A 144,179-nucleotide genomic window follows, 5' to 3' on the forward strand; every position below is an offset into this window, starting at 1 on the left:
AGGGGAAGGGATGAACTTGATCACCTTCCCAAATCTTGAGAAATGTAAGAAAACTCTTCTCAGTCCAAGTGAGACTTCAAAGAGTTGGTTCTAGTCCAAAGATAAAAATTTGATAAACACTTATCGTACACCTTCGTAGCAATGGAGTAGTTTTCCTCAAAAATTCTTTCATTCCTTTCCTTCTAAATTTCTCAACAAATGGTTGTCGGAATAGCTACTTTCATCTTTCTAAAAAACCCTTTGAGCTTTGAACAATTCAATGTTAAGAACATTGATTTCAATGTATTCGGCATGACCATGCAATTATATGTTCCTTGGCACATAATAGCACAAATCTGCTTATTGAAATGATAGTGCAGGAAATTGTGATCCACGTATTCACTTTGCTTCTTACACAGAACACGGCTAGGGGCCAACATCCAACCTTTTTTTGCAGATTATCCAAAGTATAATAATTTTATTATTTGTTGCCAGCCAGTAGAAAAGGCTCACCTTTGATGGAATAAAAGAATTCCTTGATGCTTCTAAAGTCTAAAAATAGGATTTGGGATTTCTTTGTTAGAGCCAATGTTTCATTAGCTTAGATGAGTTATGTTGTTTTTTTAAAGGAAAAATGCACTAATCTTTGTTAATTAAGATTTGCTAAAAATTCAAACTTTGTCTATGCTCAAAAAATGACATTAGTATCTTCTAACATTTAAATATAATGACATATCTTTCATCTTAATGGGATCTTTGACCCCCTTAAATGTGAAGTGAATTAAGCCACAATGTTGATATCACTATAATTAATTGTGTCGGGAAGAAGGTTGTAGATATCACTTACGTGAGTCACGTTTAAATATCAAAGAGTTTGATATTGTTATTTAACTTTAGTATTGTGTTTGGAAGCATGAATTTTTGTTTTTGAATTTGAGTGTAATTAGACAAAAATCAAGCACAATTTCATGTATTTTATTTAAAAATCCACATAAATTCAAATTCAATGTTGAATTCTAAACTCCCAACATGAGTTAAAATACACTTGGGTAGTGTTTGGGAGCACGAATTTCAGACTTTAGATTTAGATTTATATGAATTTGAAAATTTTTCAATAAAATTATATATGTCATCTTATCTAAATTTAATACAACTCCAAACTCGAGACCTCTTCAAACATGGGTTGAGTCATTTGGAAAATCCTTAAAAGAAATTAATGTAGTTTACCCTTTTGGACAAGGCCATATGCTAATGATGAGTAGCTGGCATTTGTTGTTCCATATGGCTCTGGCCTTATATATGTTGCCTTCCTTAACTATATCTAATTAGTCAATGGGCACTTTATGTATGATTGGTATTTCTTTTAAATGACATGAATTGAATTTCCTCCTAAAACCTACAATTTCCAAGCCTAGAACAATAGCTACATCAACTCATCTAATTGATTTCTTGAAATAGAAAAAAAAAAAATCTAATAATATGCTACTCTACTCATTGTCCTTGTGCAGCACCTACTAACTCCATGAAGTACATGTTTTCAACTTGTCTATTGTTTTGAGGATGCCTCGTTGAGGAATATTTTAAAATTGATCACAATTTTTGAACAAAAACTTTAGAATCGATTGTTGTTGTGTTGTCTCTCATCTATGACCACGTGCTAAGAGATTCCTTAATTACCCTCAAGGCTTGAAAGGACAATTGCTCTATATAAGATTTAGAACTTCTAATTACAAGATATAGTGGCGGATCTAGAATTTCTTTTCAATAAGGGCAAAAAAATGTATAAATAATAAAAAGTAAATTTTTTTTAATATTTACCAAGCAAGTAATCAAAATATAAATGCATTCACATTTAACACTACCAATACTTATTTTTAAAAAAACATCTATTTACCAAAAAAATATCAAAAGAAACTCTTCCTATCATATTCATTTTACTTCAAAATTCCAAATATTTCATGTCTGATATTATTAAGAGTAGATAAATTAGTATTTTAAATTTTAGTGATGACAACCCCTTAACTTTTTAGAAACTCTTTTTCATTTTCAAAATTAGAGGAGACACCAACCCCCACTAAGCTCTATGTAGATTGGACTCATATAAATGAGAGGGATGAATTAGTGGGTCGAACAATTAACATTACACGCGGATAAAATTCTCGTGGAGCAATCATCCTATAACGATATGAAGAATAATGGTATTTAAATAATAAAGAGGGAAGAAAATAGAAATAGAAACAGAAACGGAAACAGAAGGAGGCAGCAGACTTCGTTGACAAACACTTTACATTCATCGACGACGTTGCATTTTGAATGAAATAATTGGAAGATTTCTACTCAAGGCCTTGTCGACGAAGCCACGCCTCATCGACGAGAAGATACTGAGAGCGGTTTTTGGGTAGTTTGAATTTCGTCGACGAGGAGGTAGCTAGGGTTCATCGACGAAATTACTTTAGGACTCGTCGACGAGATGACGTGTCTCGTCGACGAATCCGGCCCTATAAATAGTTGAAACCCGAATTTTTATATGAAAATTCAGCGCAAACCCTCTCTCTCTTTAACGCACCTCTCACCTTCTCTCTTCAATCCTGACCCCATTTCTCGACGGATTGAAGATCTGAGGCCACCACAATGCTCCTGGCGGAGTTTTCTGTCAAACTACTAGAGCTTATCGTTGGTGGAAGCGGTTTGGAATTCATCCTAAATTCAGGGTAAGGTATTTTATTCAAAATATGTTTCCTTGCAGTTAAAGGAAATGTTGTGTGTAGAAAAACACTGATGTTTTGTTCAGGAGAATGTCGTTTTCAGGGTGCTAAGTGGAGAACCCTGCGGGTGTAGGGCCAGAGTTCAGTGAGGGCTTTTCAAGAACTAAGTAAGGGAAATATACTATGTTAGGAAATTTGAATATGTTAATAGAAATTTTACCAACATGTATGTATACCAGTTATTATGTAGTTTTTCAGAATATGTGTTTTTAAAATATATGTGGCCTAAGTAGATAATATTTGATGTAGAACTTTATACAGTTTTTCCAGTATATGAAGTTATACAGAACATACAGATATAGCCAGATATTCATAAAGATTATACAGATAGATATACATATATATATATATATATACAACTTTTATTCAAATAGTTTCACAAAACAAATATATATACATATATATGTATACAGATGTATACTCAGATCAGTATGTTATAGTTTTATACAGATTAGTATATTACAGATGTTTATCCAGAATAGTATATTACAGTTTTACTCAGATCAACATATATAGCATTTACAGTATGTCATGTTTCCTATTACCATAATATTCAGAGTATACAGACAGAGTATATAGATATAGATTTTATAGACATATATACAGAGATAACATCAAGATGCTATAGATACAGATTATAGAGATTACAGAATTTACAGTACAGAAAGATAGGGTTATGGTAATTTTGGAAACATGATGAAAACAGTAAATAAGTGTATATGTGTGTGTGTGTGTGTGTGTGTATATATATATATATATATATATATATATATAGTATCAGATCCCCGAGGAATGATTATAGACAGCTACAGATAAAGAATATAGAGCACAGTACCATTGCTATATACAGATAGAGTGCAACCACATATCTCAAATAGTGTGTGGGTACCATCAAACTGTGCTCAGAGAGTATGCAACTTCCCAGTTCGTTGGGTTGAGGGAGCCAGTTTGACGAGGTAGCAGCCAGTCCCGCACCTAGGAGAGTATGCAGTTTGGCCGGGTTGAGGTAGTGTAAAGTATATTGACTTATTTGGAGGGCCGACCAGATTAAGTCCCGCCTACGGGCCCACAACCCTGTCATGAAGGGTCAAATCATGACATACAGAGTTCCAAGGATAAAACACAGTTATGTATATGTATACAATAATACAGTATTTGATGAGTATAGTATGATATTAGTAATATGAAAAGTAGAAAATACAGATGATATAGTTATATTTTAAATTGTGAAAATGAAGGACATGCTTTATAGATTTACTATTTTATTATTGTTTAGTTGTTATTTTAATAGTATACAACTTAGTCGCCACACACTAGTAATAACATATTTCCACTTACTGAACGTCGACTCACCTCATGACTTTAACATTTTTCAGGTGAGCCAGTTGGCCGAGCAGATCAGGCTCGTGGATAGAAAGTTTATTTGTTTACTCTAGATTAGAGGGTAAGTTTGTGTAGGGTTTTGTGTTTTGGGACAGATAATTCTGAAGAGAGATGTATTATATAGTAATGGTTTAGAAATACAGATTCTTGGTATTGTATGATGTGTATGGATGTATGGATTATGTTTCCGCTGCATAGGTATGATTTTATATTCAGATTTACCCTGGTGCCTTCCAAAGCTCGAGTTTCATAGTAGGGGGTATCAAAGTAGTTTATATATATATATATTCCGCTACATAGGTATGATTTTATATTCAGATTTACCCTGGTGCCTTCCAAAGCTCGAGTTTCATAGTAGGGGGTATCAGAGTAGTTTATATATATAAGGGGGGGTCGTTTGACATCCAATATGCATACTTTTCTTAATTTGCTCTATCAAGGAGAATATAACTATTTTATGCCATTTTTTTATTTTATCTTTTTTGCCTTTTTTTAATATTAGTAGAATACGAATTAATGCTATGAAGATATGATCCATAATAATACATTTTTTCTTAATTGAAATTTAAAATTTGTATATAATGATATTAAGAAGTTGACACTAGAAAATAGAGTTAGAGATAGTTATTAGTTTATTTTTTGGGTCTCTCGTAGGTAGGACTGTACACGGTTTGGTGTGGTTCAGTTTTGGCTAGAACCGAAAATTGAACCGAAATTTTTGATTTTGGGATTTTTGAACGGAAACCGAAACCGAACCGAAATTATGCTTTAATTGAAAACCAAAAATGTGGCGGTTCGGTTGCGGTTTTTTGGTTTTTTTTTACAAAAAAATAACCTTCATTTTTTATAAAATTGTTGAAAATTTATTGAGCATTTTAATTTTTTATAGGAACTCATAATTTTAACAAAATAAAATCTATTAGGCACTTTTAACAAATATAACCTTTATTTTTCATAAAGTTCTTAAAAATTTATTGAGGATTTTTATTTTCTATAGTGGCTATATGACTATATTGCATGCTATATTTTTACTAGCCATATCATATATATATATATATATATATATATATATCTTATATAAATCAATTTTTTGGTTTTTTTCGCTTCGGTTTCAACATAAAATCAAAACTAAAATTGAAATTGAACATTTTTATTTTTGAAAACCGCAATCGAAACCGAAAACCGAAAAACTGAACCGTTTATGGTTTCGGTTCAGTTTTCTATTTTTCGATAATTTTTGTACACCCCTACTCGTAGGCTCATAGGCTCGACTACAAATGAACATTAGGTGGCCCATCTCTTATTGCTTATTTATTTCTTAATCAATAAATTTTTTTATTTTAATTTTACTATTCAATTAGGGTCTGTTTAGATAAAGAATTTTACTTGTAAAAGAAAAAGAAAGGAAAATGAGAAAAAAAATTAATTTTTTACTATATTTTTTTCCCTATCTTAAGTATATGTAAAATTAAAATTTTGTTAATTAATTTGCTTTTTTTTTAAAAAAAATATTTCTTACTTTTGTTGATAACTAAAGACAAAAAAGTGAAATCTTTCTTATTTTTCTTTCCTTTTCTTAATATTTTTAAAGTTTCAAATATTCTGTTAATGTTTACAGAAGGATATTTTAGGATCTAAAAAATAGACACCAAAATAGAAAACCCATTTTTTGTTTCTTGATTTTCTTTTGGCTTACTGGAGTTAATAAGTCCAAAAAAAGAAATAGACCAAAAAAGAAACTGCAAAAAAAATTTAAATATAAAAGACCAATAGAAAAATTGTCAATATTTCGAAAACCAATAGTCGTAGAAAGTGCACTATCACTTTCTCAAAAAACATTTAAAAGGAATTATTCCTTCACATAGGATTTAAAATCCGCAAATTATAAAATATTATGCTAATTAATATTTGGGCCACTAAAGTGACTTGCACTTGCACCAAATCATTCCTCTCACTTGTAAGAGTATTCGAGGTGCTAATATGAAATCTTGTACCTACACGGAGGAACTACCTCTTCTAATCTGCTTGATTAATATTCTAGCTAGTAATTTTTTAAAATTACTTTTGAATTAAAATGTATTACTTAGGAGAAAAAGTTAGGTCATTCAAGAGGACGAACATGACCCTCCTATATGACCTTTTGATCTAGTGAAAATATTTCAAATAGGGCATCAAGAATTGATGAGATGAGCTTGTTGACCCAAAGAACCTAATTGCCTTTTTGTGTTACTTATTATTTAGTCAATCAGTTAACAAGCAAGCATCCTTAGTTGAATATTACCTGTGGAGGAAAGCAATGGCGCCAATACGACAAGTATTGACATTGAAGGGTTGGCAAAACCCCTAGAAGGCCAAGCAATGCAAAGCCCAAAAATCGATTCTAAAGACAAGTACTGTTCTATCTTCAAAGTTCCAGATATTCTCCTTAAGCAAAACGAAAGGGCTTACGTCCCCAACGCATTCTCCATCGAACCTTTCCATCACGATACCAAAACTGACCTAGAAGCCGGAGAGAGAATCAAGCTGCAGTATTTGCACGATCTCGTTGAGCGAAAACCCACTCCAGAAACAAGTTTTGTGTTGGGAATGCTGGTGTGGAACCGTCGGCAACCGCATTAGCCTAGCCACCAACTTTGACGTTGAAAACCGGCAGCAACCTACTCTACAGATTTTGTTGAAATCTGCAGCCACCTTCTTTGATTTTTACTCCCCCCTTTTGTATATATATATGTGCAGTATGTGGTGTTGATTGTAAGCTGTGAGCTGCGTGTGTATGTTGTGGTGGAGTTGTGCGCAGAGTGTGCTGCATGTGAGAGTAAGCTGTGTGTGTGCAGCAGTGAGTTGTGAGAGGTGTGAAGCGTGTTGCAGAGAGTGCTGTGCAGAGTGTTGTGCAGTGCAGAGAGTTGAGAAGTGTGAGACAGAGAGAGTAGAGTCGAGCAGTGTGGCTCCTCCTCCTTGTATTTTTCTCCCAGTTTATAGTGCAGTGGTGTGTGCTCCCGTGGACGTAGGTCAATTCAACCGAACCACGTAAATCCGGTGTTCCAGTGTGGATATGCTTGAATTTTTCTTCGTGTGTGATTGTTGTTCCAGGTTTATTTCCCAACAATTAGTATCAGAGCTTGGTTGGAATAAAATCGCCACATCGAGAAAAATTCTAGATTTTGACCCTCTGTCCAGTAGCTCCAAATTTGATTTTGAGGCTACCATCAAACTCCTCTCGACAAAACGAAGCCTATAGCTGTAACCGGAGCTCGAACAGAGTTTAGACGCCCCCGCACGCGCCCACACGCGCCATGCCGGAGAAAGACTCCTCCGCACGCGCCATTAACACGCCAGCGTTTGCTCGTCACGCGCCACGCGCGTGCCCACGCTTCTTTCTCGCCCGAACAGAGTCAACTGACCCGAACTCCACCCGACCCGACCTGGATCAACTCTCATACCGGGTCAACCCGAATCGTTCTAGACCCGGGAGCCACGTCAGCGTTGCTACATCAGCGGCACGTCACTAGGCCACATCAGCAGCGAGAGACAGCCACCACGTCAGCGCCACGTCACCAAGTGGGTCCCACAGTGGGCCACACAGTTACTCATCAGTAGGTGGACCCCACAATGCCACGTCACGGTGGGCCCCGTGCCACATCAGTATACGGTTTCGTTAACGGCGTCACTAACGCCGTCAAAGAATATTCCGTACGTGAGAGGAATATTCCGTTAAAGTTGACTTGAGTTTGACCTAAAGTTTGACCAGGCTTTTTGAAGCCATTTCGGGTCCGTTTTTCGAGCAACTTAAGCCATTTCTAAGGTTTTCGGCTGTTTCGAATCCAACCATGCTATCTAATTAAGCCAATTCCATCTCTAGATTAACGAATCAAGATGTCAAAAGAAAAGAGCTCTCACATCGAGATGTTTGACGGCACAAACTTCGGTTTCTGGAAAATGCAGATCGAGGACTTCTTGTTTGTTAAGGAGTTGCACTTACCACTGATGGAGAAGCCAAAATCCATGAAGGAGAGCGAGTGGGAGTTGCTTGACCAAAAAGCTCTCGGAGCCGTGAGGATGACGTTGGCAAAGTCTGTTGCCTTCAACATCAAGCACTTGACAACCACCAAGTCCCTTATGGATGCGCTATCTAACATGTACAAGCAGCCATCAGCCGCAAATAAGGTACATCTAATGAAGAGATTATTTACCATGAGCATGTCTACAGGTGAAAGCTTCAGCAGACACTTAAATAATTTCAACGAGCTGTCAGATCAACTCGCCTCGATTAGGATTACCTTTGACAGTGAGATCCGTGCCCTACTAATTCTCAGTCAGCTGCCTGAGAGTTGGAAAGGTATTGTCACTGCGATCAGTAGCTCTACAGGAAAATCAAAGCTGAAATACGACGAGGTTATCAGCATGATTTTGACAAAGGAGATCAGAATGCAGTTGAACAATGACTCCACTTCAAGTTCAGCTTTGAATGTGGAAAGTCGAGGAAAGGGAAGCAGGCATGGACGATCTAACAATCGTGGCAGATCCAGGACCAGGTGGTCCAAATCCAGAGATTGCAGAGGTACTCAGGACATAGGTTCTCAGAGCATAAAATTTATTGAGTGCTGGAACTGTGGAAAGACTGGTCATTACAAGAACCAGTGTAGAAGTTAGAAGAAAGAGATGAGGGCAAAGACAGAAGCAAATATTGCTTCCGAAATTGATGATTTGTTGATCTGCTCTTTGGAGAGCAAAAAAGAGTCTTGGGTGTTAGACTCTGGAGCTTCATTCCATGCCACATGCTTTAGAGATTGCCTAGGGGAGTACACACCAGGTGATTTCGGTAAGGTGTACCTTGGCAACGATCAACCTTGCGATGTAACCGGCAAGGGAGTTATGAAGATCAAAATGAACAGGTTAGTATGGAAGCTGAAGGATGTTATATATATTCCAAACCTGAGAAAGAATTTGATCTCAGTTGGTCAGCTAGAAGATGAGGGATACACGACGAAATTCATTGGCGATGAATGGAAAGTCTCAAAGGGTGTATTAACGATTATGCGAGATAAAAAAAGCGGGACACTTTTTCTAACCTCCAACGCCTCCATGTCTATTTCAGTTGCTGCAGGAAATGACGACAACAACCAGCACCAACAACTTGGTCACATGAATGAGAAGGAACTCAGGGTGATGCACTCAAAGGGAAAATTGAGTGGTTTACAGTCAGTGCAGATCATCGCACCACCGTCTCCTACTCCAGCTCCGAAGCTTAGGAGATCTACTCGACCTCATATACCAGACGGAAGGTATATAGATGATTTACTTCTTACAGATGGAGGAGAGCCCAAATGTTGTGATGAAGCATGCCAGGTGGCAGATACGAGCAAGTGGGAGCTTGCAATGAAGGATGAGATGAAGTTTCTCACCTCCAACAAAACGTGGGAACCAGCTGAGTTGCCCAAAGGTAAGAAGGTCTTTCACAACAAATGGGTGTACAGAATTGAAGAGGAGCATGATGGCTCCAGAAGGTACAAGCCTCAGTTGGTAGTCAAAGGCTTCGAAAAGAAGGAAGGGATTGACTACACTGGCATTTTTACACCACTTGTGAAGATGACAACCATCAGATTAGTCCGCAGAAATTTAGCAGACAGGAAGGTGGTGACTAGAGAGAAACTGAAGTTGTGCTCAACTTCATTTGGTCTTCATGCTTGAAGATAGACACGAGCACATCATTCGTCTATACACTGGTTGAGATGCTGCCTCCGTCTCCAAGTGGGAGATTGTTGAGATTGCTGGTGTGGAACCGTCGGCAGCCGCACTAGCCCAGCCGCCAACTTTGACGTTGAAGACCGGCGGCAACCTACTCTGCAGATTTTGTTGAAATCTGTGTTGGGATTGCTGGCGTGGAACCGTTGACAGTCGCACTAGCCCAGCCGCCAACTTTGACGTTGAAGACCGACAGCAACTTACTCTGCAGATTTTGTTGAAATCTGCAGCCACCTTCTTTGATTTTTACTCCCCCATTCTGTATATATATATATATATGCAGTATGTGGTGTTGATTGTAAGCTGTGAGCTGCGTGTGTATGTTGTGGCAGAGTTGTGCGCAGAGTGTGCTGCATGTGAGAGTAAGTTGTGTGTGTGCAGCAGTGAGTTGTCAGAGGTGTGAAGCGTGTTGCAGAGAGTGTTGTGCAGAGTGTTGTGTAGTGCAGAGAGTTGAGAAGTGTGAGACAAAGAGAGTAGAGTTAAGCAGTGTGGCTCCTCCTCCTTGTATTTTTCTCCCAGTTTATAGTGCAGTGGTGTGTGCTCCCGTGGACGTAGGTCGATTTGACCGAACCACGTAAATCTGGTATTCCAGTGTGGATGTGCTTGAATTTTTCTTCGTGTGTGATTGTTGCTCTAGGTTTATTTCCCAACATTTTTCAAATCTGATCAAAGTCATGGCTTACTTGAGCAAAGAAGCGGGCGACTGTTATGTCGCACCAATCGACAAATATGTGAAGACCCAAGACGAATTTGTGAAGATATTAGTAGTTGACGGTTGCTTCATCGTTGAGCTGCTGCGCAAGGGTGCACGCAAGGTGGGCGTCGATGAGCACGACCCCATATTCAACGACCCTCTCCTGCTGCAGTTTCCGGCGCATGACTTGCTATTGCTAGAAAACCATGTACCTTGGTCGATGCTCGAGCGCATCTTAACATTCATCGAGCCCAACTTCTCCGGCGTCGGAGGCGGTGTTCACAGAGGGTCCCCTCGTATTCCTGAACTTGCTTTTCAGTTTTCCCAATACACTCTCCCATTTGTGTTTCCCCACGGAGGACACATCCCTCCTGAAAGTGCAGTCGTAAGCTGCTTGCATTTACTCGACCTTTGCAGACTCGCATTCTAGATAGATGGGAGCAAAAGTACTAGTGCTGCTGCAACTACTGCAAAAGCGCCTTGCCGGGAAGGAGATCCACCCACTACTGAGATCTTTAAAGGGAAGAAAATTCCTTCAGTCACGGATCTGGTAGAGGCTGGAATAGAATTTGAGAACATGGGTCGGTATTCCTATAGGAATCTTTTGGATAAAAAATTAAAAAAAGGGGTCTTGGAAATCCCACAGTTGACGATTCTCAAAATGTCAGAAACTATACTACGAAATCTCGTCTGCTTCAAGCAGTGTTATCCACACTTCGCCCCTCGCTTTACTTTCTTACATCCTGCTCTTGGATTACCTCGTAGGGAGCACCAAGGACGTGCGTGCATTGTGCAATAGCAAAGTTTTTCTTAACTGGTACAAGGATGAGGAAGTAGTACATATGTTCCACAAGATTTCCAACGACGCATGGATCAAAGACTTTCATTATGAGTCCCTCTACGACGAAGTGAACCGGTATTGTAAGCGCAAGTGGCCGAGATGGCTAGCGACGTACTTCAGATTTTTCGGCACTCCATGTGGAATTCTATAACGCAAGTTATCGCTGCTGCTTGTTTGCTTCTGGCCTTCTTACAGACTCTATATACCATAAAGGGGACTAGTGCCAAGAAACATCGTTGATATTCCGGGCAAGCATGCAGTTGAAGTTGATGATGACAAATATTTGGAATTTTATTTTCATTTACTTAACCACTCATCTATGTATAAAAGTCAATTAAGGACCAAGGTAGTGCTAAAGTTGATTTTTTGGGCTTGGATTTGAGAGATATTTAATATGATTTTATACTATGTTTTGTCTAAATTCACAAAAATTTAAATTTACGGTCTAAACTCTATGTTTCCGGAAACTAGTTAATGTTGGGGTATAGAGGTGCGAAGCTAATGACCAAATCACGTAAACTCAAGATATATAGTCTTTCTTCCAGTTTAGATGAACAAGAAGTAGAATAATCATATACCAAAAAATTAGTGATAGTCAACAATTAACGACATAAATTGGCCAAAGATAAAAATGGTGTCGAGATTTACATGGAAAAGATTCAGTGTACAAGGAAATACCATGCATAAGACAAAGTCTACTTCCAGTCTTTCCTGTATCTCAATAATAGGTCACGAGAGGTCTTCTATAATTGAAACTAGAGGCATAAATCAACCAAATGATCAAAGTTGTGCATATTAAAGCTATTATAACTACTCTTTGGTCCAAATCATGTATCCATAGTGCTTTAAGATTAAAGCGCTGAATGTACTATAATAAAGACTCCTCATGCCCCTAACCTCGATTTTGATGATAACCACAATTTAATGATATTCGAAATAGGAAATGGTTTGTCCTCCTAAGACATAAACTATACATGGAGATTCTCCATCTTCATCTTATTAGTTGATTCTTGATTTTGAAGGCTTTATGCTCAAGCTTTTTCCTAAAGATGCAGTGTCTTCCTCTTGTAGGGCCTTTGTATATTATATGGTTCAAAAATTGTCTATGTAACACGAAGTTTGACCACATGTGTGGGTTAAGTAAATCAATGGATAGTGTTGGTCCTATTGAAAATATACCAGTATGTTAGGATGCCTCAACCGCATACATCACTTTACTTCCACTTGATACCTATATATATGTCGTAATGATGAACGACTCACTCATTTTGTCAATGGTCTAATGCCTTTATGAATCTTGTTAGTATCATTATTTGATAAATATTTATATTGGACTTTTCAAATGTTAGTTATTTTATGCATTGTAAATGTTGTCTTTGTGAAACTAATATACGTGGCCGAGTGCAATCATCTGAGCCACAATGTAGTGACTCAAGCTCCCACAACCTCAAACACTTTTAGATCTATGTCAATATTTCTCCTTTAGGGGTCTTTAAATGGGGTAAAGAACTTAATCAAATCTCAAGGATATTGCCTTTCTTTTCCTTCTTTTCCTCGCTTTTTTAATTTTTTTGGTGCTTCCACATAGTGTAACGACCTCAATTTCCTTAACATAAAATGAAAGATAATAAATGGAAAAGTCAACCCGAACCCATGGGTAACGGGGACACCTGTCAATCATAGCGGAAACCTAAACAGCAGTAAGTATAAAATCTCAAATGGACAACCATAAAACATAATACCAGAGTTTACGACATCATCAAAATACTGTTCCTATATACAACCTCCAAAAAAATCAAAATAACACTAGGATCATACAACAAAAATCCACTGATCCTAGTTCAACGCTTACCCTTCTAGTAAGGAAGCTCCAATGACTCAACGGCGGCCCTAACCTGCCGGTCTCTCTGGATTTCCTAAAAATCATTTAATGTTCGGGGATGAAACACTTCTCAGTAAGGGAAAATAAACTAAATACAGCTGTGTGGCAATATGAATATTTAATATAATTATACATATACAGTACATTTCATATATCTGAAAACATTCATCATGTCATACTGAATAATCATACATTTTCATATTTGCTAATAACTCGTATCGTACATAAAACATCTTTTATAATTGTAATACTGAAAACATACCCAGGATGAATAGTTAGCTAATGTCATGTATTACCCCCCATGATGGGTTGTGCAGCCCGAAGGCGGGACTCGACAATGGCTGGCCGACCACTATCGAGTCAATTATGTCTGTAAGTACAATGAGTCCGCCACTATAACGACCCAGTACTGACTATTCCATCAGGGGAGGATGGTTATGTGATATACAGTGATGCCTCTTTGAAGGGTCTTGGGTGCGTGTTGATGCAACATGGCAGGGTTATTGCATATGCGTCTAGGTAGCTTAAAGAATATGAGAAGAATTATCATGTCCTTGACTTAGAGCTTGCTGCGGTGGTTTATGCTCTTAAAATTTGGAGGCATTATTTATACGGTGGGAAATGCGAGATTTTCACAGATCACAAGAGCTTGAGATATTTCTTCACTCAGAAAGGATTAAATATGAGACAAAGAAGGTGGCTAGAGCTTATTAAAGACTATGACTGCACGATTACCTACCACCCAAGAAAAGCGAATGTAGTGGCAGATGCTTTGAGCAGGAAGTCAGGGGGATCCGTGCTTACAGCTATGGAGATTCAGCACTCGATTCTGGTGGACTTGGAGAGGCTTAGTATCGAATTGGTGGAGAAGAGTCCTCAGGCAGTTATTGCCAGCCTAGTGATTCAGCCTACACTATACGAGAGGATTAAAGCAGCCTAGGGTGATGACGCAGAGTTGGCAGCAGTACTGACTAGAGTACGTGATGGTCAGGCTGAGGAGTTCAGCATATCAGATGATGGAGCTCTGCATTTCGTACTAGGCTATGTGTTCCTGCAGATACTGAGATCAAGAGGACTATACTGGAGGAGGCTCACAAATCCCTATACACGATCCATCCCGGCAGTACTAAAATGTATAGGGATCTGCGAGAGTATTTCTGGTGGAGTGGAATGAAGAGGGAGATAGCTGAATTTGTTAAGCAGTGCTTGGCGTGCCAGCATGTTAAAGCTAAGCACTAGAGACCAGCAGGACAGTTGCAGCCATTGTTTATTCCAGAATGGAAGTGGGACCATGTTTCGATGGATTTTTTTACGGGGTTACCACAAGTACGGCAGTGGTTGAATGTAATTTGGGTAGTTGTGGATCGTTTGACGAAGATTGCTCATTTCATCCCTATTAAAATTGGTTATTCCATGGACAGACTGGCAGAGATATATGTTCAGGAGATTGTTCGTGTTCATGGAGTATCGGTGTCCATAGTCTCAGATCGAGATCCTCGGTTTACTTCATGATTCTGAAAAAATTTTCAGGAGGCTATGGGTACGCAACTAGCTTTTAGCACTGCTTTCCATCCCCAGACTGATGGTCAGACGGAGAGGACCATTCAGATATTAGAAGATATGCTTCGTGCTTGTGTACTTGATTTTGGGGGCAACTGGATTCAGTTTATACTGTTGGTTGAATTCGCTTACAATAATAGCTATCAGGCTAGTATCGGCATGGCTTCATACAAAGCATTGTATGGCAGGAGATGTTGTTCTCCTCTTTTCTGGGATGAGGTAGGTGAAAGGCGAGTTTTGGGTGCAGATATAGTACAACAGGCGTCCAACAAAGTCCGGTTAATTAGAGAAAGAATTAAAATAGCACAGAGTCGGCAGAAAAGTTATACAGACACTCACCGCAGAGAATTGGAATTTGATGTGGGAGATCGAGTATTTTTGAAGATAGCTCCTTTGAAAGGAGTTATGAGGTTTGGAAAGAAGGACAAGTTGAGCCCTAGGTTTATTGGCCCTTTTGAGATACTTGAGAGAATAGGGTCAGTAGCCTACAGGCTAGCTTTGCCGCCAGCTTTGGCTCGTATTCATGACGTGTTTCATGTTGCCATGTTACGGAAATACGTCCCAGACCCATCCCACATCATTAGCTATGCAGAGATAGAGCTCAAGGATTTTTTGGCATATGAAGAGGTACCGATACAAATTTTGGACAGAAAGGCTCAGACTTTACGCACTAAAGAAATACAGTTAGTTAAAGTTTTGTGGAAGAATCATGCTATAAAGGAAGCTTCTTGGGAGCTTGAGGAGCAGATTAAACATAGATACCTGCAGTTATTTCCAGAGGTATAGAGGTACTCAGGTAAAGTGTAATAGTTAGATAGATTCCCTTTTTGCAGGTACACGTATAAGATTTTAGCTAGTAGATAGTTTTTAATTTTATATGTGTAATCTCTCAGAACATAATATGTAACCACGGTATTCCTCCGCCACAAGTGAGGGAAGGTAATAAAATAAGTAGACCATTTTCCTCTACGGAATAATAGAGCGTATTGGCGGGGATATAGATAGTAAATTTCGAGAACGAAATTTTATAAGGAGGGGAGAATGTAACGACCTAGAAAATATTGATATTCAAATATTAAGAGAGAGAGAAATGAAAGCAAAAATAGAAGGGAAGCTGCCAAGTTTCATCGACGAACACAGGGTTTCGTCGACGAAGGCTTTAAGCATTTCGTCGACGAACGCAGGACTTCGTCGACGAGAAAATACCGAGAGGGGTTCTGAGGCAGCCTGAATTTCATCGACGAATACAGGGTCTCGTCGACGAAATTTGTGAAGGACTCATCGACAAACACAGGGTCTCGTCGACGAAATCCCATGTTATATATATATACGTAATCCAGGATTCATTTCATTTTTAAGAAACCTCTCTCTCTCTTCTCTCTCTCTCTCTACGACTCTCTCTCCCTTCTCTCTTAATTTCTGGCCCCACCAGTCGCCAGATCAACGATCCGAAGCTACCACGACGCTCCTGGAGGAATTCCCTACAAGTTTGCTAGAGCGGATCATCGAGAAAATGAAATTGGATTTCATCCCAAATTCTGGGTAAGGTATTTTATTGAGTTTTTGGCTTTATGGTAGTTATAAGAAATGACGTAGGCGGAAAAATAATAATATTTGTTTTGGGATATTGTGTTTTCAGGAGGTTGATCTAGGAATCCTGCGGGTATAGAGCCATATTTTTATAGGGGCTTTTCAAAGTTGAGGTAAGGGAAATATGCTATGCTAGGAGTTTTGATAGAGTTAATAGAGATTTCATAAGCATATTTTTATGTCAGTTTATTATACTGTTTTTATAGAAAATGAGCATAAATGTTTGTGTGACCTAAGTAGACTTTTCATGTGAAAAATGAATTTATACAGTTGTTATGAAACATCATACTATACTAAATACAAAGATATAGATAGTATATACATTTGATATGGTTTTCCAGTATATAAGATTATACAGAGATAGATTTATATTCACAGAGAAATGTACATGCATATACAGTTTTATATGAATAGGTCATGAAACGGTTATATACATATATCCAAATACATGTATACAGATGCTCAGATCAGTATTTTATATTACAATTTATTTCAGAACGGTATATACATATATACTGTGTTATAACATGCCATGTTTTTCCTATTACCATAACATACTAAACACAGACAGAGTATATATATAAAATACACAGATAGATATACAGAGGTAGCATCAAGATGCTACAGATACAGTGTTTATAGTATAGAAAGACAGAGTTATGGTAATTTTGGAAACACGATGAAAACAGTAAAAGAGTATACATATATATATATGTATATATGTATATAGTATCAGATCCCTGAGGAAAGTTACACAGACAGATACAGATTACAGAGCACGGTACCGTTGCTAGATACAAATAGAGTGCAACCACATATCTCAGATAGTATGTGGGTACCGTCATGCCGTGCTCGGAGAATATGTAGCTCCCCAGTACACTGGGTTGAGGGGGCCGATTTGACGAGGTAGTAGCCAGTCCCGAGCTTAGGAGAGGATGCAGTTTGGCCGGGCTGAGGTAGTGTAGAGTATGATGACCTATCTGGAGGGCCGACCAGATAGAGTCCCGCCTACGGGCCGTACAACCCTGTCATGAGGGGTCAAATCATGACGTATAGAGTCCTGGGGATAAAAGCACAGTTATATATATATATATGATTACAGTTTTACAGTATAGTATGATATTACCAGTATGAAAAGTAGAAAAACAGATGATACAATATGTTTTAAATTGTGAAAGAAAGATATGTTTTACAGATGATTTATTACATTGCAGTTCAGTTATTATTTTAAAAGTATCCTTAACTTAGTTGCCACACACTAGTGATAGCATATTTTCACTTACTAAGTGTCGACTCACCCCTTTATTCTCACATTTTTCAGGTGAGCCAGATAGGCAAACAGATCAGGCTCGCGGATAGAGAGAGTGTTTGGTCACCTTGGTTATAGGGTGAGTTTTTGGCAAAGATGTGTATGTTTTTGGGATAGATAATACTGGAGTGACAGATGTGTATGTTTTTGGGATAGATAATACTGGAGTGACACTTTTGTGTATGGTCTGTATATTCTAGAATCTGGTATTGTACAGTTTATGTATAAATGGTTTCATGATATATGTTTCCGCTGCATAGGATTATTTATGGTGTATATATATATATAAAGTATGAATTTTAAGGTCGTTACAGCCACACCCTGGTCCGGACTATCAGGTGGACGTCCACACTCTATTGAAAGCCACATCGACTATTCCTCTCCCACCCCCTCGTGGGGTGATTATCACTAATTTGATCATAAACATCTGATCTATAAGTTACGGTGCCATGCTCCTGAACTAAACTAAACTAACATCTGGGTTCTGATAACATATAGTACATGAATATATAGGATCTTTCATAATTACGGCTTCGTGCCGAACATTTCATAATTACAGTCTCGTGCCGAACATATCATAATTGTGGTCTCGTACCGAACATATCATACATATCATTCTGAAAATAAATCATTTATCATGTAATTCAATATTGTAATATACTGTACTCTTTCATAATTTCTCAAAACATATTTCATTCATATCATTGTCGTATCATGATATTCTTTCATGGAAAATAACATTCATGCCATACATTTGTTGTATAAAACCATGCATTATATTCTAAAAATCTTAATTTCTGGCATCTCATACATGTATATACATTTCATCACATTAGCAGTATTCTTCTCAAACGTACATTTATTCCATAATATTCAAATACCGTAATTACTTTAAGGAAATCAAATTACTCATAAATAATAATGGTTTACGTGAAAAGTAACTGTTTTAGTTTATTCCCTTATCTGACTACTGAGAAAGCCCTTAAAATATCCTGGTCTAACTCCCATAGGATTTCCTTATCAATACCCTGAAACTGAAAACTCCCAGTATTAAACTTCAGTATTTTCATGTGTACATTATTTTTTATAACTACCATAAAACCAAATTTGGCTTAAAAAGTCTTACCTCAGCTCAGGGATGATTTCCAACTTACTTTCACTAACGATTCGTTCCGGCAGATTTGGAGAGAACTTCCCCAGGAGCGTCGTGGTGACTTCGGATTGTCGATCCGGCGTAAATCTGGCCCAAAATCGATGAGAGAGAGAGAGAGAGTTAGCTTAATTGAGAAGTTAAAAATTCAGATTTTGATATTTATAGAATAGAGGATTCGTCGACGAGTCATGTCATTCGTCGACGAATCCTTTAATAATTTTGACGACGAAATTCAATCGGCTCAAAACCTCTCTCGGTAATTCCTCGTCGACGAAATTCAGTATTCGTCGACGAATTCTCTTCTATCCTCGTCGACGAATCCTGACTTCGTCGATGAGTCCTCAGATAATTTCCTTTCTTCTTTATTATTTAAATCTCATTATTATTCAGGTTGTCACACAGTGTTGTCTTTGTCCTTAAATTCCCTTCCTCTTTTTATCCTTTTTAAGATTGCTTTCAACACTTGTAATATTTTCTTAATGCTACAACATGTCTTAACTTTCTGTATGATCGAGCTCAATACGATTTTGAACCTCTACAACGAAAAATTGAAAATCAAACCAGAGACACACATAATATTGATGATATTGTAACTATCGTTTGGTCCAATGGTCAAAGTCCGTTACAAGCAAAGATGTTTGTCTCTTGCGTGTGTGTCAATGTTTGTGTATTTTTTTTTTTACAAGATTTGGCTAACTCATTTCATATTAGGTCAGATTAATTATAGATTGTCCTAAATTTGATTTGTGGGAGATTAGCTTCATGACTGATTTTGACAAAATTGTATTGAATCAAAATTTTAAATTATGATTTCTTCTTTTTTAATAATATCAACTTACTTTACTTTATATTTGTCTTTCAAATTTTTATAAATTTGAATTTGAGTAAATTTTAATATAATTTTATATTGTATTATATTTTAACCTAATACATATCCGAATCTAATGTCCCTCCAATACAGAAATATTATATTTTTTAAAAAATTTTAAAAGCAAATGAAATGAAATAGTAAATATACAGCAAACAAATTCGCAGATACAACCCCGAGCATACTTGATGTCCAAGTGATTATCAAATACATTCCGAATCTGGGAGAAGAGGGGTACTCAATGCCCCACAATCCGCATCACCATTGGTCTGTCCTCGACCCACTTCCAAGACGACCTGTTACCCAAACATAAACACCCGCACGCATCCACACTACCGTGCTGTTGCTCCACCTGTACTCTCCTGCACTCCCCGCGTCAAGTGATTGCACGACAAAACCATTACCTTCGACAGCCATTATAAGCGAATACCTGGAGACGTCACAGAGTGAGCGTCGCACAGGATTGCAGCCCCGGCTCAAGAGCCTCGACACAGCCCCGAAAAACGCCAAAATATTACAGCGTAAAGTTGCATGGACGCCCAACATCGATCTCTCTCTCTCCTCTTTGTCTTTCTCTCCTCACAGGCGACGCCATTGGAAGAAGCAGAGGTTTGGATTCAAGCGATCTCCGTCGAACTTCTGTGAGCCCTAATTCAATGCGCTCGTTGTTCTGGTGATGACAGCGAAGGCGTAACGTTCTGGTCGGTATTATGTTAATAGTTATGAATGTTATAATGTTTTGAAAATTCGAAACCGTTCGGATTCGCCATTTCGGTCTGTGCCAGCGGAGAAAGGGAGAGGGGGATATTTCTGGTCGCTGGAGAAATGCCAAGTGTAGCTGTGAAGTTGTACAGCGTTTTCTTCAAATTTCTCCTAAAGCACCGTCTGCAGACCCGGATTCAAACCCCGTCGGACGATGCCAGCCCATTCGGGGTCACTTCCCGGCCCGAAGAGTCCGTAGCCGCAGCGAATCCGTCCTTCACTGACGGCGTCGCCACCAAGGACATCCACATCGACCCCTTCACGTCCCTGTCTATTCGGATCTTCCTCCCCGAGGCCGTCCTGGTCTCGCCTGATCCTGATTCCAGAAAAGCTAGGGCTAGGGCTAGCGCGAAACGGCCCGATCTCGATTCCGGATCCGATCGGAGCCACGAAAGTAATCAGATTCTGCGTCGTAACAGCTATGGCGCGGCGGGGACCGCCAATGCCGCGACGCCGAGGGAGCAGTCGCGGAGGAACAGCTACGGGTGTATTAACGATGCCGAGAGTTTGAATTTGAAACAGGATGGAGGAGGAGGATACAAGGGGTACTCGCCGGCGGTAGAGAATTGCCGGAAACTGCCGGTGATGCTGCAGTTTCACGGCGGGGGTTTTGTTAGCGGGAGCAACGATTCTGTTGCGAACGATTTCTTTTGTAGGCGTATCGCGAAGTTGTGCGATGTTATTGTTATTGCGGTTGGGTACAGATTAGCGCCAGAGAATCGGTACCCTGCGGCGTTTGAGGATGGGATGAATGTTTTGGGTTGGTTGGGGAAACAGGCAAATTTGGCGGAATGCAGTAAGTCGCTAGGGAGTTCTCGAGGAAGCGGGGCTGATCTTAGGAAATCGGATGTTCATAGGCACATTGCCGATACGTTTGGGGCGTCGGTGGTGGAGCCATGGCTGTCTGCTCACGGAGATCCCTCCAGGTTTCATTTCAGTCACTCCTCTGTTTTTTAAGTCTAATGGTGGAAAATCTCTCATATGCTATTTTTTTAATCTGTTGAGGAAAATACACCTACGGAATTTAGAATACTCTTTCAATCATTCAGCTTTATCATTCCTTTAGTTGACTGTAGATTATAGAACTATAATCAAGCGCTTTAGTAGCAGATCCTTTTCTTGCATGTTCATGACCTTTTGATAAGCTCTAAGATGAAGGTATATTTGATGCCTAATTTATTGTTTTTGCTTGAATGGCCTGAATAAGAAATCATGTGTTGCAGTGGTGCAGTCGTGTAAACTTATTTGGGGAAAGGAGATGGGACTCACAAGAATCAGCTGGCAGAGATTCTGTTGTTCTTGACAACTTGATTCACATGACTCTAGGCTGTCCTGAGCGCTGAGCTGTTGGATGGGTAGTAGAAAATGAATCAGTTAAGCTAAAACTAAAAGTTTACGCTGGTGTTTTGAAGTACCTGCATCTAATCAATGTTACCTAGAATGTGGAATGTGGAACAGGATCGCAGTATGGCACATGCTTTAAAATGTGGAACATTAGGGGTATACTTAAATAGATATATTGGTAAAAAGAAAAAGCGTGATGACACACACTTATGTATTTTGGAGAGGATGTTTGGGTGTTTCTAAATCTTGAAGAGATTTTGTATTGTGAAATGGATTAACAATGAGAGAAATAGAATTAAAATGTGATGAGTCCCCACTTTTAACTAATAAACAAAAGTTATGGTTTGTGAAAAATGTTGAATTAAAACTTTGGATTGTTAGATTTGGAATGAAATTATCATGTTTTGGAACGTTCGTACCAATATGTGGTTTGCTAGGGTGTTAGCCTTTCTGGTAACTATGCATCTAAGACATTATACATTATGTAAAGGTAATATGTGAGCATGGTTTAGCATCGTGCTAAATAAGGGGGATAAACAGCAACAGTTTATACCATGAGGTGTTGCTTTGACATTTGTTGAGCACTAAGAGATTTTAAAGTGAGAACTTTTGAGCTTGTAGAAACGATGTGTTCTAGTGCAAAATATTTGTAAATTTGGAAACATGAGAAATCGTGCTTTGAAAATAGGCATTTCATTTGCTGCAGATTTTTTTCCTTGTGGTACAGAGGCGAGAACGTAGCAGTGGCCTAATGTTATGATAGTGATAGTCTCTTTTATTGGTTAAGTAATAGAGTCATCGAGGAAACCTTGTTAATCTCCATACTATATTTTAAACATTGGGGTAGGAGCATCAACATTTTTTTTTTGTATTTTTATTTATAACTCTTTAAACAACTTAAGAAGATGAGAAAACCTAGCATGGAAGGATAACATGCCCCACCGTATTAGGATGAGTTTAAATGAAACAGTGAGAGGAGCAAAAGAACCTAGGATTATTGGCCTTAACAGTTAATGGCTGCTAAATGTGGGATAATGTGTAAATGTATCTGAATGTGTTATCAAAGGGTCATCCAGCAAACCTTGCTTAATGTCCATAATCTATTTGAAACATTAAGCTAGGAGCATCAACCATTCCTTTGTATGTTCATTTATAACTCTTTAAACAACTTAAAAAGATAAGGAAACCCAGCATGGAAGGATAACATGCCCCACCTTATTAGGAAGAGTTTAAATGAAGCAGTGAGAGGAGCAAAAGAACCTAGGCTTATTGTCCTTAGCAGTTAGTGGCTGCATGATGACTGCAATTACATGGGATAATGTGTAAATGTATGTGAATGTGTGAAGGGTACAGCTTTTTTAGTTGTGTTCCAACCTGTATGTTTTTAATGAATGCTTTCATAACATTAATTTTTAGGATGATGATTGGTTGAGTTTATATGTTTTACCTTAATTGGGAGCCTTAAATTCTGTTTGGAATAAAAGAAAATAAGCTTATTTTGGGTTATGTTCTGGTATATTTCCAATGAAAAATAGAATAAAATAATTTTTTTAGATAGAAAAAATGAGAGTAAAATAGGCTGGAAGATTTTTTAAATAAAAAACAAAAAAACTGAATGTTTGGAAGGAACTTGGAAACACATTATTGTCATTAATTATTTCTAAAGCAGAAAATAAACTTTTTAAAGCGTGTTGTATCTGTGGCTTTTAAAAATGGAGATGAAAATAAATTGTTTCCAGTTTTCTAAATTCTGTTGTGTATTTGTATTTGAGAGCGTTGAGGATAATCTTTTAGAGGTTGGACGGGGTATATTTTAGTCTGAGGATGGCTGGTAAGTTATCTTGCGGAGAACAGTATGCAGGTAAGAAGACTTCAAGGAATGCATTTTGTTCATACAGTCATCAACTGGGCTTTTTTTTTTTTTTTTTTTTTAAGGCACGAGCTTTGTGTTTGGTTTTTATCTTTTTTTTATAAGTACCTTTTCTGAAATATATTTAGCAACAACAATGTATTCCCAATATAGAAAAACATAAGAATGAAGTAGGCATTATTATAGACAAAAACTTAAAAGATAGCGTTGTGGATGTAACTAGAGTAAGGGATAGAATTATAAAAATCAAGATGGTATTAGGACAAGAGATAATAAATATCATTAGTGCTTATGCTCCTCAAGTTGGTTTAGTAGAAAATCTTAAGAGACAATTTTGGGAAGATATGGATAGTATCATACAAGGCATACCAGGGACTGAGAAAATAGTTATAGGAGGAGATTTGAATGAACACGTTGGAAGAGATAATAAAAATTATGAGAGGATACATAGAGGATATGGATATGGAGACAAAAATGAGTCTGGAGAGATGATCTTAGACTTTGCTATGTCATATGATTTTAGTATAATGAATACTTGCTTTAAGAAGAGAGAAGAACACTTGATAACCTTTAAAAGTGGACAAAATAGAAGTCAAATAGATTTTTTTTTTTTAACTAGGAGAGTAGATTGTTTATCATGCAAGGATTGTAAAGTTATTCCAAGTGAAAGCCTAACCACACAACATAGAGTCTTAGTGTTAGATATATGTATTAAAAAATGGAAGAAAAAAGATAAAATAAACCAGTGTAGGAGAACTAGATGGTGGAACCTAAAATGAGAAAATATAATCAAATTTAAAGATAAAATGATCAAAGATGGAGATTGGACCATAGAGGATGGGATAGATACCAATACTCTTTGGAATAGATTAGTTAACTCTATTAAAAAGATAGCAAAAGAGAATTTAGGTGAATCAAGGGGAAGATTTTCGAATAGCAAAGAGAGTTGGTGGTGGGATAAAGATGTACAAAAAATCATAAAGACAAAAAGAATTTGGTATAAAACATGACAAAAATGTAGAAACAGAGATAACTTTGAAAAATATAATGAAATAAGAAAAGATGCAAAAATGGCCATTAGTGAAGCTAAATATAGATCTTTTAATAGTTTGTATGATAGATTAGGCACAAAAGAAGGGGAAAGAGATATATTTAAACTTGCTAAAACTAGAGAAAGGAAGAGTAAGGACTTAGGAAATGTAAAATGTATAAAAAGTGAGGATGATATTGTCTTGGTTAAGGACGAAGATATTAAAGAAAGATGGCGAAATTATTTTAGTAAGTTGTTTAACGAAAACCAAATAGAAGGCTTAAACTTAGAATTGTCAAATGAGGAAAAAACTAAAAATATAAGATTTATTCACAAAATTAGAGTTAACGAAGTTAAGTTTGCACTAAAAAAGATGAAAAATGGGAAAACTATGGGACCAGATAACATCCCAATTGAAGTTTGGAAATGCTTAGGTGATAACGGAATTATATGGTTAACTAATTTATTTAATACAATTGTAAAAACTAAGAAAATGCTAGATGAATGGAGGAAAAGCACTTTAATACTTATATACAAAAATAAAGGAGATATCCAAAATTGTAATAACTATCGTGGAATTAAACTTATGAGTCATACGATGAAACTATGAGAAAGGGTAGTTGAACAAAGATTAAGATAGAAATGAAGATCTCAGAAAATCAATTTGGTTTTATGCCTGAGAGATCTACCAGAGAAGCTATTTATCTTTTTAAGAAGATTAATGGAAAGGTTTAGGGAAAAGAAGAAGGATTTGCATATGATATTTATTGACCTTGAGAAAGCATATAATAGGATACCTAGGGAAGTTCTATGATGGGTTTTAGCAAAAAAAGGGTATATGTTGTAGGTATACCGATATCATCAAGGATATGTATGATGGAGTAATGACTAGTGTAAGGACTATAAATGGAGAAACTAGAGAATTTCCAATTACCATAGGTGTACATCAAGGATCTACTTTGAGTCCTTATCTTTTTGCTTTAGTGATGAACCAATTGACTATGAGTATTCAAAAGGAGGTTGTTTGCAGATGATATTGTTTTAATTGACGAAACTAGAAACGGAGTAGAGGCTGAGTTAGAATTATGGAGAGAAGTTTTGAAATCTAGAGGCTTTAGGATAAGTAGAAATAAAACAGAATATATGAAATGTAATTTTAGTAATGATAGGAGGAATATTAGAGACAAAGTTAAACTTGATGATGAAGAAATAAATAGCACTTGTAGATTTCGATACCTTGGATCTATTATGCAAGTTGAAAGAGAAATTGAAGATGATATAATGCATAGAGTCAAAGCAGGTTGGGTAAAATGAAGAAATGTTTCAAGTGTGCTATGTGATCATAGAATACCCTTAAAATTGAAAGGGAAGTTTTATAGGACAGGTATAAGACCAGTTATGTTATATGGATCGGAATGTTGGGCGACGAAAAAACATAATATCCAAAAAGTAAAAATTGCCGAGATGGGAATGGTTAGATGGATGAGTGGTATAACATTGAAAGATAAATTAAGCAATGAACATATTCGTGGTAAGTTAGGTGTAGCTCCTATAGGAGATAAGATAAGGGAGGAATGACTCAGATGGTATGGACACTTGTAACGTAGGTCACATAGTGCACTCGTGAAGAAGAGTGACTTAGTTATTGTGGGGGGCAGCAGAAGGGGTAGGGTAAGACTTAAAATAACTTGGGAGGATATAGTGAGTAAGGATTTAATATCCTGAAATGGTCCATGATCGCCTAAATTGGCAGAAAAGGATTCATATAGCCGACCCCACTTAGTGGGACTAAGGCTTGGTTTTGTTGTTGTTGTTGTATAATGTATTCCCAATATCTCTCAACTCTTTTTTTTTTTTTCAAGTATAAATTTGGACATTATAGGAAGAGGAAGGGGTAGACCTAGAATGACTTGGACTGAGAAGGAAGAGAAATATTTGACTAGGCTCCAACTCATAGTTGGGAGGGCACACAACTCCCTTGGAGCTGTACCTCAGTTTCCAGGTTCTTTTGCGTTCCAGATTGCCATAGTATGCAGTCTGGATTGTTTATATTAGCAAGCTAATCTTGTCGGGTAGAGATTCATTGCTAATGTAGGAAATCTTAACCCTATTCATTCAAAAAAATGGAAAGAGTAAAAAGAAAATTTGAAGTCCATGTGATATGGAAGAGGAAGTAGGAGGAGAAGAAGAAACAGCCTATTATTGTTATAGATCTCTTCCTCTCAGTAGAAGAAGAAGAGGGACCAACAATCCAATTGATCTCTGCAGCTTCATGAATCTGACGTATATGTTAATGGTAAGATCATCAGCCCACAACTAGTTTTATGTTGGTCATGTTAGAGGTTCATTTCGTGTATTTGCTTTTTATTTGCAAAATATATATGCATGTGCACCCTGCAACCCAAGCTCTCCCTAGGGGAGTTGAACCCTAGCTACCACTGTGAGGGACCAGGGTTGAGCCATTGGCCCAAAGGAATAGTATAGTCCCTTCATTTGTTTTGCGAGTTTATCTTTTTTATTGGTTAAAAGAGACTGATCATAGAAACTTTATGATCTGTATTATGTTCTTGGAACTGATGGTTGCATTTCAAATGTATAAGCATTCTAGTAGATTTGGATTTAATATTTTTTTTCGATAAACAAAGAATTTTATTAAGGAAGAAAGGAGGCAGTAATGAAAAAGAAAAAAGTGAAAACCTAGGGAGAACAAGATATCCTTTCATTATAAAAGGAAAGCAGCTGAACGGCAGAAAGTAAATACAAGTCAATGGGGTAATGCCAACCAATCCCGATGCATGTCTTCCAAAGAAACATGCTGAAAGAATCCATTTGCTGAGCACCGAAGGGACGGTTGGAAAGACCACCTTGCCAACATATTCTTTCCAACCAAATGCACCAAATAATAGCTGAACAGTTCACTGCCGCAAAATTTTCCTCCCTTTCCTCTTATCAAAACCCCCATACGTAATAGCACAAAAAATGGTCCAAAGAAGCTGAGCACACCCAATTTTTCTAAATATCTCAAACAAATCATTCCAAGGTCTCAAAGCGAAAGACAATTTAAAAACAAATGATAGCGATCTTCTCCTTTCCTCGAGTAGTGGACACAAATATGGGGAGACAGGGCCTTGTATGTCTTCACGTTTGAAGTAAATCATTAGTATTTTTGTCCTAACTTACTAAATTATGTTGTATACTGGTTCAGGGGGAATGGAAGTTCTTAACATTAACTTAGACGTATAATGTCACATTTTCAAAATTTGATTAGGGGTGCTGTCCAAGTTTTAGAATAGTTCTTTTTAGGGTTAAAATATATTGGGTGAAAGGTTTTGAACATATTTGTGGCAAATTATGGTCATTGACAAAGTCTATCTGTGTTCCCACTTTATTGACTTCAATGCCCTACGATTAAAACATTTAACTTTCTGTCCTGCAGTCCCTGCTTCCATCTCATTTTCACATATTTTATGTCTTAAGAGTAGCAAAATGAAAAAATAAAAAATAAAAAAAAAATCCCTGCTGTCCAACTTGATGAAGAAAAATTTTATATTTGAAATTTCAAAGATGACAATTCTTTAGATGTAATCTTATGTCTTAACTGATACTTGTTTCAAGGTAAAATCATTGTTTTGTCTTGAGGGAATTGTGGATGTTGCAAATCAAGGGCCCTTGAAAAAAAATGAGAGCATAAAGAAAAAAAAAAGACATTTCTTCAGATTATCAAAGGAAGAAGTAATAAATAAAAGAATATATCGATTCTGTGCACTTCTTTTATGTCCTTGGAGAACTACTATCTTTCGACTGTTAAGACTTAGTTTCTTAAATGTTGAGGGTCTATGCTTAGTTTACTTTTTAATTTGAAGAATCACAGCTCCACTCATTTATGGCTTTGGATCTCTGATGTTTCTACCTTAGGAGTGCTTTTGAAAACTGAAATTTTTTTTCCTTGATTGGATTTTTTGATTGAAAGTGAATATAGAAGGGAAAAAAGAAATGAAGGAGGCACACATGATTTTCTACTACAAATCTTGAACAAAGAAACCAGAAAAGGAAAAAACAACTATAACAAAAGCACTTGGTTTACAAGTGCAATCAAAGTGAAGACATGATCTGTTAATTCATGTTTTTTAACGTGAAATATTAATAGTAATATTTTAAATAAGAGGAAACAATTAGTAAATTGTGTCCTCATCTTCATGTGAAGAATTATTGTATTTATATTGTTGGAAATCCACTGAACACGGGTGTAAGTGAGTCAATCCGGCTCGTTAGCTAGTGGAGTTCAACTCCCTTTGTAGCTCAACTCGGCTCAATTTTATTTGAGTTTAAGTTGAGTTTGGGCTACTCAAGTAGCACAAGTTGCGTTTTCAAGTTTGACAATACAACTCACAAGCCTAATTGAGCTTAATCAGGCTTGTTATTTTATTTTTTTTTATTATTCAAGTGGTATATTGTATATTTTATACATATATGTAATATTACATGTTTTAATGATTCAGTGGGTATGTTCATTTGTCCTTGGCGTATTCTGAAGGGTAGTCATCAGTGTTGGTGGTAAATTTGAAGTGAACCTTTAAAGTTCTGTGTGCATGAGGACAAGGGATGATCTGACCTTCTTTGGGGGAGGAGGAGGGAGCAAATTTATGTTGACAATTTGGTGGTTACAATGCCCAAAAAATGGAAGCTGGTAATGAAGTGAGATTATGAGTGATGATTCTCTCTTTTATCTCATTTTTCTGTTGTTGATTTACAAATTAGAGTGGGTGTAGAGATGGAAGGGGAGCTTAGGCGCAATGGTAAGGTTGTCACGGGTTCGAGGCATGAAAACAGCCTCTTACAAAAATGCAAGGTAAGACTGCGTACTATAGACCCATTTTGGTCTGCCCCTTTCCTAGACCCCGCATAAGCGGGAGTTTTGTGCACCGGGCTGCCCTTTTTAGTGGGTGTAGAGAGGGATGTAGAGAAGTTGAAGGTTAGAAGCATCTATGTAAAATACATATATGATGTTCTGAAAAATATGCATAAAATTATTGAAATGCCTAACTGTAGCACACTTAACATACAAGCTAGCACAATTTGCAGAAAAATAGTATTTTCACGCATAAGGATGCATCAGAAGCTGTGTAAAAGCATTATAGCTCTCTCTATTTAATCCAAACTAATTAACTTTCAGTCATAATGAAAGTAATTTGAAGTTTATAATGATGGGAGTTAGGTTCTGCTAGGACACGAGTGAGATTATTCGGTTTTCTAATATTTACAAATATTGGAATATTTCTTGATGCATTTTAAATTGAATTTCTGACATATATGGGTCAAGTGGCGTCGTGGTTATGCACCTGATAGGGATCCCATTTGGGCTTATTGAAACCTAATCTGTGCCAGCTTCTGTTGGATAGCAGGGTTTCAAATAAGCAGTATATTTCATTTTTTTTTCCTGGGTTCCTGAATAAATTCACTTCTCTGTTCAGCTGCTCCCCACCCCCCTTCCCCCCCCAAAAAAAAAACAGGAAAAATAAAAACACACAACAGAACAAAATTGATTAGCTTTTGTTAAAAATAATTAAACATGTGTCCCTAGGAGTCTAATTTTGTTTTTATTTTGTTGAATCAGATGCGTCCTCCTTGGGGTGAGCTGTGGCGCAAACATTGCTGATTATGTGGCTCGGAAAGCTGTGGAGGCAGGCAGGCGTCTGGACCCTGTGAAGGTAGTTGCACAGGTCCTGATGTATCCATTTTTCATTGGAAGTGTTCCAACCCATTCCGAGATAAGGCTTGCAAACTCCTACTTCTACGACAAGCCTATGTGCTTACTTGCATGGAAACTCTTCTTGCCCGAGGAAGACTTTAGTCTGGACCATCCTGCTGCCAACCCCCTCATTCCCGGAAGGTCTCCACCTCTAAAGCTCATGCCACCAACACTGACAGTGGTTGCTGAACATGACTGGATGAGGGACCGAGCAATTGCTTACTCAGAAGAGCTGCGGAAGGTGAATGTCGATGCACCTGTTCTCGAGTACAAGGACGCAGTTCACGAATTTGCAACCCTCGACATGCTTCTCAAAACCCCTCAGGCCCAGGCCTGCACCGAAGACATTGCCATTTGGGTCAAGAAGTATATCTCACTTCGAGGTCATGAATTTTCTTATTAAGTACGAAATAACAAAACCAGAAACAGGTGAAGTCGGAATGCCGGATTCTAGCTAACCAGCACATTTCTTCTGCTTGAAGATGCGAAAGAGATCGATCAAATAATTGGTGCATACTTGGGGAAAATTTCATGGTATTGGTACCATATTTTTTCCACCCCAAAAGATTTTTGAGAAGTCTACTCCTTGCCCTCCTGTCTTCATATTATTCTGTAAGATAGAGAAGATAAAAAAGAGTAGGAATTAGCCTTAGGTGTGAGATGCCTTCTTACGGTTTGAGTGAGTGAAAATGCTCCGCATTGGGACTTTCTTGTTAAAAAATTTTCCTGTGTATTATGATTGTACTATTTCTTATGAAATGGAATTTAATTCATGAATGGAATCTCTTATACCCTTTTCCTGTTCTTGTTTGCTTTGTTTTGTACTGCTGTAGTTATGATTTTTTTTTTTCTTTCTTTTAATCCTTAAAGAAGGAAGAGAGAGGGTTTTTGGCTTTTGAACGTTTAAGGGGTGTATTTGTAAACTTTGAAAATTTGACTATGATCTTAGAACTCAAAATTGACTTGATCATGTTTAATTTAATAAAAATTAATATTAACTATATGCACATATATATATATATATATATATATATATATACTTACACATTTAATACAATGATATGTAAATATAGTGAAGTTACAAAAGCCTGATTAGGCTCGTGCATGATATTGTATAATTGCTCAAATAGTTTGAACTTTACATCAACCAAAATAGATATGAACCAAGTCAAATTAAGTAGTTTGTGAGTGGGTTGGAATGAATAATTCTAAAAGGAAAATGAGCATATGCAATTTAGGCTTTTTGTTTGCCAATATTGCCGTTTTTTTACCTACTAAAACCTTTTTGGGTAAAGAAATGAGAAAATACAAAGATGGGAGAAAAACTCTAGTAAAAACAGAAAAATAAATACAAACTTTTTACTAAAAGACTTAAAAGCACACTCGGATCAAATATACTTATTACATAGTAGAAAAAGCAGCATATCGAAAATGTTGGTTCGTACTATATTTGCTATCTGATATTGTTAATTTTTTAAAAAAATATTCTTTAAATAATCTTGGAATAGTAACTTATGCATGTACAAATTTAGTTGTAATATTTTTATTTTCTATTAAAAAAAATTAAAATACAAGAAAAAAAAACTTATTTTTGTTATGAAAAATATGAAAGTCACCCTATCTTCTACCCCTTCCTTTTTCACTCCAATAAATACTTAGCTATCCTTATTGCCCTATAAAAGGGCACCCTCCCCTTCTCATTTGAACATACACATTGCATGTTTGAAGATACATTGCATGCTTGAAGGAAGTAGATATATAGTAAGGATAAGAGTAGAGGAGAAATAAAAAGAAGAGAGATATTGGGATAAAGTGAAGAGGAATATTTTGTACAATGCCGGTTCCAAATCATCTTGTAATTCCTCCGGAGATGGTGAAATTTTTGATCTCATCCGCCCGTGGAGTAGGCATAACCGAACCACGTAAATTTTTTGTCTCATCTCTATTTATTTTCCTGCATCTTTTATGACACATTATCAGCACGAGACCCTAACCAATTGAGTTATTTCTTTAATTCTTATTTAATTTATTTATTTCTTATAAGTTTTATTTCACAAGAATATAATATTCTCCAGAAGAGAATAAGTTTAAAGAGTACTAATCTCCAGAAGAGATGGTAAGATAGTTTTCTAAAGATGTTATATATTTAAATCTTCCGTATATATATATATATATATATATATATATATATATATATATTTAATCTTACGAAGAGACAGACCTCCTGAAGATGTAATATATTTAAATCACTCGTCTATATATTTTATCTCCCAAAAAAATAGACCTCCTGAAGAGGTTATGTATCCAGTCTCCATAAGAGATGGTAAATATTTACCTCCTAAAGAGGGTATATTTTTAACCTCGCGAAAAGATGTTAAATTCGACCTCCTGAAAAGGTGAAATGTTTATCCTCCAGATGAGGTAGTATATTTAACCTCCGGAAAATGTGGTAAGTTATTACCCAATTTAATATTATAAATTAATATCATATTTTTAAAGAATACAAATTGAGAAAAATAATATAATGTTCATCAAGAAACATATTTAAGTACTCGGGAGGATGGACTTAATATTATATTATTAACTTTGTTTTATTTCAGCTTTTACATGTTGTTTTCTGAATTGTCTTATTATTATTAATTTATTCAGATGTCAAACCTAAGCAAAGTTGAATTTGTTTCCATTGATATCAAAGATAACAATTATTTATCATAGATTCTTGATGTTAATATCCATCTAAATGCAATGAACTTAGGAAATACTATTTTAGATGGAAATACTGCATCCTGCAGGATCGCGCAAAAGTTATTATCTTCCTTTGTCATCATTTTGATGAAGAATTAAAGACTGAATATCTCACTGTTAAAGATCCACTTATCCTATGGAAAAATTTAAATGATAGATTTAACCACAAAAAAACTATGATTTTATCAAAAGCTCGATATGAATAGTTATACCTGGGGTTGCAAGACTTTAAAACAATCAGCGAATATAATTAAGCTCTGCATAATATTAGCTTGAAGTTACAATTATGTGGTGAAAATATTACTGATTAAGACATGCTAGAAAAAAAATTTACAACTTTCCATCCCACTAATATGCTCCTGCGGCAGCAATATAAGGAGAGGAAATTTACTAAATTTTTTGAACTTATTTCATGTCTTTTTGTTGCTGAGCAAAATAACGAGCTTTTGATGAAAAATCACCAAACTCGTCCAACTGATTCGACCCCATTCCCTGAAGTGAATATGAATACATCTCGTGGTCAAGGACGAGGCCGCAGGCATGGTCATGGTCGTGGTCGAAATAATCACTGACATCAACATGATATTGCAATCCTCTAAAAGAGGGATAACCTCCAGAAGAGGGACAACCCCTAGAAGCGGATTAATGATCAAAACGGCGACCCAGATAACATGAAACTGAATGCTATAGATGCGGAGGAAAGGGTCATTGGTCGCGTACTTGTCTTATTCCCAGGCACTTGGTGGATTTATATTAAGCCTCTATAAAAGAAAAGGAAAATAGTAAAGGAGTTGAAACAAATTTTGTTCATAATGTTGTTCCAATATATCTTAACGCTGGACCATCCAACTTTGTTTATCTTGATGTTGCTGATTTCCTTATAAATCAAGATGAAATTAATGATGTAATATTTTAAGATATATAGTAAGTAATATTGTATTTTGATTTTAATAAATAAATTATAGTATTTATTGTTGCTATGATCAATTAAAACAATGAGTTTTTAAAATATGTGTTGTAGTGTGAATTGTCTTAAGGTTTTGATTGATTCTAAGATGTCTTTGGAAGAATTTTGTTTAGCTAACAATGCTACAACACACACAATTCTTCAAGATAAGAAATATTTTCATTACTTAAAAATATTTTGAACAAATGTTAATATAATATCTCGTTCTACAAATTTGATTGAAGGTTCCGGAAGAGCTAATATAAAGTTACCCAATGATACTTTATTACAAATTGATAACTCTTTATATTCAAGCAGATCCAAAAGAAATATGTTAAGCTTTAAAGATTTAAGATTCAATGGATATCACATTAAAACTGCAAATAAAGGCAATGAAAAATTCCTTTAGAGTACTTCTAGGAAGAAACAAATTTTAGAAAAATTGTCAACTTTGTCTTGTGGATTGTATTATACAAAGATTAAAGCAGTTGAATCATATAATGTCTTGCACCAGAAGTACAATGATCCAAAGTTATTTACACTTTGGCATGATTGTCTTGGACATCCTAAAGATGCAATGATGCGAAAAATCATTGAGAATTCACATGGTCATCCACTAAAGAACCAGAAGATTCTTTTATCAAATGATTTCATGTGTATTGCTTGCTCTCAGGGGAAATTAATTGTCAAACCATCTGTTTCAAAAGTAAGTCTTGATTCTCCAAGTTTCTTACAGAGAATTCATGGTGATATATGCGGACCAATACATCCACCATTTGAACCATTTAGATATGTTATGGTCTTAATTGATGCATTTACTAGATGGTCACATGTTTCTCTATTTTCTACTCATAATATTGCATTTGCTTGACTTTTTTCTTAACTGATTAGATTATGAGCTTATTTTCCCTATTATCCAATTAAATCAATTCGTTTGGATAATGCTGATGAATTTACATCCAAAATTGTTGATAACTATTGCATATCACTTGGAATAGATGTTGAACATCCCGTTGCTCATGTCCATACACAAAATGGTTTACCTGGATCGTTTATTGAGAGACTTCAACTCATTGCTAGACCTATGATTATGAGAACCAAATTGCCTTTATCTGTTTAGGGACATTTTATTCTTCATATTGCATGTTTAGTTCGTATAAGATCAACTACTTACAATAATATTTCACACATGCAATTAGTTTTTGGGCAACAACTTGATATTTCTTATTTAAGAACTTTTGGTTGTGCAATATATGTTCCTAGTGCCCCTCCTCAAAGAACTTAAATGTGTCCTCAACGTAAGCTTGGCATTTATGTTGGTTTCGATTTCCCTTCTATTATTAGATATCTTGAATCTTCAATAGGTGATTTGTTTAAAACACGATTTCAAGTTTATCATTTTGATGAAGCAGTATTCCCTACATTAGGGGGAGCAAAATCGGTGCCTAAAGCACAAGATGAAATCACATGAAATTCCATGAGTTTATCTCATTTAGATGCTCGCACAAATCAAAGTGAAGTTAAAGTTCAGAAGATTATACATTTGCAAGGGGTTGCAAATCAATTACCAAATTCTTTTGCAGATACTAAGGTCATACTAAAATCTCATATACCTGCTGCAAATATTCAAGCACATATTGATGTCCTTGAAGGACAACAGCCGGCTAATGAACCTAAACCGCAAGTTAAGTGTGGAAGGCCCATTGGTGCAAAAAAAAAAAAAAAAAACTCCCAGAAGGAGAAAATTAAAATTTGTAAACACTCCAGAAGAGGTTACAGAGGTGGAGAATCCATTCGACATTCACAAACTCATTTCTCTTGAAATGAAATCCCATATTATGGAACCTCTTGAAGAGGAATCTCTTTAAAAAAAAAACTCCTAAAGAAACATCATTTGAAAAAGGACAGGTATCTAGAAATAATAATGAGATCTTAATTCATTACACAAGAGAAATGTAGGATAGTATTAAAGTTGTTATGAACAACACATTTGCATAAGCAGTAGCTATTGACATTACCAGAAGTAATGAGGATCCTGAATCTAAATTTGTTAATGAATGTCGATATAAAAGTGATTGACCGAAATGGAAAGAGACTATCACATCAGAATTAAACTCTCTATTAAAAAGAGAAGTTTTGGACCTATAGTCCAGACACTAGAAGATATCCAACCCGTTAGATACAAATGGATATTTGCGCACAAACGAGATGAAAATAATGAAATTACTTGATATAAAATAAGACTTGTGTCACAAGGTTTCACGCAGAAACCCAAAATTAATTATGAGGAAACATATTCTCCCATAATGGATGAAATCTGTAATGACCCGAATTTTTTAAATGGAATTTAAATAATAAAGAGAGAGGGAAATAGAAATAAAAACGGAAGGAGGCTGTAGACTTCGTCGACGAACGCAGAGCGTTCGTTGATGACATGGCATTTTGGAAGGAAAAGAAAAGGGAATGGAAACAAATAAAATAAAGAAGGAAGCTTCCAAGCTTCGTCGACGAACACAGGGATTCGTCGACAAAGGCTTAAGAGATTTCGTCAACGAACACAGGGCTTCGTTGACGAGAAAATACCGAGAGGGGTTTTAAGGCAGCCTGAATTTCGTCAACGAATACAGGATCTCGTCAACGAAATTTGTGAAGAACTCGTCGACGAAGATAGGGCTCGTCGACGAATTCCGCCACCTATAAATATGAAAAATCCAATTTTTATTTCATTTTTCATGCTCCTCTCTCTCCTCTTCAGCTCTCTCACTCTCTCTCTTCGATTTTGGGTTAGTTTTACGCCGGATTGAAGATCTGAGGCTACCACGACGCTCCTGACGAAGTTCCCTACAAGTTTGCCGGAGCGGATCGTCGGGAAAACGGAGTTGAAAATCATTCCTAAGTTGATGTAAGGCTTTTTAAGCCAAATTAGACTTCATGGTAGTTATAGAAATTGACATACGCATGAAAATATTGATGATTAATACTGGGGGTTTTGAGTTTCAGGATATTGAGTAGGAAATCCTACAGGGGGTCAGGCTAAGATTTTAGGGGGCTTTCTCAGTAGCCAGGTAAGGGAGTAAACTAAAGCAGTACTTTTCCATACAAAATATTATTGATTATGAGTAGATTTATTTTCAGAAAAACATATGATTTATTCGTTTATTATGAATGAAATGTATGATTGGGAAAATACTGCTATAAAGCTTAAAAAGTATATGTATGTATGAGATGTCAGAAAATCATGATTTTAAAATATGAAGTATGACTTTTAATAGAGCATGTGTGGCATGAATATTATTTTACGTAAAATGAGATATGATATGAATGCTTTTACAAGTAAAATACATTTTCACGTATTTTGGAGAGATGAGTTATGTTATATTGAGTTGACGAATATATGATAAATGAGTTATTTTCAAATGTAAATACCTGACATGTATTTGGCGCGAGGCCATCTTTATGTTATTGGCACGAGGCCGTATTTATGTTTTTGGCGCGTGGCCATACTTATATTATCGGTGCGAGGCCGTATTTATTATGTTATCGGTGCGAGGCCATATGTATGATTCGGCGCGAGGCCGTATCTATGTTTTCGGCACAAGGCCGTGATGATATTATATATGATTATGTATTATATGTTATCACAACCAGGATGTTAGTTTAGTTCAGACTAGGAGCTCGGTACCGTAGCTATGGGTTGATTTTGGCACGAGGCCTTATTAGTGCTACCGTCCCACGAGGGGATGGGAGATGGATAGTCGATGAGGCTTTTAGTAGAGTGTAGATGTCCACCTGGCAGTTCGGACCAGGGTGTGGCAGGCCCATCGTACTTACAGACATATTTGATTCGGCAGTGGTCGGCCAGTCATTGTTGGGTCCCGCCTTCGGGCTGCACAACCCGTCATGGGGGGTAATACATGACATTAGCTAGCTATTCATCCTGGGTTGATTTCAGTATTACGAGTTATAACAGATGTTTATGTATGTTACGATTTATTAACGAATATGAAAATACATGATTATCCAGCATGATATTATGATTATTTCTAGAATTATGAAATATACTGTATATGTATAAGCACTTTAAATATTCATGTTGACACACAGCTGTATTTAGTCTACTTTCTCTTACCGAGAAGTGTCTCACCCCCATCATTATTAAATTTTTCAAGAGCCTCTGAGAGACTGGCGGGTTAGGGCCGCCATTAAGTTAGAAAGATTACCCCGTGAGGAGGGTAAGATTTTTGTACTAGGGTTAGAGTTATTTTGTGTGACCCTAGAGATATTTTGATGTATATAGATATGTACAAGAGTACAGTATTATAATGTTATTAAAGCTCTGGTATTATATTTTATGGATGGATGTATGAATTTTTATGTTTACTGCTGCGTAGGTTTTCCGCTGTGTATGACAGGAGTCCCCGTTACCCACGGGTTCGGGTTGACTATTTATTTGTTATGTTGTATTTTATTGAGGGACGTTACAAAATCACTTTTAAATTCTTAATTACGCTAACAGTCGTTGAATGACTGAGTATGCATCTTATGGACGTAGTAACAACATATTTATATGGATCATTGAATTATGAAATTTATATGAAAATCCCTGAAGGATTTAAATTGTTGGAAGCAAAACTCAAAAATTTATATTCAATTAAACTCCAACGTTCTTTATATGTATTAAAGCAATCTGGACGCATGTGGTACAATCGATTAAGTGAGTACCCTGTGAAAGAGGGATTCATAAATGATCAAATTTGTCCATGCGTTTTTATTAAAAGATCAGAATCCATATTTACTATAATTGCTGTTTATGTTTATGATTTCAATTTAGTTGGGACTCCTTAAGAGCTCACTAAAGCTGCTAATTATTTAATGGCGGAATTTGAAATGAAAGATTTAGGAAAGACAAAATATTGTCTTGGCCTATATATTGAACATGTAATTGGTGAAATTCTTGTTCATCAATCTAAATATACCGAAAAGGTATTAAGGCAATTCTATATGGACATAGTTCATCATTTGGGATCTCCAATGATGGTGCAATTACTTAATGTTAAAAAGGATCCATTTCGACCTCATGATGAGGGGGAAGAATTACTTGGTCCTGAAGTACCATATTTAAGTGCTATCGATTTTCTAATGTACTTGGTCAATTGTACAAAACTCGACATTGCATTTGCTGTAATTCTACTAATACGATATAACTATGCTCCTACTCGGTGACACTGAAATGGAATTAAACACATTCTACGCTATTTGAGAGGTACATCTGATTTGAATTTATTCTACTCATTTGTTTCCAAATCTCAATTAGTAGGATATACAGATACTGGATATCATCTGATTCTCACAATGCTAAATCTCAAACTGGATATGTATTTCTTTATGGAAAAAGCTGCTATATCTTGAAAATCAGTTAAGCAAACGATTACAACAACATCTTTAAACCATTTGAAAATACTAGGTATTCATGAAACTAATAAATAATACGTGTGATTTAGATAAATAACTTCACATATCCAAGCAAATTGTGGTCTTCAATCAATCAAAGAGATTCCAACAGTTTTTTATGAAGATAATGCTGCATGTATAACTCAACTAAGAGAAGAATATATAAAGGGTGACAGAACAAAACATGCATCTCCAAAATTCTTTTGTACATATGAATTCTAGAAGAATGGTGATATAAATGTTCAACAGATCTGATCAAGTGATAATTTAGCAGATTTGTTTACCAAAACTTTGCCTATTATAACATTCAAAAAATTAGATTATCTCATCAGAATGAGACATCTTAAAGATTTTAACAAAATGAGTTAATATATGGGTGACATCCACGAGAGAGTGTTATGAAAAATATGAATGTCACCCCTTCTGCTTGCTGAATCACGTAAAATTGTTGATCCCATCTGCTCGCCGAACCATGTAAAATTTTTATCTTATCTATATTTATTTTCCTATATCTTTTATAACAAATTTTCAATATAAAACTTTTTATATATTCGTTTCAAATGCCTTGAATCACTAAATTTTTAACTTTCAATTAGATTACACAATTACAGTAATAAATACACCACGTTTATATCATGTAACTAAATACAAAATTAAATTTGAAAAATAAAAACAAAATAAAATCATTATTCTAATTAATCTAATATATGATCAGCCACTTCATTCATTTCTAAAACAATTCCATGGAGGAAATAAATACCAGTTAATCAAGGAGAGAGAGAGAGAGAGAGAGAAGAAACTCACAAAGTCACAGAAGTAGTAACGCGTGTATTGATTGGGTAAACGTTGAATCAAACTGGACTCGATTTGAATATATTTATTTATTTATTTATTTATTTTCGCAAATTGTGGGTTTTAGATACGACCTGAATCCGCCCAAAGCTCCCTTTCTCAGGTGCTTTCTGCTTTTCGCTTCCCTCACTCCTCTCCGGTTGCACCCCCGCTTCTCTGGCGAGATCTCCGGTCGCGCACTGCCACCTCCTCCTCGCCGCCGCTGACGACAACTCACTCAGTACACAATCTCATGGTGATTGTTCCCCTCGCTTCATTTGAGTACTCGAATTTGTTGTTTGCTAATGCTGCCTGGACTGAAATTGACTGTGTGAACTGAGATCGTTTTTAGATTGTGCGTGTGTTTGTGTTAGTTTTTTCTTTTTTTCTTTTTTGGGTTTGAGCTTGTTTGCGGAATTGGTGGTTGTTTATGAAGGGTGGAGGTTACTATTCGCGATGAGCGAGTGGGATTGGAATAGAGGTTGGATCTTACAATGCAAGACGTGAAAGCTAAATGTAAAGTGGCTGGTCTGGTTATTGTATCGGTATGGGTTGGTCTCGCTGCTCTCTATGGCTTGATTAGTCCGGTTTCGAACGGGTGTGTTATGACATATATGTACCCGACGTACATCCCAATTTCGGCTCCTGTAAATTCGTCATCTGCGAGGTACGGGTTGTATTTGTATCATGAAGGATGGAAGAAGATTGATTTTGATGAGCACTTGAAGAAGATTAGTGGTGTTCCTGTTCTTTTTATTCCGGGAAATGGTGGCAGCTTTAAACAGGCAAGGGTCTTTCCCATTTGTTTGTTTGTTTGTTTGTTTTGTTTTGTTTTTTTTCAATTTTAATTATTATTATAATTTTTAATAAAATTTTAGTGTATTTCTTGATTGTATTTCTAGAGATTTAATTTTACAAAGCTTGCACGAAGCCACCAAGTGATTCAACTTACAATTGCACAAATGAAGTTTTGCATATCCACTGTGAGATGTGAATGGGGAGTTGGGGGCGGGCAGGAGGGGGAGATGAAAACATTATAAAACATTAATAGTGGCATGCCAAAATTGACAAATTGTTCCTATTTGGCGCAACCTTAGTTTTTCCAGGTTGCAGCTTATGCTAGTAACTTCATGTTTGCCGTAGCTAGTGCAACCAAGCATCTGTAGCTACACCACAAGCAATAGTTGATAGTGAGAGTCCCACCCAAATCTTTTAGACTACAGCAGCCCAAGCGCCAGGCTTTATTATAAACATATTCTTAGGTCTCCACCATGAGCCTACTGCTGTCTCACCTTGGCCAATGATCTTCCTCTATCAGCAATTGCCTTCTGGCGCTGTTAATTGAACTCGTGACCTTCACTGTGGTACTACTTGTAGGACTGCCTGCCACTGCATCAATAGATATAGCTGATAGTGAATTTCTACCCAAATAGTTTATGCTACAACTGTCTAAATGCCACATTTTGAACTGTGCCTTGGTCCATACCTTGAGCTTCCACCACACAGACCAACTGTTGCCACACCTTGGCCAATCTTCCTTTTTTCAAATTTAAAGAATGAAATATTGGCCAAAAAAAGGGATACTTATGCCCTTAATGATTGTGAAGTTTGGGCCTGTCAATGCCTCATATCTCAATATTGATCTGATTCATTTCATTCGATTTTTGAGATTTTGATGGTTGATTTGATCTCACAAAATCTGGTCTGAAAATGTTAGATTTAAGAATTTGTGTTTGTTTCTCTCTATATATGCATGTGCTCGTGATACCTTTGATGTTTTAGACTGAGTGCCCCTCCCAAATCATTTAACTTTGGTACCTTTGCCTGCCCTATAGGTACGTTCCTTGGCAGCAGAGTCTGATAGAGCTTATCAGGGAGGCCCACTTGAGCATACGTTTTATCAAGAAGCTTTGCTAACCCCTGAGGAGGGTGGAAATGTAATGGATATGGGTGCAGCTGCCTTTCCATTTCCTAATCAATATAATCACATGCTAGACTGGTTTGCTGTGGATCTTGAAGGTGAACATTCAGCATTGGATGGTCGGATACTTGAAGAACACACAGAATATGTTGTATATGCCATTCACAGGGTAACACTTGCATAACTTTTGCATTAACTACCTGACTTAGCTGGAAGCTGGATCTTAGTTTGTTCTGTGTGGGTAGCTTAAGGGTGGTTTGGTCTTCTTTTCTTGATGTGAATTTCGCATTAATATTATGTTTTCTTGATCTTCTTTAGGTGATATTCATTTGTTCATGGACTAGGGCAAATGCCTCTTATGCTTAATTCAAGCCTTTTTGGTTTTTTAGATTTTGATCTTAATGTGTTTGGTTGTACTTTGAGTCTTAGAGAAATTTTTTTCGAATAGTTTTAATAGGCTTATCTTCTTGAAAAGCAATTCAAGGTTGTAATAGTTTTATTTTAAGAGGTGTCTTGAGATACAGTTGAGGTCTTCCAATTGAGATCTTTAACACATTACTTCACCCAGGGCGGATAGCGAGAATCAAACCTGCGTCTTGTCCTTGGCCAAAGAGAAATTTTACCATTCTACCATATTCACATCTGTGTGCGTGGGTGTGTATGTCAAGGCCTGATCTACATTGTTGGCCCACAACCTAACAACTTAAACTGTTAGGAAAAGTGGTAATCTAACATGGTATCAAAGTTGGTTACCGGGAGGTCCTAGGTTCTTGTCTTGTCGCCGGCTTTTATTGTTTGTTTATTAAGAATTTATCTTATTCCCTATAATGCATGTTGTTTATCCTTTGTTTATCTCTCTACGTGCTTTCTAGCTGTTTCTTTTTCAAGGGAGTGTTGAGACCTGATATACATGCTGGCTCACAACCTAAAAGCTTAAGCTTTTGGGTAAAGTCGTAATTTGACAGTATATGTTCTTGATTTCTAGTGTTAACATTTAAGGTTAAAGAATAGAACTAGTTTTGCATGTGTATGCCTATGCACTTTGATATGGGGAGTGAGGAAGCCATCTTTTTTCCTGGCATGACAAGTTGCGTGGGGAGTTCTTTTTGAAGGAATATTTCTTGGGTTTATTCTTGATTGTGAGGAATAAAGATGCTCCAATTAGTTCCCATGCACATCAATTAAATTTGTCTTGGGATGTGTGAGGAAGGCCAAGCCCAAGATTGGGAAACTGATTGGACTTCTTGTATGATTTTGGGTTGATCTGTCAAGAGAGGACTCCATTAAATGGGGACCTAATTTTGGGGGTCCTAATGTTGTCTCAGTGCTGGTGTGGCCAAAAGGAATTCTGGTGGGTGTTCGTGCAAAGTTTCCTTGGGAGACAATTTGGAAGACTTGCGCTTCTACTATGGTGGTTATTTTGGTTTGGGAAGAAGTGTAGAGGGTAGAATTTTGATCATAAACAAATCTATAGAAAAGGAGGAAAAGTTGTGAATAATGCTTACTTGGCTAAAAGTGCAGCATCTTTTGTCACAGACTCAGAATGTGAGTGGAATAGTAAGTTCTGCAATCTAGCCTGCTCTATTGTGGTGGGTTTTGTGGGTTCCTTAAAGACTGAGGGATGAGGAGTTAGGGGTCCAGACTCCAGAGTGGTTTTCACTGTTGTACAAAAAGGAAAAAAAAGGTTATTTTGTTATTCCCTCTCACAGTTTTTTAGGTGGTGTAGAGTGAGAAATAAAAAAGATTTTGATTGAGAGGAAACTTTTTTGCTCTCTTTTAAAGACAGATGTTTAAATACTTATTACAGTTCTTGATTCAGTGGGCAGATTACACTTGATGTGCTGACTGTCGTAGATTTTGTAGAGTTTTTTGTCTTGTAAATAGTGTTGAATGGGTTGGCTGCCCCTTTGTGCCTATTAACAAATACTTTTTTAGCCTTTCCTTACCTCCAAAAAAATAAAGAAGGAACCTGGCATTGGCGTACTGGGGAATGACATTTTTGATATAGAACATTACTAATTTCAATTCATTTGAAGATCTCCTTACAGTTAGACCCATGGAAAAACTTCGAATGTTGACCTTAGGAGCTTATTGCCTTGCAGCGTGAGGTGTACCTTAGGCTTAGGACCCTCCTTGTGTTTGAAGCTTGTGCATTGGGCAGGGCTAAGCTAAATCAAAGGTTTCCACCCAAATTATAGATGCTGGGGTTGTGTTCCTCTACAACTGTAGCTTACAATGATACGTTGAACATCCCCCCCCCCCCCCCCCCCCCCACCCCCAAAAAAAAAAAACAAAGGATTGGGTTGCCTTTGGCTTGCAGAATGTCTATTCTTAGGAATAGAATGGTCATAACATAAGTAATTGATAGCTTAGAAAAGAAATTGTCATCATAAACTAAATGACAATGCAAAAGTTTTCGTTAATCCTTAACATGGGATAGACAAGGAATGACAATTTTCAGATTTCACCATGAGTGTTTATTCCTGTCCTTTCCATATGGGATGGAATAACACACTTTTGCATGAGTGACTTTTTTCTAAATAATTATCCGTATACCATTTTTATTCTATTGAATCCATTCCCATCTTATTATATCATAGTCCTAGGAATACACATTCTTCAAACTGCAACTTTAGTTTTGCATCCTTGACTACATTCTTATGTATGCTCTTTGACACTATATGATGCTGAGGCACTGTTCCTAATTCCTATTACATGCTTTAAATCTTTTATAGACACACAAACATGCAAGGAACAACAGAATGCATTTGTAAAAATATATGTAGTTTTATGCTTTTCGTTAGTTTTATTTTTTTTTACAGATTTTTTTTCTCATTTTTCGTGACTTTTTCTTATTTATTTGATTTTGTTGTTATTTTTGTTTTTGATTTTAGGAATTAGAGATTCTGGAGTTCTTGCCTTTTACTTGTGAAGGTTCCAACCCTCATGCTTTTCCCTTTGAAATTCAAATCTCAACGTGATGCTTTTGTTTATCATCCTTCTCTATCCATGTCTTCTTTCAAAGTCATAGGTCATCAAGTTGTTCTATAGACTTAATCCACATTTATTTGGCTTGCTTTGACCATCTTCGTCAACTTTGTTTTTTATTCAATTTGTGCTACTTTTAACTTGTGAGTGATACATCATAATCTTAGGCTTCATCTGTACTTGTTGATTTGCATGGATTTTGTATATATATAACTTCTCCATATTCATCAAACTTGTTATGCATGGCTGTGTTGCAGATTTTGGATCAATATAGAGAGTCTCGTGATGCTTTGGAAAGAGAAGGTGCTGTTGTTTCTGGGAATTTGCCAAAGAGTGTGGTCCTGGTTGGTCACTCTATGGGTGGTTTTGTAGCTAGAGCTGCAGTTGTCCATCCACTCTTGAGGAAGTCAGCCGTTGAAACTGTTCTTACACTCTCAAGCCCGCATCAGTGAGCTTTGTGGCTACTTCAGTGGCTTTGCAATGGTACTCAAATCTTGTGTTTATTATATTTAATGAGATTCATTATGTTATCCAGATCACCTCCTGTGGCATTGCAACCATCTTTGGGCCACTACTTTGCACGTGTAAATGAGGAATGGAGAAAGGGATATGAGGTCCAAACCTCACGAACAGGACGTTATGTGTCTGATCCTACACTCTCTCATGTTGTAGTTGTCTCCATTTCTGGTGGAATTAATGATTACCAGGTACTTGTTATCTTTTCAATTTGCATTTTAGTGAACTACCAAATATATTGTTTGATTGGTTAATTTTTTCATTCACTGTAATAAATTGAAGAGGGTGCTTAGTATATTATTAGTCCCAAAAATGAAAATATATCATGCACTAATTGGTGCAGGTTTGGATGACATTCTGTTTTTTGCTTTGCACAAACCTTGAAATAGTTGCTTATGAGGCTTTTAGCTAGTCCATATATGAGAAAAATTTCTTGAGCTAGTCCTTTTTAAGACCCACTTTAAGCACGTCACTTCTAAGAATTGTTGCTTTGGCATCCCTTGTAACAGTCTCAACCCAACTTTGTTGAGGTTTTGTTTGCCATTGTTGTAATATATCGCTCATGTGTTGAGTGGAACACATGTACGAAAGAAAACATGGTTGAAAACAAAGAAGATGGTTTGCAGGACCAAACCGTCAACAGTTTGCCTGAAATCGTTGACAGTTTTGTCAGGTTCAGAAGAAACAGTCGATCGTTATGTAGTGTTATATCGACTGTTTGATCTTGGCATTAAACCGTCGATAGTATGTCTGAAACCGTCGACAGTTTTGCACAGTTACTCAGCGTTGGTTTTTCAAATTTTGAATTGGGAAGTTGTATAGGTGGGGGACCTCCGGGAGGGTTATATATACGTGTTGTATGTTGTAACTCATGTCTTTTGCACAAGATAGTGAAAATTCATAGCCGTTTGCTCACGTGGATGTAGGCATTGCCGAACCACGTAATTCTTTATGTCATTGTTTTATTGCTTTCATATAATCTACGTGATTGTATTTTTTTGTATATTTCACCGTTGGTTGTTGCATTGTGTGATTCAGTTTTCCCCTGCGCATCAATTCACACAACAAATTGGTATCAGAGCTTTTGGTTACAATGACTTCTCTCATTTCTTTTGTAAAGTTCGATATTGTCAAGTTCAATGGAACGGAAAATTTCGGATTATGGCAGAGGAGGGTTTAGAATCCGTTAGTGCAGTGAGGTATGGTGAAGGCATCATACGGAGGTCAATCAAAAGGCATGGACGAAACAAGTTGGAAGGAGTTGGAAGCGAAGGCTATGACAATTATCAGACTTTGTCTGGCTGATGACGTGTTGTATCATGTCATGGATGAGGAATCTCCGGTGGTAGTTTAGCAAAAATTGGAAAGCTTGTACATGTCCAAGTCTTTAACAATTAAGTTGTATTTTAAGCAGAAATTGTTTTGGCTTAAGATGACGGAGGGTTCGGATTTGAACCAACACGTCAATGTATTCAATCAGATTATAAGTGATTTGATGCGGGTTGATGTGAAGTTCGAGGAAGAAGACAAGGCGTTGATGCTATTGAATTCCCTACCTGCATCTCATACGTATGAAAATCTTGTTACTACTTTGACATGGGGAAAAGAAACCCTAAATTTGGAAGAGGTAACAAGCGCTCCGCTGGGTTTTCATCGAAGGAAGAAGGCCAGCGATGAGATTTCACAAGGTGAAGGGCTTGTGGTGAAGGGCAACCAGAAATGTGGGAGAAGCAAGTTTCGGAGTGGATCGAGTAGCAATAAATCTCGGTCCCAGTCCAGGAAGAAGAAGGACGTACGGTGTTTTAAGTGTGGGAAAAAGGGGCACATAAAATCGGAGTGTCCAGAAAGGAAGAAAGGGAATGAAAATCAAGAAGGTTCTTCAAAATTGACGAATGTAGTGGAAGAAGGAGACTCAGGGAGCAGTGATGGTGATATGCTTTTTGTTGACTTTGGTGCATTCCCTAGAGGCGGGGGTGAATTGGAGATTTAAAAAATCTTCCTAGGTTTATCTAAGTCAGCAGCAGTAGTGCACAACCTAGGGCTAATCTAAATATGTACCAAGTTGTAGAGATGATAAATCAATCTATTTTCAGCACATGCAACACAATTCCAGTATTTCTCAATCAAATACAATTATGTGTTAACCAGATATGCAGTATATTCTGCAAAGAAAATGGATCATGCAAGAAACATAATATAAAGCAAGTAAAGTAAAGGTAACATCGAATATGTTATTGGGGTTCAGCAAACGTGCCTACGTTCCCGCCTCAGCTCGTAAGCCTGAGGATTACACTACGACTCACTTAACGGGTGGAGCGGCACCGATTACAACCAGGTCAAATTTACCAGGGCTGACCTCAACCTTTACACACTCTCCTTATGGGGTGGAGAATTCCCACTTAAGGCCACGCCTGTATTACAATCAAATGAACTTTTTAATACAAGTGAAGGTGCTTCTAACACAAGCAGATTTGTACAACAATATGATCCAAATATGTGCACTCACAGATGATATGGATTTAATGCTCAAGTGAGATCCAATATGTAAACTCTCTAAGATGTGTGAATGTATGTATATGTGAGAGTTCAACCTTTGATTCAAGATATGGTTTTCAATAAACAAATAATCAAAGGAAATTAATCACAATCCAAATCTAATATCTCAAAGATTTTCTAAATGTAAAGCACACTCGATATTTGAATTGAGTCTTGCAAAACCAATATCAAAGTTTGTATGGAAGCTTTCAAGTCTTGCAATATGAGTGCCAAGACTAGCAAGCAAAAATCAAGATCTTCCCAATCAAATATTTATAAATGAAATACTATGAGAAAGATCAAATAAGCAACAACTCTAAAAAAAAAATTTATATTTTCAAATACGTATGAGTATGTGAGAGTATTTGCCAAGGGAATGATTTGTAAGGATGTAAACAATGACCACAATCAACTCCCTTCAATCTTGCAATTGATTTGCAAGAGATGGGAGTAAATCAAATATACTCTCTATTTCAAAAAGATGTTTTCTAAAAAATATCTAAGAGAGATTTTCAAATATATGCTTGTAATGTAATAAATATAGCAAAATGGGTATAAAAAATTTAAGAGAGAATTTCTTAATCACATTTTGCTAATCACATCTAATTTGGTCAAATGAAATGATATATATAGGATACCTTTGATTTTTGACCGTTAGGGACCTATCTGGAATTTTAGAAAATGTTTAATGACCTTTAACCCAAATTTACCCCTAATTACTGTAGTTAAAATTAAGGTAACCCGAGAGTTTCGGTCGTTCGATCCATAGGGTCAGTCGCCCGAACACTCATATATAGAAAAACTCATTTTGAGGTTTGGGTGCCCGGGGTAAAGTTCGGGTGGCTGAGGTCAAGGTGATTTTCCAAAATGCTTGAGGTTCGGTTGCCTGACACTAAGTTCGGTCTGCCGAACTTGGCATTTCGGTCGCCTGGGGTATAAATGAATGTGAAGTTCGGGCGCCCAAGGAAGGTCAAAAAGTCTTCATTTAGGGTTCGGTCGACTGTGAATGTTCAGCTCATTTTGGTTCGATTGCCCGACCCAAGTCAAAATTTTGACCAGTCAACTATTCGGTTGACCGAGGCATTTTTAACATGTCTGGTTCGGTCACCCGAATCCCTTTCAAACTTAACATTTTAGGTCCTTTCTGAGGTTAAAGTTATATGCAGGGAGCTAGGGTCTTTCTAAGGTCACTTGAGCAATTAGTCCTATCATGCAAGTGATGCAGTTATTACAGACCATATATTACAGACTCGAATGAATAATGTAAAATACAAATACAAATGAAAACATTCTAAGGCTTCATTTTCTTCGAGTCTCCATATGATATCTAAGTTAATCCTGCACACAGGCTCAGGACAAACGTTAAATACCAAGGTATTTGTCATAATCAAAACGGGATATGACCTATAAGGTCAACAATCTACCCCTTTTTGATAATGACAAATACTTTATGCAAAAGTGGGTATAGCCAAGAAAGGCTCCCCCTGAGAATGTGCATAAAGGAAATTTAAAGCACAAGCATTAGCCCAATTACCCAGTTTTGCCTACTTCTTTCCCTTTTGGCAACAGTAAAAAATGGCCAAGATAGAAAAGATTGGAGCAAATAGGCAAGCAATGGATAAAGGCCATTCAAATGCAAAATATAGTTTTGGGAAGATTTAAAAAAAATTCAACAGCATGTCGTTTGAAAATGAAGCATTTCCCAAAAAGAATATCTGTATTTCAATGACCTGACTGAGTTCAACATATAATATACCATAATTTACATCACTCATCCCAAACAATCCGGTATGGATCAATAAGCATTACTTTCAGAATCCAAAAAGATAATATAATCATGCAGCGCATAGTGAAGATAATCTCACAAAGTATGAAGTATTGCAATGATTGATGTGAGAGAATGTTTAAGTTTTCCGAGTCGTATTTTTCTAAATTAAGTGACTCCCGCTTAGTTTATGCATTCTATCTAATCTTGAAATTTTGAGCTTCATGACTAATAGGATAAAATTTTTAAAACACGTCACGAATATTTTGAAGCTTATAAAGCAGCAACAAGAGATAAAAATTTTCATTTAAGATTATGTCTTGCAAAATAGACTTTAAGAGGAATCCCCATTTGGAAATAATCAACAAGCATTGGGGATTATGTTTGCTCCTATTTGAAACCAAGCTTGGTTCTCAAATTGAAAGGGGGAGCTTCTGTTTTTTAAAATTCCATCTCCTTAGGCTCACCCAAAATTTTTTTTTTTGGCAAACATAATCCCCAATGCTTGTTGATTATTTCCAAATGGGGATTCTTCTTAAAGTCTATTTTGCAAGACATGATCTTAAATGAAAATTTTTATCTCTTGTTGTTGTTTTATAAGCTTTAAAATATTCGTGACTTGTTTTAAAATTTTTATCCTATTAGTCATGAAGCTCAAAATTTCAAGATTAGATAGAATGCATAAACTAAGGGGGAGTCACTTAATTTAGAAAAATATGGCTCTGAAAACTTAAACATTCTCTCACATCAATCATTGTTATAGTTCATACTTTGTGAGATTATCTTCATTATGCGCTGCATGGTTATATTATCTTTTTGGATTCTGAAAGTAATGCTTATTGATCCATACTGGATTGTTTGTGATGAGTGATGTAAATTATGGTATATTATATGTTGAACTCAGTTAGGTCATTGAAATACATATATTCTTTTTGGGAAATGCTTTATTTTCAAATGGCATGCTGCTGAATTTTTTTTAAATCTTCCCAAAACTATATTTTGTATTTAAATGGTCTTTATCCATTGCTTGCCTATCTGCTCCAATCTTTTCTATCTTGGCCATTTTTTGCTGATGCCAAAAGTGGGAGAAGTAGGTAAAATTGGGTTATTGGGCAAATGCTTATGCTTTAAATTTCTTTTATGCATATTCTCAGGGGGAGCTTTTTCTTGGCTATACCCACTTTTGCATAAAGTATTTGTTATCATAAAAAAGGGGGAGATTGTTAACCTTATAAGTCATATCTCGTTTTGATTATGACAAATATTTTGGTATTTAACGTTTGCCTTGAGTTTTTGTGCAGGATAAATTTAGATATCATATGGAGACTTGAAGAAAATGAAGCCCTGGAATGTTTTCATTTGTATTTGTATTTTACATTATTCATTTTGGTCTGTAATATATGGTCTGTAATAACTGCATCACTTGCATGATATGACTAATTGCTCAAGTGACCTTAGAAAGACCCTAGGTCCTTGCATATAACTTTAAACTCAGAAAGAACATAAAATGTTAAGTTTGAAAGGGATTCAAACGACCGAACTAGGCATGTTAAAAATGCCTCGGTCAACCCAATAGTTGATTGGTCAAAAGTTTGACTTGGGTTGGGCGACCGAACCAAAATGAGCTGAACGTTCATGGTCGATTGAACCTTGAATGAAGACTTTTTGACCTTCCTCGGGTGGCGGCTGTCTGCTAAGGAAACACTCAAGGATCGAGTGACCCGCAAGGTTGACCATTTGGGCGGATGTAGACTATGGCAGAAAGGTGGGAGAATCAAGAATCGTTGGTCACTAGACGCTCACTAATGAGTACCGTGTTTTCCCAGTGAAGGAGAGCCGTCTCGCCCGGGGTGTAAATGAACGTGAAGTTCGGGCGCCCAAGGAAGGTCAAAAAGTCTTCATTCAGGGTTCGGTCGACCGTGAACGTTCAGCTCATTTTGGTTCGATCGTCCGACCCAAGTCAAAATTTTGACTAGTTAACTATTCGGTCGACTGAGGCATTTTTAACATGCCTGGTTCGGTCGCCCGAATCCCTTTCAAACTTAACATTTTAGGTCCTTTCTGAGGTTAAAGTTATGTGCAGGGACGTAGGGTCTTTTTAAGGTCACTTGAGCAATTAGTCCTATCATGCAAGTGATGCAGTTATTACAGACTTGAATGAATAATGTAAAATACAAATACAATTGAAAACATTCTAGGGCTTCATTTTCTTCGAGTCTCCATATGATATCTAAGTTAATCCTGCACACAGGCTCAGGACAAACGTTAAATACCAAGGTATTGGTCATAATCAAAACGGGATATGATCTATAAGGTCAACACGTTTTGTTTTATCGGGTTCTGATTACCTCACGGATTCTTGGATCCTAGATTCAGCGTGCTCTTATCGCATGACACCAAATAAAATTGGTTCAACACTTACAGGTCAGTTAATTCTGGTTCTGTTCTAATGGGAAATGATGCTTCAGGCAAAAATTCTGGAATAGGAAATGTCAGAATTAAAATGTTTGATGGTGTTGTGAGAACATTATGTGATGTGAGGCATATATTGGATTTACGGAAGAATTTAATTTCATTGGGCACTTTAGATTGTAACGGGTGTAGTTACAAGTCTGAAAGTGGGGTAATGAAGGTGTGTAAAGGCGTTTTAACGGTGATGAAGGGACAAAAATTAGCGGGAAATTTCTATGTACTGCTGGGTACTATAGTTGTAGGTGGAGCTGCAGCTGCAGATTCTGAGTTAGATAATACTGTTTTGTGGCATATGCAGTTAGGACATATGGGTGAGCATGGAATGATGGAGCTTCATAAGATAAATCTTTTGAATGGTGTCAAAACATGCAGGGTGAATTTCTGTAGGTATTGTGTTCTTGGGAAACAGAACAGGGTGCAGTTCAAAACAGCCACTCACAAAATGGAGGGTATTCTTGACTACATTCATTCAGATGTTTGGGGACTGGTGAGGGTAGCATCACAGGGTGGACATATGTACTTCATGAGTTTTATAGATGATTACTCACGGAAGGTCTGGGTGTATTTCATGCAACACAAGTCAGAGACATTTGTCAGGTTTAAATATTGGAAAGTTGAGGTGGAAAACTAGACTGGGAAAAAGATTAAGTGCCTCAGGTGAGACAATGGAACCGAGTATGCTGATTCAAGGTTGAAGGAGTTTTGCGTGCGGTATGACATAAGGAGAAATTTCACAGTATGCAGGATACTACAACAAAATAGTGTGGCAGAAAGGATGAACCGAACTTTAGCTGAAAGGGCTCGATGTCTCAGGTTGAATGTAGGGTTTGCAAGGAACTTTTGGGCATAGGCAATGAGTATGGCGTGTTTCTTGGTTAACCAATGGCCAAGGGCATCACTAGATGGGAAAGTTGCAGAGGAGGTGTGGGCAGGTAATGCGGTAGACTACTCTGGTTTGAGAGTGTTTGGATGTCCAGCCTATGTGCACGTTTCTAGTGAGGAGAGATCGAAGCTTGACACAAAGTCTAGACGGTGCATTTTTCTAGGGTATCAGAAAGGTGTGAAAGGGTTCAAGTTGTGGGATCTAATGGCAAACAAGGTGGTGATCAGTAGAGATGTGATTTTCGATGAGAAAGCCATGATGCAGCATACTCAGGAAGAAGATGAAGAGAAACAGGTGCTAGAAAACTGAAACAGCAATGAGCATGTAGTGCAGGTGGAGTTAGAGACTCAAGGCAGTGATGACAGTTTCAGAATGCAGGGAGTTCTAACTCAGGAGACAAGCAGGATCATTGTATAGCTATACACAGGCCCAGACGCACTATCAAACCACCGTCCAGGTATTGATTTGATGATCTAGTGTCCTATGTATTCATTTCTACTAGCAAGGATTTTATTACTTTTCAAGAGGCGGTGCATGGACATGAGAAAAGTAGATGGATGAGTGCAATGGTGGAGGAGATAGAGTCTTTGCATAATACCAGACGTGAGAGTTGGTGGAGCTTCCAGAAGGGAAGAGGGCGATAGGATGCAAGTGGGTGTATAGGAAGAAAGAAGCAATATCAGAAAAAGAAGGAGCGAAGTTCAAGGCTCGGTTAGTAGTAAAAGGTTACTCACAGAGGAAAGGAGTTGATTATGATGAGATCTTCTCCTTTATGGCTAGAAACTTCCATCAGGGTAGTGTTGGGATTGGTGGTGCATTTTGATATGCAGTTTGAGCAGATGGACGTAAAGACAACATTTCTCCATGGTGATTTGGAGGAGCTGATTTACATGGTACAGCCAGAAGGGTTTAGTCAACCTGGACAGGAGCACTTGGTTTGTAAATTGAAGAAATCACTTTATGGGTTGAAGTAGTCTCTGAGGGAGTGGTATAAGTGTTTTGACTCCTACATGATTCGGATTGGCTTACAGGAGGTGTGAGGGCCTATTTGTTGGAAGTCTATGGTACAATCTTTGGTTGCACTATCTACAACTGAGTTGGGGTATATGACAGTTGCCGAAGCTGCCAAGGAAGCATTGTGACTTATAGGATTGGTCAAGGAGCTGGATATTCAGCAAGGTAGAGTTCAGCTGCGTTGTGATAGTCAGAGTGCCATTTATTTGGCGAAGAACCAAGTGTATCATGCGAGAACCAAGCATATAGATGTGAGGTTTCACAGGATCTGGGAATTGGTTTCTTCAAGTGAACTTGTGCTTGAGAAAGTTCACACTTTTGAGAATGTAACAGACATCTTGACAAAGCCTGTTACCACGGATAAGTTCAAAAATTGCTTGAACTTGCTTAATGTCTCCAGTTGTTTGACGGGAGGCGGTTCCAACCTATTGTCCCAGGTGGAGTAGCGGGTTATGTTTTCAGTTTTCTCCTAAAGGGTGTATATTCGTCAAGGTAAAGATTGTTGTAAATGTGATTCATATGTTGAGTGGACCACATGTATGAAAGAAAACATGGTTGAAAACAGAGAAGCTGGTCTACAGGACCAAACCGTCGACAGTTTGCCTAAAACCGTCGACGGTTTTGTTAGGTTCAAAAGAAATAGTCGACTGTTATGCAGTGTTATATCGATTGTTTAGTCTCGACATTAAACTGTCGACGGTTTTGCATAGTTACTCAATGATGGTTTTCAAATTTTGAATTGGGAAGTTATGTAGGTTGGGTTTCGGGGGGAAAACCTCCGAGAGGGTTATATATACATTTTGTATGTTGTAACCCATATGTCTTTTGACACAAGATAGTGAAAATTCATAGTCGTTTGCTCCTGTGGATTTAGGAATTGCCGAACCATGTAATTCTTCATGTCATTGTTTTATTGCTTTCATATAATCTGCATGATTGTGTTTTTTTGTATATTTCATCATTGGTTGTTGCATTGTGTGATTCAGTTTTCTGTTGCGCATCAATTCGCACAACAGCCTTGGTCCATTTTGCCTCATGATTTTTCCTAATAAGAGGTGCCTCACAAGGGTGAGTCCTAAACTCTCCTTATATGGCCTATATCTTTGAATTACATTCTTGATGTGGGATCATTATGGCCTCCCCATGCAATCTTGGACACCTCGATTGTACGGTCTGACACTAAGTTATGGCATTTTTTGGACCCTCTCATTCAATCTTTGATGCCCTTTTTAGAGGACCACACGCCTGTGTACATGATGCAGCCACTAGTTGGCTTTGATATTAAGTGTAATGGTTTCGGCCCAACTACTGTACACTTTGATGCATTGGCTGCGTAGTTTTCCCCATAAAAGGTATTTTCATAGGGTCGAGACCTAACCTGTCCTTAATTAATTGCAATTAAGTTGCTTTAAATTGCTTCTTTAGGGTCTAAATGACCAAATCAATCTTGGAACGAAGGATGTGCCTAAACTACATTTCATCCTAAAACAAGGCTGGATGTAAACATGCCCAGCCGAGCTGAACTGAAGCAACTTCTTGTAGATATGGATCCATTAATGGTTCAAAACCACTCATGTTACTCGATCAATGGTGTGGCTACGAGGTAAAAGTAGAATAACACAAATGAACTGAACTGGGAGCATTTATGACTCATCAATTACATCAGACAGAATAGAAGAAATAGAAGGGTTTTACTGGCCAAAAGAAATAGTGGGCTCAAGTGCATGGCAAACTTCATCTACATATCCTTGAAGCTGTTTGTTTGAAACTGTTTTGTGCAGGTTAAACTTTATGCAAAGAGAGATGGATGGTTTTTTGTAAATTTGTAATTTTCCATCTTGTTCGTATGACATTGACTACAGTTTACTGCTTCACATTTTCTATGTAGCTTGACTTGGTGGTGCATGTCGACTCCTTTGCTTTCTGTTTGCAGGTAAGGACGAAGTTAGAATCCCTTGAAGGTATTGTGCCACCCACCCATGGTTTTATGATCAGTAGTACAGGCATGAAGAATGTATGGTTGTCAATGGAACACCAGGCTATTTTATGGTGTAATCAACTAGTTGTACAAGTGAGTGAAATATCTCTTCTAGAATCCATCTTAATTCTGCTATAGATTTTCTGAATTTTTGTTCTAATTTCAGGTGTCACATACCCTTCTTAGTTTGGTAGACTCCAAAACAGGTCAGCCATTTTCTAGCACACAAAAGAGACTTGCAGTATTCATAAAAATGCTCCGTAGTGGGTTACCAAAGAGTCTCAATTGGATGAGGCAGTCACAATCATCTCAGCAGTTGTCTCATGTTCCCATCAAGGATGAAAATGATGTTTCCGGTACCATCAAACTTCATCTTTCCATATTAACTATTGAGGAACTATATTAACTTCCACTTTTTGGTGTGCACCGTGCCAAACATTTTACGAAAGCAAACTTGCTGAAAGAATTGATCATGGTTTTTTTGTTTGTAGTATGAAAAGTTTAGATTTTGAGTAGTAATACTTTTTTGGTTCTTTTTTCATGGAAAAGGTGTTCTATGGTGCTAGAAACCCAGAACAACCTTATTTATCTTTATCACAGCTTTTATTTTTTTACTGGAAAGCAGTCAACTGATTTTTGCTACTAGAATCCATTCTCAATGTTACTATTGTTCTCCATAGATGAGATGAGGTCATCTCTTTGTGAGACACATGGTGCCCAAGCCTGTGTTTTCTAGGGGCATTTATACTTTGGTTTGTAGTATTGTGCCTAGTGTTGAATATTTGAATGCAATTATATGAATTCTATATTTTAGAAGAGCAAAACAATAGTTAAAGCAGAGACGGATATGGATTCTGGAGGTATTCACCAATGGAAGATTAAGAGATTTGATCATGGTTAAAAAATTGCAGTATAGGAATATTGGCCATTATCTAACAGTAATTATGAGTTACAAATTTGATAGTTCTTTATTTAAGATAATAATTCTCTAGAAACTTGCAGATATGCTTGTTTGTTTATAAAATATTTTTAGTGTATATAATTCAACTATCACACTTTTTATTATGTGCATCGCTTTGCATTTTTGTTCAGTGATTTTCATGTTTGTTTTTAAGGATTGACATAAGATAGTGCGTAATCGAGTATTTTTGATTTTTTTTTAATTTTAATAATGGAGGGGCCTGGCTGTAAATTGAGCTGTGACACCTAGTGCAACAAAATCTTTTGTCATTGTAAATGCAGTTGAACTTTGTCCGCAATAGTCGTATAAAGAAATTTAACCTTTAGATCAGCCCATAGTTATCAGAAAAGGCTAACACCCTAGTGAACCACATATTGATACAAACCCAAAACGTGGTACATTTTCGTTCATGAACACCAAGTCTTAACTATCTTAAATTTTAATTCAATATTTTTCATGTAATATATTATTTATGAGTTAAAATGGAGAGTTATCACATTACAATTCCACCCTAATTCGCATGAAAGAAAATCTCTTCAAGATTTTGAAACACTTCAATGTTCTCCCCAAAATATACAGGTGAATATTACATATTTTTCAGCAATATGTCTATTCAATTATATTCCTAATGTTCCACATTTTAGAGCGTATGTCCTACCATGATCGGATGATCCCATTCCCATCTCATGAACTGGAATGTTCCACATTCTAGGTAGCATTGGTTCGGCCCAAAATGCATCATCCATCAAAGGAAGAAAGTTAATCTGATACAGTACTTCGTAGAATAATAGAATGAGATTTGAAAGTCCCTTGGGCAACTAATTTTGTTAGGATTTGTGAGATTCTGTAGTATTGTTAAATCATGAGAAATTCTTGACTGGTTTGAACACCTTTTGACTACAGTCTACATCAGCGCAAATTGTACTTTGGAAATCCTTTTCAATGAAGGGGTCTCTTTGACATGCGCCCCCTGCATGATGTTCTCTAATATTGTTAATAATGAGAAGAAATTACCAGACTAGTTTGAACACCTTTTCTACACATCAGAGCAATCTGCGCTTAATGTGTAGAGGAGTTCTCACATGCCAAATTTTAGTTCCCCCATCACACCTTCATTGTTCTTTTTCGTAGTGGTTTTTTTTTATTATTATTTGATAAATGGAAAAAATAGAAATAAATGATATGTGATGAGTGCTAGTTGAAGCCATAAGCAGTATGCTAGTGACCATTTTAGGTGCTCTTACTGCATGATGAAGAATGATATGTGATGAGTGCTAATTAAAGCCATTAGCAGTATGTTAGTGACCATTTTAGTTGCTCTAACTGCATGATGAAGAATTGGTATCTGCCTTTAGTTGGTGGTTTCAAAGACACAGTTTGGGGTAAACATCGATTAGCTGGAGCTAAATAAATAATGCATGTGCTGCATGTAGTTTTGAGTTGAACAGCTGCATTTTTTTTGTAGCTAGACTGGGGATATTTAGTCTAAGATGTTTGTAGTTTCATGAGTGCTTTGATATTAGATCTTTTCCTGATTAAAAATCTATTTAGCTTTGTCAGTTGCAGTAAAGTTTTGTTTCGTGAGGATTCTCTTTTGTTTGGCATAAAATGAACAGAGTTTCTACGCTAAAATGTTGGGCTTGGAATTTGTTATTTGACATTCCTCAAATGTTAAACATTTAACGTGGCTGTACTGTGCTTGCAGGATCTCAAGTGCAATCTTCATCTGCTTGTCCCAGCAATGTTCATTGGAATGATGACGGCCTTGAGAGGGACCTATACATTCAGACAACTGTTGTTTCTGTTTTAGCGATGGATGGAAGGAGGCGGTGGTTGGACATACAGAAACTGGTAGGCTTGGCTGGATTTTCCTGACCTCAGTTTGTTGCTCATTAGTCTTTACTATTGATACTTTTGTTATTTAGCTTGAAGCATGCGTTTCTTAGCCCAGATAAAATAGTTCGCAATTTAATATGCATGCTCAGGGTTCTAATGGGAAAAGTCACTTCATATTTGTTACAAATCTTGCTCCATGTTCTGGAGTAAGACTTCATCTTTGGCCTGAAAAGGGAAAATCAACTTCAGCCTTGCATGCAAGTGAGAGGGTTATAGAGGTGACATCTAAGATGGTGCACATTCCATCAGGACCAGCACCGAGGCAGGTACTAACTACTAAATGTTGTACTTGTGACGTTTTCTTTAGTTGAATGTTCTGTGATTGCTTGTATATTGTTTTTGACATTACTTTTGAGAGGAGCAATTTTAGTTTATAGAATTGGATGTTTGAAACTTCATTATATAAGTGTGCATGGTGGCTGGAGTAACTTATTTGTTAAGCAGATATTATTGACGTTTTCTTATTCCTAAATATGCTGTGAGTTTCTCAGATCGAACCTGGTAGTCAGACTGAGCAAGCACCCCCATCTGGTGTATTTTGGTTGGGTCCTGATGAGATGCATGGTTTCAGATTCTTGACAATTTCCGTTGCACCCCGTCCGGTATTGTTTACACCTATCATTTTTATAACCCTTTGCAGCTTCATATTGCATACCTATGTCACAGGCTCTACAAAATCTCTTGATCTGCTTTTTCAGTATTTTTGTCTCTTGAGTTTTCTCCTCAAAATTTCCTGAGCTTATATCCAGAACCAGTGAAATATATGTGCTTTGCCACTTTTTTGGTAGGATCTGTTATTAATCATACCATTAATCAAATAAAAGGTGAGGTACATGAGTTCAAACAAAAACTGAAAGATTATGTCATCAAGGTTGCTGACCTGCAATGCTTCCTTATCATTAAGCCTAATCATACAAAGAGAGAAAAGAAGTAATGGCTTTGGTTTGTACCATTCTTGAAAATGGAGAACCCATGAGTTTCTCTAAGGTCTCTCCTGATATTATTAGTGTTTAATTCTGAACAATTATTCTTGCACTAAATTAACGACACAGATTCAGAACCAGATGGAATCCCTGAAAACTGAACAAATTTAAGTTGTTTGATAATTCACCTGTTTAAACATCTGAATATGCACACTTTTACAATTTCAATCCGTTGAATATTGTGAGATATTTGGTTGTTTGCCAAACGATATATAGAAATAAACACAAATATATATATGAAAAATTGTTTAAATTTTATACATCAATTTTACAGATGGAAAATCACATCACAAAATTGTGCAGATCAGATCACCCTAAAAAAATGTTGCATCAAAGTTTTATTTTTTTTAATAAAAAAAATTATCATTTACATTGGACAAAACTCATATCTTCTTCTCATGTCAACCTCATAAATTTCGCTAAGCAACATAGGTACACCCGAAAAACCCAACAAAAAAACCAACCTGAATCTTTCTCTTTCCTGAAAAATCTACCCCATTTTTAATTTTTTATTTTATAAATTAGCCCTAAATCTTCATCAACACTGAAAATATCAACCCCAATTTGTAAAAAATCAGCTCCAACTCTCACATCATTTCTTCTTGCTGCCTGCTCAAATGAGAGCCCCTTCTTGCCACCTGCATGGACAGTGCCACATTTATGACTGGCCATTGATCATCTGAACCAGCTGCTGTTGGATCTGAATGAATATCACCATTGAACTAGTTGATGTTGGATATAGATGTGGATCACTGATAGTAATCTCTTCTTCGTCAAACACTTGGGTGTTTGATAGAGATAAAGGGAGAAGGAGGGAGAGAGGCAAATAAGTGCTGCACTTGAAGAGGCAGTGCTGACGAAATAAGAGGGATGGCAACCTTTAACAGAGTAAGAGGGATTAAAGAGGCTGCTAGAAGGTAATGCCATATAAATCTCAGTTCACTTTTTACTCTGATTTCAAGAGGTTATCCAAACCAAATAAACAGTGCCTCTTGGACAGTTAAAGGAAAAGATGTGGTTTGGAATCTAATAGGGATTCTCTTCTTTTGTTGTCGGGAGGATCATAGATGAATCCACCATCATCACGCATTAATATTGCCACATTCATTCAGATGGAATTTATTACCATTCGTGCATCTTTTCCATATCTTCAGAGGCTGCATGACTCACCAGTTGCCATTATGCCCATCAACAAATCTACAGTCTTAACGAAAGGATAAAGAATTTACAAGGACCTTCCTTCATGACAGTTATTCATATATTAGTCCCTTGTAAACTAATATTTTTATAAGCTAATAAGGTTTGATGACCAATGTTACGTTCATTTATCTAGCTTATATATGTGCTGCTTCTCACTTTTGGATTCTACAATTAAGAAATCATTTATAAAATAGATGTATGTCATGTACTGCTATATTTTTTTTTATGTAATCATTTCCAATTTTATCGTCTGGTTTTGAATATACTATATAAGACACGCAATCTTAAATGTTCTTCCTTATTGTAAGAGCGATAAATCCCTTATTGAATGTTCTTTGCAAATCTTCATGTATTCTTAGACCAGTAAGTCTGTGTATAACGTCTATTAGGCATCATTAATTGAGATATTAGGCACACAAATTGCACATAAGAATTATTAATATTCTCATGTCAGTGTGGATTTCTTGCAAACCATGAAGAGAACCACTTTTTAGAACGTTGATAAGACAAGTAGTGTTCTTCTATTAGATGTCCCGTTCATTGTCTGTTGTTTTACTAGCACCACAATGTTTACCAACTATGCTTTTCGAATATAGGTATGGAATGGAATTGGGTGGAACAGAATCAAATTTATCACTTTGATTTTTGCTTATTCTTCACTGAAATTTTTATTCAATTTCATTCTCACTTCATTCTATTTCACGAACCAAACATGATATTTAAGAGTTTTCACTATAGTTATTAAGACGCACTTCGCCATCGCATAATAATAGTTAAAATGACAACTAGTAATAAGCCTTTGCCTGATGGTAAGCTTACGGATATGAACATATGTTCTAGTTCTAGATCACAGGGAATTTAGAGCATCAAGTCTCCTTGTGATAAGGGCTGTCTACTTAAATTCGCAAGTCACAGGAAGAGTTTCCTGGTCGTGGTTTTAGTCCTTGGGCGTATAAGTACTGCTTCTGTATATGGAATGGTTTTGTTGTCCAGTTGTAATTTGAAATCCAGACTTCCTCTCTCTCTCTCTTGCAGCTTATTTCTTCTTCCTCATTACTCTTTCTCTTGCGTTGTTTTCTCTTTTTTTTCCTTGCTGTCCTCTATGAAAAATATTTGCTGATGTGTGCTTTTTGGCTACTTTACTCTTTTTTTTTTTTTTACGTCTTTCATAAAGAGCTCCTCAATTTTGCTCAATTAATAATTCTCTGGATGCAACTTCTTTCTTTGCTTTCCCTTTTCTATTTTGATAATCATTCTTTCCTTGAGGAAGAACAACTTAATCCTGTTCTATGGACAACGAAAACTTGTTGGTAGCTTTTCTCTTATGGAGAGTCTGACAAACCTGAGAAACAGGGTGATGAGTCTGATCGTGAGAAAATTTTATGGGGGGTTTGCGTGTGATGGTTTATTACTAGATAAATTTCATGAACTGTATGGGCATTTTAGATTCCAAAGATTTAGTAAATGATATTTGCCATATTTGAGTGACTCTAGTGGAAGGTTTAGAAGGTGCTCCCAGGGTAAAAAGTAGCAGGTGATCTTGCAAGGGATGGAATTTGCCCACCTCTGTATTTGAAGGAGAATACTAGGAATGATATCTAGGCTCAACGATTGATGGATAATTGGCGTATGGTTGTTTGATTGTGGAGGACACAAAGTTTAGATGGATTGTGGTAAGAGCAAGGCAAAAATGGTTAATTCGGGCTAACTAATTTTGAGGCGATTGATAAATTATGATGGAAAGGGGTTAAAAGGGATTTATTGAAGGACTTATTGTCTTCCTTAAGATTGCGGATTATGTTTTTATCCTTTTTCTTTATTTATTTATTTTTAAATTTTCTTTCAAGGACTTATTGTCCTCCTTAAGTTTGTAATTCTTCCTTCTCTCTCGATTAATTTCATACATTATAAATTTTAATTAATTTGTTGATGACTGCTCATGACAGCTCATTCATTGACCTGCCTAGCATTATGATTCTTCAATAACAATAATATCAAGAGAAAAAATTGGTATTAAACTCATCAGGAATGTGTGGTATGCTAAGACAAAATACATAGACTTTTCATACTTATTAGCATATTTTGGTTAATAGTGTCCTCCACAACTGGCATTTTTGTTTTTTATGTACAACGCTTTTTCTGTAACTAGGTGGATGAGCCACCCACCACTAAGGATAATCAGTTGGTCGAGGTTGGGTTTCATTTGGTCCTATCAGCTCTCAGATTCTCAGCTAACCTACGGAGATATGGTTTTTTAAAACATTATTAATTATACACTTGCACACATGATGAAGTGGAAAGTTAATACTATTAAGTGTCCCCAGGCCAGGATGGCCCTGATATTTGAGTAGGCCTATGGACTGTGGCCAGGCATAGCACTGTTGGCCAAATACTTATCAGGCTTGCTTATATATCATGCCAGCCAGGCCAGTTGGCCCATCTACAGCCTTAGCAATGAGCTTTCATGTTTAGCCACTTTGCAGTCTGAGCATGGTCCATGTTGGTCATGCTATCTTGTTTCTTTATTTCCTTAATCTTTATTTTTGTGTTGCTGAAATTTCTCATCCTGGATTCATGTCTTCATATCATCGTTTGTTCTTATGCATGCTTGGTTTGCACCCTCCAGGAAAATGTCATTTATAAACTGCCTTTTGCGTGGATTTATTGGTTTGAAGTTTTAATTTATATATTTATATTAAATTTGTACTTCAAGGGTAAAGCGTATCAGCTTAGCCTCTTGCTGGTTTAGGTTCTTTTAAATGGGACTGCTTCTTCCTTCTTTAACATGATAGGCATATGATTAATTTAAAATGGTTTATGATGAGCAATGCACAGTGATGACTTTCTTGTGCTCAGACTGTTTCAGGTAGACCTCCTCCAGCAGCTTCCATGGCGGTCGGACAGTTCTTTAATCCAGAGGAGGGAGAGAGGGTGTTTCATCCTCTGTCGTTGCTTTCTTCTGCCTATTCTCAAAAGGTTGATTTTTTCAGGAAGTGACTGAATTATTTAGTGGGATTTCTAGTTTAGAAACTTGAGCTATAATTGGGTTGATTTAAATTTTACTTTTGAATTGACCTACTTTTGACTTGTGCATATGCTACACAGGACATGTTCTTGAAGGAGGATCATCCGCTTGCTTTTAATATGTCATTTGGCATCAGCTTAGGCCTTCTGCCTGTTACTTTGTCTCTGAAAACTGCTGGCTGTGGAATAAAAACTTCGGCACTCGCAGTTGATGAGGCTGGTGATGAGGAAAATACTAGTAAGGATGTTTCTGGATTTATTTCCAGTTAATGTCAAACCATTTAGAACAGCCTAGTGCCTCATTTTATTCATGTTAGAGCCACTCCTTTGGTTCCTCTCATGCACTTGTCAGCTCTTCTTACCTGCGAAAGCCTTAATTTAGTCTTCGATAACAGTATGGTTCTTTTTTAAGAACTAATTTAGTTTTTGATGCTTGGGCCATCAGCTTCTTGCATATGGCTCATTTAATTTATGTTAACTGTGATTCTTCTTACAATTGGGGTTGGGGATTTTCTTTTGTCAGCATTTTCCTTTCTATTTTACACAAACTAACTCTTTCTTCTAAGGCAGGGCTTTGTAAACTGCGCTGTTTCCCACCTGTTGCACTTGCTTGGGATACCACTTCAGGTTTACACATATTTCCTAATTTATATTCTGAGACCATTGTGGTAGATTCCTTCCCAGCATTTTGGAGTTCGACACAGGGGTCTGAGAAGACCACTGTTTTGCTACTGGTACAAGTCAACTACCTTGATAAGCTTTTGGTTATTCACTATTATGCAAATTTTTCATGAAATTGATATGGTTTAACTTGTCAGAATTTTATCCTTCCATTGTTATATTGTAGCCTTTAATTGTTATCATCCTTCTGCAGATGGACCCACATTGTTCCTATAAAGCTAGTGTTGGTGTCTCCATTACAGCTGCTGCAAGCAGATTTTTGCTTTTATACTGTCCACAGGTAATTTGTTTTAACAGTCTTGCTGGGGATCGTTTCTGCTTTTCAGGCTAAGTTTCTGAGTTGGGATTAATCTGACACTGACTTTGGACCTCAGTGACTTACTAACTTGTACCATTATTTAACTTTTTTAATCATATGTTGAATTTAATAATGAGTGTAACAATGCTTAAATACAGTTACTAGAGGAAATAATCTTCTATGTGGTGGAAAGTTTGGGGTTGTGAGGACTCCTACAAGAGCCCTAATAGAAATATTCATGCACCAACTACAAGTCTACAAGAGTCCTAATGGAAATATTCATGCACCAAAATTTTAAAAAAAGGTTTGTTTATACATAAATAATTATTGCAGGAATGCATGTGATGCAGACTTGAAAGGAAATTGATTATAATTGCAGTTGGAGTTATTGCTTCTGTATCTATGGTTGGTGTATATAACTTTAACGATTCTTGAAAGCAGTTATTTATTACATCACTACTTACGAGCATTATACCCAAGATTAGTGTTACCTGGAATATTGTGCTTTTGCCTAGGAACTTATTGGCGTGGAAAGCTTTGCACTATATTTTGCATACTTGAAAACTAGAAATGCAAATATTTATTGGAAATATCACTTTTTTAGGAAATATTAAACCTGCCAAGTTGATGCTTTTGGTTTCTGAAAAGTTGAACTGTGATGTTCATTTTTTTTTTTTTTGGTGGAATGAATGGTCAAGAAATAATTTGCATATTTTTATCTCATGTTTGCAATACATCAAAAGCAGAACTAAAGTGAAAATTGAATCTAAGCAGAATAAGTGAGAGCATTTGAGTAAATGGAGAAGAAAGGATAAGCAAAATTGGAAGAAAGACATATTAAAGGGAGGAATAGTGCTGTCTCAGACTCCAATATTTTCAGTGATTGTTCTAATGGGGAAGACCTAGGCATTGAATCCCAAGCACTTTACTTTTCAAAAATTCTGAATTTCCATATTCAAGGATGTATAGTTGTTTGCTCATATGTTCATTCGTCTATACTTCATGATATACTCTCCAGTGAACATGTATACATTAACACATGATGTGCGTTTTATGTAAGTATGCTTCCATATATTGATCAGTTGCTCGGAATTGAAAAGAATGTGTTTTGACTTAAAAGTCATAGCCTTATACGCATATCATTAGTTCTTCGCTTGATTGTTTCGATGTCAAGAAATCATTTTTTTTTTTTTGGTTTTTCTCCTATGTTCTTGAGGTGGATGCCGTGATACTTAAATCTGATTGGCTTTCCATTTTATGGCTTTGCTTTGATGCAGATAGTTGGTCTCTCTTTTGCTGTGATCTTTTTTGCTCTGATGCGGCAAGCACATGCGTGGGATTTTGATCTGCCTATACCTTCAATGCTAGCAGCTGTGGAATCTAACTTGAGAATGCCATTGCCATTTCTGCTTCTAGTCATCACACCATTTTTGATTTCTTTGGTCTTTTCCTTGTTAGAATCTCAGCAGTTTCCTCAAGTTGGAAGCTATCTTACAGTCTCGATAATATGCTATTTATTTGCAAATGGATCAATAATCATTTTGATTTTGCTCTCCCAATTGGTCTTCTATATGGCTGCTGTTATTCATGTATTCATTAAGACAAGGTTTGTTCTCTCTCTCTCTCTCTCTCCCCTGTGTAATTATTCAACTAACTGAATGACTAGACCTCCCCCCCCAAAAAAAAACAATTTAAAAAAGAAAAAAAAAACGCTGCAATCATTGGACGAACATCTACAAAAGGAAGAAAGAAAATAAGGAGTCCTATTGCTGTAGGACAAGAAGCAATACCTTGCGAGGATTCTTGTTGGAGATTAATGGAGGAGAATTGGACAAGGATTGCCGTGTTCAACTTAGTTTATTATGTATGTTTAGTTTAATTGTATATTGGTTTTTAATTTTTTTGTATTCTAGGGGTATGTTTGTAATATACTGTTGTTTTAAGGGTTTATATGTAATTTCATCATTTTCATGTGAAGAGGCTTTCTAATGTGTGAAAGCCACGTTGCAGGCAGGTAGTTGATGAATTTGAATTTAAAGTGAACGTGAGTGTTCCCCTTTGTATATCCGCTGTCCTCTCTTCTTCTTCCTTTCTCCTCTCCTACATTCTCCCATGGCTGCAGATCCTTGACGCTGTGCTCGCATCATTTGGCATTAGAGCCCAACTATGATCTCATTCTTCCATTTCAATTCCACTATCTTCTCCTTTTACTCTTCTTGTTCCCCCTCTTCTCTTCTTCCTTCTGTCCTCTGCCCTGTAACTTCTCTCTTCCCCTTTTCTTAATTTCTTCTATCTTCTCCCATGGCTGCTGCAGATCCTTGATGCTGCCCCTGCATCACCTATTCAAGCTACTTCTGGATTTTATTTCCCTGGTGCTATTACAGTTTCTTATTCATCTTCAGAGTGATTGAAATAAAATTTGATTTTTTCAGTAATAGCAAATAAACGCCTCAGAAAATCAATGAAACAGCAAACTATTTTTATTTAAAAATATTTGTTGTTTACTATCAATTTATATTACGTTTCACTTTGCATTATTATCATTGCCATTTAGGCTGTATGTTATCTTTCGCTGATAGCAGAGGGGACATTTCGTGGAAGGCCTTTGGCTGTGATATGTGCATATTGCCCTCAAATTTTCTGATGTTTTATTCAATGAGGAGTGTCCTAAGAAGATTTGTCCTTGATGTGCTTTTCAAGATGATTATATTGTGGGATCTAACATCGTGGCTGATTGACTTTATCCATCGCAAATTAACCTCTGTGTTTCAAATCTGGTCCTAATATTTTTAAGGTGTGGGTCCCTTTTTTTGGTTGTGGTTGAGATGCTGGGTCTTAATAGTAAGGGGTTGATGATGGTCATGTTTGTTTAGCCCTGAACTCAATCTGCCTCTCATGCTTTTTAAATGCTAATGCTGGCTGCTTGGAGATTCACCTTCTCTTAGTTATGGACTAAGTTTTGTTTGGTAAATAGCTGTGGACATCTGGGGAAGATGGACTAATATTTATGCCAAAGGGTGGTGTGGGTGAACCACAGTTGCAGGATTCTTCAATAGCCAATGCCTGGCTTTATAACTGTTGTTTTGGATGCCCAGTGCCTAGCTGAAGCATTTGCAATGCTGTATGGCAAGGGTGCTTGAGGAGGCACTGGCTCGTGGAGTACTAGCAGTATGGTAATGGATAAAGTCAAGCATTGGTGCTTATTAAGGGGGAATGTAATGAAAGAACTATAAGGCTGCCTATGCTTAATAATAGAATGTCAAACTACTAAAAAACAATAATGTTAAAAAAATGGAGTGCGAGGGAAATGAGGGTGTTTGGATGGATGAATATTAACTCTTAGTCATTTAGAATTGTTAGTGTGTGTTATGTTAACAAGTAAGAGTTCATAAGGGTATTATGGTCGTTGGCATGTACTTTGACATATATTATAAGTAGAGGGAGAGACCTATCATTGTGTTTAGTTCGGCTATTTTACCCACTTATTCAACATGGTACTAGAGTTGGTTACCAAGAGGTCCTAGGTTCTAGTCCTATTGCCCTTCATTTAAATAAAAAATTATTTTATTCCCTATAATGGGTGTTATCATGTGTTTATCTCTCCATGTGCTGTCGGGCTGCACATGCGGGGGAGTGTTAAAGCTTAATATACATTGTTGGCCCACAACGTAATAGTTTAAACTTTTAGGTAAAGTGGTAAATTAGAGCATGATCCTGAGACCTAAACCCTAATTGTCTTAGCCAACACCAAAACTGATTCTTGAAACCTAAATCTGCTGCTTGTCTACCATTGTAGAAGAATTTCAAGCAACACTATAGCCCTAAAAAAACACCCAGCAGTTACCAGAAGCCAGAGCGGGCCGGAAAATTCCTGGGCAACACTGCTAGTTCAGGAACACAAAATTCACCATAGATTTTGTGAAAATAACACCATGGTCACCCAGACATGGCCGATCTGCCCCACATTGAAATCCCATCTCCAGAAACTTCCTGATGCACCCGCACGTGCCAGTTGAAGGCTGCCCGGGCTGACCCCACGTACTGGCGCGTGAATCCAATTTCAGGCATGTTTCTGGCCTGAAATCTTCCAGCAGTGCTTGATTCCATCTATAAACATATGATTAAACTTTTTCGTGATGTTTTTTGTCTAAAGATCTCACCATCTTTAGTTGCTCATTTGCAACATCTGAGGAATGGTCGTTTGATGCTTCTCGAAGCTGTTTTTCAATGTTTATCGAGTTTATTGGGCTTGAAATAGCGGTATTTGCTGTGTTTTAAATTCGTACATTGTGGGCTTGTGGTTTGCCTGAAATAGTGGAATTTGTTATTTATATGGAGCAACCACCTGAGTTTGTTGCTCAGGGGGAGTCAGGCTTAGTGTGTTGGCTCAAGAAGTCACTATATGGTTTAAAACAGTTTCTGAGGTCATGGTTTGGTCGCTTCAGTGCTGTAGTACTTGAATTTGGCTTTCAACAATGCGCAATAGGTCATTCTGTATTTTATTCACACTCCATTCGGAAGGATTCTGCTTATTATGTATGTGGATAATATTGTGATTACTGGTGATGATGATCAAGGTATTAAAAGCCTAAAACATTTTGTGCATATTAAGTTTCAGACAAAGGATTTGAGACCATTGAAGTACTTCTTGGGTGGAAGTATCAAGATCTCTTACTAGAACCATCTTGTCGCAGAGGAAGTATGTTCTTGATCTTTTAGATGAGATTGGACTATTGGGATACAAACCCATTGATACACCTATGGATCCTAGCAGTAAGCTAGTGCCAAATAGGGGTGATTTGTTGCCCAACCTAGGATGAAATCGGAGACTTGTTGGAAAGGTGAATTATCTCTATGTCACTCAGCTGGACTTTCGTCCAACTAGTATTGTGAGTCAGTTTCTTGATTCTCTGAGAACAAGCCATTGGAATGCAATAATTCGCATCTTGAGATATCTCAAAAGTGCACCTACGAGAGGTATCTCATATCAGGATTGAGGTTGCATTCATATTTAGGGATATTCTGATGCAAATTTTTGCCGGGTCATCTTTCGATGGAAGATCCACAAATTGATCTTGTATCCTTGTTAGTGGAAATTTGGTTTCTTGGAGGAATAAGAAACAAACTGTGGTGGCCGCTAGGTCAAGTGCCAAATCAGAGTATAGGGCCATGGCGTACACTACATGTGAACTTGTTTGGTTGAATAACATGTTGGAAGAACTGGGTTTTCCATATTCTCAGTCTATGGAGTTGATATGTGATAATCAAGTTGCTATTCATATTGCCTCCAATCTGGTCTTCCATGAGCGGACAAAACACATTGAAGTTGACTACCACTTTGTTTGGGAGAAACTTGTGCGGAAGCTCATTACCACCACTCACACAAGTTTGATTTGCAGCTTGTTGATTTATTTAATATAAATCTTTTGGGGGGGGGGGGGGGGTGCTCGTGTTAAATTCATTGTAACAAGCTAGGAAGATATATATGTTCTAGCTTAAGGGGGGGGGGGTGTGTTGATGTTTTATCTTAGTCATGTAGTATTGTTAGTGTGAGTGTTACGTTAACAAGTGAGAGTTAGTAAGGGTATTAATGGTCATTGGTATGTAAGTGCTATGTTAACAAGTGTGAGTTAGTAAGGGTATTAATGGTCATTGGTATGTACTTTGACATATATTATAAATAGAGGGAGAGACCTATCATTGTGATTAGGTCTTCCATTTTACCCAATTGTTCAACAAGAATAGAATATTAAATGATTGTATTTTGAAAAGTTGGAGGTGGCCCATACCATGGAGGTGAAAGTGAGGGAAATTTATTTAAGATTGGTTTGGCTCATTGCAAACCAAATGTAAGACCAAATGAACATATCAATACACGAGCAATTAAAAGGATTCATTTAGCTGGCTCTTTGTCATTGGGCTCAACACTTGGAATGATCGAGTTGAGTGTCCATGCACACTAATGGATTAATACTTTAAAGCTTGATATATTTTGTTGGCCCACAACTTAACAACTTAAGCTTTTAAGTAAAGTGGTAATCTATCATGGTATTAGAGCCATGATTTCTATGAGATTTTGGGTTCTAGTCTTGTTGCCCGTGTTTATGGTTTGTTTGTTAAGAATTATCTTTGTTAAAATCCCAAGTATCTTTGTAAATAATGAATAAATTTGGAAGGTGGATAAACGTAGGAGATTTTACTTTATTTTATTTTATAGGGAGATTATTTCCTTATTTAAATTAGTTGATTGTATTATAAAAGATTGAGATGTACATGCATAAATTTAATGAAAGAATTATTCATATAGAATTCTTCTTACATGGTATCAGAGCTAGGGTTTCTAAACCTTAGCTAACTATGGCAGACGAAGCCGCTGTCAACAACAGAGGGTCAAGTTCCTCTGAAACTCTCGATGGCAACTCTGACATCATGTCAACCGTGAGTTCGCAGGGGCTAGACAACACGGCCTTTCCACTCTCGGTGGAGAAATTGAACGGAAAAAATTTCCGTGAATGGGCCCAGTCCATTAAACTAGTGATTTAAGGAAAAGGGAGGCTAGGATACCTTACCATCGAATGGAAGAAGCCCGCCACAATCGACATTGCAGCTCTGCAAAAATGGAAAGCCGAGAATTCCATGGTGACGGCGTGGCTCATAAATTCGATGAAGCCCTCAATCGGCAAGATATACTTGTTCCTTCCAACGGCGAAGGATGTCTGGGACGCAGTTCACGAGACATACTCTGATGCCAAAAGTTACTCCCAAATCTTTGAGATTAAGACTCGACTGTGGCAGCTGCGGCAAGGAGAAAGGGAGGTCACCGAGTACTTCATGGAGATGACCACCCTTTGGCAGGAACTTGACCTCAGCGTTGATGAAGAGTGGGAGTGCTCTGGCGACAGCATACGGTACAAACGACGCCTCAAGAATGAGAGGGTGTTTTAGTTTTTTGCGGGTCTCAGTCGCGACCTGGGTGATGTACGAGGGAGAACCCTTGGCCTGCGTCCCCTACCTTCAACTCAGGAGGTCTTCGCAGAGGTGCGGCGTGAGGAGAGTTGTTGCAAAGTGATGTTGAAGACACACGACACTCCTGAAATTCCAGCCCTAACCTGAAAAGAAATGGGGCCTGAAGTTTTGGCCCCAATGTCAAAACACCCTACCAGTAGATTTGGAATACGCACGGGCTTGGGCTCGAGCTCCGGTTTTGGACAAAGGCCACAAAAAGGAAAAATTTGGTGCGAACATTATTGAAAGTCAGGACATTCAAAAGACACCTGCTGGGAGATTCATGGAAAACCTGCAGATTGGAAGCCGAGACAATATCAAAAAAATCGTGGGTATCAGGCTACTGCTGATTGTTCAATTGAAAAACCAAAAGGTGAAAAAACCAACAATATTTCAAGTAGTGCATTCAGCCCTGAGCAGTTGGATCAGCTGTATAAAATGATTTCCTCAATTCAAATATCGGGTTAGTCTTCCACTAGTTCTCTGGCTCATCGAGGTAATTATTTGTCAGCCTTAAATACTATATCATGTCACAAACCACCATGGATAATTGACTCGGGTGCATCTGATCATATGACTGGTTCTTATCAATTGTTTTCATCCTATTCATCTTATGCTAGAAATTTGAGAGTCAAAATTGCAGATGGTTCTCTTGCACCAGTCGCCAGTAAAGGAAATATTCGCATATCTGACTCTGTAACATTAAAACCTGTCCTCCATGTTCCCAAATTATCTTGCAATTTGTTATCCATCAGCTAGTTAACGAATGACTCCAATTGCTTGGCTAAATTTGTTTAATCTCATTGTGTTTTTCAGGACCTATCATCGGGGAAGATGATTGGCACTGCTAAGGCGTATGAAGGACTCAACTACTTTGGGGAGGCAAGCTTGAGTAAACAATATAATACTACAATTTGTGATTCTGTATCTATTTCTAGAGAGAATGAACTTTTGTTATGGCATTCTAGGATGGGTCACCCAAATTTTCAATATTTAAAACGTTTGTTTCCATCTATATGTTCAAATAAAAAGTCTTCTGAGTTTCAATGTGAAGTGTGTGAGCTTGCAAAACACCGGCGTGCCTCTTTCCCAGCATCCATATACAAACCATCCCGCCCGTTTACTATGATTCATAGTGATGTGTGGGGACCCTCATGATCCCCCAATCGTACCTATACAAAATGGTTTGTTATTTTTATTGATGACCATACTCGTCTTTGTTGGGTTTACTTGTTGAAAGATAAAACAGAAGTCCAATCCATTTTTGTCAATTTTCATTCCATGGTTCAAACACAATTCCAGACTCAAATTCAAATTTTATGTATTGATAATGGTACGGAATATTTTAATGAAATTCTGGGAACTTATCTTCAAGAAAATGGGATTATTCATCAGAGTTCTTGTGTAGACACCCCTCAACAAAATAGGGTTGCCGAACGAAAAAGACATATACTTGAAGTAGCTCGGGCTTTGATGTTTACTACAAACATGAAAAACTATTTTTGGGGAGATGCCATCTTAACAGCTACCCATCTCATTAATCGAATGCCGAGTCGAGTACTTTCCTTTGCCACTCCTCTCCAGAAATTCTAGGAAATTTTTCCTTCCTCTCGCCTACCCTCCAGTCTTCCGCTAAAAATCTTTGGTTGCGTTGCATTTATTCATGTTCATGCTCACCCTTGGGCTAAATTGGATCCTCGTGCTGTTAAATGTGTTTTCATTGGTTACTCCCCTACCCAGAAAGGATATAAATGCTATGATCCTGTCTTAAAAGGGTCGTTTGTTAGCCTGGATGTCACATTCTTTGAAACCACTCCTTATTTCCCCAAGACCTCTCTTCAGGGGGAGAAATGGAGTGAAGATCGGTTCGTTGACTTCTTTACTACTGAATATGTACCATTTGAACCCGTACCAGCTATTGAGCCTCCCATTGCTTCATTCCCTGACCCATCTATTGAGTCTTCTAGATACAGGAAAACAAAACAACGCAGATATACTTGTTTACTCAAGAAAGCCAAACACAAAGAACAGGGAGAATCTCATACCTGAGGCACCAAGAGCGTTGGAACTGGTGATGGCTCCGAATAACCATGAGTCCACACCCAATCCTGATCCCGTAATAGAGCTCCCATTTGATAATCCTATACCTGAAGACATCAATTTACTTATTGCAATCAGAAACAAACCAGGTCATGTACTCAATATCCCTGGTCTAAATACATGCCTTATAAAAGTTTGTCTACAGGATATCGCGCTTTTGTCTCTAATCTTGACATGACGAGAATTCCAAAGAACATTTAGGGTGCCCTAGAAATACCTAAATGGAGGGAGGCGGTCATGGAGGAAATGTGGGCTCTAGAAAAAAATGAAACTTGGGAGTTAATGAATTTGCCGAAAGGGAAAAAGTCAGTTGGTTGTAAATGGGTCTTCACAGTGAAACATAAATCTAATGGGACAGTTGAACGATATAAAGCCAGACTTGTTGCAAAAGGTTTTACACATACTTATGACATTGACTATACGGAGACATTTACACCAGTGGCAAACTTGAATACAATTCGGGTCCTCCTGTCCTTAGCAGCCAATTTAGATTGGCCACTACAACAACTTGACATTAAGAATGCATTTCTAAATGGTGAGTTAGAAGAAGAAGTTTACATGACTATACCTCCAAGATTCAGTAGGAAAGGTGAAGAAAACAGAGTGTGTAAACTCAAGAAGTCCCTGTATGGACTTAAACAATCTCCCAGAGCATGGTTTGACAGATTTGCAAAAGTAATAAAGAACCAAGGATATCGACAAGGGCAATCAGATCACACCCTATTCTTCCAACAATTTGAAAAGGGCAAGAAAACAATTCTAATAGTATATGTTGATGATATAATCCTAACTGGGGATGATACGGTAGAGATGGAAAGATTAAAGAGGGTTCTAGCTACTGAATTTGAAGTTAAAGACATGGGACAAATGCGTTATTTCTTGGGCATGGAAGTTGCTAGAACGAAAAAGGGAATTAGTGTTTCTTAGCGAAAGTATGTTACTGATCTCCTAAGTGAAACCGGTATGCTTGGATGCAAACCCAGTGAAATCCCGATTGAAGCTATAAAGAGGGTTGAAGACTTAGGGATACCAGTTGAAAAGGAGAGGTATCAAAGATTGGTTGGTAAGCTAATCTACCTATCACATACTAGACCAGATATTGCATTTGTAGTTAGTGTAGTAAGCCAACATATGCATTCACCAAAAGAAGCCCACTTAGATGCTGTGTATAAGATCCTTCGATATCTCAAGGGCTCCGCGGGCGAAGGACTCTTCTTCAAGAAATGTGAAAACAAGAAAGTTGAGATCTTTACAGATGCAGATTGGGCACAATTAGTGGAAGATAGAAGGTCCACCACAGGATACTGCACATTCGTCTGGGGAAATCTGGTAACTTGGAGAAGCAAAAAAAAGAATGTAGTGGCTCGTAGTATCGCTGAAGCAGAGTTCAGGGCAATTGCTCAAGGAATATGTGAAGGACTGTGGTCACAGAAACTCTTGGAGGAACTACAGGTCCTGGTGGAATTTCCTATCAAACTCTATTGTGACAACAAGGCAGCCATCAGTATTTCTCTCAATCCAGTTGAACATGACAGGACCAAACATGTAGAAGTGGACAAACACTTTATCAAAGAAAAAATTGAAGAAGGAACTATCTGTATGACTTATGTACCTACCAAGGAACAAACTGCAGATATCTTCACTAAAGGGTTGGGACGACAGAACTTTGATGATCTCATTAGCAAGTTGGAGATGATTAATATCTATGATCCAACTTGAGGGGGAGTGTTAAAATCCCAAGTATCTTTGTGAATAACAAATAAATTAGGAAGATGGATAAACGTAGGAGATTTTATTTTATTTTATTTTATAGGGAGATTATTTCCTTATTTAAATTAGTTGATTGTATTATAAAAGATTGAGATGTACATAGGTAAATTTAATGGAAGAATTATTCATATAGAATTCTTCTTACAATCTTTTTCCTTATAATGGCTATTGTTTATCACATGTTATCTCTCTATGTGCAATTGGGCTACGCATGTTGGGGAAGTGTTATGGCTTGATATACACATTGTTGGTTTACAACCTAACAGCTTAGGCTTTTATGTAAGCTGGTAATATGGCACATATCATTACAAATTTTTATTTTTTATTTTATTTTATTTTTTCTGTATTAACTTGACGAATACTCAAAACCTTGACTGGTAGTTAATTCTGTGTTTATGTTTGTTCCTGATATTTATTCATTAGAGAGCTAAGTGTTTCTTCTCCTTTTATCTACTGAAGATGGTTAAAATATTTTGCAGGTGGCAAATGTGGGAAGGAAATTTTCCCTTTTTATATCTCCATTGGTTCCTTAACGTTTCGTCTGGTTTATTTTCATTTAAGGTAAACCATTATTTGCAATACATATGTGGAGTTAGTAGTAAAAGGTCTTTTATCTCTCCTAGTTTCTCTGTTCTGTACTTTTCTGGTGGGGCAAAGGTTAACTTTGGTCTTCTTTGTTTATTGTTATGATGAAACAGGTGATTAGGATTATAAGAATGAATCAATTGCTTGTTACAGCATTGATAGCAATTATGGTGGTATGCTTTGTTCACCCAGCTCTGGGTTTATCTATACTGCTATTGTTCCATGCTTTCTGGTGTCATAATGCACTGTGCAGGTAGATATTGAAGTTTAAACTCTTTTTTTTAATTGTTGAAATCAAATCTTGAAATAATTATTGTGTTGATGAAGGTTATACTGCTTGTCTGCTTCTGTCTGTATTTCATTCTCTTTGGGTTGGATTGACCAATCAATTTCATAAAGTTTACATGCTGATCCCAATGAAAACTAAAATTTCGCATTAAGAGTCTTTAAATCAGAAGAACACTGATACAGGAAAATGGTACTATGTGTCACCAAATCTTTGCTTTTGGCTTGGTACCGACATGCTCTTGATGGCATGTCAGCTCCTGCAGCTTCTGCAGCAGGCCCCTTTGAAAGGGTCCCTAGTCTGTTGTTTTAGGTCTAAGCCCTTCATTGCGTTGATTCCCCAATTGGTAGTGGCTCCCACAGTCAAGTCCAATGGGGCTTGCCGCAAACTAGTCCCCCTTCTCTTTTTGTAAAGCCAAAATCTTTAGGGGTAATTTTGGGGAAGATCCACTCAGTTTGGTGGGGATTTGCGAAGTGAAAATTCTGTGGAGAACATTGTGGGTTGTACACCTTGTTATGTTCAACAAAGTGCTTCTTGGGAAGTGGTTGTGAATCCATGGTGGAGTGGTGCAACCTTTGGAGGTGGTAACTGTCGCAAATATGAAGCTGAGACAATTTGTTGGACTCTAAAAATAGGAAGGAAGCTACGGGTGGGAATGTGGAAATTCACAATGAGGGTTAGGTTAGGGAGTCTAATTCATATGCTTTGTAGTGGGAAGTGCCCTCTCCTTGTTGCCTAATTTGCGTATGTTATTTGGTGGCCAACAAAGAATCTCTAGTAACTGATTTTTCTTAGAGAATATAGTTTCTTGGAATCCAATTTTCTAGGGATGATACGATCGAGTTTCCCCTTAAGCTTTATGATGTTAGTGTGAAAATTGGAGAAAGTCATTAAATTAGACGGTGTTTGAATAAGGCATTCTAGGTTAAGTTTTTGGTGCACTCTTGGGATGGGCAATGAATGGGGTGATTGAGATTTTCCCATGGAAGGCAATTTGGGAAACAAATTCCCCGACCCAAGGTCAACTTCACATCAGAGGCCACTTGGGAATGCATTTTGACCTTGGATAACTTGCAAAAGAGGGGAGAATTTTTTGCGAATCGGTGTTTTTTGTGCAAGAAAGATTGGGAGTCAGATAATCAAAATTTTCATCACTGCTCTTTTTCTATAGGACTTTTGCAGTGATGGCTTTTTTGAGTTCCTAGTCCCTTATGAAGAGCTTTTTGCTTGGCAAGGGCACTTAAGGAGAAGAGCAAAGGAGAAGAGAATGCTGAGTCCTTGACTCCCTTTGGGGAGCAGTGAAAATCAATTCGGATGCATTAGTTTGTGATAATGGAAAAAAAGAACAACTGCAGGTTTAAATGATCATTGTGGAATCCCACCTTTTGAAGTGGCATGGTTTTGAAAAACTATGCTGCATATAGTTGGAAATCTACATACTAAAGAGATGTTAATTGCAGCTTGCTAACAAGGAATTAATAACATACGTATTGAAGATTCATATTTTTTGGGCTAGGCAAGATTCTAAGTTCATTAATTGTTTGAAAGTGATGTAAAATATCTTTGGAAGTTACTGAGACGCTCAAACCCGGAAAGGGGTCCGGAGGGTTATATTAAATAAATCTCTAATACCAATAAGTACACAGCGGAAGATCTCCATAACAATTACCAGAGTACTAAAAACCATCCTTTATTACAATAAAAATCCTAGTATCACAGTATAGTTCTGAACTCATCAAAAACATAAATAAAATAATAACAATTCTAACCAAGGACCTTCTACCCCACCAACGCTTTCACTGCGCAGTTTGATTACTATTATACTCATCATGGCATTTGAAAAATAATTGATCATGATGGGGTGAGACACCTCTCAGTAAGAAGGAATAAATTATTATCAGTGTGTGGCTAATGAGTTTTAGTGTATCATATATATAAATAACATTTAATACCGTAACATTCATGTTTACATATAAAACAATAAAACAGTTCCATAAACCAATATTTCTATCTCCTCATTCCTTGGATCATGTTTACGTATAAGCAATTCTATCTTTCGGTGACCACATTTGGTGCATACCTAGGCACTCGCTGTGAGGCGTTACATATCGCCGTCCCCCACCAGCAAGCCCTCAGGCTAAGTCCCAAGGATCGGAGCGTTACGCATCGTTGTCCCCCTTTGCCTTAATATCACCAAACATATCCCTCAGATATATAATTGCACCATACAATGATACCATATATCTGACAATCTTTTCACTTTACTTTCAACAATCCACGTGATCTCAACAGGTTTAATTTATACAATAAACTGAAATATTCTCATACCACACATTTAAATGATAGATCATACTTTGATAACATTCATATAATCATATACCTTATAACATACTCAGTTTAAAACCCACATAATTTCCACATACTTATAATCTTTAATTTAATCGGTTAATCTTTAAAAACAACTAACATAATTTATTCCCCTTATCTCAGCCCTGAAGTGGTGCCTATGACGTTCCAACGACAAATCCACTCCGGTTAAAGTGTTCAGGAGGGGAGGTAGGACCCGGATATGGTGTTCGTTTTTCAATTTTCGATTTGGCCGAGTAACAGCCAAGAAATCGAGAGAGAGAGAGAGAGAGAGAGTGAAAAAAATGTAATTGGGGGGGGGGGGGGGAACAATTGCTTAATCCGCTTCAGGATTCACCTTTATATATATATGTATGTTATATTATAATATTATAATATTATATTATATTATACTAATATATTATTATATTATGTTATATCATATTATTTAATTAATAATTAATAATTAATTAATTTTAAATTTTAATTTTAATTAATCACTTTACTTTTTTTTTTTACACTTCCATGCATAGTATTTTTGGGTTCGTTACATATATGGTTTCTTGGTTTAAATGTGAGAATTACCCACATTTCATACATTGGATAATAAGGTTGTTGATAAGAGTTATGGTTGTTGGGCATTCAGGTATAAAGGTGTACCGATGCCATGTTGTACTGTTACTTGTTTTGCTACTGAAATTTTCTTTCACCTGGGTAAAAAGGGCTGGATTTTTAATCCTAGTCACTAATTTTTGGAGCATTTGGAGAGAGAACCAAAAGCTTATTTGATGGGAAGGAGGCTAAGGGGTTTCATTTCCAAGTTTGAATGAAGTGATGCTTCAAAATCCCTTTTTTATTTTTGTGGGAAAGGACGGTTTTTATTTGTGACTTTAATGATTTTGTGAATTTTGTTTAGGGTTAATAAACGCCCTAAGTTTGTACTAATTTTTGGTTTCCTAACATTAGTGCGGAAGCAGCAAAACCCAGTTCGCAAGGCACCCCTGCCTTTTTTTTTAATTTCCTTGAACTCAATAAACCATGCCAATGTTGTCCCATTATTAATGGTGGTCTTGATTTGACACCTCTTTTTATGATGTCGCCCAGGTCCTCACTATTAGATTACCACTTTATCTAAAAGATTAAACTGTTAGGTTGTGGGCTAACAATGTATATCATGCTTTAACACTCCCACAACACATGGAGAGACAAACAAATGATAAATAACACCACAGAATAAAGACGGTCGACAAGACTAGAATCTAGGACCTCTTGGTAACTAGAGCTTTGATACCATGTTAAAGTATTGTGTGAATGGCCGAATGGTTTGGCCTTGAGTTCTGTATATTATATATAGACTTTACAAGAATGCTATACATGGAAAGTAAATAAGTTCTAGCATGATTTTAGCCCTATACATGTAAACTATAATATGTCAAGCCCTATATATGTAAACTAAATATATGCTAACTGTACAAAATAATGAATGGAGAAATAAGGAAATAATTGTGGGCTGAAATAAGGAAAGAAATCTTTTGCTCTTTGCTGTTTTGTTGACAACCCCCCTCAAATTGATGCGGGTTGATCAACAAGCATCAATTTACTACTTAGGAAGCAATGTCGATGACGAGTGAGAGCCTTGGTGTAGATATCAGCAATTTGTAATTCAGTGGAAATATGTGGAAGAGTGATAACACGAGTTTTAAATGCTTCACGGATAGAGAGACAATCAAATCAATATGCTTCGTGCACTCATGATAGACAAGGTTGGCCGTGATCTGGATAGCACTCGTGTTATCGGCATGTAGAGGTGTAGGATCGGTCTTAGAAAAATCTAGTTCAGCAAGCAAACCTCGAAGCCAAATGATTTCAGAACAAGCAAGAGACATCGCCTGGTATTTAGATTCCGCTGATGACTTAGAAACTTGGTCTTGCTTCTTACTCATCCAAGAGATCAATGCATCACCTAAGAAGACACACCAACTTGTGATGGAGCGACGTGTATCCGCACAACCAGCCCAATTAGCATCTCTATAAGCATCAAGGCGAGTACAATTGCCTGCAAGGAAGAATAGACCACGGGGAGAAGTGCCCTGAACATGGCGTATGATCCTGCGGACAGCAGCCAAATGAAGATGACGAGGAGTCTGAAGAAACTGACTGACTTGCTGTACAACAAAAGAAATGTCCGATCTAGTAATGGGGAGATAGGCAAGTCTACCCACCAACTTTCGGTATAAATTGGGATCGGCAAGTAAGTCACCCTCCTCTTTGTGAAGCTTGGCATTTAATTCCATGAGAGTATCAACAGAAGAATTCTCTTGAAGGCTAGCTGTAGCCACCAGCATACTTATGTTGATTGAGTGAAATACCAGAGGGACTACGCTTCACCTCAAGACCAAGAAAATATATGAGAGACTCAAGATCTTTCATATGAAAAGACTATGAAAGATTAGTCTTTAGCTGAGCAAGTAAAGCAGAATCGGAACCAGTAATCACAATATCAACAACATAAGCCAAAAGAACAACAATACCCATGCTTGATTTCCGAAGAAACAATGAAGTGACATACTTGATCTGCTTGAATAAAAATTGTAATAAAGTGGTGCGGAATTTATCAAACCAGGCCCTTGGAGCTTGTTTGAGACCATAAAGAGAGCGACAAAGCTTACACACATGTGAAGTCGGAGAGGAAAACAAGCCAGGGGGTGGCTTCATATAAATACTCTTTAAGATCCCTGTGAAGAAAAGCATTCTTGACATCCACTTGATGTAGTGGCCAATCACTGGAAGCAGCAATAGCCAGAATCGTACGAGCAATAGTCATCTTAGCCATAGGAGCAAAGGTCTCTTCATAATTGACACCATATTCCTGATTATTCCCAAGTGCAACAAGGCGAGCTTTTTAACGATCCAGACTTCCATCATATCGGACCTTGACTGAGTAAACCCATTTACAACCTAGAGGAACAATGGTGGGAGGACAAGGCTTAATGTCCCAGGTGTGATTGGCCTCTAGAGCGGAAATTTCTTCCTGCATAGCGTTTGCCAACAATCATGCTTGGCAGCGTGTGAGTAGGATGTGGGAATATCTAAATTGGACAATGCAGCAGTAAGAGCTGAAATAGAATTGCTATAACTGGAAGAGGGAAACCCATACCTATCCGGGGGTATAGACACTCGAGAAGAGAGACGTACCAAAGGCTATGAAGATGCTGCAACTGACTGAATCTGGAGCATGGTAGGATCAGATATCAGATAAGCCACCGGAAGAGACTGTGGGCGGGAGCGTCGCATATACACAATAGCTGGTTTAAAACGAGAACTAACTTGATGAGGATCCGAGAACTGCTCCTCAAAGGTGGGGAGAATCAGAGTAGAAGAGGAGGGTATGGAGGACACAGGAAAGAAATGTTGATTTTCAAAGAAAATTGTTGGCCTTATAAGGCTTAAAATCTTGTTTTGATGATAACAAATTAGAGGACCTTAACATATTTGATTAAGTGATGATATTTCAAGACTCAAGTATGTGAATACAAGGTCAAGTGCACACAAGGATTATTGAAAGCTTATACTCCAAAGAAAGAAGATCTCATAAAGCTTATACTATTAAAGCATGGATTCAAAGATGATTTAATGAAGCTTAAAGTGAATTGAAGTTAGAAGTCAAGATAAACTCAAGAGATGGAAAAACATGAAGACTTAAGTGCTTAGAATGTCAAAGTCTTAAGAAGTCTTTATGTAAGTACTTCAAGCGATTTCAATATGGATGCATGAAGCTCTTAGATGAAATACTTGGACCTAGATACCTTTTAAAATACTTTGAAAATATTTTTATAAGGTCAAAAGTTATTTCAAAAAGGTTAAAATTATTTTTGGAATGAAAAGCACAAAAAAAGGATTTTCCAAATTCTATTATTTTTTCTATATTTGCATTGATGTGCATTTTTCTCTATCAAAACTCCTTATCTTAAAAAGTGTTCAACATGAAAGTTGTGGGATTTTATCTTAACTTTTTGGTTGATACCAAGAACGTCTAATTTGGAATTGTATAGAAAAGTTATGACCAAAATACTGAAGGGTGTTCATAGCTGTCAGGCGGCTGACCCTTGTCTGTTCAGGCGACTAACAAGCAGAAAAAACCTAGTTAGGCGACCGACCCTATACTGTGTTGCAAAAATACACTGAATTAAAGGCTCAGGTGACTAATCCAACCCCTTTGGCGACTGACCTTCGATTTTTCAAATTTAAAACAGCAAGGGAATGTTTCCAAAATAGATTCCTTGGACTCTAAACTCTTTAAATACTTGGGAAACACTCCAAGCAACTTGGGCAACACGAAAATATACTTTTTAACTCTATAAATACATGTTGATTGCAAGAATTAAAATCACTCAACAAGAAAATCAATCTCAATTCTCATATTTTCAAAGCTCTTTCATTGAATACTCTTGCTCATACTCTTGTTGAGATTTTGCTGATTTAAAGGCCGGTTCTTGTGTTCTTAACTGAGTTTTACAATCTAAGAAAGAAATCCGTTGATATCTTCTTGAGTTTCATCTTTCTATATTGTGATTTTGATTGAAGTATATAGATTTCAATTGTACTAATCTACTCTTTTGAGAGTGTCATTGTACACCAAATTGTTTCTTGTTTCTCTTGTAGTTTTTGATGGTTCAAGGTTGGTTGAATCGTTGTGCCGAGCGTGGGGTGTTGCTTGGAGAGGGGGCTCCACCCTAATTGAAGGAGGGATTGTAACGGTTTACTTCGCCCGTAAAGAAGTATTATAATGGAATCCTTAGGTAGTTTTGCCTAAGGCGAGGACGTAGGCTGGTATAAGCCGAACGTCGTAAAAGCTCAGTCTCACTCTCAACCCTTGCTCTTTAATTTTTCAGTATAAATAAATTGCGTCGTTGTGTATTTGAGTGCAGGAAGCTGAAACAATTGAGATTAAGAAAAACTTTTAATTTAAGGAAGTACATTGATTGATCTTTTGCGGAAACCTTAAAGGGAGTACGTTGATTAATCGTTTGGGGAAACCTTGGTTAAAAGGAAGCGCATAATATTCATAAATACAGGGCTTTTATCAAACTCGACTTTGAGTTATTCAATCGCTGAATCTTGGAGGTGCTGCAGCTCATATATTGGTTAAGTATCTTGTGTTTGATTGATTAGTTGATTGGTTGAGTGATTGTCATTGTTGAAAGTATTTGGTTTGTATTGATATTGAGTGTGGAAGGTTGTGAATTTGTAAAAAGATTTAAAAGAAACTTTTAAAAACCCAATTCACCCCCCCCTTTTGGGAGTACGCCTTAGTTTTCAATTGGTATCAGAGCGGGGTTATAGCAAATCTTAATTAGAAGTTGTATAAAGATCTAAATGACACACATAGGCGTAGCTCCCTTTAGAGAGGGTCAATCCTCAACCAGACCTCCGATCTTTTGTGGACTTAACTGCACATTTTGGAAATAAAGAATGAGAATCTGCCTTCAAACTATGGACTGGAAAGCATGGAGGGTTGTCACACATGGTGATCTTATCCCTACCAAACTTGTTGATAGAAAAGAAGTACCCAAAGAAGAAAAAGACATGACCGAAAACGACTATAATATTTTGCAAGTTAACTCAAGTGCTATAAGTGCTTTACACCATGCTCTTGACATAAATGAATTCAATAGTGTCATGACATGCATAACAGCAAAAGAGATATGGGACAAACTAGAGGTAACCTATGAAAGTACCGTTGATATGAGAGATAATAGAATTGATATGCTTACTAGCAAATATGAAGCTTTTAGGATGAATCCGGATGAATCTATTAGAAGTATGTACATTAGGTTCACTCATATCATAAACTCCCTTAATGCCTTAGGGAAAACCTACTCTAAATATGAGATGATCCGAAAAATACTTAGAGGACTTCCACCCATTTGGGAACCTAAAGGCACAGCAATTACGGAAGGAAGAAACCTTAAGAATACCTACTTAGATGAACTAATTGGATCTCTTCTTGCCTATGAGATGACAATAAACGAAAGAAGTGGAAAATCTAAAGCCTAGGAATCCATTGCGTTTGATGAAGATGAAGAAGAGATGGATGTAAATGAAATAGCTTTCATAACCAAGAAATTTTCAAAAATCCTTAGAAAGAAAAATAAATTTACAAGAAAAATCCGGAACTCAAAATCAGATGAAGATGAAGATGAAGAAAAGGAAATCAGTAAGAAGAAAACAAAGGCTGAACTTCTAACATGTTATAATTGTAAGAAAGTTGGACACATAAAACCGGATTGTCCACAACTTAAGAAAGATTCCCAAAAGAAAAAGAAAAGGGTAATGAAAGCCACTACATGGGATAATATTAGTACAAGTAGTTCAGATAGTGAATCAAGTGACCAAGAGGTTGCTTGCTTTATGGCATGGGACAATGATGAAGAACAAAACTCTTCATCCAAATCATTTAATGATTATAGTGATGATTCATCTAATGAATCCAATGATGAGAGTATGCCATCTTATGAAGAACTACAAAAGAAACTATTCAAGGTTCATAAGATTCTAGTTAATATGACTAAACGATACACATCATTGAGAAATAAGAATGAAAGTGTAATGAAAGAATTGGAATCTCAAAAACTCGCTGAAAGAGAAAAAGATTTGAAAATTAAGAGATTAGAAAGTAAGAATGAAAAGATGATAAAAGAATTAGAAGATTTAAGATTCCAAACTTCCGTTGATAATGAGAAAAATTTATATATTTCTGAACTAGAAAACAAAATCAACAAGATGTCTCAAGATCAAGTAAAGCTGCAAGAAAAGGGCAAAAATATACAAAACTCAGAAATCTATGATCTTAAGAGAAAAATTGAGGATCAAGCCAAAATCATTTACAACTTCACTAAAGGAAAAGAAAATCTTGATAAAATGATTGACACATAAAAAATGTCCTTGAATAAAGAAGACATAGGATTCAATGGAATTGAGAATACAAGGAAAAAAAACCTCTATATGGGGTGCTTTGCAAAAGCCTCCAAAGATTATGCTAGCACCACCTCAAATGCTTACACACATACCACATGTTTTCTATGTAAGGAGAAGGGACACATTAAGTTTGAATGTCCATTAAAAAGAAGGGGTGTAAAAATCAGACTAGTCTGAAGAATAAAAGAATCAACTCTTGTTAAACCATTAGGACCCAAGAAAGTATGGGTACCAAGATGAAAGCCTTAACTCCTTGATCATGTTAGAAGAAGCCAATAAGATAGAAATTGAACAAATCTGAAATGGAATATATCTTTCTTGAAGATTAATATTGATGACATTAGTGTGAAAATCATGTATATAAAACATGACATTGTTGGCCACAATCAATGGATGAATTGTCCAGGGCTTATTTGTCTTGTGTTGTTCCTTGCATTAGAATGCATATGCTTATTGATAACCTTCTTTCTTTTATTAATGTCAAAAAAGGGGGAGAGAGATTTGAGTTGTAAAATTGAGTATGAAATAAATTGGTATATAAATTGTATGCAATAAATTGGTATCTATGAAATTTATTGGTATCCATGAGCATGCTAATTGATATTTGAGCATGACAACATATTTGTATCCATGAGCATGATATGATATTAGTATTGGTATCTATGAAATTTATTGGTATCCATGAGCATGTTAATTGATATTTGAGCATGACAACATATTTGTATCCATGAGCATGATATGATATTGATAATGGATTATGTTAAATTTTCTTTTGTTGAATGATGGATGATCATGTTTTGATTGAAATATATGCTTGCTTATGGACCTTGTTATTGTGATCTAAATGCGAAATTTTTTTTGGTCCTTAGTACTTTTACGTAAAATTTCTTTCGGTCTATCCTTTTGTTGATTTAAAAAGGGGGAGAAAATTTAGAAAAACTGAATGTGAGCAAACTGAGCATGAGCATGACATGATAAGTTTAAAAGCATGACTGACATTGATGATTGCTAATGATGACTAATAATGATGATAGCTTCTCATGATATTTATATTCATATTATACGTGGAAACATAGTTTGTACTTCAAGAATGAAATTCTAAATCTATTGAATATGAAATACATTTCATTCAGGAGGAGTTACTTGTCATGATTTATGTTCATTACTAAAAATTATTGAAAACTCTGATATACAATCTTTTGTATTTTCTCGTACTATGAAACTTATTGTCTATCCTTTTATGCATGATGAATGCAAAGTTTTGTTTTGTGTCTTCACTAGATATATATACTTTTGCTTATGGTTGCTCATTGCGTTGGTATTTATATATTTTTCTTGATATCTTACTCTTTTTGATTGATGTCAAAAGGGGAAGAATTTTTGTGCAAAAATTGAGCATGATTTTGCATACTTAAGCATGTATATGGCTTACAATGAATTGATATGAATTGCTGAATATTGGCTCAACTATAAAATGATGTATATGAGCATAATATTGAAATTGATATTGATCTTGATATTGCAAATATTGTTAAGTTAATGCTTATTGTAAGGGGAGCCTTTTTAAGGCTTACTCATTTTTGCTCCTTGTTTGTCAACATAAAAAAGAGGGAGATTGTTGACCTTACAAGACTTAAAATCTTGTTTTGATGATAACAAATTAGAGGAATTTAACATATTTGGTTAAGTGATGATATTTTAGGATTCAAGTATGTGAATACAAGGTTAAGTGCACACAAGGATTATTGAAAACTTATACTTCAAAGAAAGACGATCTCATAAAGCTTATACTATTAAAGCATGGATTCAAAAATAATTTAATGAAGCTTAAAGTGAATTGAAGCTGGGATTCAAGATAGACTCAAGAGATGGAAAAACATGAAGACTTAAGTGCTTAGAGTGTCAAAGTCTTAAGAAGTCTTTATGTAAGTACTTCAAGCGATTTCAATATGGATGCATGAAGCTCTTAGGTGAAATACTTGGACCTAGATACCTTTTAAAATACTTAGAAAATATATTTGTTAGGTCAAAAGTTATTTCAAAAAGGTTAAAATTATTTTTGGAATGAAAAGCACCAAAACAGGATTTTCCAAATTCTATTATTTTTTTTATATCCGCATTGATGTACATTTTTCTATCAAACACTCCTTATCTTGAAAAGTGTTAAACATGAAAGTTTTGGGATTTTATCTTAGCTTTTTGGTTGATACCAAGAATGTCTAATTTGGAATTATATAGAAAAAGTTATGACCAAAATACTGAAGGGTGGTCGAAGCTGTCAAACGGCTGACCCTTGTCTGTTCAGGCGACTAACAAGCAGACAGAACCTGGTCAGGCGACTGACCCTATACTGTGTTGCAAAAATACGTTGAATTAAAGGCTCAGGCGACTGATCCAACCCCTTTGGTGACTGACCTTCGATTTTTCAAATTTAAAACAGCAAGGGAATGTTTCCAAAATAGATTTTTTGGACTCCAAACTCTTTCAATACTTGGGAAACACTCCAAGCAACTTGGGCGACACGAAAATATACTTTTTAACTCTATAAATATATGTTGATTTCAAGAATTAAAATCACCCAACAAGAAAGTCAATCTCAATTCTCATATTTTCATAGCTCTTTCATTGAATACTCTTGCTCATACTCTTGTTGAGATTTTGCTGATTTAAAGGTCACGGTTCTTGTGTTCTTAACTGAGTTTTACAATCTAAGAAAGAACCCCGGTGGTATCTTCTTGAGCTTCATCTTTCTATATTTTGATTTTGATTGAAGTATATAGATTTCAATTGTACTAATCTACTCTTTTGAGAGTGTCATTGTACACCAAATTGTTTCTTGTTTCTCTTGTAGTTTTTGACGGTTCAAGGTTGGTTGAATTGTTGTACCGAGTGTGGGGTATCACTTGGAGAGGGGGTTCCACCCTAATTGAAGGAAGGATTGTAACGGTTTGCTTCGCCCGTAAAGAAGTGTTATAGTGGAATCCTTAGGTGGTCTTGCCTAAGGCTAGGACGTAGGCTGGTATAAGCCGAACGTCGTAAAAGCTCGGTCTCACTCTCAGCCCTTGCTCTTTAATTTTTTAGTATATGTAAATTGCGTGGTTGTGTATTTGAGTGCAGGAAGCTGAAATAATTGAGATTAAGAAAAACTTTTGATTTGAGGAAGTATGTTGATTGATTTTTTGCGGAAACCTTAAAGGGAGTACGTTGATTAATCGTTTGTGGAAACCTTGGTTAAAAGGAAGTGCATAATATTCATAAATACAAGGCTTTTATCAAACTCGACTTTGAGTTATTCAATCGCTGAATCTTGGAGGTGCTATAGCTCATATATTGGTTAAGTATCTTGTGTTTGATTGATTAGTGATTGGTTGAGTGATTGTCATTGTTGAAAGTATTTGGTTTGTGTTGATATTGAGTGTGGAAGGTTGTGAATTTGTAAAAAGATTTAAAAGAAACTTTTAAAAACTCAATTCACCCCCCTCTTGGGACTACATCTTAGTTTTCAAAAATAACATCCCTAGAAATGCGTGTACGATGTAATGTAGGATCATAGCAAACAAATCCCTTTTGACACACATTATATCCCAAAAATGCACATCGAACATATTGAGTAGATAATTTATGTTGCTCATGAGGAGGTAAATGAACAAAACAGACTCAACCAAAGGTACGGAGGTTATCGTAACTAGGTTGCTTAGAAAATAAGCGGAAATAGGGAGACTCCATGAGTAGGACTTGGGAAAGTAAACGATTAATTAAGTAGAATTTTTCAGAGCCTCAACCTAGAGCAAATTTGGAATAGAGGATTCCAGCAAGAGAGTACGTACCACATCTAGGAGATGATGATTTTTGCGTTCAGCTACTCCATTCTATTGGGGAGTAGCGGGACATGAATGTTGATGTGTCATGGGCCGGCTATTTTCACACCTTTGTGAAAGGGCCGTGCAGCTTTTGCTTAACTAGCTAGCCTATTGTTTACCAACATTGATCCACGAAGCACTTTCATTAGCATTCAATCAAATAGCAGTGGAAGTTATAAGCAATCATGAAAGCAATGACAAGCAAGTAATAAACATTGAATCTACGCAATTCATTAACAACACCTCCGTTGACAATGTGTGTTTAGCGATGGAGGCAAATAAGCTAAACACGTTGACAATAGCTAGTGAGTTTTACAAGACTTAGAAGCCAAAAATTTTTGAAACTTAGTAGACAAATATTCACCACCGGATTTTGTACGTAATGTCTTAATAGAAGCATAAAATTGATTATCAACATACGTTAAAAACTAATGAAAGTACGAAAAACCTTAGATTTAGAGCAAAGAAAGTAGACCCAAATAAATCTGCTATGATCATCAATGAAAATCACATAGTATTTAAATTTTTCATGTGAACTAACCGAGGAAGGTCCCCAAACATCACTATGGATAAGATCAAAGCATTGAGAAGCTCTACTAGCGTGCAAAGAGAAGGGAAGATTTTTGCTTTTTCCAAGTTTGCAAGAAGCACACTCAAGAGATAAAGAAGAACGTTCTTTATTACGAAGTAAACCAATACATGAGATAAGATCTAAATATTGGGATGACCTAAATGACAATGCCACACCATACTAAGATCTGAAACGTTATTACAAGCAAAAGACTTAATAGAAGAAACTGGAGAAAGTGCTGGAACAGGCAAAAGTAGTGGAAACAAGCACCCCACTTTAGGTCCCTTTGTGTTTGGCTCCCCAGTTACTTGGTCTTGCACAACACTACCATCACCAAAAAAATTAACAGCATAATTGTTATCAACTAATTGACCAACAGAAATAAGATTCGTGGAAAGCTGAGGAGCAAGAAACACATCAATGCACTTAGAAGAGGCATCTCCGACAGCAGCTATGGGTAAGCTTAAGCTGCTAGGTTGTGGGCTAACAATGTATATCATGCTTTAACATTCCCACAGCACGTGGAGAGACAAACAAATGATAAATAACACCACAGAATAAAGGCGGGCGACAAAACTAGAACCTAGGACCTCTTGGTAACCAGAGCTCTGATACCATGTTAAGTATTGTGTGAATGGCCGAATGGTTTGGCCTTGAGTTCTGTATATTATATATAGACTTTACAAGAATGCTTATACATGGAAAGTAAATAAGTTCTAGCATGATTCTAGCCCTATACATGTAAACTATAATCTGTCAAGCCCTATATATGCAAACTAAATATATGCTAACTGTACAAAATAATGAATGGAGAAATAAGTAAATAATTGTGGGCTGAAATAAGGAAAGAAATCTTTTGCTGTTTGCTGTTCCGTTGACACCCCCATGGCACTTTTTCTCTGATGGAACTTGCATGACACATTGACGCACTTATGGTTCTTTTAGTAGGATCTTTCATTCTTTTGTTAGTCCAATAAATGCAATCTAGATTAAACAAAATATCAGCAAAATTTAGGGCCTGTTTACTTGTGGAAAACAGTTTTATTTTCCATTCCCAGTTCTCCATAAAATTGCAAAAATACCACCTTGTTTTCAAACTTTTGTATATAAAGTTGGAAACAATTTTCCAACTTTTCTATGCAAATGTTGGAAAACTGAAAAAACAAGGTTGCATTTTTCTAATTCTTTGGAAATCTTAAAATGGTAAATGACTGAACAGGCCCTAACAAATTCTTCAACATTTCTAGATATGTCATTAATTGAGGACAACATTGGTAGGATTTGTGCAGTTTAGTGAGTCTGGGTAAAAACCTTTAGTGAGGGAAAAAAAAAGAGCAAAACAAAAGCCATTCCAAGTCAAGGTTTTGGGGGCAATTAAGGGCTGTTTGGTTGTCGAAAATAGTTCACATTTTACATTTTCAGTGTTTTAAAGAATTACAAAACTGCCAGTTCGTTTTCCATTTCTTTAACATTTATATGGAGAACTTTGAAAACAATAAAAAACAAATATTTTCCAAGTTTACTTCACAAATGTTGGAAAACTAGAAGACAGAGTAGCAAATTTGTAATCTTTTTTTGGAATATTGGTAATGGAAAATGAAAACTGTTTTCCACAACTGAACATGCCCTAACCTTTTGTCAGTTACACCCTCCTGTCAGCTTTTTTATTGCAACTATGATCAGTTTTCGTACTATTGATTGCTTGACTTGGCAATATATTAGTAAAATTGTGAAGCCTAAAAAATTTCCAATTCTACTTCCATATTGAGGTCTTTAATATGCATTTCTAAATTCTTGTATTTTCTTAGCTAAAATTTTTAGCGGTTGTGCATAAATTACCCCTATGCATATGATGATGTTGGAAGCTATAGGAGAACTATCAACTCCAGTTGTTCTCTTTTTGTTTGAAATGTTAACAGAGGGTCCAATAGTAACAAGTTAAATAATGTAGTATGTGTTTTGTTGCAATTATTTTTTCATGAATAAAATTCTTTCAAGTGGAGCACTGCCTTGAAGGGTGGAATGCAGATAAGGGTGCTAATTTTTCTAAAATATCTAGGTGTTGTGTTTTTGCTGCTCATAACTGACTTGAGTATTTTGAATGATTGAACATTATGTTGATGTACGATATTGGAAGCTTGATGAGTCTTCAATGCATACTTTAGGCATGACCATGGTGATCCTAAGAGTTACTCCTTTTCTTTTGTAACAGTTTTTTGACGGCTTCATTTCGCAGTCATGCACGGAGGAAGGAGTTAATTGATTCTAACCACGAAGGCAGTAATGAGAATTATTCCAGTAGTCCAGAATGTGCAAAAAGCTTTAGTGACACCCAAATAGAGATCTTCCATCACCGGCATGGTTTGCTGATTTTGCATCTTCTTATAGCACTCATGTTTGTCCCCTCACTTGTGGCTTGGTTGCAGGTATGTATATGACATGCCCTTTTCCTTATCTGGAATATCTTGGTGTAAATAATCAATTGAACTGCAAACACTTGGAAAATTGTTCCAAACTATAACTTGCCACAGTTATGGTTGTGAATTTCTTATTTGGGCGTGTGCTTTTATTACTTTTTATTGTGAAATAATTTTTAAATAATATCATTTCACATTTAGAGATCAATGCTACCAAAATCTGTCATTGATGAAATTTGCAGTTAAGTTTTATGGTAAATATTCTCTCTTTGCTTATTTTTTTCATTTGGTTGGTTAAGCTTGTTCACATGTTTTGCCTTGCTAACCACTGAATTGTAAATTAACATGAGGTTTGAAATTTTGTTGTTGATATTGGTTGAAGTATTCTCTATTGAATTTCCATTCATAACTTGGATATTTTCTTGTTGATGTTGCAATTTGGTATTAAAACTTTAGTCTGCCTAGTCACTAATGTAACTAGGCACAAAATCTATTTGGATGGCTTTTTTATTAGACCATTTTTGTGCTTGCAGAGATTGGGGATGGATCAGAGCTTTCCATGGTTTCTGGATTCAGCTCTCTGTGCTGGAGTCATCCTCCATGGTATCTGCGGCTCAAAGCTTGAATTTAATTCGTTATTATTTCCCTTACCAGGAATCCCGAGCTGGGAAGTAAGACCGAGTTTTGTATATCTGCTTGCTGGATGCTATTCCTATCTCTGTGGCCTGACCTTGGCTCCATACAGAGTATTTTATGCCATGGCTGCCATAGGGATCATTTCCCTTGCTTTCAGGATCGTGCTTTGTGTGTATAGGGAGAAGGGAGATGCATACATTAACAGCCGAAAGCATTCTCACAGGCACTGAGAGGTTTTTTGAAGCAATGTGTATACTGCAGTTATCATTTTGGTCCCAGAAGACCCTCGTGTACAATTATCTGCAATACAATGATGACCGTGAGGTTCCATGAAATGGCTCTAGCCAGTAGCTGCCACCCACAGTTTTGCAGTTTTGATTTGTTTTGACACGCTGCAATATTGGTGTTATCTGTTGTAGTGCAATTGGGAGAACAGGAAGGGGTGGGAGATAACGATAACAGCCAGAAAGAACAGAAAACAAAAAAGCAACAACGAAGGTTCATGTAACTTCTCCTGTCTGGGTGGGGCGTTGGGGATGATATTTTTGATTTGTGAGCAAAAAAAATGGTGTTATTAGTGTTCTTCGGATGTGCCATATATGCACCTGTAGGCCGTTGAAAAATGATACATGACATTTACTCTATAATTCGAATTGGTGCTATGATATTTTGTCCTATAAAAGGCACGTCACATAGCTGGAACCCAAACTATCCTTATAAGTCTAAGATATCCTTAGTTCACATTTGATACGAGACCATAACATGCTCTTCCATCCGGTGTTTGATGCCCTCGTTAGAGTGGTTTACCCCTTTGTGTAGGATTCACGCAAATGATAGTGTCCCTAGCATGACTTTGATATCAATTATAATGGTCTTAAGTCTAGCTTTGGTGAGATATTGTCTGTTTATGTACTGGTCTCATGGGTTTTGTTTCATAAAAGACGTCTCACATAATTGGAGTCTAAGCCATTCTTATAAGTTTAAGATCTTCCTAATAGACATCATACCAAATGTAATGGTCTTGAGCTCAATTCCGGTGAGATATTGTATGCTTTGGTCCACTGGCCTCACAAATTTATCCTATAAAAAGCGCCTCATATAGTTGGAGTTTAAGCCATATTTATAAGCCTAAGATCTTCTTAGTACATATCTAATGTGGGATCGTGATACACTCTCGTCCGATTTCTAATGCTTTCGTCAGAGTGGCTTATACCTTTGTGTAGGATTCATTCACATGATAGTACCCTCAAGGTGGCTCTGATACCAAACCTAATGGTCTTAGGCTCAACTTAGGTGAGGTATTATATACTTTGGTTCACTAACCTTGTAGGTTTGTCGTATAAAAAGCTAGAGTGGTGTGATTGGAACTTGGTGTCAGATTTTTGTTTTTCCCAATTACTTTAACTCTAGAATAATAGTTGGAAACCTGTTTCGACAACCCAGATTGGGACAAGAAAGATTTCTTCTGTCCATATCATTCAAGTTAATCCAGACTGCGAGCTCCATTTCGAAAACAGCTACTAAAAAATCTCTGTATTTTTAATCTTTACTCCCCTTATTTGATGTCTTTGCTTTGTGAGAAGGTGCAAGTTTCAAACAAACAAATCCACATAAAATTGGTTTTGCACATAGAAAAGCTTTAAGTATATAACGTGCTAATAAAATTTATTCCAATATAACCAAATGAAACAGTGACTACTGACAAGAATTGTTTATGAAACATAACAAATATCAGGCCAAATAATTCCAATCCCACTGAGGAAGCTAACCTCTCCACACATGAAACAACAACAAATGCACAAAGAAGACCAAAAGCAAGCACTGAACTGCTAAAAGAAAGAAAGGCTCAATGGTAACACAATGGTCAATGAAGCAAATAGCGTGGAGATGAACAAATGAGGGGAGACTTCATCAGCAGAAGAAGGGCTCACTCCATTCGGGGCTTCCGTAGATGGCACCGGTGCGTGCAGGTGATGATGGTGCTCTTCGTGCATGTTGGGGGACGGAGCTGGTGAATCGGAGTGATGATGGTCGCCTTTGGACACACCCACCAGTACCAACATTATGAAGATGATGCAGATTGAGGCAAGGGGAGCAGATAGCCTTCCCATTGCCATTTCTGAGAATGAAACCTCAATGAGGCAAGAGTTTCTTCTTAGCTTGCTTTATATTGAGTCCTGGGCATGAGAGGAATTCATGATCTGGGGTGGTTAACACCTGTTTCCCTCCCCAGACCTTCCTTAGTTCAGTATTTTTCTTTATCACACATGGCACATGGAGAATGGCCAATCAAGTCAACCAGCCAGCCAGAGCAGTTGGTTGGATTTAGATTAGTTGTTTACACAAAGCCAGCCTGCAATTTCAATCCTCAACCCTGAGGAATTTTGAAGAAATAGTCTAAATGAGTTTTTGGTCGTTGTCACACAGCTAGGTTCTCTGAAGAAACATGGAAAGTCCCTAGAAAGTTGTATTTAGAAAATCATATGTGAGTGAATTTGTGCATTCTCATCGCCTCTTGACTGTCGGATCAAGATCCAATGGTGGGTGGATAAGGATCTCTACCTGAGACCCAAAAGCCTCCACAAGAATTTATGTTCTCATTGCTGTACATTAGTTTTAAAAAAATTCTCAATTAGTTTGAAAATGATGTGCTACTCATGTTCAGGGAAAGCACTGATATAAGTTTGACCTTTCTGAAAATATAAAGTAATCAAATACAAATTGTTAAACAGAGATTCAAATGGAGTTCTTGATTTGTTTAAGAGCATAGAAATGGGATTGTTTCTGGTTGATTATTTATATTATTGATCCAATGAATCCATATGCCTAGCACAGGTATGTACAGCCATTCTTGGGATAGATTAATCAATCCTTGCCTAGTTTTATGATGCAAGTGATTGATTTTAAGGTCATATTAGCATCTTCTATATGCTCTATCAATGATTAAATCTTAAATTCATATTACCACCTCATATCAAGTTCGACTCTCCAACATTGCACTGGCCAACATGTAATGACCTAAATGATGAGATAAAAAACTAGAGAGATGAAATCTAATTTTCACAAAAGATTTGACAAGTGAGATTATAACGAGGGCATTGATTTCTACCAGGTAAACATTAATTCAAACCCAATTGCCTAGTCTGGTAGGATGTCCCCAAGAGCATACTAGCAGTCAACCAAAAGGGAGAGAGAGAAAGAGAGAGAGAGATGGTTGAGCAGGCAAGGCAATCAATAACTCCAGGAAGCAGAGATTTGAATCTGGATGCACAATTAATTTTTGTGCTCAATTTTTTTTAGGAAAAGATAAGCAGTGCAACATTCATCATAACTCCATTACCCAAGACTTTTTTCTGCTACAACCCAACATTATTAACTGCATTCTGCTTACAGCTGCTCTATTATTATATAACTCGAGTTAAAAATATTTGTTTGCCATTAAATTCCTTCTGCTCCCTCTCCAGATTCTGTTGTTGAGGAGATGGAGGGAAATATAGAACGGTACATTTCATCGTACAACTTTGGGAAAAAAAAAAAAGGGGGAGGGGGGGGGGGGGGGGGGGGTGGGGGGGGGGTGGTGTTTCCTCTTGAAGCTTCTTTTCATATCGAGGATCTTTACTTTTCAGTTTGTGTTTCTTAGCGGAATGCAACGAGTGATTGAGATTTTTCTCCTTTCCAATATTTTTTTGGTTATTATTTTGGTATGAATGGATTGGTTGAACTTTAAGGTTGTTTTTAAGAGCATGAATCTTGAATCTTGGTTTTAAACCCATGTGAATTTGCAGGAAATTTAATACAATTTTGTTCTACATTTGTCCAAATTCACACAAATTCAAATCCAAAGTTGGACATCCAAGTTCCTAAACACTAATCAAGTGAGTGATAAGAATTCTTCATTCTGGATTTCTGGACAAACCAAATCCATCAGGCAATCTACCATCCATCTAGTTCAAGATGAGACTTTTCTTTATGTCTTCTATTCTCTATTGTGGAATTTTCTTCAACTTAAATGACAACTCAGAATCCTGAATGAGAAATGAACTAAACAATGTGGACACACATATCATCACTGTGGATCAACAGTGATATAGAAGTATAAGCTAAACATCAATGTAAAGAAGATCCAAACAATATGGTAGAGTAAACAAATTAAGCATTCAAAAATCAGATTATTTAGTACTGAACAATGTGCATATGTCATCATTGTAGATCAACAATGATAGAAGTTTAAGCTGCGCATCAATGTGAAGAAGATCCAACCAATGTAGTTGAGTAAACCAATTGTGCAATCAAAAACAGCTTATATAGGTCGGCCTCTAACACGAAGGCTAATGGCCCTCGATGCCATAGCCCTCAAGTTCGCTCTGGCTACCGCAATAGAACCTATGGCTTCTTGCTCAGGGTTCCCCCTAAAAGCCTCCATGAACTCCTCTCTCTGCAACCTAAGAGCTAATGCAGCATCCTCATCTTGGCTCAGCACCGCTGCTCTTTGCCTCGCGTTAATATCTCTTCGCCTCGCACTAACATCTCTCTGCAGCCTAAGAGCCAATGCAGCATCCTCATCTTGGCTCAGCACCGCTGCTCTTCGCCTAGCCCTAAGATCTCTTCTGCTCAATACTCCAGAAACCTGAATACTTTGATTCCGCAGATTGCTACTAGTGCTCACTTTTTCAGGGCTCTTGCGCCCAGCTTCTCGACTACTCGAGGTTCCGGCTGCCTTCCTTGCTTCAACCTCTGCTGGGAACAGAAGCTGTATGGTGTTCCAGAGAACTGTGTTCACTGTACAAGATCTTCCATTGCTGCAGAATTCACACAAAAAATAAATAAGCAATCATCTATCTTTTAAGGTAAATAAACCCTTTGTCACAATTTGCAAAGATTAACTTATTGGCTTGAAAGTCTTGCTGGGGATACCTAATTAGCTGCCTGCACTTGGGGCATCGCTTCCCGCATTTGTCGGCCGCAGATCGCAAACATTTCTTGCAGAAACTTGTGATTGAAGAGAAATAATTTGTAGTGATTGATCGACTTTATAACTGAAGGAGATGACATAAGAGAGAAATGCCCAATTTTCATTGCAACACGTAAAAACATTCTTTCTTACCTATGTCCACAAGGAGTGGTACTGGGTTCAAAGCAAATCTCCAAACAAATCTGCCAAGTGGATCGCACCCAATCAAAATTTAAGGATGACCCAGTTTCCCCTAATCCATCAAAATCAACCGCAGATAATAAGATGAAAAATAAGAAAATTCTTACTGCGCAGGAAAGCTCTTCCCTGAGTCTGTCCATGCATGGCAGAGCCGAGCTCGAGCAAGATCCATCGGCTCGAGCAGTTTTCTCATCCTCAGTTTTCTTCTCTCCATTCAGATCTATTTTCTCCCCTGCCTTCTTTTTCTCGCACTCTGCTCATCAGTAAGGTAAAAACTTGATTAAAAGACAAGAAAAATTAAAGCTTTAATAATTTCTTTCCTTTTAAATCGTTTCAAACCCTTACCTTCTTTAGCAGTTTCTTTTTCATCAAGATCAAGCACAGGAACAGGGGTCGAAGCAGGACTCCTCCTCTGAGCCCTGCGCTTTCTGAAACACAAAAATAGAAACCAAACCATTCTCAAAAATCAAAACAGAGTAATGGTAAATCAAATTTCCTTTTTACAAAAAGGGGAGTGATGGGTGAATGATCAGACCTTCTTGAGTTGGTGGGCGGAGTCTTGAACAGCAAGTCAGAGCGCTTCTTCTGCTTGTCCTCTCGATCCGGCGTGTCTTCTACAACAAGACTCGCAATCAGAATCGCCTCTTCGTCCCAGCCGGCCATGGCGGCCACCGACCGGAACCTGGGGCTGAACATTGTGTCGCTGCTTCCTCCGTTCTGGGATCTGGGGGGTTGTTTCGGCGTGTGGTTTTGATTCTGCTGGCTCTGTTTTTGTTCTTCCCTCGCCATGCTAAGTTCTTGTGGCTTCCTTGGGATGGAGAAGACAAACCTTTTTTCTTCTTCTACAGGAAAATGGAGAGGGCTTTTCTTTTGGGGAAGAAGGTAAGCGGAGAGTGAGTTGTCTCAACGGTCGAGTATTTTGAATTGGCTCTGCCTTCGGATATAACGGCTATGAATCTATGACCTAGTGAATAGTAAAGGAAAGGTTTAACCCAAAAGAAAGAGTGGAAAAGTAATTTTCCCATTTAATGGTGACCCATGAAGTGAAGATTACGCATTTAACCCTTGAAATTTCTTTTTATCATACATATTACTATATTGGAATATAAAATTAGAGATGAAATGCAAAGTTTTTCAATAAGTAATGAAAGAGTAATGTAATTTGTGACGACCCAGTTATAGGTTAACGTGACGATTAAACATAATAAGACCGATAGAAGATTTATGTAAGGTTCATATTGTTGGATATGTCTCAAAAAAATTGTCTCACATGAATGACATGAGTCCCACATAAAAGATATATGTCCTATATGATAAGGGCAATGAATGGACAGGTTATGGATTAACTTAAGGGATAGGTTTTGGAAAATGTTGTGAGATTAATGGTTGGAAGTTAGAGGGTTTTCTATATATATGTATATATTAGCTATTGTTATGGAGAGTAACTGAATGGGAATATAATATTCTGTAAGGTAATGAAATGGATGGATAACATATAGGAGTTGTCTTCTCTCTATCTTAACTCTCTATTCATTAGCACTATTCTCATATATTTGGTGAAGTAAAGAAAGAGATCGGGGTTAAGTGAGAGAAACGATTTCTATGGTTTCTACAAGTGTTCTTCTCGGTGAACATATTTTATGGCTGATTCCGGTATGTTCGTATATTATAGTTTCCTTTATTTTCCGCATGAAGGTAGTTTATATATGTGAAGATCATGATAATTAAAGTTCCTATTCAAGCAAAATAACGGTATAAATTCTTACACATATGCCCTGTTTGCTCGTTAAGTTGGCACATACCAAGTAACCTTTTTCTTTATTAAAATGCTGTGAAGTCATTTGATTTGTGGCATCTTTTCAATTGTTTCAATAATGCTATAGTATCGTATATTCACCAAAGAGAACAGTAAATCTTATTCCTCTCCTCTATCTTGGTTGCAAATCTCATTCCCATAAAATCTTATTTTTTAGAGCTAAATTAGCTCTATAATTTTGGTAAGTCGGACAAGAATGCTCTGTAACATAATATTATAGCAATGCTATAGTTATATAAATAATTATAGAATATTGCAATATTTAAAATGAAATTGATAAAAATAAATTATTATTTTATGATAATAAATCATCTTATAATATATTGTATTATCATAATCTAATTAATGAAATGCCTATCATGTTCATCTGAATTTTTTGAGACCTTATTATCCTGACGTTTTGGTTGATTAGATTATGATATGTTAGATTTTTTTCTTTTTTATTTTTTATTTTTGGATTTGTTATGATGAAAATTTTTAGAGATATGCATTTAATTTGATATGCAGTCTTAGTAGATTTTTAGGTTGAAAATATGACAAACTATTATAGTAATTATTTTTTTTGAAATCTTTGTCATTATTCTTAATTATTATATTGAACCAAATATTAACATAGTCATTATGAATAATTTCAAAATATTTTACAACATGAACTAAACAAAACTATTTTTATGGAACAGATGTACCATTTTCAAGAATAAAATTCTTTAAAACATCACGAAGATAAATTTTGTCTTGGTCTCATCATATATTTGCATTATAAAAAGCCGTTCAAAAACATGCTTTTGCCCATAATCCGTAGACAAATTAATTACATTACATTATGCAAAATTTAGTTAGTTTTTGTTTTACTTAATTAGATGGGCATTTGCCAATTCCATCATCATTTCCCCTTTCTCACATTGCATTATGAAAAATTTTAATTATTATGCCTTACTTAATTGGACGACCATTTGCCTATTCACCTTATCCTCTCCCATTTTGATTTCTAATCGATTGGTTTTTTTGGTATTAAAAAAAATTAAGAAAATGAAAGAAAAAATACGTAAAAAATTCAATTTTTATGTCTGATTATCAAAGAAAAGGAAAATAAAAATAAGTATTTAAAAAAATCAATTAACAAAAATTTTATTTTACACTTCATAAATAGTTGCTTTTTTTAAAATTTTTATTCAATTCAAAATAAAACTTTATTTTTAATATTTGATACAAAAAATACAAGAATATATATATATATATATATATAGTTCATTTCCACTTCTCTGTGTTTTGTTTTTGTTTATTTAGATTACAATTTCATCTTAAACCGTTAAAAAAACTAAACATATATTTAATTTAATTTAATATAAATAATATTATGTTCATATAGCTATTTAATAACTGATGAATAAGTTGAAAGTAGATATAAAACTCATGAAAGAGGAGCAAGGGCAATGGCAGCATTGGGATTGGAGGTGTCAATGGCATCATGGGTGACAAGGGCTTCCATTTGAAAAATACAACAATAAACTATTTTTCTTAGTTTCTTTTTCTTTTTTCCCTAAAAAAGATATAAAAATAAAAACTTCAAATTGAGTTCGAAACAAGATTAATATTAGGTTTTGAATGTGAATTTGGATAATTTTTTTTGAAAAATTAGGCATAATTTTATATTAATATTAGGCACCAATGAAGGGAGTTATGAGGTTCGGGAGAAAGGGTAAACTAAGTCGTAGGTATATTGGATGATTCAAGATTCTTGAAAGAGTGGGTCTAGTTGCCTATCGTTTGACATTACCACCGGTCTTATCTAAGATCCATTACGTATTCCACATTTCTATGTTGAGGAAATACGTGTCAGAACCCTCGTTGTAACCACAGTGTTCCTCTGCCATAAGTGAGGGTAATTAGTTAAATTGGAAGTATTTTCGTTAAGGATGGGAGGCAGGGGAATAGCAAATTTCAAGGATGAAATTTTTATAAGGAGGGGAGAATGTAATAACCCTAAAAAGAGATATAGAAGATTAGTGGAGTGGTTTCTAAAAAAAATTAATTAATTAATTAATTAATCGGATTTTAAAAAAAGAAAAAAATAATAATAATAATTAAAAGTTATTTTTATTTTTATTAATAAAATATATTATTATTAATTAAATATTATTATTATTATTATTATTATACTCTCCTGAAGCTTCTTTAAGCTTCAGGAGGTTCTTTTTTTTCTTTCTCTTAGAAGACCCTGCGCCCCTTTCTTTCTTTCTTTCTTTCTTCTTCTTCTTCTTCTTCTTCTTTTCTTTTTCTTTTTTGCCTGCACACAGACACTCTCTCTCTCCTCTCATTCTCTCTCCCTCTCTCCTCAATTTTATGGTGGATTCTCGCCCAATCGAGAATCAGAAGATACCGTTGAGTTCCATTCTTTGCTGTCGTCATTTCTACCAGAGCGGATCGGTGTTAGAAGCGGCGTAGTATGGAGATTATGTGTGTGTGAAGTTCCTACTAATGTCGTTGGGAAGGTATGCTCAGTATGGAGACTATATGTGTGTGTGTGAAGTTCCTACTGATATCGTTGGGGAGGTATGTTCAGTATGGAGATTGTATGTGTGTGAAGTTCCTACTGATGTCGTTGGGGAGGTATGCTTAGTATGGAGATTGTGTGTGAGTGAAGTTCCTACTGATGCCGTTGGAGAGGTATGCTCAATATGGAGACTGTGTGTGTGTGTGTGTGAAGTTCCTACTGATGCCGTTGGGGGGGAGGGGATATGCTTAGTATGAAGACTGTGTGTGTGTATGGAGTTCCTACTGATGCCGTTGGGGAGGTATGCTCAGTATGGAGATTGTGTGATTGTGTGAAGTTCCTACTGATGTCATTGAGGAGGTATGCTCAGTATGGAGGTTGTGTGTGTGTGTGAAATTCCTATTGATGCCATTGGGGACGTATGCTCAGTATGGAGACTATGTGTGTGTGTGAAGTTCCTACTGATGCCGTTGGGGAGGTATGTTCAGTATGGAAATCGTGAATGTGTTGAGAATTGGAATTATGTGATTTAATATATTATGTAAAGTACATAAATGTGAATTTATGTATACATAGATATGTAATGAGTTAAAATGGGAAATGATTATGAGAAATAAAAGAGTGTGTGTTTAATAAAATAAATAATTGGGGCGAAATGAAACTCTCCGTCTGAGGGCTTACTGAGTAAGGTGAGTGCCCTGATAGGTATCAGATGTGGCCATTCTTAACTGCATAACGTGTTAGGGCAAAGGGAAGCTACCTGTATGGGCGGGTAATTTTCCCTATTCTCAGGAACTTTAGAGGAAATTATGTGTGTTGGAAATGAATAAACTTAAGTAATGATTTTAAAGCTTATAAAAACTTGTGTTGTATATCTATATGATTATGAGAATGTGAATATCGATGTATTTTCTCAGATGAAATGTTGTTTTGAAAAGTAAAGTATGTTATAACTGAACTAATTTGGTCACACACTGTAAATATTTTGTTCCTTCTTACTGAGATATGTCTCACGCAAATTATCTAAATTTTTCAGGAAATAGAGACCGACCGAGGGATAGAGCTCCGTTATTGTGGGGAGTTGGAATCTTGATATATAGGGTGAGTTTGGACTAGGGAAGGGTGATTCCCTAGAGTTGTATCGTTTTTGGGTATGAGATAGTATTGTGTATATATATGTATGTTGATACTCTGGGTATTGTATTCTGACTGATATATATATATATATATATATATATATATATATTATCTTCTGTTGTTAGGTTTTATAAATAAAATGACTTTTTACCCCGTACCCAATGCGGTTCGGGTCATACGAGTGGTAGTAGGGTTGTTGACATGACCGATTTGTAAATGTTATGGATGTTGATTGATGACGAGTGAATATTTATTTATTAGTAGAAAGAAAATTATACCAAAAATCGGGGCGTCACAATATATATATATATATATATTTCATTTCCACTTCTCTGTGTTTTGATTTTGTTTATTTAGATTACAATTTCATCTTGAACCATTAAAAAAACTAAACATATATTAAAGTTATTTTAATATAAATAATATTTTGTTCATATAGCTATTTAATAACTATTAGTAAGTAGATATAAAACTCATGAAAGAGGATGGCCAGAGGCAAGGGCAATGGCAGGGATTGGAGGTGTCAATGGCATCATGGGTGACAAGGGCTTCCATTTGAAAAATACAACAATAAACTATTTTTCTTAGTTTCTTTTTCCCTCAAAAAGATATAAAAATAAAATCTTCGAATTGAGTTCAAAACAAGATTAATATTAGGTTTCGAATGTGAATTTGGATAAATTTTTTTGAAAAATTAGGCATAATTTTATATTATATTTTATTCAAGTTCATATAAATTAGTTAGATAAACGATACAAACAAGTTCTAAGATTTTGCAAAAAAAAAAAAAAAAAGACAACATCAATCTCCCTTGAGATTTAAAAAATTATAGAAACCTCCCTTGAAATCTCAAGAATTCTAAGGGTCTCTTTTGAAATTTGTCAAAAAGACACAAATCTCTCCTTATATTTCACGAAAAGACAAGTTTTTTGAGTAAATATTTTTATCTTTTTGAAAAATCTTTAGGGAGGTTTTAAACTTTTAAGAAGGTCAATGAGAATTTTAAAACCTTAAAAGAGGTGCGTATCTTTTGTACTAATTATTTTACCTTAGAATTCAAACTCCCTAACCCTCTTTTGCACCCCCTATACTATGAAGCTGGGTAGTGCAAGATGTTAGATGGCTCATCACTCCACACAAAAAAATAAATAGTATTATGCACATTGCACCCTCTTTATCATTTCTTTCCCTCTATTATTAATCATATATACAAAAAATAAAAAAAATAAAAAAAAATCCCATCTTCTAATCCACCCCTCTACATAATATTAGAGAAAATTTTGAAAATAAAAAAGGGAAAGAAGGAAAACAAATGGGCATTCCCAAAAGTCACAACAATCCTCTGTGGTATCTTCTCCTCCTAATTTTCCTATTCGATTCAATCAAAAACTCATTTTTTTGTTGTTCATCTTCTTCCTTTTTTTGCCACGGTAGACGTTGGCTTTGTGGACGTTTAAATATTTTCAGTACTTGATCTCGAAGGCCTGTATCTGTGACCTCGCAAAATTGGGTAGACCAATCGGATGGCTTGATAGGTCTAGTTCCCAAGCCAGGAGCACGATCCTTTGATCCCACATTTTGTTCGTCTTGCCAATCCGCCACATAAGTTGCTACCCTTCTATAGAACTTTTCTTTAAACACTTCCCACACTTGGTATTTGTAGTGATTAATAACCATCATTGACCTATTAACATCTATAAACTCGAATCCGTCACTCAAGTGAAAATGGTGCACCACATTGATCAATGTAGAATTGAGTGCATCTGGCCTTATTATGCTCTTGTGCCTCTCAGGTTTTGCCATTCGACATGTGTATCCTACCGTTACACCCCTTGAAGGAGCATTTTTTAGCCCAGAGGGCCCAAAACTATAACATGGGGTTCTTATCTCACCAACCCTTTTGGACTTCGTCTGATTCTTAAGAATGCCGTGCAAATGTAGACCCGATGGCAAGTGAAAGAACTCATCCACATCAATGAACCCAACCCATTCGCAAGAGTCCCGAGCCCGAATCGCACAATGGGCGAACCCGGCTTCTTGGGTCTTGATCCAAGGCCACATGTGTCTCGAAACATTAAAATTGGCATCCTCGAGAGAGTTAATCACTTGATCGATGTCGTCATCACTATTGTTATCATAAATGAACCATCGGTTTACCCCAATTTGGGCATGGTACATGATCCATTCTCGTAAGAACCGGGCTTGGTTACGAACCATGGTACACACGCACATTTCGTGTCGGGCTGGGTCAGGTTCGGGTAAGGGTTTCGGGTGGGCAATCGAGGGCACAGTGCCCTTACCCTTGATCCTAACCGAGACCTTAATCGAATTCAAAATCCTCTGTGAGCCATTCAACACGCTCAGAGGCGTTCTGCACCGTACGATCTCCTGAGCGACGGACAGAACGTCCGATCTTAATATGAACTTCGGCTTCGTGAAATTCCAGCCGTACACGCACTCAAATCTGGATGGATTGGCGACCCTCTCTGGCCTTAGATTAAGGCCTTTGACGAAGACGACGGTGCTGTTGTCCCGATCGATCACAGTATCGTACGCCAGAAAATCCCAACGGTAGGTGGGCCCGGCCGATAGATGACCGTTGGTTTTCAGGGCAACGGATACAGAGTCGCCACGTGGAGCCAGTGGACACCGTGCGATCTGTCCTTCGCCGTCGCCGTCGATGATCACGGGCTTGAGCTTCGTGTGGGGCTGGGACGAGTCAGCCGAAACGTAGACGCAATCGAGGTCCTTCTTGGTAAATAAGCGAGCTGACGGAGGGTGTATTAGGAAAATCAGCGCCTGGTCGGGGAAGACGACCGTTTCCTGGGCGGAGAGCGCCGGAGCCGCCGCGGACTCGCCGGAGATAGCTCGCATCGCCGGAGTTCGCCATGTCGAGACCAGTACTGGTTGAAAAGTCCCTGTTCAGAATTGGAAACACAGATTTTAATTTAGAAATTAATTACGATTAGAGAAAATTTGAAAACCCCAAATTTTCGGATATGGAAAAAGGAAACTTTCAACGGAATTTCAAAATTTGAAACTAACCCAGATAAGAAGATTGCAAGCAAAATCAGAACTCATCGACATTAATGAAAAACTATGGACAGAGGAAATTCAACAAAGCTTATGCACTCGAAGCAAATATACCATTAGAAGAAACAGTAATTGCGAAATCGTTTGAAGAAATCAGCAAAAACGAAGAACGGGAGATTGGATTACCTCCGAGGATGAGGCGGAAAGTGGAGAAGGTGAAACCGGTGAAGAAGACGCAGGAGATGACGACGAAGATGGTGCACCAGAAAAACCTGCTCCAGGAAAGGAACTCCCGTTTTCTACGATCTTTCATAACTTCCGGAGCCGACGATCGGAACGGGAAGCCTGCCGAAAGAAAACCTCTGCTTTCTTCTTTTCATTCAGGCGATTCTTCTTCTTCTTCTTCTTCTTCTTCTCCTTCTTCTTCTTCTCCTTCTTATTTGAAATTTTGTGTAAAATTTCTGCGCTGCAATCGAAATTGGTGTTGAAAATTGGAGGAGAGAGGAGAAATTGGGAAGAGAAGACTATGAGAATTATGGAAATTAAGGTCGCTGCTGAGCTACTGGTGGGCGTTTCGAGCGTTCATGTCGGATTTATATGAGGTCGTTAAAGTTCCCTTGTGGAGTACTCTTCGGATGCTCTCTGATTTTTCTGGGTTGCCACTCCCCCCAATGTTATCTTGTGCCACCTCAGCCCTAGCCAGGAGAAAATATTTGGTACGCTTCATCCCGACTGTTTCGGTGTCGCCATGTGTTCCATGTCAAATAGTTATTAACTTCTACTTTAAATAAAATGAAAAAAAATTTAAAAGTTAGATATTTTGGGGTCCCGTGGCAGCACGAGATTGGCTGAAATAAGTAGGACCCATTTTGCTTCCTCTACTGTGAACCCGTCTATTGTAGCATAGCATTACTCCAAGTAAAATAAGTTCCTTCTTTATGTATGGACAAATGGCAAAAGATGATTGGCTCTAAATTTCAATTCATATATGAATTCATACCCTAGGTATGGCACATATTTTCTCTTCTCCCGGGGACATGGTGAATGTTGCATTCACTTGTGTGGACTTGCACAAAATTTATGTGACACTTGAAATTCAAAAATTATTTGATATTATATTAATATTTAGATTATTAGAATATGGACTGAAATATTTTGATTACTTGTTTGAGTTTAACTTATAGATTCAAAATGACTCCATGTATAAATCTTTCTTAATTTAAAATATATGATTATAGTAATATCTAGTAATTCGATTTTAAAATTTAAGATAAGGCAAATAAGAGTTAAAAAAGAATACATTTTGTATTCATTGTCGAGTTTAAGAATAACTTTTTATTCTCTCTTTTAGATAAACATTGTTTTTTTTTTTGAAAAAGTAACGACATGGTTCAATTTGCTCAGTCTTTTGAATTTTAAAATTTAGTTTTCAACTTTTTCAAAAAAAATTAAAAAATAAGAGTTTAAAATCCTAAAATAAAAATATTTAAAATTTTAAAAGATTTTTTTTTTCATGTGTATCCTAGTTTTAATTTTTCAATCACTATTAAATTGACATATGTATTTTGATCATTTAAAACATTTTGATTTGTTTACAACTCTTTTTACCAAATATTCCTCATCAAATTTTTTAAAATCATTTTTAACGTTCCAATATAACAAGTAATTCAACTTTTTCAATTAATGTTTTTACAAAAATTTTCTTTTACAAAAGTCTCATAGGCCAAATCAAGTTTAAAACATTAATGAGCATATGATAACAATTGAGAAGTCTACTTGTAAATTTATCATATATTGAAAAAAATTAAGTGAATGATGAGTGCTTGACCAAAGACCTAATAAGTTTAAACTTTTGAGTCAAGTTGGTGTTCACCTACGTATATTAAGCCCATATATGGACTCTTTCAGTTCTAACAAGTGGTATGACGGTTTGTAAATTAAGGTGAACATCATAAAAAGTGGAGGCATGAAACTAATTCTCCTGACGTGTTAATACTTGGAAAGCCAAGTGTGTAACTGAGGCTAATAAGGATCATCTAAGCTTGGAAGATGGATCCAAATAAAGCCAAAACATGTGAGGTATGATTGGTTTAGAGATACGTGGAAAGCAATCTGAGGCAGGTAAGACACGGTGGTAACATCCATTTGAGCAACTTTTGGAAAATTAGACTTACTCCAATGAGGGAATGATTTCTGTTCAAGGGGGAGCAGTTGCTGAGAATTCTAATTGTGAATTTGTTCTACATTAGAATAAAAATGAGCGGATAATGTGTGTCTATATACATGGTTAGACTCAAGATTCAATATATTTAAGATTTTGGATCAAGTTAGTGCTGAGCCATTTGTATCGAGTTCATTTGTAGTTAACAATCTAAAATGACTTAACAATATATTTGAAAATTAAATCGCAATTACTAATTTATTATATCATTTCACAATTTCAAATTAAAAAATAATAATTTAATTTATCTTCAACTTTTAAAAAAAATATTCTTCACCCTAATTACAAATGGAAAAATTTAAATATCGAAAAGACATCATTCCATATAAATAATATTTCTTTTTGGGTACAGGCAAAATGTTGCCTTCCTTTTGCTCTCTTCGAGTTTTTTCCGGTTTTAACATTTTATTTTTTAAATATATTAAATAATACCTTTTTCGAAAAAATATTTCCCGGAATAACCCTAACGTAATCTCGCTACTTGGAGTTGCGAGATTTAAACAAATCTCGCTACTTGAAGTAGCGAGATTTGCCACGTGTCATTTCCATAAAAAATATATTATTTAATATATATATTTTTTAAAAATGATAAATCGGGAAATAAATTATTCTGCATAATAAATTATTTTCCGATTTATTACACAGAAGAATTTATTACGTAGAATAATTTTTTTAAAATATATATTTTCATATTAAAAATATAGATAAATAGATATTTTTTTGAACAAATCTCAAAATTTTAAAATATAGATTTTAATATTTTTCACTAAATCTCAAAAACACTATCTTCTGTTTAAAATTTTAAATTAAAGCGACTCACATATTATTTTGGATACCACAATTTAATTTTTAAAAATTGCTAACAAATGATCCTAGTTTGAATGTCTTGTTGATAATTAGGCGGAATTATATTTAATAAATAATAAATTAACAAAATGTAAAGAGAATTATTTAGAGTTTGAAATTATTTTTATTTACCGTCCCGCGACAAATCCCCAAAACTGTCACCGGTTTTCTCTCCTCTCTTGGAAATCGCCGCCGATTTTTCTCATTTCTCAGCCAAAAATCTATTTTTTTCAATTTCTTTTATTTATTATATTTTCTGGGTATTTACACCTAATTTTATACCTTTTTTATATATATATTCAAAATATTTTTTTAAAAAAAGCTAAATTTTTATAACTTTTAAAAATTTTAAATATTAGAAAATAAAAAATATCTTCCACAACTAAGCAAATCTTTAACATTTTTTTTTCTCATCTCTTATAATAAAGATAATCCATCTTTACTTTGAATAATAAATGTATACATAATTATCATATCTTAATCTTCTCTCATTTTTTTTTTTATTAATTGAACAAATTAATTAGTGGAAACGCCTAAGAAATAGTCGGAGTATCCCACATAATTAAAATCCACAAATAAATACATTAATTACACAAATCTTTGACTAAAGAATATTTAATCTCAAAAAAGCCAACACACTTTTTTTTTTATTTCTTAAAAAGAATCAACTTTTTACTTTGATTTTTTCTATTCATCGATCATAAAAAATCAGTTAATAATTAAAATAAAAAATCATATTTGGGAATTTGAATTCGAGAGTCAAATTTAAATTTGGGTAAAATTATAAAAAAAATATTTATTTTTTTGTACAAATACATAAAAATCATATTTATAATTTAAATTTCAAACTCTAAATATATATTATTATTTTTAAATATTTTTTAAAAATAAATAATATTTTTGAACATTATATTTTCTGTCCCTTTAACAAACTGTCAGTGTATATATATATTAATTTCAGGTACAATTAAAATTGGTTATTTAAAATAAAGTTCAAATTTTCAATTTATTATACAATAAATTCTTTTAATATATTTTTTTAAAATGATAAATCGGGGAATAAATTATTCTGCGTAATAAATTATTTCCAGATTTATAACGCAGAATAATTTATTTTTTGAATTTTTATTTTTTTAAAAAATATATTAAATAATTTTTTTATGTAAATGACACGTGACAAATCTCGCTACTCCAATTAGCTAGATTACGTTAGGGTTATTCCGAGAAATATTTTCCTAAAAAAAATATTATTTAATATATTTAAAAAATAAAATGTTAAAACCGGAAAAAACTCTGCTCTCTTCCTTTGGAACGCATTTGATTCCTTCCTTGTGAATTGATCTTTCTGCTGCACGCCACCAGGATTTATAATGATATCATGAGTTTGATGGGGATCAGTCATCCTTCTCAGTGGGACCCAATGACAAGTGTCTACCTCAGACTCTGCCACCTCAGCTGCCGGCCAAGCCAACTGCGCAGTTGGAGCAATCCTGAAATGGTAACGGCTGTATCTAGGGTAAGGTATAGGGTATAGGGTACCCCACACCACGTCCATTTCTATCAATTTGGGTACCCAAAAATAGAGATAAAGTCAATTAGGACCAGGATAAGTGGGGCAGGAAAGGGACTCCCACACCCTCAAGGAAGACAATCTAAATTTTTTAGGTACAACAAAATAACAAAATAATTAAGTTTTAACCCCATTAAGTAGGATCAATTATATGAATCATTTTTCACCAATTTATACGATTATGGACTATTTCTTTTGATAAATTAAAGATATTAAATTTTTACTTCCTATCTCCTCCCAAACTATTTTAGATCTACTCCTACCCTTTCAATTGCCTCCCACAATAACTAAATCACTCTTCCTCACAGGTGCACTATAAGGCCTACATTACAAGTGTCAATACCTCTGAGTCGTCCCTCCCTTATCTTATCTTTTATAAGAGCTACACCTAACTTACCACGAATATGTTCATTTTTTAATTTATATTTCAATGTTATACCATTCATCCATCTAAGCATTCTCATCTCGACAATTTTTACTTTTTGGATATTATGTGTAAAGACCCGAAAATTTAAAAGAATTAAAATAATTTAAAAAAAATAAAAAATAAAATAACAGATAAATAAATAAAAAGAATGACATGAGAAAAAGAAGAAAAAAAATTAAAATTAAAGAAATTAAATTAAGATAAATTAAATAATTAAATAATTAGTTATTGAATTAAATATTTTTACATTGGATTAAAAAAAAACTAATTAAAATAAGAGAAATATATATATATATATATATATATATATAAAATAAGTATAAGTTAAAGTTGTATATATATATATATTGAAGAAAGAAGAAAGAAGAAAGAAGAAGAAGAACAGAAAACACCACCCCCCCCCCCTGAAATTTCTTCTGGCTCGCTCCGTCTCCGTCTCTCATTCTCTCTCAATTTATTGGCGAATTTGCAGCGGATTGAGAAACAGAAGATGCTGTTGGATTCCTGGTTCCGCTGCCAACATTTCTATTGGAGCAGATTTGTCGTGGGAACGGTTTAGGCATTGCTCTTGGAGAAAGGTAATTTTTCCCTATATTCATAATTTTTTTGTAAATATGCGGTTAAATCGATAATCGGGTACCACCATGTGGTCCTAGTTGCGATTGCCATCATTTTGACGTGGATAATTTTTCAATAAAGGTTTCTAGGCCCCACTCCAAAGCGAGAGTGAGATTTGAGAAATTTGGTAATTTGACTATATTTAAGGGTATATTTATTTATTTAAAATTTATAAGTTTAGGAAATATTAAAATAATATTTTATTCAGGATTAATTATATGGAACTAGAATTTTTGATTCAGGGCCCGAGTGAGCGCCGCAAGTATTTTTTTTGGAGTCCCTGTCGGCGTAGTTCAAGAAATCAGGTAAGAGGGAAATTTATATATTAAATCAGGTTTTTCATGAATTAAAAATGATTATGTGTTATTTATGTACATATATTTTTATGTAGGTTTAAAATGCCAACCATGTAATTCATGTTTTCTGAGTTTAGGGTTGTGTATATAGTTATGTATGTGTGAAAGTAAACGAACGAAAGTGAAAGGAATTTTCTAAGGAATTATATAAGAAATGAAGTGTATTTTGAGTATATAAATATTAAATGTGAGTTGACTTATTTTATGAGAAATATGTATGAATTTTACTGTTAGATTGTGTGGCATGAGAATCTGTGCAAATTATATGTTAAATGTATAAGATGCAGACTGAGTAAGTAAAGCAATGAGAATAAAATATGATATGGACAATGTTGCATGTGTATGTTAAATACAACTATGTAAAGGTACGACAGCTAAAAGCCGGGTTAGCAAATTCTAGCGCATTTCTATATAGACTAACTGATGACGGCTAAAGAGCGACTGTAGTACAAAGGAATGAAATGAAAATATTATGAAATGAAATGACAATGAATGACAATGCAATGAAATGAAATGTGAAATGTGAAATGTGAATGATACAAATGGGAAAGAGTCACTTAAAGTGAAACACAAGGAAATATTAAGTTATGAACATGAAAGAATGTGAATGATTGAATAACGATGGAAAGAATGATGTATTATGATATTAGAAGTATTTATATATGTAGAACATGTTACGTTTGGGCGGGGTGCACTCTTCACCTGAGGGCTTACTGAGTAAGGCGAGTGCACTAATAGCTTCAGATGTGGCAGTAGCTGCATAACACATTAGGGCAGAGGGAACCTAATTATATGGACGGGTAGAATTCCCTATCCTTAGGGCCTTTACCGGTAAATTGTTGTTGAATGCGTGAGTACGAGATCAAGTTAACACTTGAGGGCTTACTGAGTAAAGTAAGTGCTCTGGTATGCTTCAGTAGTGACTTTCGGGTTACCTAAGTATCAAAACAGAGGGGTACTACTTGTATGAGCGGGTAATCACCCCTATTCTTGAGTAAACCTTTGCATGTGATTGTTAGGTTCAGAAAATGACTTTCAGTATTTTGTTAATGATTTGCAAATATTATAAAATGATATGTATAATCTCATGATGGTCACACACTGAGTTTAATATATTATTTCTTACCTTACTAAGATGCGTCTCACCCGAATATAAATGTATTTCTTTTTCAGGACATCCTCGAGGTCGAGCTTTGAGAGCTCGAGGTTTTTATAACATTATTGGGAAATAGAAGAAGAAAATGGTATATTTCTATGTTAATTTTGGGGAATAAAAATATTTATGTTTTATGTTTTTATGTTTTAAGGCTATTGAGTAAGGAATGATTGTGAAAATACTGAATAGTATTGGGAGTTATGTAGATTTATGGAAATACAGGTGATGGATGATTTATTATAGATTATAGTTAGAATTAGTAAACTTTGGTATTATGTTATATGAAGATTATGTTTATGTTTTCCGCTGCGTATATATTGGTTTATGGATTATCAGAGATTTTATCAGGTATAACGCACCGGACCCGGTTTTAAGGGTTCGGGGCATTACATTATGTTTCTTCGTCGCTCAACATTCCGATCCATATAGCATAACTGGTCTTATAGCTGTCCTATAAAATTTCCCTTTCAATTTTAAGGGTATTCTATGATCACATAGCACACTTGAAGCACTTCTCCATTTTAACCATCTTGCTTTAACTCTATGCATTACATCATTTTCAATTTCTCCTTCAGCTTGCATAACAGATCCAAGGTATTGAAATCTACAAGTGCTATTTATTTCTTTATCATCAAGTTTAACTTTGTCTCCAATATTCCTCCTATCATTACTAAAATTACATTTCATATATTCTATTTTATTTCTACATATCCTAAAGCCTCTAGATTCCAAAGCTTCTCTCCATAATTCTAACTCAGCCTTTACTCCGTCCCTAGTTTCGTCAATTAATACAATATCATCTACAAACAACATACACCATTGAACCTCATTTTAAATACTTTTAGTCAATTGGTCTATCATTAAAGCAAAAAGATAAGGACTCAAAGCAGATCCTTGATGTACACCTATGACAATTGAAAATTCTCTAATTTCTTCATCTATAGTCCTTACACTAATCATTACTTTATAGTACATATTCTTAATGACATCGGTATACCTACAACATACACCCTTTTTTTTTCTAAAATCCACCATAAAACTTCCTTAGGTATCCTATCATATGCTTTCTCAAGGTCAATAAATATCATATGTAAGTCCCTCTTATTTTCCTTAAACTTTTCCATTAATTTTCTTAAAAGAAAAATAGCTTCTATGGTAGATCTCCCAGACATAAAACCAAATTGATTTTAGGATGACTTAATTAATTAATTAAAATAAAAATAATATACTCATTTAGGTTATCGAAATTACTTTATAATCGTTGCAAGACTAAACCGTATTACATAAAATATCGACCAAACATACTTTAGGTTTACTTGTAATTGAACTCTTAATAGAAAATGAACTCTTAATGATTTTAAAATTCAATACATCAATTTTTTTTGATAAATAATTTCAGTAATATTGAAATATCTATAATTAAATTAGAGACCATCCTACTACTAATTCGATAAGATATTATTGAACTTTTTCCAAACATTTTTGTCCCTAAAAATATGCAGAATATTTCATGATACATTTTTTTTTAAAATGCTGAACTTCTGAAAAAACGTAGTATTTAAATTGGAAGATAATTTCAATTATTTTTTAAAAACCCAATTCATAAATTTCAAACTTATATTGAATATTCAGTACCTAAAATTTAATTTTATTGAATGTACCCTTTAGCCTATCCTAATCTATTAAAGTCACAAATACAAACACAGCCTAAGACCCTTTATTTTTTTATTTTTTATTTTTGGAATAAGTAGGTGTGCCTTGATTTGATTTGATGTCTTGTTAGCTTCTTCTTCACTAATTCTGATTTCAATCAGTGTATGATAAAATGTGTTGACAAAAGATTTTCAAAGTAGGGCCCAAAAAGAAGAACTTAATGAAATCTTTAAAGTAATGAATTGGCTTCAGACCTAAAAGGCCCCTTCACTAACTTAAAGGACCTCCACCTTATGCATGTCATTATCAAATTTTGTGGTTTGTGAAATCATGTGGAGGGGATTGTGTGATAGGCTAGTTTTCCCAATTTTCATTCACGCATTTCTACAAACAGTTTCACATCATGCCTTTGACTAATCTCCACCTTATCTAGTTTGGAAAATCACATGGCTGAGAATTTGGGTCTATAATCACATGATGCAAATTGAGTGTTACAAAAAGTTTATATATAATATGGTAAGGGTTCTTAACTCGTATTTCTAGAAATATTTAAAAAATTTCTAGCTCATTTAATTGTGAAAAATATTTCTGATTTTCTATTATATTTTTTACTCCAAAATATTAGGTAAAGAAAAGGAAAATATCAAAAAATTCATATTTTTATATTTAATTATTGAGGAAAGTAAGAGAAAAAATAAAAATATATATAAAATTCATGAAAGAAATTTTAATTTTACGCATAATTAATATTTAGTTTTGTTTAATTTTTTGTTATATAAAAATAAATTTTCATTTGTAATAGAATATGATATATGAGGAAAATATAATGGAAAATGAGTTTCCTCCTTATTTTCTTTTTCTTTCCGTTTGGATAAAAAAATATGTTGGGAAAAAGGAAAGGAAAATAAAATAAGGACGAAACTCATTTTTTATTGTATTTTCTTTCTATATTTAATTCTATTAAAAATTAAAATTTGTTTTAATATGGCTAAAAATTAGGAAAAAGTAAATATTAATGATGTGTAAAATTAAAATTTTATACAGAAATTTGGTATGTATTCTATTTTATTTTATCACTTTCTTTAATAACTAAACATGAAAATGTGAATTCCTTAATATTTCCTTTTTTCCCTAATATTTTCTGAATTCCAAACGAGGCTGAAAGATTATAGAAATTTCAACTTATTTTTTACTTTTTCAAGATTTGTATTCGAATGGTGAAAAAAAAGTAAGATTAAAGTGTTTAATTGTGTAAAATAATATTTATTTTTTATTTTTAAATTTTAAAAGCAATTATAAAAAAGACAATTTTGGCATGCATTTAGAAAATTGAAAAATATGATGGCATTTTTGTAATAATTTTAAAGTAAAAAATACAACTATTTTCACAAGTGAATAGTGGTAATTTTTATTTTTATTTTTCATGTATTTTACAAATGTTGTAAAAATTATAAATCTACAGCTTGTTTTTAATTTCTTAAAAACAAAAATTAATTTTCACAACTAAACATGCCCAATTACTTGGACCATATGGGCCACTCAACAAATATTTTTCTCCTTAAGTGGAAGACTATTTATGCAACAAAGATTTTTTAAACTAGGGTTCTATGGTTGATGCTTAAGTTATCACTTTGTAAAAATTGCTATAAGAGCCTTTATGGTAGAAAAGAAAGGGTTATATTATCCAAGAGTTAAGCTCTATTCATGAATACAGTGGCATGAGAGGGTGATTAGAGAAGTTTGACTTGAAAAATATCACCAGTTGTCATCTTCAAAAGCCAATTTTGACTCAAATTCTTGGATAGTAGAACTAAAGAAACTAAAAGCAAAGGCAGAATCACACCTTGCAGAGATTGAAGAGCAGATTAAGCTCTATCAATCAAGAATCTATCAATCAAGAATTAGTCAATGTGAGTGGCAACTAGCACAGTTCCATTGGACACTAGGAAAAAAGAATCGAACGAAGAGTATCTTATTACTTTTAATTAAAAATCATCAAAGTCTAAATGAGTGATATATATAAAATCTATCTCTAAAAAAATAAGAGAGATAATGAAGAGTTATGAAGACAAAATTCAAGCTCTCAGTAGGAGAGAAGATCCTCAATCATTTCAAGTTAGAAGTAGTATATCAGGAAGATATACGACTAGAGACTATGAAGAGACACAAGAACAGGAAATTCAAAGTGCTCTCGTAGATATTGATGAAACAAAAGTTTTGTCTAATATAATAGATGATATTCAAAAAGCTCAGGATAAGTTGAATAAAGTATTGCTCAAATAAACATGGATAGATGAAGAGATTTCTAAGATCCAGGATAAAATCAACAGTAAGTTGAATGAGATAGAAAGTCTCAAAGCTAGAAAATTAGCTAATGCTGAAACTATTCTTGCAAAAACTAGTAGGGGATCTGCAAGAGGTGGAGCTGTAGGAGCAGGACCATCAAATCACAGGGAAACAATAAGTTTTCTAGAAGTTTCATCTAGGGATGCGAAACCAGTATGGCAGCCAATAAGATTGGAACCTAAACCATGGGAAAGAAAGAAGTTATCTTTCAAAGAAATGCTTCAAACAACAGTTAAACAACAAGATGCTGCTTTAGATTATTCAGGAAGAATTCAGGCCCAAAAGAAGTGTTCCATAGGGAGTTCCCCATAACGGAACAATTCTTAGGCTCAATTGCAAAAAAGATCCTGCAGCTGCGATCGATGATTGGGCTATGGATATTAGATATAATTGTCCTTATTCATGGAATCAAGTCTTGGTCAATAGAGCAAGTGTATAAATTCGCAGTATCTACATTAAGGGGAAACACTGGAAACTTTTTGGAAATTTTGCAAAGAAACTCAGATGTGATTACCATTATCCTAAATATTATACAGACCCTCGATGAAGTAATAGCCATCATAGCAGATTTCCTCAAATAGGAATTTGTAGAATATTCACTAGTAGACAAATGAGATGAACTAGTGGAAAAGGCCAGGATGGCAACAACCAAAATCCAGATTTTGCGATGTGTTATTTTAATGAATACCTATGTGAGTTCCAATATTGGTATTATCAGCTAGGCCCACAAGACCAAGCTTATGCTAAAGAGGTCTTTGTCCAAAAATTACTAGGCAGTTGGCCAAGATTGGTAATTCACACTACAAAAAATCAGGGTATTAGTGAAGGATCAAATCCGTCACTAATACTCATAAATTCGTCACTAATAGTATTAGTGATGAATTTATGAGTATTAGTGACAGCTTTAAAATAGTTGTTATATCTACCGTTACTACTAACTTTTAGTGACGAATCCAAAATTTCGTCACTAATAATGGAGTATTAGTGATGGATTATAACCATCACTAAAACCCTAATACCGTCACTATAAATTTTAGATCGACTCAGCTCAAATTCATCACTAATAGTAGGACTTTAGTGAAGGACTCAAATTCGTTACTAATAGTATGGTATTAGTGATGAATTTGTAATTAGTGACGAATTTGACGAATTTGTAATTAGTTGGGTAATAGCATGGTATTCGTCACAAATACCCTACTATTAGTGACGAATTTGTAATTTGTCACTAATACCCTATTATTAGTGACGAATTTGAGTCCTTTATTAATAATTAGAAAACTTAAAAAACTTTTGATACTAATTTTTTTTAATCATCAATTCCTATATAAAAATCTGTAATTACATTTTTGCATACATACTGAAACCATAATTACTACAAAATTCGTAAATCATTCAAAATTTCGAATTCAAATACAAATTCAATTAAATAAAGAAATAACATCTGTTTAGATAACAAAAAAACATTCAAAATATTCAAAATTCAAATACAAATTCAACAATTTCATTTGTTCAAATAATAACAAAAAATACAAAAAAAAATAAAATCAAAAGTTGCATCTGACGACTGTAGTGCATGCATGCATGGCATCATGCTGATGTTATGACAGTCGCGAACCCTACAAATTAAGGGTCATTAAAAAAAAATAGTATACAAATGAAGAGCTAAAGAGCTGGCGCTCAGTATAATCAGGAAAAAAAATTATATGATATAACAAATTCACAAAGATTTCATAATCATGCATATTATACAATTTATATGGTAGTAATATCAATATTGAAAAAAAATAATGTCAGTATTTAAAGCTAAACATTGAGTTCACATATTTCCATTGAGTTGCACACTTGAAAGGTAGCTTATAAAATCGAAGGGATGAAAGGGTCTTTGAATAACCATGAGAAGATACACACAACTATACTTGCAACTACTTATATATATTATGTGTAATTACCTTTTAATTTTTTGAAAGGTAAAACCGAGTGATCATTGTAATGTATATTATACAAGTTTGGTCACTGTTATATACAAATGGCTGAACAGGGCAAGGGCCTCAGCCAGAATGGAATGAAAATTTTGTATTCACCATAATTGGTGAGGTCTCTGAGCTCAGGATGAAGATCATGGACAACGATAGTGCTACTCAAGATGATTTTGTGGGAGAAGTAACATGAGTTGCAATTTATTATCAGTTGTTTCTCATTTTTTTTCTTTTTCATTTATTATTTGCCCAAAGTACTGACTTGGTTGCATCCTACCTTTTTATGCATTATACCTGTTGCTTGGCTTTTCACTTGTAAATAGAGGATTCAAACATTGTGAACCATGGGTGTTTGCACATTGCCCCTTGATCAGTGCACTACCTTAAATTTTTCATACCATTTGAAGTTTTAGTACAGTTGTTGAGATTACTTTGACTAAAGATGTTTATAAAGGGGATTATTTAATGAAATCACATAATTACTGTTCTTTAGATTTTTCATTGCCTTCAATTTTAGAAAACACAAACAGTACAGGGGGGAAATCACATTCTCCAAACCATAAATGTCCTTATTGTAAAAGGCATTGTAGCCATTTAGTTTCAATGGGAGTTCTATATCTCCGATGAGTATTATTTTGTATAGCCTCTATGATTCTTGACTAGTCATTGTAGGAACTAAACAATAAATCAGCCTCTAACACTTGACTTAAACTTGTTAATTTGGCTGGGTGTACAAGTGTGATAAGTTACTTGCAGTGTGATTTGCATCTTGTGAATTTGTATACAACTTGAAAAAATTATATGGAATGGTTGTTCTTAATAATCTTGATTCTTGAAAGCACTTTCACCAGTTATGAAATTTGATTTATGTTTTCAATGAATCATTCTTGGTTGCATAGCTTGCTTGATTTCAATTACTTTTCTTGGCGAGGAAAAATAATAATAAAAAAATAAATTGGTAATAATCCACCAACCATCATTGCTTTTATTAGAAGATAAATAGAAATCTTAGTTTCTAGATTATTATTGTTATAAAATGTCACAAATTTTTTTTTTTTTTTTGTAATAGTGTTTAAAGTCTTTTAGACATGTTTAGTCATGAATGCTTTTTTAAATGAATTAAGCCGACATTGCCTCATTTCTTATGATTCCTAACTTTCACTCATTCTTTCAAAAATATTTTAACATTCATTTTATTATAATTATCGTTGTAAATGTTTTTTTATTTTAGGAAAACTTTAATAAAATTTCGGCAGCGTGCCGTCTATAAATTGGACATTTTTCCATAAAACCTGTACCTAATAGGTTCAAATAAGTCATTTATAAGAAGTTAAAGGCACATGAAAACCTATATCCACTACCAGCATGCAATACACATCAACTGCATCCGTCATGCATGAGACATTCTAGGCTAGCATGCAATCAGGTAGCAAGCAACAATTCACAATATATAATATATCCATTAAATTAAGAATATAAATAGCAGAGAACAATGGATAGTATTGAGTTCAATGTAGTATTGTTATTCATCTAGGCATATGGACATGAATGAGCAACCACAAGCTCAGTACACATCGTTATTCAAATAAGGATTTCAGTGCTTAACAATACTACATTGCCTTACATGTATGCATGATCATAAAGTGCACAAACACACTCTTTATTCAAAACAATATGCATCAACACACTCTTAATTCTAGGCAATTAATGCATTGCTAGTGACCATCACATAACATTCAAATAACATACATTTATACTTTTTCTTTTCGAATATAGCAGTGTTATCCCAACTAAGTCAACATTTCATCTCAAACAAGTGCCAAATTCCAGCTTTCCTAACCACCGCTTAATTCAGAAATGCCAACAAGTAAAGCTATCATTTGTATAAGATAAATATCTATCATATGTCAATTTCCCAACTAAACAAGATATACAACTACGATAACAATAAAAAAAAAAATGTACGCATTATGCAACCATATCAAGTAATTAGAGATAACAACATCCAAAAGCAGGGTGAATCCATAAGGAGGATGCATTTAGAAGGAGGACACATCCAAAATGAAGTCGCATTCAAAAGGAAGCCGCATCCAAAACCAAGATGCATCCACAAGGAGGATGCATCCAAAAGGAGGTTGAATCCGCAGAGAGGATGCATAGGCACATCCACAAGGAGGATGCTTTCATAAGGATGATGCATCCAAAAAGTGCAACACTAATAGAGCTTTCTGAAACAACAAAGTTCAAAAAATAATATTATTCGATGAAAAACAAATAATTATAAACTTTAATTGAAAATATATGCATCATGTCATTGAATTTAAAATAGATTTTTTGAAAATCAATGCAATCCACGTTTAGAAATCTGTTTTCAGTCCATTAATGGAGTAGAAATCTATTTGCATGTAGCTTAATGGTTTTCAGTCCATTAAGTAATTTCGACGACAAACCCTACCTCCTCGTCGACGAAATTCAGACTACCCAAAAATCCCTCGGTAACTTCTCGTCGACAAGGCCTACTTATGCGCTCGTCGACGAACTCTTTGTGTTCATTGACGAGGCATTGTGTAAAAATCTTCCAAGTTATTATATTCAAAGTGCAATGTCGTCGACAAACGCTTCGCGTTCGTCGATGAAGCCTGCTGCCTCCTTCTGTTTCTGTTTCCATTTCCCTCCCTCTTCATTATTTAAATACCATTATTTTTTGGGTCGTTACAGCTTTAACTATAATTAATCTCATCCTTAGGTCACCACTTGTGTGGGTGGCTTAGTGGTAAGGAATCGGCCGTGTATCCATGTGATCACGGGTTCGAATCCCCACTATGCCCATGTGGTCTCATGCCCTGACCTTACTTCGGGGGAAAGTGAGCTATAGCCGATGATTTCTACCCATGAGGCTATTTTTATTTATTTTTTACTGCGAGAGTACCCATTATATATATTCCAATATTATTATTATTATTATTATTATTATTATTATTAGATCAAATATATATTGAGTATGTTTGACTGATCGATGATTTGACATTGGTTAGTTATTTGAAGAAGATTAGTTAATTTTTATATTGCTTTTATTAATGGAATTTTTTTTAATAATATAGAAAAATTTAAGTTGTATTTGCTTTTATAAGTTTATACAAAATAAAAATTAAAGATTTCGTCAAAATTTGTACTCCAAAATCAAACTTGGATACTTGATGGGAATTGAATATGCAATGTATATATATATATATATATATATATATATATATATATATATATATATATATATATATATATATATTCATATTTAACTTGCACATGCTAAGGGATTTTTTTTTTGAAGTTAAATATAATATAGTAACATTTAAATTGTATTTAATTCCTTATAAACTAATATAAAATTAAAATTAAAGATTTCGTCAAAATATATATTCCTAAATTAAGGTTGAATATTTTGATAAGAATTGAATATGCAACGTAAAAATACATATTCATATCCAACTTACACATGTAAAGAAATTTTGGGTAAATTCACATTTCAGAATAAACCGTTTATTCATATCTATTTGTATGTGTAGCACCTCTAAACCTAATAGGGTCTAATGTGTTACTTCTTATATTTTTAGTGAAAATAATAACAACGAAAATAAATAAATCTTGGATATTATTATATTATTATATTTATATATATGAAAAATTTAAATTATTAATGTATATGATCTAACAATTAATTATGAGTCATCAATATTTTAGTGAAAATAATAACAACGAAAATAAATAAATCTTGGATATCATTATATTATTATATTTATATATATAAAAAATTTAAATTATTAATGTATATGATCTAACAATTAATTATGAGTCATCACTATGGGTACGTGTTTCTACAAACATAAATAACATATTTAACTTAATTAACGTGTCTTCAATAATACTACCATTTTTCTTAGAATAAATTTAGATTTCAGAATAAACCGTTTATTCATATTTATTTGTATGTATAGCACCTCAAAACCTAATAGAGTCTAATGTGCTACTTCTTATATTTTTAGTGAAAATAATAACAGCGAAAATAAATAAATCTTGGATATTATTATATTATTATATCTATATATATGAAAAATTTAAATTATTAATGCATATGATATAACAATTAATTATGAATCATCAATATGGGTATGTATTTCTGCAAACATAAATAACATATTTAACTTAATTAACGTGTAACGACCTGATAATAAAATAAAAATCTTTCCCCCCATTTTAATATCAAACATTAACCTAAACAACGGTAAGCCAATCATATAAAATAAATCCATACATAATACAATACCAGAGTGTCAAATCAACCTACAATATACAGTTATCACTGTTCTCTCGAAACTACCCTTACTTGTAACGACCTGAAGAATAATGGTATTTAAATAATAAGAGGGAGGGAAATGGAAACAAAAACAAAAGGAGGCAGTAGGCTTCGTTGGCGACGTTGCACTATTGGACGTAATAACCCGGAAGTTTTATACAGGGCCTTGTCGACGAACACAGGGAGTTCGTCGACGAGCTCATAAGTAGGCCTTGTCAACGAAGCCACGCCTCATCGACAAGAAGATGCCGAGAGGGATTTTTGGGCAGTCTGAATTTCGTCGATGAGGAGGTAGGGTTCAACGACGAAATTACTTGAGGACTCGTCGACGAGGTGACGTATCTCGTTGACGAATCCGGCTCTATAAATAGTGAAAACCTAGATTTTTTAGCAGAATTTTGGTGCAAAAACTCTTTCTCTCTCTAAAAAACGCCTCTCCCTCCTTTTTTCTTCAATTCTAGGCTCGTTGCTCGTTGGATTAAAGATCTGAGGCCACCACGACACTCCCGATGAAGTTCTCTACAAGTTTGCTGGAGCTAATTGTTGGTGGAGTTAGTTTGGAATTCATCCCAAACTCAGAGTAAGGTGTTTTATTCGAAATCTGCTTTCTCTGCAGTTATAGGAAATGTTGTATGTAGGAAAATATTAATGTTTTGTTTTGGGGGATATCATTTTTAGGGTGTTGAGTGGAGAACCATGTGGGTGTAGGGCCAAAATTCAGCAGGGGGCTTTTCAGAAACTAAGTAAGGGAAATATGCTATGCTAGGAGATTTACTTACATTATCAGAAATTATATATATATGTATGTATGTATGTATACCAGATATTATAGAGAATATGAATTTTTATGGTATGTGTGGCCTGAGTTTATATTACCTGAGGAAGAGTTTTATGCAGTTTTTCCGGTATATCAAGTTATACAGCATATACAGATATAATATGATATTCTATAGACAAATACACGTTTATTTACAACTTTATTCAAATATATATATATATATATATATGTATGTATGTATAAATGTATACAGATGTTTATTCTGATAAGTATGAATAGTATTTACGGAATGTCATGTTTTTCCTAAATGCCATAGCACATAGTTATACAGACAGATTATACAGATAGTTTATACAGACAGTTTATAAAGACAGATTATACAGTTATAGCATCAAGATACTACAGTTACTTAGATTTTACAGCATTTACAGTACAAAATTATAGTGTTATGGTCACTTTTGGAAACATGATGAAAAACAGCAAAGAGATATATATAAATGTATTTATGTAGTATCAGATCCCTGTGGAAATATTAGAGACAGATACTGTTTACAGAGCACAGTACCGTTGTTATATAGAGATAGAGTGCAATTACATATCTCAGATAGTGTGTGGGTACCGTCTTACCGTGTTCGAAGAGGATGCAGCTCCCTAGAACACTTGGTTGAGGGGGCTGGTTAGGCGAGGTAGCAGCCAGTCTCGAGTTTAGGAGTAGATGTAGTTTAGCTGGGCTGAGGTAGTGTAGAGTATGATGACTGACCTGGAGGGCCGACCAAGATAAGTCCTACTTACGGGCCGCACAACCCTGTCATGTAGGGTTAAATCATGACATACAGAGTCCTATGGAAAGAGCACAATTATTTATATGTGTACAGTTTTACAGTTTTTGTTGTATATAATATGATATAGCAGTATGAATGATAGAAAGTTCAGATGATATAAATGTTTTAAGCTACTATACATGTGTTTTACAAATTTTTCTGATCATTCAGTTTTATATATATTAATGTTATAGTTTTACGACTCGGTCACCATACACTGGTAATAACATATTTCCACTTACTGAGCGTCGTCTCACCCTATTACTTTACCATTTTTCAGGTGAGCCAGCTAGGCAAGCAGATCAGGCTTGCGGATAGAGAGTTGACTTGCCTACCTTGGTTATAGGGTACGTTTATGACAGGGTTTTGTATATTTTTTTTGAGGTAGAAGATACTAGAGGGAGTTATTGTGCATGGGTATGATCTGTATGTACAAAATTCTGGTATTGTATAGTACATGTGGTTGTATGATTTATGTTTCCGCTATTTAGGTATGGTTATATAGATATAAAAAAAAAACAGAGAAATTTTGAGGATGTGACATTTTGGTATCAGAGTCTAAGTTGCTAGGTTCTGTAGACTTTAGAGTGCAGTGGGAAACAATATCAAAATATAGGAAAAGAATTTGAGGTTTTATTCTGTGATCTGGATACAGGATTTTCGTGGTGGTTTCTGTGTTTTTACTAGGGTGACGACTTCAGGAAAGCCATAGTAAACTATTGACGAGTTATGTATTTAGGTTATGGGATGTGATTTGGGGTTAGGATCAAGAGAGATGGTTAATAGAGAATTTTCAGTTTTAGTTAAATGAAATAAGTTAGGTCTCTATGAGAAATAGTATTCTGAAATGGTGTTCTCTATATTTACAGGATGGACCCAGGAGGCAGTAGCGCTCATGCCAGTGGTGATGATGGAGCAGGTTCTTCTAGAGCAGGAGGTGGAGATTCAGATGCTATGCTACATAGTGTGGCTCAGCAGGTTATGACTGAGATAGTGCGGAGCTCTAGAGAGCAGGGAGGTATATCTCCAGTTCAGGGGTGTACCATAGAGAAATTAATGAAGATGAATCCGCTAGCTTTTTCTGGGGCGACTGACCCTGCAGTTGCTGAGAACTGGGTGTAGGAGGTAGAGACGATTCTAATAGTACTTCACTGCACCGACGAGCAGAGAGTTTTGTACGCTATGTATAAACTGACACGGAAGGTTAAGAGATGGTGGGCGACCACTAGACTATTGGAAGAGCTGAGGATGACTCCAGTGCTGATAACATGGGCCCGTTTCAGGAAAATGTTCTTCGATAGGTACTATCCTACCTCAGTCAGAGAGGCTTAAGTATAGGAGTTTCTGAGTCTGTCCCAGGGATCGATGATAGTCTAGCAGTATGTGACGAGATTTATTGAGCTTTTGCATTTTTGCCCATATATCGTCCTTGATGAAGTAAAGAAGGCCATAATGTTTTAGAGGAATTTGAGGCGAGATATTTACAGGCAGGTGGCGGTACTAAGGATCCAGGATTTTGCAAAGTTGGTTGATAGGGCCATTATACTAGAGGAGAGTCTACCTAAAGAGACTGAGACACAGAGTCAGAAGAAAAGGACCGCACCCTCGAGCTTTCAAGCGGGTCCCAGCCGAGGCCCTTGGAGAGGAGGTAGATCTGGTAGAGGTCTGAGATAGATGGTAGAGCAGGGTGGATTTCAGGGTGGTCAGCCTTCTGCCATTGGTACGAGATGTGGACGGAGACACCTATGTGAATGTCGGCTGGGGGAGAATGTTTGCTACCACTGCGGGAGACCCAGTCATATGGCTCGATCTTGTCAAATGACACCAGGTTATGTACTGGCTCCTAGGCCATTTCGAGGAGGATACCAAGCGGCCCGTGGCGGTTAACAGAGAAATACCGTGCCGGCGAGGGTTTATGCGTTGACGCCGGGAGACGCTGAGACAGCTGGAGACGTGGTTACAGGTATCCTTACTGCTTTACCATATACAATTATTATTTTTTTTTTATATAGGTGCCACCCATTCCTTTATATCGGCGGGATATGTGAAAATAGCTGGAATAGAGACACAACCATTAGATATTGAACTGTCTGTGGATATGCCGATGGGGTATGTGGTGAGATGCAGGAGGATACTTCGAAATTTTCCAGTAAGTATTTAGGAGAGGGTATTATCAGCTGATCTAGTAGTTCTAGATATGCAGGGGTTTAATCTAATATTGGGTATGGACTGGCTAGCTACTCATCATGCCAATATAAATGGCTATAAAAAAGAAGTTATTTTCAGACCCCCGGGCGAGTAAGAATACAAATTCGTGGGTTCACGTGTACGTGCCTCACCACAACTAGTGTCGGCTGTTCAGGTGAGGAGACTGCTATAGGATGGTTGCTAGGGGTATGTCGCATACATAAAAGAATTGCCGAAAGAAGAATTGAGACAAGCTGACATACCAGTAGTGAGGGAATTCCCAGATGTCTTTCAAGAAGAATTGTCTGGTTTGCCGCCTGACCGTGAGATTGAGTTTACCGTAGATCTGTTGCCAAGATCTGCACCAATATCTAAAGCACCATACCGTATGGCCCCAGTAGAGTTAAAAGAATTGAAAGAACAATTATAGGAATTGTTGGATAAAGGTTTCATCAGGCCCATTGTGTCACCTTGGGGTGCGCCAGTTTTGTTCGTGAAAAAGAAGGATGGGACCATGAGATTGTGTATCGATTATAGAGAAATCAACAAACTAACAGTCAAGAATAAATATCCTCTCCCTAAGATCGATGATTTATTTGATCAGCTTCAGGGGACCCAAGTTTACTCTAAAATTGACCTGCGGTCGGGTTACCATCAGGTGAAAGTTAGAGCAGAAGACATTTCGAAGACCGCATTTCGAACCAGATATGGGCATTACAAGTTCTTGGTGATGCCGTTTGGATTGACTAATGCACCAGCAGTATTCATGGATTTGATGAATCGGGTGTTCCATCAATACTTAGATCAGTTTGTGGTTGTGTTCATCGATGATATATTGGTCTATTCGAGAAGTTTTGAGGAGCACGAGCATCATTTGAGACTGGTGTTATAGGTATTAAGGGAAAGGAAATTATATGCGAAATTCAAGAAATGTGAGTTCTAGTTAAGGCAAGTTAGTTTTCTTGGTCATGTGGTCTTTGAAGCAGGTGTATCAGTTGATCCGAGTAAAATAGAGGCAATGGTGAGTTGGGAAAGGTCGGGAAATGTTCAGGAAGTCAAGAGTTTTCTGGGATTAGCAGGCTACTACTGATGCTTCGTAGATGGATTCTCCAATTTATCAGGTCCGTTGATGCGGCTCACGAGGAAAAATGTAAAATTTGAATGGACTGATGACTGTGAGTAGAGTTTTCAAGAGTTAAAGCGACGGTTAGTTTCAACTCCGGTATTAGCTATTTCGTCAGGGGAGGACGAGTTTGTAATATACAGTGATGCCTCTTCGAAGGGTCTTGGATGTGTGTTGATGCAGCACGACAGGGTTATTGCATATGCGTTTAGGCAGCTTAAAGAATATGAGAAGAATTATCATGTGCATGATTTAGAGCTTGCTGTGGTGGTGCATGCTCTTAAGATTTGGAGGCATTACTTGTAACGACTCGGCCCTTTATCCTAGGTGTCACTCACTCATACAAAATACCTGTACCTGTTCATGATACATAGACAACCTGCCCTAAATAGGGACCTACGGGTGTAAATCATACATAATAGAAATGTAAATGTCGTGGAAAAACATAAACATCCATTGGGATTTTTATCAGTCTTACACTAGAGTTTACTAATACGTCCACACAATTTACATAAATTCGGACTTAGAATAAGTCTTGTTATTACCACCCTCCAAAAAGGAAGTTCATTGAAGTTTAATACAAGATTCAAATGCTTACGTAAGCTAAACCTAAAATCTGATCTCCCTAGTCCCTTTAGCTACTAGGACCAACGTACTGATGGACCTGAAAACAAGGGTTGTATGATAGGGCGAGACACCTCTCAGTAAGGAAGAAAGTGTTACAATAGTGTGTGACTGCATATATGCACATTTTCATACAAACTCATACATTTGAAACATTTGTTTATAATACTGTATCATATAACATTTATCTGTACATCAAGTATTTAAATCATACACAACAACAAAACCAAGCCTTAGTCCCACTAAGTGGGGTCGGCTATATGAATCCTTTTCCGCCAATTTATGCGATTATGGACCATTTCTTTTGATAGATTCAAAGTATTTAAATCATGTATATGATTATTAGAACACCTCCAGCTTGATATGACAATTTGCCTGTTTACCTCGTGGCACGGGTTGTGCACTAATTGCCTCTAAAGTGTCCTGTTCATGCAGACAAAGTCGAGCATCTTTATAGTCCGACCGCCCCTTGGTTTATTTTTACCAGTAGCTTACTAACTCCTCGCAGGTCGACCATCTAATATACTCATATCTTTCAACCCTTTTTTCTAAAGTTTCTTTCAACCACTTTTGGACACAAGCTGTGGTTCCAGTATCATATATATAATTTATAGCAAAATAGTAACCTGTGCAATTCCAGTATTTTTCATAATTTCAGATCATCACATTGGGTTCAAATCGGTGCCTTTCCACTCAGTTTACCCCTTTTTGTTTACTGATTCAGCTCGGTGTTTCACTGGCCCCCGTTTTTCACATTCTTAGTATAACAAATTGGAACTTCGTTCCCATATCTATATCAATAGTATAGAAAATTCATACATTTCGATTTCAACATATATCACACAAGTTTAATCCAAAACCTGCTAAATGATAGAAATTCAGTAAACATCATTTAAATGGTTAAGTAAAGGATTCGAGCATCTCCTACTATAGTACAAATACAAATAAATGATTTTGGTAAAGTTTGGAGATCAAACGTCAAAATCCTCGTTTTTACCAAAAATCGTAAAATTGTAAAACCGACATTTCTACTCTATAGAATTTAACAAATAAGCAGTTAAATCATACATAATAACATAAACTAGCTTTTAGCGGTTTAGTTTTTCCAAAAATTCTGTTGTAATCAAATTCCCCTTACCTTAAACTCAAAACGAAACTTCGTACGAACACGGTCCAAATCGACAACCCGCAACCCTTAAAACCTAAAAACCACAGAATATAATCTTACTATATTTTCTACTACTATCCAAATATTCAATCAAAACTACAATCAGATCCCTACCTCAATTTTTGGGAAAAATCAAAAAATCTCTGAAACGACGATTTGATCTGCTAAAATTGTAGAGTTTCCTCTTCTGATCCACGCAGTATCCTCCGTTTTTGGAAACAGATGATGAACGACGAAGAATATTAGAGAGAGAGAGAGAGAGAGAGAGAGAGAGAGAGAGAGAGAGAGAGAGAGAGAGAGAGAGAGATTTCATTGGTAGAGAGAGAGAGAGAGAGAGAGAGCTTTTGGAAAGAAACTTAGTTCTTAAGCAACTAGACTGAATATTTATAGGGCCTTTGACCAAGTCCAATTCGTCGACGAGGCGGCGTCTTCATTGACGAATCCACCACACAGCTCATCGACGAGGTCATCCCTTTGTTAACGAGCCCAAGTCCTGGATATTCTCTGATCCGCTCGGTATCTGCTCATCGACGAGGCTTTGAATTTCGTCGACGAGGATCTGAAGGACTTCGTCGACGAACGTGACCCTTCGTCGATGAGCCTAGCTTATATAGGTTTGGGTCTCTACAATCTCCCCTCCTTATAAGAATTTTGTCCTCGAAATTTACCAACAATTGTTAACATAATCTTTTCTTACAGTCCCACTTTACAAAAGGGTCGATCATCACCTTCAAAGTGACTTTGGTCCAAATTCATTACATATCCTCACATATGGCGGAGGAATACTGTGGTTACACAAAGGATACATTGGAAGATTACATATATAAACAAGACTCTCCCAATGATCACATCATTCAATCTATACCACTTACACTACTATATACCAACGTACTATCAAGTAACTACGAGTACTTCTGGCATATTTCGAATTCTAGTTCCCATGAAGCTTCTTCCACCGTATGGTTACACCATAATACCTGCACGAGAGGTATTTCCTTAGTCTGTAACTACTGCACTTTTCGATCCAATATCTGCACTGGTACTTCCTCATACGATAAGGCATCACTGATCTCTAGAGGTTCGTAACTCAGTACGTGTGCTGGATCTGGTACGTACTTCCTCAGTACGGACACGTGAAATACATCATGGACTCTAGATAACATTAGAGGTAAAGCCACTCGATAAGCAACCGAACCTATCCTTTCAAGGATTTCAAAAGACCCGATATATCGAGGACTTAGCTTCCCCTTTTTCCCGAATCTCATCACCCCTTTCATCGGAGCGATTTTGAGGAATACCATATCTCCTACCTCGAATTTCAACTCTCGTTGACGAGTATCAGCATAACTCTTCTGTCGACTTTGAGCTGCTTTGATTCCTTCCCTGATCAATTTGACCTTTGTAGAGGTCTGCTGAATTAATTCTAGACCTAGTATCTGCCGCTCACCTACTTGATCCAAGTACAACGGAGATCGACACCGACGATCATACAACGCCTCATAAGGTGTCATCTCAATGCTCACCTGGTAACTGTTGTTATATGCAAATTCAACAAGCAGTAGATATCGTATCCAACTATCACCAAAATCTAGTACACAAGCCCGCAACATATCCTCTAACGTCTGAATAGTTCTCTACGACTGTCCATCCGTCTGCGGGTGAAAAGACATACTGAACGTCAATTGCGATCCCAAGGCATCTTGTAACCTCTTCTAGAAACGAGATGTAAAACACGAATCCCGATCTGAAACAATAGATATAGGGACACCATGGAGTCGTACCACCTCTTGCACATAAAGTTCTGCCAGCCTATTCAGAGAGTAACTGACTCTGATTGGAATGAAATGTGCAGTCTTCGTCAATCGATCTACTATAACCCATATGGCATTCTGCCCATGCACTGCCACAAGTAAACCTGTCACAAAATCCATCGAGATGTGTTCCCACTTCCACTCAGAGACGTCAAGTGGCTGAAGTGGTCCTATCGGCCTCTGATGTTCCATTTTGATTTGCTGACATATTAGACACTACTTTACAAAATGGGCTATCTCTCTTTTCATGTTGGACCACCAGAAATATTCCCTCAAATCCCGATACATTTTCATACTACCAGGATGTACAGTATAAAGTGAATGATGTGCCTCCTCTAGAATGACCCGTTCAATCCTGGCATCATTCGGTACACAAATTTTGCCACGAAATCTCAATATCCCATCGCTAGAGATACTGAAATTCGGCTTTAACCCCTTCTAAATTCCTTCCGTAATCTCAACCAACTCAGGATCCTCCCTTTGCGCCACACGGATGTAACAACCTGCTACTTAAATGGGTTTTTTTTTTAGTATAACATTTAAAATGCTCTGATACCACACTAGATTAAACCCAATCGTCAACCTAAGCAGCGAGAAGCAAAAATCAAATAAACATAACCATATGTAATTATATACAATACTAGAGTGCTAAATTGTTTCCCAAAATATACATATATAACTGTTCCCCAGAAATATCCTCAACTAGCTAGGGCTATACAAAAATACTCCCAAAAATACTCACTCTAATATCAGGGCAATACTGAGGCCCCTCTATTTGCGAGCCTGATTTGCTTGCTTACCTGGATCACTTGAAAAATGTTAAAGTAATTGGGATGAGCCGACGCTTAATAAGACGAAATATGCTATTGCTAGTGTGTGGCAAATGAGTTACAATACTATGAAAATCTGTTTTTATATAATCATGTATAACCAAATCTATGAATAATATACAAATAACAGAAACCACCACCAGTTCCATATTGCTTAACATATTTGTAATTTAAGGTTACTAGTCAAAATACTTCTAATGTACATAAGTATATCGTAGTGACCCGAAGAATAATAGTATTTAAATAATAATATGAGAGAGAAATGGAAATAGAAACAGAAGGATTTGGGCTACTCTGATTTTCGTCGACGAAGGGTAAGGTTCGTCGACGAATTTACTGAAGGACTCGTCGACGAGGTGACGTGTCTCGTCGACGAATCTGGCCCTATAAGTAGTAAAAACTCGGATTTTTATCACATTTTTAGTGCTCTCTCTCTCTCTCTCCATTCTCTCTTCGATTTTGGCCCCACCAGTCGCCGAATTGACGATCCAAAGCCACCACAATGCTCATGGGGAAGTTCTCTGCAAGTTTTCCGAAGCGGATCGTTGGTGAAACGAAGTTGGATTTCATCCCAAATTCAGGGTAAGACCTTTTAGTCCATTTTTGGCCTTCTGACAGTTATAGGAAATGATGTAGGCAAAGAAATACTGATATTTTGTTCTGGAAAACGTTGTTTTTAGGGTGTTGTGTAGGAGGCCCTGTGGGTGTTAAGCCAGTAAACCATAGGGGCTTTCCAGTAGTCAGGTAAGGGAAATATGCTATGCTAGGTTATTTGAGAATGTTTTCAGTATAAAATTATAAATGTTTCACCAGAGTATTGTTCTATAACAGAGATCTATGCAGTTTATCAAATAGGATTAATATGTTTTAAAATTACTGTGTGGCTTGAAAATATGTACCAAGTATAGAAACATGCTTTACAGTATTTTTCAGAGATGTGTTTTACAAAATATACAGATAGTGAATGTATTTTTCAATAATTACAAAAATACCATGATTATATAGTTTTACAGTACCATGACATACAGATTCATAGTTAATTACAGAAACACAGTTGATATAGAGATACAGTTTTCCATAGCTTCATGGTTTATATAGTTATTACAGAATCATGGTAAAACAGATAGTTGTATATAGAGATGTATTATATAGTATCAGACCCTGTTGAACCATACAGTTACAGAGCATGGTATCGTAGCTACATACAGTTTATAGAGTGCAACCACCTATTCAGATAATAGGTGGTATAAAGGTCGATCGCATAGAGCCCACGAGTGGACAGGCTCCCCATCAGATATGGGTTGAGGAGGGCTGATCAAACTATGGAGTATAGTGATTTATTCCTGATTGGCCAGCCAGGGTAAATCCCGCCTACGGGCCGCACAACCCTGTCATGAGGGGTTAAATCATGACACACAGTTATCCATAAGGAAGTTTATAATTATTATTATGTTTATACAACTTTACAGAAACACAAAATATATACATATATATTAGCAGTATTTTGAATAGAAACCTAAAGTACAGAAATGTTAAGCAACAGGTAAAAGATGAAGATTATATTTGTAGTATTGTGCTTTACAGATTCAGTGATACATGACTACATAGTAATAGATTTTCTCAATATTGTAGCTCAATTGCCACACACTAGTAATAGCATATTTTGTCTTACTGAACTTTGGCTCATTCCAGTGTTGAATTATTTTTCAGGTGAGCCAGTTGGGCGAGCGGACCAGGCTCACAAATAGAGGGGTCACAGTACTGCCCTATTAGAGAGAGAGAGAGAGAGAGAGAGAGAGAGAGAGAGAGAGAGAGAGAGAGAGAGAGAGAGAGAGAGAGAGAGTATATTTTTGGGATTATTTTTGTATAGCCCTCACCAGTTGAGGATATTGGGGGAACAGTCAAATATGTGTATTTTGGGAAACTTGTTAGCGCTCTGGTATTGTATATAATTATATATGGATATGTTTATTTGATTTCTGCTTCTTACTACTTAGGTTAATGATTGGGTTCAATCCAATATGGTATTAGAGCATGTTAAATCTCATAGTATATATATATAAAAAAAAAACCCAGTTAAATAGCAGGTCGTTACAATTTGGTATCTGAGCCCAAGTTGCTAGGTTCAATAAACTATAGAGTGCAGCAGAAGCAATACCAGAGTATAGGAAAAGGATTTGAGGTTTGTTCGGTTGTTTAGATACAATATTTTCGTGTGGTTTCTATGTTTTTCCTAGGGTGACAATTTTAGGAAAACCATAGTAAACTATTGTCAGGTCGTGTGTTTAGGTGACAGAACTGGATATTAGGTAAGGTCAGGGAAGGCAATTAATTTTTAGTTGGTACAAGATAGGTCTGTATAGGAGATAAAGTGCTTAAGTGTGTTTTTTGTTTTTAGGATGGACCCAGGAAGCAGTGGCACGAATGCTGGGGAGGATAGGCTAGGACCTTCCAGCATAGGTGAAGGAGATACTGATGTTATGCTGTGTCGCGTCACTTAGCAGGTGGTGGCGGAGATGCCTAGGAGTTCTAGGGAGCGTGGCTGTTCGATTAAGCAGTTTCACGTATGAAGCCCCCATCCTTTGCTGAAGGAGATGACCTGATTGTAGTTGAGAATTGGGTTCAAGACATTGAAGAGACATTGGCGGTGCTTCCATGTATGGATGAACAAAAAGTAGCATTTGCAGCATTTAAGTTGACAGGGGAGGCGAAGCGCTGGTGGAGAGTAGCGCGTCTGATAGAGGAGCAGAGGCCGGTTTCAGTTCCAGTGACATGGAACCGATTCAAGGATCTGTTCTTCGAGCGGTATTTCCCTGCTATGGTTCAGAGTGCGAAAGTAGTAGAGTTTCTACATTTGGTGCAGGGACAAATGACTGTATCCCAGTACGCGGCTCGGTTTGTCGAGTTGTCATGTTTTGCTCTCCATTTAGCATTTGATGAAGAGAAGAAGGCAAGAAAGTTTGAAGAGGGACTGAGGCAGAATTTTTTTGAACAGGTAATTGGTTTCAGGGCTCAGACATTCACAGAGGTTGTAGATAGAGCTGCGATTATTAAGAGTGGCATTCAGAGGGGTATAGCGACTCAGAGTCAGCAGAAGAGGCCTGCACCTCAGGGTTTTTAGGTTGGCTCCAATAGGGGCCCATGGAGAGGAGGTCGCGATAGGGGAGACCAGATGTAGATGGCAGGACCTCGGGGAAATCAAGGTGCGCCGATCATCCCGATATGTCTGATGTGCTGAAGACGGCATCCGGGGGAGTGCCGGGGAGGGAGCGATGTATGCTATCAATGTGGGAGGCCCAGCCACATAGCATATGCATGTCCAGGTCCGCTAGACCAGGTCCGCTAGACCAGGTCCCAATTCCCAGGCCCTATCAGGGAGGATAGCAGGCAACTCGGGGAGGATATCAGGCACCTCGTGGTGGCTAGCAGAGGAATGTGGCCCCAGCGCGAGTATACTCTCTGACGCCAGGTGATGCAGAGGTTGCTACGGATGTGGTGATAGGTACATTTACTATTTTATCCCATCCAGTTATTGTTCTTTTTGACTCGGGTGCTACTCATTCTTTCATTTTTGCATCTTATGTTAAATTATTTGAGAGTGAGACCCAGTCATTAGATATAGCGCTGTCGGTAGCTACACCATTAGGATCAGTGATCAGATGTCAGAGGGTACTTAGGGGCTATCCGATAGAAATTCAGGGGAAAGTACTTCCCGCAGAGCTGATTGTGTCTGATATGTGTGGGTTCGATATAATACTGGGTATGGATTGGTTGGCTACCAATCATGCTAGCTTTGATTGTCGTAAGAAAGAAGTAATTTTTAGACCTCCTGGAGAGCAGGAATTCATATTGGTTGGTTCATGGGTATGTGCTCCAACGCAATTGGTATCAGATGTGCAGGCGAGCAGATTACTCCTAGACGGAGGTTAGGGGTTTATAGCATTTGTGAAAGAAGTATCCGAAAATGAATTGAAGATTGACAACACCTTAGTGGTAAGAGAATTTCTAGATATATTTCCAGAGGAATTACCTGGGTTGTCTTCTGTGCGTGAGGTGGATTTTCCTATAGATTTACCTCCAGGGACTGCACTGATTTCTAAAGTTCCCTACTGTATGGCTCCAGCTGAATTGGGAGAATTAAAGGAGCAGTTGCAAGACTTACTGAACAAGGGGTTTATACGACCTAGTGTATCGCCATGGGGAGCTCCAGTGTTGTTCGTAAAGAAGAAAGACGAGTCTTTGAGGATGTGTATTGATTACAGAGCAATCAACAAGGTCACTATTAAGAATAAATATCCCCTACCTCGTATAGACGATTTGTTTGATCAGCTCCAGGGTACATAGGTATATTCCAAGATTGACCTCAGATCCAAGTATCATCAAGTGAGAGTAAAAGCAGAGGACATCATGAAGACAGCCTTCAGGACCAGGTGTGGGCACTACGAGTTCCTCGTTATGCCGTTTGGTCTGACGAATGCCCCAGCCATGTTTATGGACTTAATGAATAAAGTTTTCTACTAGTATCTAGGTCAGTTTGTAATAGTTTTCATTGATGATATACTGATGTACTCGAGGAGTTTTGAGGATCATGAGGTGCATTTGAGGTAGGTGGATCAGACACTCAGAGAGGAGAAACTTTACACCAAGTTTAGTAAGTTTGAGTTCTGGCTTGAGAAAGTTGCATATTTAGGCCATGTGATCTCAGGAGACGGTATAGCAGTGGATCCAAGCAAGATTGACGCTGTGGTAAATGGGGCCAAGCCGAGGAATGTGTATGAAGTTAGGAGTTTCTTAGGACTGGTAGGTTATTACCGCCGTTTCGTTGAGGGATTTTCAGTTTTGTCAGGACCTCTCATGCATTTGACCAGAAAAGAATGCCAGATTTGTGTGGGATGAAGAATGCAAGCAGAGTTTCCAAGAATTAAAGCAGCGGCTTATCACTGCACCAGTTTTGATGATTCCATCAGGAGGTGATGGTTATGTTATCTACAGTGTCGCGTCTTTGAAAGGGCTCGGTTGTGTGCTGATGCAGCATGGTAGGATGGTGGTGTATGCGTCTAGACAGTTGAAAGAATATGAAAAGAACTACCCTACTCACGATCTTGAATTGACTGCGGTTGTGCATGCACTGAAGATATGGAGACATTACTTATATGGTGAGAAATTTGAAATATTTTCGGATCACAAGAGCCTAAAGTACTTCTTTACACAGAAAGAGTTGAATATGTGGCAGAGGAGGTGGTTGGAACTCATTAAGGATTACGATTGCACCATCAGTTACCACCCAGGTAAAGCAAATGTGGTAGCTGATTCACTGAGCCATAAATCAGGAGACACGACACAGCTAGCAGCAGTAGTTCAGCATTCGATTCTGATGGACTTAGAGAGACTTGGTGTGGAATTAGTGGAAGATGATCCCCAGGCGCTTATTGCTATAAAAGGATTAAAACTGCTCAGAGAGATGATCCAGAGTTAATGGAGGTGCTTGCCAGGATACATGATGGTCAGGGAGAGGAATTCAGTATTTCTGACGATGGGGCTCTGAGATTTTGCACCAGATTGTGTGTTCCTGTAGATGATAGCATCAGGAGGACGATTCTAGAGGAGGCACACAAATCTCTATACACTATTCATCCTGGCAGTACGAAAATGTATAGGGATCTACGAGAGTATTTCTGGTGGAGTGGTATGAAGAGGGAGATAGTAGAGTTTGTGCAGCAGTGTTTGACGTGCCAGCAGGTTAAGGCTGAGCACCAGAGACCGGCTGATCAGTTGCAACCATTATTCATTCCTGAGTGGAAGTGGGACCATGTATCCATGGATTTTGTTACTGGGCTGCCACCAGCGCCACTTGGTCAGAATGCCATCTGGATAATAGTTGATTGGTTGACAAAGACAGGGCATTTTTTGCCCATTAAAATCAGCTACCCTATGAACAGGTTAACATAGATTTACATACAGGAGATTATTCGACCCCATGGAGTGTTGGTATCCATAGTCTCGGATCGTGATCCATGTTTTACATCACGGTTCTGGAGGAGTTTACACGAGACAATAGGGACTCAGCTAGCATTTAGTACAACTTTCCACCCTCAGACCAATGGTCAAACTGAGAGAACAATCCAGGTATTAGAAGATATGCTTCGTACCTATGTGCTAGAATTCAGGAGGTAGCTGGATTCAATTTTTTCCACTAGTTGAATTTTCTTATAATAACATTTATCATACTAGCATCGGCATGGCACCCTATGAGGCATTATATGGTAGGAGATGTCGATCTCCTCTTTTCTGGGATGAAGTAGGTGAAAGGCGAGTTTTGGGTCTAGAGATAATTCAGCAAACATGTGATAAAGTCCGACTTATTTGAAATAGGATCAGTGCAGCGCAGAGTCGACAGAAAAGCTACGTGGATACTCACCACCGAGAACTGGAATTTGAAGTGGGTAATCATGCATTTTTTAGAATAACTCCACCAAAGGAGATCTTGAGATTTGGGAAGAAGGGTAAGTTGAGCCCTAGGTTTATTGGCCCATTTGAGATACTTGAGAAGATTGGGCCAGTGGCCTATCGGCTAGCTTTACTGCCATCTCTATTTCGAGTTCATGACGTATTTCATGTTTCTATGCTAAGGAAATACATCCCAGATCCTTCCCATATCATCAGCCATGCGGAACTGGAAGTCAGTGAGGCTTTAGCGTATGAAGAAGCTCCAGTACAGATCCTAGATAGGAAAGAACAAGAATTGCCCAACAAGAATATACCAATAGTAAAAGTTCTATGGAGAAACCATGCGATTGAAGAAGCCTTATGGGAGCTTGAAAATGAAATCAGATGAAAATATCCCTATTTATTTGATGAATTATAGTATTGATGTATATGCTAAGATGATAATTTTATTTTGACGAGTCTAGTGTAATTGTAATGTAGAGCATAGGTTACGTAGTATTTTGGTTTTGGGAGAATTTTCTTTTATGGTTGTAATCTCCCAGAACTACCCATGTAACCACAGTGTTTCTCCGCCATAAGTGAGGGCAGGTAATAAAATAAGTAGACCCTTTTCTTTTATTGGATGATGAAGTGTATAGATAGAGATACAGACAGTAAATTTCGAGGACGAAATTTTATAAGGAGGGGAGAATGTAGTGACTCGAAGAATAATAGTATTTAAATAATAATGAGGGAGAGAAATGGAAACAGAAATAGAAGGAGGCAGAAATGAAATAATAGTATTTCAAGGAATTTTCAGGCTTCGTTGACGAATACAGGGATTCGTCGACGAAGGTCTTCAAGACCTCATCGACGAGGTCCTGTCTCATCGATGAGAAAATACCGAGATAATGATTTGGGCTACTCTGAATTTCGTCGACGAAGGGTAAGGTTCGTCGACGAATTTACTGAAGGACTCGTCGATGAGGTGACGTGTCTCGTGATTACACGCCGAAACTGCGTAATTAGACGTTTAACCCGGGCTTTACGGTTTATATTTTTAATTAAATGTCCAAAATTATCCAATATTTTAATAAAATGCCAAAATCATCATTCTTGAATTTTATTGCACTATTTATGAAGTTTTGGTAATTTTTTGTCGAAGGAAAATACCCGGGAATCAAAACCAACACCTGTTCGTATTTTTTACATAACTTTTCCTTCTGAGCTCCAATCGAGACGATTCAAATTTATGGAGAAAGAGGAAAGGATCATCTACAAATTTTGTGTTTTGAGTTTTGTGAGATACGAGCTCCAAAAGAGTAGAATTTGCGACGAACAGAAAAAAAATAAAATGAGAAAAAATATAATAATTGGGTTATTGATGTGACCCGGCCATCGGGTTGTTCCACGCCGGATCCTAGGGCACCCAAATTTCTCCTTTTTATTCTCTCCTTTTTTCCTTTCTTTGGCCTGTTGGGCGCTGCCCCAGCCGGCTCTCCTCTGTTCTCTTCTTCTTCTTCTTCTTCTTCTTCTTCTTTAGTTTGTATTTTTTGTTCTTTTCTTTACTGCTTTTACCTTCTCTCCCTTCCTCACTCACTCAGCCCCTCCTTCCCGATTCTCTCCCTCTTGCTCAATTAGTTTTTTTTCCCTTCTCTTCCTCTCTCTCACTCAGTTTTTTTCCTAAACTCCCCCTGCTTTCCCCCGAACTCTCTCCAACTCTCCTGCTCAGCTTCAAATTCAGACCTCTTTCTTCCCTTGCTCTTCCAGCCCCTCTTCCCTCTCCTTCATTCTCTCTACTCTCAGCCATACCAGCAGATCTCCGGTGGCACCACACCAGCCTCTGCACAGAAGCCCCGACCTCCAGCCTCTGCACAGCAGCTGCAACTCCATGACAGCAAGCCTCTCGGCCTTCCACACAACAACCACAGCAGACTTCTCTGCCAGCAACTCAGCACAACAGCAGTAGCTACCAACGGCCACACCAGTCTCGTCCCTGCCACAGCACCCGAGATTCCAGTAGGCAGCAGCAGCAACTTCAGTTACAGTCCTCGGCCAGGACTCCACCCGAGCTCCAGAGACAAAGCACTCCACAGGCTTTGTTTTCTGTTCTTCTTTCTATGTCTCTCAATTTTTCTTTTATGTTTATTTTATTATTATTATTTGTTTGAGTATTGAATTAATTTGGTTTGAATTTTATTTTAGACTTTGATTGTTGCTTAGACTTTTTATTAAAGTATGAATTTTTATTGGGGTATTTATTTAGGTTCTTTATTCTTCTTACAATATTTATTTATCTAATTACTTATTTTTTTTTCTTTCAATTAAGTCTGTGTTAGAATTATTTATCTATTTAATTAGTTGTTTTTTTTAAGAAAGTTTAATTTTAGATTGTAGTTGTGATTTGAGCTTTCGATTTTTTTAAAGATCCGATTTTTATGGCGCGCGTGACTATTTAATTGAGTTTCCATTGCGCATCTTTGATTCCTTGTTCTAGGTTGCCATATTTCATTAACGCGTGTCCCAATATTTCTTTAAGTAGTCGTAGGGTTTCTATTCTTGTTTTCTTTTATTTAGTGCATGTTAGTTTAGAGTTTTAAATTACGTGTCATTTAATTCATCAAAAGTGAAATTGAACAATCTTGAAAAACCCTGAATCTGAACCAAGTTCAGTGCATTTTTGTTTTCGATTGGACGAACGTAAAATCTCAGATTAAACGCATTCCCTGAGGAGACGATCTAGCCCTTAGGCTTAATATTACACGACAGAACTCCTATACTTGGGATAGCTTTCGAGCTACTCATTTTTCGAGTGAGTCATCTCGTCGACGAATCTGGCCCTATAAGTAGTAAAAACTCATATTTTTATCACATTTTCAGTGCTCTCTCTCTCTCTCTCTCTCTCTTCTACGATCTCTCTCCCTTCACTCTTAGATTTTGGCCCCGCCAGTCACCGAATCGATGATTCGAAGCCACCACAACGCTCCTGGTGAAGTTCTCTACAAGTCTGTCGGAGCGGATCGTTGGTGAAACGAAGTTGGATTTCATCCCAAATTCAGGATAAGGTCTTTTAGTCCATTTTTGGCCTTCTAACAATTA

The 144,179-nt window shown here is 36.3% G+C and overlaps 3 protein-coding genes across 6 annotated transcripts; 2 read left to right on the forward strand and 1 right to left on the reverse strand.

Annotated features, from left to right (window-relative positions):
* The first annotated feature begins 20,195 nt into the window (after positions 1-20,195).
* Positions 20,196-31,298, forward strand: LOC131167836 (probable carboxylesterase 11). The gene is made up of 2 exons (XM_058126835.1): positions 20,196-21,454; positions 30,387-31,298. Exons 1-2 carry the CDS (start codon positions 20,592-20,594, stop codon positions 30,922-30,924), a joined length of 1,401 nt encoding a protein of 466 aa, XP_057982818.1. The 5' UTR covers positions 20,196-20,591; the 3' UTR covers positions 30,925-31,298.
* Positions 31,299-40,401: 9,103 nt separating this feature from the next.
* Positions 40,402-94,845, forward strand: LOC131167837 (uncharacterized). Of its 4 annotated transcripts, none has more exons than XM_058126838.1 (20): positions 40,402-40,502; positions 40,619-40,750; positions 40,931-41,279; positions 42,330-42,584; positions 45,661-45,851; positions 45,939-46,110; positions 56,522-56,659; positions 56,733-56,922; positions 59,233-59,378; positions 59,513-59,689; positions 59,915-60,025; positions 64,463-64,582; positions 64,712-64,868; positions 65,201-65,364; positions 65,505-65,591; positions 66,887-67,215; positions 76,964-77,045; positions 77,183-77,322; positions 93,323-93,536; positions 94,061-94,845. In XM_058126838.1, exons 3-20 carry the CDS (start codon positions 40,989-40,991, stop codon positions 94,391-94,393), a joined length of 3,297 nt encoding a protein of 1,098 aa, XP_057982821.1. In that variant the 5' UTR covers positions 40,402-40,502; positions 40,619-40,750; positions 40,931-40,988; the 3' UTR covers positions 94,394-94,845. The 4 variants fall into 4 exon arrangements, with proteins under 4 accessions (XP_057982821.1, XP_057982819.1, XP_057982822.1 ...); XM_058126836.1 differs by having other exon boundaries at positions 40,421-40,502; positions 40,606-40,750; XM_058126839.1 differs by having other exon boundaries at positions 40,439-40,502; positions 40,583-40,750; positions 93,347-93,536.
* A 3,456-nt stretch (positions 94,846-98,301) lies between these two features.
* On the reverse strand, positions 98,302-108,537 carry LOC131167514 (glycosyltransferase family 92 protein RCOM_0530710). Its single transcript, XM_058126318.1, has 9 exons — positions 107,982-108,537; positions 106,096-107,680; positions 105,523-105,527; positions 99,851-100,217; positions 99,661-99,743; positions 99,423-99,568; positions 99,268-99,317; positions 99,078-99,152; positions 98,302-98,962 (listed from the first exon to the last, which is right to left on the reverse strand). Exons 1-9 carry the CDS (start codon positions 108,106-108,108, stop codon positions 98,464-98,466), a joined length of 2,937 nt encoding a protein of 978 aa, XP_057982301.1. The 5' UTR covers positions 108,109-108,537; the 3' UTR covers positions 98,302-98,463.
* Between the last annotated feature and the right edge of the window lie 35,642 nt (positions 108,538-144,179).

Source organism: Malania oleifera, chromosome 11 (assembly GCF_029873635.1).
Source record: "Malania oleifera isolate guangnan ecotype guangnan chromosome 11, ASM2987363v1, whole genome shotgun sequence".
Classification (NCBI taxonomy): Eukaryota; Viridiplantae; Streptophyta; class Magnoliopsida; order Santalales; family Ximeniaceae; genus Malania; species Malania oleifera.

Coding starts and splice junctions, on each gene's coding strand:
- LOC131167837 (XM_058126838.1), top strand. CDS start 40,989: ATGCAAGACGTGAAAGCTAAATGTAAAGTGGCTGGTCTGGTTATTGTA. Junction 42,585..45,660: donor TTGTATATGCCATTCACAGG/GTAACACTTGCA, acceptor GCTGTGTTGCAG/ATTTTGGATCAATATAGAGA. Junction 45,852..45,938: donor ACACTCTCAAGCCCGCATCA/GTGAGCTTTGTG, acceptor TATGTTATCCAG/ATCACCTCCTGTGGCATTGC.
- LOC131167514 (XM_058126318.1), bottom strand. CDS start 108,108: ATGAAAGATCGTAGAAAACGGGAGTTCCTTTCCTGGAGCAGGTTTTTC. Junction 99,318..99,422: donor GGGAAGAGCTTTCCTGCGCA/GTAAGAATTTTC, acceptor TCCACTTGGCAG/ATTTGTTTGGAGATTTGCTT. Junction 98,963..99,077: donor AAGTGCAGGCAGCTAATTAG/GTATCCCCAGCA, acceptor TGAATTCTGCAG/CAATGGAAGATCTTGTACAG.
- LOC131167836 (XM_058126835.1), top strand. CDS start 20,592: ATGCCAAGTGTAGCTGTGAAGTTGTACAGCGTTTTCTTCAAATTTCTC. Junction 21,455..30,386: donor GCTCACGGAGATCCCTCCAG/GTTTCATTTCAG, acceptor TTGTTGAATCAG/ATGCGTCCTCCTTGGGGTGA.